This window comes from Siphateles boraxobius, unplaced genomic scaffold (assembly GCF_051911475.1).
Source record: "Siphateles boraxobius isolate OS27281-9 unplaced genomic scaffold, OSU_SipBor_1 8, whole genome shotgun sequence".
Classification (NCBI taxonomy): domain Eukaryota; kingdom Metazoa; phylum Chordata; class Actinopteri; order Cypriniformes; family Leuciscidae; genus Siphateles; species Siphateles boraxobius.
This window is the reverse complement of record NW_027509208.1, coordinates 30,439,264-30,572,923: the sequence shown is the minus strand read 5'-3', so window position 1 is coordinate 30,572,923 and position 133,660 is coordinate 30,439,264. Positions and strand designations below refer to the sequence as shown.

Sequence of the window (133,660 nt, the reverse complement as noted above, 5' to 3'; positions counted from 1 at the left end):
TGTGAGATTTGCATTGTGCACCACGCCCCGCAAAGCGGGTAGATAAGGAAGAGTGCGTGCAATCGCATATTCCAGCTTTCGCTTTGGATGCGAGTGATTGTTGTTCTGCTCTGCAATCATCAACGAGTGTGCTACGAGTTGAGAGAAGGTCTTCAATCGCTGTTGTTGTGACGCCGCTGCAGTGGTGGTCACGATCTAATAGTGCATTTCCTGCTGTTTCTACAGCTTCTAAAATAACTCTTTTGCACACAGCAGGCTGTTATTTTTCCAGTAAGTTGTGCTGCGACCATCTCCTCTGTGCGCTTCAGAACTATAAAAGAGCTTATTTCCCTAAAAGAGCAAGCAAGGGGTGTGACACTGCGTCTTTTTAAAGATGTTATTCCATCCGTGCATTTCTGGATGCAGTCATTCCTTTCCTCATCTGACAGCCACGATGGCTATCTCACATTTCCGGGCATAAGCATGCTGAAACCGTGTTTGTGGGTGGCTCGTGTTTTCGGATGAGAACATGACCACGTCGGCACACCGGTCGCAACTTTTTTTTTCCAGAAAGCTTGAGTTCCCTCTTCTGTTGACCAGCCGCCATGTAAAAGCGCAGCCACAGGTCTGCTTGGCCCTATGGGAGATCGAGAATCTCTCAGCGAGAGCTTATCCGCCGGACAAAATCCCTGTGGAACTCCCGCTCCTCTCTGGCAGGGACACGGAGGACTTAACCCCAGGAAGTGGTAGATACGATCACTTCAGCTAGAGCCCCCTCTATGAGGTGCACTTATGCTTTGAAGTGGAGCCTGTTTGTTGATTGGTGTTCTTCGGAACAGAGAATTAGGGGTCGACCGATTATCGGCCTGCCCGATTATCGGCGCCGATATTAAGCATTTTTATGGTTATCGGTATAGGACATTTTCATAACCGATTTGGCGATAAAATAATTTAATTTTGAAATGTGCTATATTTGGCTCTGACGCAGCCACCTCTGTCAGAACTCACCACTCTGTAGACTAGACCAATGTCCCCGCCCATCGTATTTGTTGGGAGTCACAAGTCCGGCCAATCACACGGAAAGCTGAAGGCACTGAAAGTTTTGCACTCTCACACCGAAAGCACTTGCTGACTGGAGCTGCTTCACTGATCACACATCAGTTGTCTCTCAAAGTTAAGGCAGCAGCAGACTTAGCTGAAGTAGCAATAAATTACTATACTGAAGTTGCAAAACACCTCAATATAATAGGGCCCTGTGATTTCCGCAATGCAGAAAACACGGACGAAATCGCGGAATCCAGTCATAAAAACGGAATTTACTGTATAAAGCGGAATGTCACTGAATTTGTCAACTTTTTGATGAATTAATAAAAAGCAGGTCAGTACAAATCGAATCAAACCGCAAAAAGACTAGTTAAAAACGAATCCTGCGTGTCTCTAAATGAAATGACGCGTGATTTTATTTACCACACACACACTGGAGCATGCGTGACGCTTGCACTGTTTTCAGCCTCAGCCGCATCATTATATGAGGACATGATTGCATAAACATCATCTCCAGGGCCGCTTAGTCACTTCATGAGCTTTTTAATGCTTCAACTGAGAAAAGTTATCATCATATCATAAACACACAGAAACTCAAAGATCTCCACGTCAACCCGTCAAAATAAAAGTTTGGGTTTTCATAGGGCCCTAAAAATGTAATTGTTGTTAAACTGTAAATAAATTGAATAAGTTTGATGACTTAAATTACTTAGAAATGCTTTTTGATTACTAAAATTTAATTTAACCATTAAAATAGTTTTTAATTTTTACAAAATGTTTACAGAATGCTGCTGGGTGCTCCCTAAACTTTTTAAGTTATTATTATTATTATTAATAATAATGTTATTATTAACAGTTTTCAGATAACCAATGGAGACATTACGTACCATCGCCACAATTGCTGCACCACCGCTAAGCAGCCAGGTCACCTGCTCAGCACCTCAGCGCAAACATGAAAATGCAAATCTCGCAAGCCAATGTGCATCGGCTTGTTTAGTTTACACTCGAAGGTGATTGGGCTCCCGGGCTCTCTTCATTCTGACGTGACGTCTCTGTTCCCTCCTACAGGGTAGATAGTTATCCTAGCATTCAATGCCGTGGAGGACTCTAGCCTAGAAGCCTCAGTAAAACTGGTCAAGACTGGTTTACAATCACAACCAATGAAAAGCTTGAATGCTATTGGTTTGTGCTAAAGTTGGTCTTTGGAAGCAGGAAAAGCCTTCAATAGGAAGAGAGTGAAAATAAGTCTTGATGAGTCTTGGAGTGCATGGAGATGAACAAGAAAGATTAGTTCAAAAATACTGATTCATTAACAAAAGGAAGCACCACTAATTCCCATTTACTGTTAAGATTTATTGCCACAGAACAGCCACTGAAAACACATCAATATTAAATGACAAAGGCTGGTCCAGTTAAGAACACATAAACAATCATACTTTTTATCAGCTTTACTCCCCTTATTTTGGTTGAACGATGCGGAGCACCAATTTACAAATAACGAGTATAAACTAACAAACAATGCTTTGTCAACCATGATTATTACTTTTCTTATTTCTTCCCATAAATATTTTACCTTTGCCATAAAGCGATTCAATAGTGTGAAAGTGCTAAATCTAATTACAAAATGCAATATAAATTCTAATTTGCATGCTCACATATTGGAGATAACTCAAAGTCTCTGTGCTTTATAGAATTTTAAAGCACATTTAATAAACAAAAGCTTTAAGCCTGTAAAAAATGCTTCTAGCTCAGTTGCATTTGTTATAAATCTACTATAACACTTCTTCTAACCACTGCTCTTCACTTTTGATGCCTGAAACTGCTCTTACATTGAGATCAGTGTTTATTGTGCACCATCTTTCCAAAGGACAGTATTTGAGCTGTGTTTGTAAATTTAACATGAAGTTTTGAAATCAGGTGATCTTCAAATATATCTTCTGAACAGACCCTTCAAAACGATACTCGGTTACTAACATAACCTCGGTTCTCTCTAGAGAGGGAACGAGTATTGCGTAAGTTTAGCTTACGCTACGGGAAAGATTCATCTTCTCGAGATATTGAAGCCAAAAAATTATCCTTAATTTCGTATTCATTGTCAACGCAGTGCTGCAGCTAGCAGACCTAGAGCAGGCCATCTCGCGTGCTCACTGGCTGCCCTGCGGGCAACTGCTGCAGCCTACCAGTGAGCCCGGCGTGACGTCACGCCCAAAGAAGGGCGCCCGCGCCTTAATAACGTCACAGCCCGCCAGAATGGGCGTGGCTTAGCGTATAAACATAGGGGCTGTAGGCTGACTTCCCTTGTTTTTCGTCGACTGAAGCGAAGTCGCTCGTGGCGCGAGTACGGCCGGTTACGCAATACTCGTTCCCTCTCTAGAGAGAACGTCCTGGTTGCGTATGCAACCCACCGTTCCCTGAAGGAGGGAACGGAGGACGTAGTCGACGCGACTGAAATGGGATCACGCTAGGGAGCCTATCATCTTCGAGTACTATTGAACGAGCCAATGTAATTGGCGTGCGTGATTCGCATCACACACTCCGCCCCCGCGGCGCGGGTATAAATACGGAAGTGGATGCACGCACTAGTTGCTTTTCGCTGAGGAGCCGAGAGTAACCCGGGGTCAGCGGTGGTCCAGCGGTAGTGGCAAGGGGACTACGTCCTCCGTTCCCTCCTTCAGGGAACGGTGGGTTGCATACGCAACCAGGACGTTCCCTTTCAGTCGATAACGTCGGACGTAGTCGACGCGACTGAAATGGGATCAACCATTGAACACGCCACTAACGCTGCCACCTTCCAGTGCCTAAACCAAAGCCTCCTGATGCCCCCGCAAACTTAAGGCGGGGAAGGACAGGGCTTAGGCCAGGGAAGTCACTGCTGTTCCTACAGGACCACTGGGAAAGCGTTCCCCGTACGTTGGAAGGAAGGGACGCTGCGGAAGCCACATCCAACCCAGAGGGAGGTAATGTGGAGAATACACATATGAACTGGGCGGAAACCGGGCAGTCTAACATATGGAATGTCACTGGGGTGGCTCCAGCCTAAGACGGGGGGAGACACACCGGACAGTGACGGCAGAGAGACTCTGCCGAGGGAAGACACGGGCTCACCGCAGGGAGCCGTATCGTGGAAGAATACACATATGGGGTCACCGAAGGGACCGCAACATATGGACCCAGCCTAACACAGGTTCCACACTGCTTACGAGTGGTAGGCCTAACACCAGACGTTCCGCACGTCCGACGTCGGAGGGGTGTGGAGGAACTCAACAGGGTTCAATTTTAAGGGAACTCAACTGGAGTAGAAAGGTGCACGTATCCAGTCCATAGGAGGGGAATGGCGCAGCAAGCCGACACTTGAACCGGGCTCACGGTGAAACTGGCTTCATGAGAAGGGAGCCCACGGGAAGCAGCGGTTCAACTAGGTGTCGTCCAGCCCCCAACTCTAGAATCTGTTTAGCAAAGTATATCGTCAACGCCCAGGCGGAGCACTTTACACTCATCATAGAGGAGCTCAACACCTAAGTGGACATGTTGCATCTCGGATCTTTGCCGAAATGAAGGCAAGCACTAAGTGCAACTTTGCATGGAAACAGCCTTCCCTCTCTGCTGAATTCCACAGATATTTGAAGAGCTGGTCTGAGGTCTATGACTTGCATTCTGTACACGTCCAAGCGAATCGGACAGAGAAGCCAGGGCTGGATCTGCCTCCTCCAGGGCAGCGCTTGCAGGCTCACCACCTGCTCCTATTACGGGAGAGGTAGGAACCTTGGGCACAATCCGAGCCGGGATCTCAGCTTGTGAGAGTTAGCCGGCCCAGACTCCAGGCACAGTACGTTGACTGAAAGCGAGCAAGTCCCTACCCTCTAGTAGAGACCACGCGAGCAGGAGAACTGATATAACAGAATTTTTAACTCACTACCTGCAGTGGCTCAGGGGCGGTCTCTGCAGTGCAGTCGCACCAGGGACAAGGCCCAAGAGGATAAAGAGGGACACAAGGATTTACAAGACCTTGCTCCTCAGGAACCTGACGATCAGAACGTGCTTCTGCATACTTCTGCAACACGATGAGCGTCGTTTAAACACCGAGGCAACATCATTTTGAGGGTGATTTAGGAAAACAGCCTACTGCAACCCATTTTGCAGGAAAGAGAGCACTGAAGTGATCGAAAGCTTTCAGGATCTCCTCAGGGGAGAAGACGCACTCAACGACTAGGTTCCACTTCTAAAGGCGTAAGCACGCTACCCAATTCTAGGGGGTGCTCGCAGAAGTGATGGTAACTAACACATGTTCTTGTGATAGCCACCTGAACCTCCGCGTTCGGATGTAAGACCGCCCGGAATCTCCGGGGGAAGAACGCGTGTGCCATCGTGCCCCGTCCCCGAATCCAGGGGAAGTCAGGAAGGCTGTTGAAGGGAACCAGGTCTAGTTGGGCCAATGAGGGGCAACTATGAAGACCTGTTCCTCTCCTGACATGGCACGTAGGTGCAAGTGACGGGCGCAAAAGACAGGAGCATTGCTCAACACAACATGTGAAGATCACTGGGCTTCAGGAGCATTTTCTGCTCAGCACTTGAGTGTGACAAGTTCACTGAGCTTCAGGAGCATTCCTGCTCAACACCTGAGTGTGATAAACTCACCGAGCTTCAGGAGCATTTCTGCTCAACACTTGAGTACGAAGAACCTCACTGAGCGACAGGAGCATTTCTGCTCAGCACTTGAGTGTGACAAGTTCACTGAGCTTCAGGAGCATTACTGCTCAACACCTGAGTGTGATAAACTCACTGAGCTTCAGGAGCATTTCTGCTCAACACTTGAGTGCGAGGAACTTCACTGAGCACCAGGAGCATTTCTGCTCAGCACTGCGTGTGATGAATTCACTGAGCTACCTGTGATGGACTCACTGAGCTACAGGAGCATTGCTGCTCAACACCAGAGTGCGATGAACTTCACTGAGTTTCAGGAGCAAATCTGCTCAACATGAAGAGTGATGATTTCACTGACTTGCAGGCGCAAGGCGACCATGAGTCGCAGTCACTTTTAGAAGGCTCACTGGGGTTAAACGCATTTCTGCGGGCCCCTGGGGCCGCTGAGTCCCAGTGTTTGTCCAAGGGTAGTCCGCTCGGTTTACCCAAACACTGGCGGAAAAATAAAACCGGGGGGGCAACTGAGCGGCCCCGGAATGGTCATGACCCAGCCGGACCCAGGGGATGGAGTCTCCACTTGCCCTGGCTATAACTGTCGTGAGGCTCGATGGCGGCACGATTGAGTAAGCGGGAGGAGTGGAATAAGGCGCCCTCAGAAGCGTCTGACTCCAAGGAGGAGGTGACGGGTGAGTTTGTGACATGCAAGGGAAGCTTGCGCAACGGTCGCAATGTCTAACAACTCGAGGCACGAATGCCCGTGTAGTCGGGGGTCGCCCAGGCCCCCGTTAAAACACGCCCTTTGTACATGGCCGCTCTGTTGAAGAGGGTTTGGCAGCAGACCGGGATGAACTATAGTCACACAGGGTGAGCTGCTCTGCCACGGTCACCTCGGGACTCGATCGTGAAGCTAGCGCTGAAGCGGTCACATATGGAGGGAGCCAAAGGCTGCGACTACCATATACCCCAGGAGCCTCTGAAAGTTCTTTCAGTGGGACCCTTTCTCACTTCAACACCAGCTGAACACATTCTCATTGGAGAGACATGTTGGACCGAGTACCTCTCCAAAACCAGAAAAGAGATACTCAGCCCGTGGGCGAGATTACTCTCTTCCAGTTGACCTGAAGACCCAACGGGCTCTGGAGCACTCGAGGGGAAGGACACTGTACTGATACTCCACCCTTAGACGCAACACACAGGATGGCCTGCGGTGCGGGAGGTAGAGATCTGAAGCACATGTCTTTCAGGTCAAAGCTGCAGACCAATCTTGGGCCAAGATGGTCACGACCCACCACCTAGTAGCACGAAGAACGAGTTTACAACTGGCCTTCGTACCGGCTGGAGGAGCGGCTATATCAAATCCTTCGCCAGCAGGATAAGATAAGCACGCACAAGTCAGGAGCACTGCTCAACACTCGGTGTGATGAATATCACTGAATTTTCAGGAGCACGTCTGCTCAACACCTAATGTGATGACTATCACTGACTTGAGCGGGGTAGCCGAGCCTGAGGTGGGGCAGCAAAGTAGAGAGAGTGGTGTTAGTGTGCTGTGCAACACTTACCTGTCTCCACAAGCGGCAGGGGGCACGTGAGAAGGCGGATGACCGGGTCCTCGAACGCACCAAGCTGCCTGCTGGCGACCAAGGGGGAGCTGAGGGGTGTAAGGCTATACAGGGTCACACCCGCCAGACTGGCCCTCTTGGGACCCAGGAACAGATGAAATTGCTCTCTCTTTGAAGTGTGGGTACCGCTTGCTCCGCTTTTTTTTTTTTTTTTTTTTTTTTTTTTTTTTTTAGGGAGCCAGCGGCGGAACAGACACACACACAAACAAAGGCTCCACCCGGCCCTCACCCGGGGGGAGGGAGTGATCGTGCCACTCCAAGAGCATCTCATCCATTCCTGGGCGGCCCGCTCCGGAATGCTTTCGCTGTCGCTTGCCACCTGGCTTGGCAGCGCCTGGAGCGGGCTGGGCGTCTCTACTGCGGCCGGCTCCCTGCTGAGGCCTGGGTGGAGGCTGCTGCGGAGGGCCAGCAGGAGCGGCGGCCGGAGAACGCCCACGGCGACGAGCAGGCGGAGGAGCTGCCACCGGCGGCGGGTGGAGGCAGCAGCTGGCCACCGGGGCAGGATGTGCCGGATGACCTCCGTCTGCGCTTGAGCGGCAGAGAACTGTTTGATGCAGTTCTCCACCGCGTCGCCGACCAGCCCAACCTGGGAAATTGGGGAGACCAGGAACCGAACCTTGTCCGCATCCGCCATACCAACCAGGCTGAGCCAACGAAGGCGCTACTGGACCACCAAGGTGGACATCGCCAGACCGATCACGCACGCTACGACACCCGTACCCCGGAGGGTGAGGTCGGATGCAGTGCGGTGCTCACCTATGAGCGCACGGTCTGGATTACCCTCGTGCATGCCATGGGTGCCCTAGCCTGCAGCAACGCCATGGCACGCAAGAGGAAGGGGCTTGCCCACAGGCTTTGTAAGCTCTGCCCGTCGGAACGGACGAAACTCACAGGCCTTAGGGGGGAGACGAGGATCCCCCCAAAAGGCAGCGGCCGCCGGACACAGGTGCACCTGTGTCGACAGACCGCTCCAATGGAGGGACACCTCGCAACCCTTCACCGTTCCTCCATCAAGGGTAATGAGGGGGAAAAGCTACTCAGGCAGTTTCTGGCAGAGAAAGATGCTGTTCACCACCTGATAAGCTCTCCATGCATTTCGGGAAAGAAAGGCACTGGGGCGGCGAGCTGAGAACCAGCGCGGCCCGCCCCAAGATACCAAACTCCAGATTCCAACCGAGACTGAACGGGACACGGTGGAGGTTCCACTCGAGCCCGGCAGCCTCGGCGGCCCGTTTCAGCATAGCTGATAATTCTGGATCCGGCTCGGGCAACATTGAACTCCCGGAGGGAGACAATGCAGCCGAGTCATCATCTCCAGAAGTCAGCTCACCCTCTGATGCTGCAATCGGCGTCCTGTCCTCCAGGGGAGCCCCGAGTGAAACCGCTGGCCCACCCATTACAGATGGACCAGCAGAAAACACAGGAGGCTCCAGTGGTTGCAGTGGAAGGGAGGAGTGAGGAGCCCACAGGGAATGGTTACCGGGCGGGACATCCAACACTATCCTCCGGTCACCCATCCCACACAGCACCCGAGGGTGGGGCATGGTAATGGGGACTCGCTCTCCGCGAACGAAGGCGAGTCTCGCCCTCAACACTGCGACAGTCATGTTCCCACAGTGAAAACATGAGCTGTCCACAAAAGCTGTCTCAGCGTGCTGTAAGCCAAACACGTGACACAACAGTTGTGACCATCAGAGAGAGACAGGGAACGACCGCACCCAGAAACGCACGGGCGGAATGACATCTTGAAAAAGACGCAAACGCACCCGTGTTGCTCTTTCAGAAAATAGGACCGTCACCAGTGCCGGAGCACACAGGGAAATGACCGCGGCAACACTGAACAGAGAACTGAAACAGTGAAGCACTCACTTTTCCGCCCTCTAACCAGCCATCAACACACACACAAACATTTAGAAATTTGTTGCTGTTAAAACAGCAGTTGAGAGCTCAAAGCTCGCGATCACCGCTGCACTCGCGCTGTAGAACACCAGCACTGGGAGAGTCTTCCTGAAGAACACCGACACACTCGCTCGTTGTAGACAACAGCACTCTCAGAGACATCAAACGATCGGCTCCGAAGCGAAAGGCAACTAGTGCGTGCATCCACTTCCGTATTTATACCCGCGCCGCGGGGGCGGAGTGTGTGATGCGAATCACGCACGCCAATTACATTGGCTCGTTCAATAGTACTCGAAGATGATAGGCTCCCTAGCGTGATCCCATTTCAGTCGCGTCGACTACGTCCGACGTTATCGACTGAAAGGGAACCGGGGTTACATTAGTAACCGAGTATCGTTCTCTTACGAGAGGTTCTCTCGTATTGCGTAAGTTTAGCTTACGCTACGGGAACACTTTGTCAACGCCGTGCGCGCCAAGCATCCACCATGAGACCCCGAACTTTCAGGGGAACCCCATAAGTGGAAAAATAAGGTGGCCAGCCACGCGGGCCATCACTTGTACATAAGCATACATAGGGAATACAGAGCGGCGCGCCGGTCTGTATAGGCACATGGCACATACCCTACTAGTTCAGCTCAACCAGGAGAGCTGAGTCACGTGAGAGTGATCTGAGCAGGATGATCTGGGCAGAATACACCTCTCCTTCACAATAACTACAGTTTAGCCTGCAAGGCAGTAACTTCTAGTTTATAAAACCTGATAAAGGTAGACGGGGAGCTCCAGCCCGCCGCTACACACATGTCATGGATAGAAATCCCACTGGACCATGCCCACGACGAGGCCACGCCTCTCATGGAATGAGCCCTGATGCCCAGAGGGCATTGCAGACTTTTTGACGCGTAAGCAGTCGCTATAGCGTCCACTATCCATCTGGACAGGCTCTGTTTCGAGGAGGCGAGACCCTTGGTGCGCCCACCAAACGAAACAAAAAAGCTCTTCTGAACGCCTGAAGGAGGCGGAGCGCGTAATGTAAAATATCAGCGCTCTGACAGGGCAGAGGAGATTCACATCACTTTCGCTGTTAGATGCTGTCAGATGCTGGCAGAGCCGACAGCGAAATAACGCGCTCTGAAGGGAGTGCCCATCACTTTAGGAACATAGCCATGTCTAGGTCTGAGGATGACTTTAGAGTCATTCGGCCTGAACTCAAGACACGACGCGCTAACAGACAGCACGTGCAGGTCCCCCACATGTTTTACTGACGACAGTGCAGTCCGAAAGACGGTTTTCAGTGATAGATATTTCAACCCCACGGAGTCTAGTGGTTCAAATGGAAAGGCTTTCAGGGCCTCGAGGACCAATGAAAGATCCCACATAGGAACCGACGGGGGGCGCGGCGGGTTCATCCTTCTAGCTCCTCTAAGGAAGCGGATGACCAACTCATGTCTTCCCAGTGACTGGTCGTGCGTCGATTCTGCGAACGCTGCCACGGCCGCCACGTATACTTTGAGCGTTGATGGGGACCTCCCCTTATCCAACAGCTCTTGTAGGAAGGTGAGCAGATGCGCCACCCCGCATATCCGTGGGTCCAGACCTCTGTTGGTGCACCATCCGGAGAACACCGACCATTAAGACGAGTAGAGCCATCTCGTGGAAGGAGCTCTAGACTGCGTGATCGTGTTCATCACTCCTTCTGGCAGGGCAAAGAGTACCCGTTGATCAACCATGCGTGCAGAGACCAGTGCTCTGGATGGGGATGCCAGATCATGCAGCGAGCCTGAGAGAGGAGATCTCCCCTCACCGGAATCGGCCACGGAGCTGTATGTGACAGCCGTGCTAGTTCCGGGAACCAATCTGATTCTCCCAACGCGGGGCTATGAGGAGCACCGAGTGACGTGTTTCCCTTATTCTCTTGATCACCTGTGGTAACAGGGAGACCAGAGGGAAAGCATATAGCGGGAGGCTGGGCCAACCTGGGCCAGCGTGTCCCCGTCCTTCGAGAAGAACGTCAGGCATTGAGCGTTGTCTTTTGACAGAAATAGGTCGACTTCCACTCTGCCGAATAGGCGCCACAGCTTCTGGACCGTTTGGGGGTGCAGGGACCATTCCCCTGGGGGAACATTGTCCCTGGACAGTTTGTCTGGGCCGTCGTTCAAATGGCCAGGCACATGCGCCGCCCTCAGCGAGCGCAGGTTCATCTGAGACCAAATAAGGAGGGGTTCCGTCAGATTGCAGAGATTTCTGGATCTGACACCGCCCTGACGGTTTACATAGGATACTATGTAACGGACAACAACATATTGGTCCTGTATGAACGGGAGGAAGCGCTTCAGTGCGTTCTCGACCACTATCATCTCCAGACAGTTTATGTGAAAACACGTCTCTTGGTCTGACCCTTTGGCCGAAGACCGGTCTGCCTTCGAACAGCGCGCCCCAACCCGAGTTGGACGCGTCTGTCGAAATGACTTTCCGATAAGAGATGGTTCCCATCATCACTCCCTGCTGGTACCAGTCGGCTACTAACCAGGGCTGCAAAGCCGAAATCAGGTCTGATTTTCTGGCCGACCAGCGTTGGAGCGGGCGCATGCGCAGTAGGCCCAGCTGAAGCACCGCTGCAGCTGATGCCATACAGCCCAACATCCTTTGAAATGTTTTCAAAGGGAGAAAGCTGCCCTTCTGAAAAGATGCGGCTAGGTGGCAAACACGGCGCGCGCGCTGTGTCGATAAACGAGCCGTCATGGTCATCGAGTCCATTTCTATTCCTAAAAAGGAAATTGACTGGCTGGGCAGTAATGAGCTCTTGGTCCAGTTGACCGTTAGACCCAAGCTTTCCAGGTGACTGAGAAGCACTGTTCTGTGAGACAGCAGTTCTGTCTCTGACTGTGCCAATATCAGCCAATCGTCCAGATAGTTAATTATTCGCAGCCCCTGAATTCTCAGGGGGGCGAGCGCAGCGTCCATGCACTTCATAAATATACGGGGTGCCAGGGACAGGCCGAACGGCAGGATGGTGTATTGATATACCTCACCGTCGAAGGCGAATCTCAAAAATTGCCTGTGATGGGGTATTATCTGAATCTGAAAATAGGCATCCTTCAGATCTAGAGAAATAAACCAGTCCCTCGGGCGAACGTGCCGAGGATTTTCCTGGTTGCACGCATTTTGAACGGACTTTTCGCAAGCACTTTGTTCAAATGTCTCAGATCTAGATCTCCGTCCTTCTTGGGTACGAGAAAAATATCAGCTGTAAAAGCCTGACTCGCTCAGAGAAGACGGCACCTTTTCTATCGCCCCTTTGCACAGCAGCTTTGCTATTTCTGCGTGAAGTAGGTGTGCTACTTACGCATTCACTATCGTCGCGGTCCGGGCTTGAACGTGCGGGGGACAGCGAATGAATTGAAGTGTATAGCCCTGCTTTATTGTGCTCAGCACCCATTCTGAAATCCCTGGGATAGTTTCCCACGCAGCTATGTGAGCCACTAGGGGGCGAATGGCCTCCAGGTTCAGATCGCCGCCATTTGCGGGCTTGTGAAACTGAACCGGAGCCGTGGCGCACGCGCTCTCGGTTCTGGGCAATGGCTGCTCGGCTGATTTCTGTGAGATGTCCCAATCATAAGGGATGGGGAACATTCTTTTGTCACTTTTGACGCGCGAGCAGCGCTCCGGGCGGAAAAGCTTCATGTAAGCGTGAGCGCGTGTGCGCGGGCACGAGACTTACAAGTGTATTTGATGCCCCGATCATAATGGATGGGGAGCGTTTTATTAATGCCCTGCGTTTTGTGATAACACTTAAACGCGCGGGCGGAGCCCGGGGGGAGGTTAGTGTTAGTAAGCGTGAACGCACTCTGGGGGGCACGAGACTTACAATCATAACCTGCTTTCTTTTGTGAAACTGACCCGGAGCTGAAAGCGCGGCGCGCGCGCTCTCGGTTCTGGGCAATGGCTGCTCGCTGAAAGCCGAGACCGGCTGATTTATGTGAGATGTCCCAATCATAAGGGATGGGGAACATTCTTTTGTCACTTTTGACGCTCGAGCAGCGCTCCGGGCGGAAAAGCTCCCTGTAAGCGTGAGCGCGGGCACGAGACTTACAAGTGTATTTGATGCCCCGATCATAATGGATGGGGAGCGTTTTATTAATGCCCTGCGTTTTGTGATAACACTTAAACGCACGGGCGGAGCTTGGGGGGAGGTTAGTGTTAGTAAGCGTGAACGCACTCTGGCGGGCACGAGACTTAGATTCATAACCTGCTTTCTTTTGTGAAACTGACCCGGAGCTGAAAGTGCGGCGCGCGCACTCTCGGTTCTGGGCAATGGCTGCTCGCTGAAAGCCAAGATCGGCTGATTTATGTGAGATGTCCCAATCATAAGGGATGGGGAACATTCTTTTGTCACTTTTGATGCGCGAGCAGCGCTCCGGGCGGAAAAGCTCCCTGTAAGCGTGAGCGCGGGCACGAGACTTACAAGTGTATTTGATGCCCCGATCATAATGGATGGGGAGCGTTTTATTAATGCCCAGCGTTTTGTGATAACACTTAAACGCACGGGCGGAGCTTGGGGGGAGGTTAGTGTTAGTAAGCGTGAACGCACTCTGGCGGGCACGAGACTTAGATTCATAACCTGCTTTCTTTTGTGAAACTGACCCGGAGCTGAAAGTGCGGCGCGCGCACTCTCGGTTCTGGGCAATGGCTGCTCGCTGAAAGCCAAGATCGGCTGATTTATGTGAGATGTCCCAATCATAAGGGATGGGGAACATTCTTTTGTCACTTTTGATGCGCGAGCAGCGCTCCGGGCGGAAAAGCTCCCTGTAAGCGTGAGCGCGGGCACGAGACTTACAAGTGTATTTGATGCCCCGATCATAATGGATGGGGAGCGTTTTATTAATGCCCAGCGTTTTGTGATAACACTTAAACGCACGCGCGGAGCCCGGGGGGAGGTTAGTGTTAGTAAGCGTGAACGCACTCTGGCGGGCACGAGACTTACATTCATAACCTGCTTTCTTTTGTGAAACTGACCCGGAGCTGAAAGCGCGGTGCGCGTGCTCTCGGTTCTGGGCAATGGCTGCTCGCTGAAAGCCGAGACCGGCTGATTTATGTGAGATGTCCCAATCATAAGGGATGGGGAACATTCTTTTTTCGCTTTTTGACACCCGAGCAGCGCTCCGGGCGGAAAAGCTTCCTGTAAGCGTGAGCGCGTGAGCGCGGGCACTAGACTTACAAGTGTATTTGACGCCCCGATCATAATGGATGGGGAGCGTTTTATTAATGCCTTGCGTTTTGTGATAACACTTAAACGCGCGGGCGGAGCACGGGGGGAGGTTTGTGTTAGCAAGCGTGAACGCACTCTGGCGGGCACGAGACTTGCATTCATAACCTGCTTTCTTGATCGTGTAACAGAGCGGGCACAGACTTGTGGACACATTTCTTACATTCAACACTCGAGCGGCTTTTCTGCGCTTTTTGAGAGTGTGCTCTGCGAGATTCGGAGTGCTTATGTGTGGGGTGAACACTGGGGCGTGGGCACTTTCACTACACTTACAACACCGACGGCATGAGCCAGACCAGACATTATACTCTTTTTGAGATTTTTCTGGGTCGCCGTGAAAACGGCGTTTGTGTGCAGGCGAGAGGGTAAACAAACCGACTCGTGGCTGCTAATTGAACCACTGCAGTAGCCTGTTTGAAGGGGACTGACGGGGAATAAACTTTGACGGCGATCCGGCCGCAGCGGGACACGCGTGTCTTTGAGCGGGCATGTAACTTACATTCTTAACCTGATATTATACTGCTACTCACTTGAGATTTCTCTGGGTCGCCGCGAGAACGGCGGATGTGTGCAGGCGAGCGGGTTGCATTACCGGCTTGTTGGCTGCCAAATACACCGCTGCAGTAGCCTTATATAAGGGGACTGACAGGGCGAGACATTTCGACGGCGGCGCGCAAGCCCGTCCGGGTCTTGCAGAGAGCTCGAGAGGGCTCTGCATGACGCGAACGGGGACGCGAGGGCGGGGTAGATCTCTTGTAACGTAAAGAGAGCTAGCCCCGTGCTCGGTGGTCGAGCAGAACTGGAACAGTGTTTGTATGAGGGCGCGTGCACGATTAGTGGGCACATGACCTACATATAACACAGATGATGCCCGTCCGGGTCATGCAGAGAGCTCCGCGTCATGCAGGAGCTCCGCCCTCTGGAGCTCTCTGCATGACCCGGACGGGCATCATCTGTGTTATATGTAGGTCATGTGCCCACTAATCGTGCACGCGCCCTCGTACAAACACTTGTAACGTAAAGAGAGCTAGCCGCGTGCTCGTACGTGTCCCTCGGCCTCATCCTCGGATGCGATGGCAGTGAGGCTCGTGAGCGGCAGCTGCGCGTCGGTGAGGAGGGGCGGGGGGGCTTGAAGGCTTCGAGTCGAGCCCCAGGGTCGACAGCGGAAGAGCTTCACAGAACTGGCAGCCCCGGAAGTGCGAGGCGTCTTAAAAAAGACACTCGCTGCTCTTTTAGAATAGGTTTTAGCAAGGTAAAGGATACGTCGCCGGATAGCGTAGCTCGCACGGTTGGCTGAAGGTGGCGAAGGCGGCCGGCTTCCTCAGCGCTGTCCTAAGCTGGCTGTTCGCTGCTCGACGCGGCGGTGGCTTCTCTCAGATCCAGCGATGCGAAGAGCTCGCTGGAGAGACGAAAAATCAGGGAAGTCAGCCTACAGCCCCTATGTTTATACGCTAAGCCACGCCCATTCTGGCGGGCTGTGACGCTATGAAGGCGTGGGCGCCCTTCATTGGGCGTGATGTCACGCCGGGCTCACTGGTAGGCTGCAGCAGTTGCCCGCAGGGCAGCCAATGAGCATGCGAGATGGCCTGCTCTAGGTCTGCTAGCTGCTGCACTGCGTTGACAATGAATACAAAATTAAGGATAATTTTTTGGCTTCAATATCTCGAGAAGATGAATCTTTCCCGTACCTCTCGAGAGAACCTCTCGTAAGAGAACTCAAATGCACATATTGCAGGGTAGGTATAACTGTACTCAAACATAAGTAGCTCTTTTTCTTTCATATCTTCACTGTCAGGGTTACACCATCTCAAACAGATGCAGACAATATAATAGAAACAAAGTTTTAAAAAACCTTTAGAAATCCATTTTTATGCAGCTTTAAGGATATGTCACCATATAGCATATGGTAAATCGAATAAACACAGCTCATTGGTAAAACATGCCTCTACCTACATTTTTGCAAAATTAAAAAAAAAAAAAAAACTACTGTATTATACATAAAATTCACTGCAGTTTTCATCTGAAATTAATACTAGAGGCAGTAAAATGGCAACTTGTATACCCTTTTCACACAAATGAGTGCTGGGGCAGATTATCCATTAATAGTATTGTGCAAGGAGCCATGCTAAAGTCTATGTTAAAGGGTTAGTTCAACCAAAAATAAAAATTCTGTCAGTAATTACTCACCCTCATGTTGTTCCAACCCTATAAGACTTTCGTTCATCTTTGGAACACAAATTAAGATATGAACTTACTCCTTCATAGAATGCAAGGTAATTTCTTCTGCTATCCCAAAAAAGTTAGTAAAGAAATCAATAAAATAGTCCAAGTGACTACAGTGGCTCAACCTTAAGTTTATCAAGCAAACCCCCCCAAAATAATGACTCTATTCAACTATTAATATTGTTCTGTATGGGCCTCTGACGTGAGTTCACGAGAGCACCACGACGCATGCGCAAGAATGACACAGAAGAAAATGAATAGTTGAATAAAGTCGTTATTGTTGTTGATTGGTAATAATAAGTCTTACGGAGGTTGGAACAACATCAGGGAGAGTAATTGCTGACAGAATTTTCATTTTTGGGTGAACAAAGGTGTGTTCACACATGTAATTCTGTTCTCTTGGTTCTTTTGGTCTGAGCCAAAAAAGAAAAACATACATTTAGTCCTGGTTTGTTTAGTGTTCACACTATCATTTCAAGGTTAAATCTAAAAGTACTAAAATAAAAAATGAAAAGAAACAGCTTGTATGATATATATTTTTGGACGGAACTTACCGAACATCCAAAACAATGCTGTGTGTTGGGCTAAATGCATCAGCTGAAATATAAACTGTGAAAAGGTGTCAAAACAGTGCCAAGAGTTCCTCCACTGCACACAAGCAAAGATCTGCTGCAAGGAAACGGTTTTTCCAATGGGAAACATTTCGACTATGACAAGAAAAACCAGGTACCGTTTTTAAGGTCGCATCTTGTGAAATCACATCCTGTTATTGATTTGTTTTAATGTCTTTGGTCCATTTTGCATTCATATATCCATCAACCTACACAGTTCTTCTGGAAGTGGACCGACACCCATCTTTTCAGCGGTCTCAATACGCTTGTTTGGCGCACACCAGGGTTCAGATGCCAGCTTTCACATTTATTCAAATGAACGGCACTAATGTTGCGCTACACCATCGACTTTGACGTTCCATGTCGTCAGTGGCTGGTGGTGAGGTCGCTGGGCGCTCACACTGGTTGACTAGTAACGTGTGAGAATGACATTTACAGATGTTACTCCATGTTGTAAACGAATCAGTTTTACAATACAAACAAACACTTTGGAAGGAAACTCTAAATGGAATCAGTACATAAAATGCCAAATATTAAAGATGAACGAGAAAGCGAGGGCTCGTTGCCATCATGGCAATTTATCTGCAGCAAAAGGTCAAAAGCTGGTCTATATGGGCTCACGAATCCATTCAGGCTCAGAGTCAGCACGGCGAGTACCACCGAATGTAAACGGAGACATGCCATTATAAATTATAGAACAGTTGCTGACATCTAAAATGAGCTTCTCCATCTTGCCTCGGCACTGCAGAGTGATGGTTCGGATCACGTGCGCTCGACTGACAACACACCTATTGGTTGTCGCTCCCGAAAGTCGCTCTTCATTTGCATAAAATTGGACAGATCTCAACTTTGTCAAGTCGCTGTACACACCCCATTCGGTTGCCAACGGTCGCTGTCGACAGAAATCGCCTGCTCTCAATTAAAATAATTAGTCTCGCTTTGTCGCTTGTAGTGTGAATGCAGCATAACAGAAATCACGCCAGGGTTCGTTTTAATAAACCCAAACCTGCCAAGTGTGAACACACCCAAATATTACTTTTTTATTATTATTTCAGGAGCTTGAAGATCATCCTTATTTTTTGTTGTTGTCTAAGCAGAAACTAAACAGAATAGCATTTTAAGATTACAATCATATTGAAATCAGCATTTTGTTCAGCCAGATAAATCTACCCTTTACAACAAGATCAAGGCATTTTAGTTAATTGCCTTCAATAAAGTGTACAGACTTTAAAATAAATAAATAAATGCATTTTTAATAAACCAATCCTGAATGCTTTCCGTTGTGTGTCTACTACAAGAGAAATACTTTCTGTCTCTTTTTGAGAGCCTTTGACACCTTTGGAGCTCTGATTCATCTGAGGAAACATTTCATCTATAAATAATATTTTGTCTGTTTTGTCTGTCATTCCATCAAGAGTGTAAAGTGAGTGTGAGAAGGGCGACATTTACAGTCGTGGCTTGACAACTACAGTAGTCCTTGCAGTGATGCTGGTGGCTTAAAATGTGTCTCTGATCTCCATGGCAACTGTGCAATCTCTCCGTCTCAGCCCAGCGATCTGGATGTCAGAGGTTGCAGCGCTCGCTAAACAGAATAATACATTTACATTTAACTGAGCTGTAATGTGGCATCAGCACAAAAATCATGTATTTTAAATATTTTGGTCTAATTGGATTGCATTTAATGATTATGGAAACAAATTCATTGCATTCAGTAAGTTCATAAACTGTAGTTATGATGTTAAAGGGTTAGTACACCCAAAAATGAAAATTCTGTCAGTATTTACTCACCCTCATGTTGTTCCAACCCCGTAAGACCTTCGTTCATGCTTCTGTTGTTGTACGCATCACACACATGACCAGCGTCGGCCAATAGTGAGCCTAGGTGTGACGTAACTCTACGAAATCATACTAAGTTAACTGACTAGAGGCCAACAGAGAAGGAAATGAATAGTTGAAATAAAGTCGTTATTTTTGTTTGTTTTTGCGCACAGAAAGTATTCTCGTCACTTGATAAACTTAAGATAAAGATAAACTTAAACTGCACTACTGTCAGTCACAGAAGCCCTGCGGATCGCAAAAGCTGCTTCCAAATCTTCAGTTCTCATTCTGCTGGATCGTTCAGCTGCCTTCGACACTGTGAATCATCAGATCCTTCTGTCCACCCTCTCATCACTGGGCATCAAAGGAACTTCCCTCCACTGGTTTGAGTCCTATCTCACAGGTAGGTCCTTCAGGGTTACATGGAGAGGCGAGGTATCCAAAGCACATCAACTGAACACAGGGGTTCCTCAGGGTTCAGTTCTTGGACCGCTCCTCTTCTCCATCTAAACCACATCATTGGGACCCATCATACAGGCACATGGTTTCTCTTACCATTGCTATGCTGATGACACCCAGCTCTACCTCTCATTTCAACCAGATGATCCCACAGTAGCTGCACGTATCTCAAGCTGTCTGGCGGACATCTCGGCATGGATGAAGGAACATCACCTGCAGCTCAACCTGGCAAAGACTGAGCTTCTCGTCCTCCCTGAAAAGCCGTCTCTACAGCACGACTTGACTATCCAGCTAGAGTCATCCTCAATCACCCCATCAAGGTCGGTCAGAAATCTTGGAGTAATATTTGATGACCAGCTGACCTTCACAGACCACATTACAAAGACAGCTCGATCATGCAGGTTTGCAATGTATAACATCAGGAAGATCAGGCCTTTCCTAACTGAGCATGCAACACAACTTCTCGTCCAGGCCCTGGTTATTTCTAGGCTTGATTACTGCAATGCTCTTCTAGCTGGACTTCCATCATGTGTTACTAAACCTCTACAAATGATCCAGAATGCTGCAGCCCGCCTTGTCTTCAACGAGCACCAAAAGGGCTCACATCATTCCTCTGTTCATCTCACTGCATTGGCTACCACTCGCTGCTCGCATCAAATTCAAAGCTTTGACGCTTACTTACAGATCTACCACAGACTCAGCTCCGTCCTACTTTCACTCCCTACTACAAGTCTACGTCCCTACCAGAAGCCTACGATCGGCCAAGGAGCGACGGCTCATGGTGCCATCACAGCGAGGCACTAAATCACTCTCCAGAACGTTCTCATTCCCGGTTCCATGCTGTTGGAATGATCTCCCCACCCTCGTCCGTAATGCAGAATCCCTGACAGCATTCAAAAGACAACTGAAAACTCATCTCTTCCGTGAGTACTTAAAATTAAAAAATAAATAAAAATAAATAAAAAATAAATATTCTCTTTTAAATCTTTCCTTCCCTTTTAAATCTTCCCTTGTCTGGCTTTTGCTACTCTGAGCAATGCCTGAACTTTGTATTTTGAGCACTTCTTGCGTCGTTCTTCCCTCTTCACGATGACTCGCTTCCTTTAGTCCTCAGATGTAAGTCGCTTTGGATAAAAGCGTCTGCTAAATGACTAAATGTAAATGTAAATGTAAGATTGTGCCACTGTAGTCACTTGGACTATTTTAACGATGTCTTTAATGACTTTTCGGGGCTGGCAAGTTTCAATCCCTGAAGAAGCCTATGGAGGAGTGATCCAGCTCTCAGATTTCATCAAAAATATCTTAATTCGTGTTCCGAAGATGAATGAAGGTCTTACGGGGTTGGAACAACATGAGGGTGTCTAAATACTGACAGAATTTTCATTTTTGGGTGAACTATCCCTTTAAAGGGCATTTTGAGTGGTACCTTGAGGTCTGATTGGTTAGGGTGGGGAAGGCTATTTGTGTTAGGATTGTACATGCAACTTTCAGTCCGGGGCAGGAGAATCATTAGACACTGTATGAAGAGAATCACAGATTGAATATTAAACGGCTACACAGAGACACCACCACTTAAATTCACAATAGTGAGAGATAAAACTGTAGGAGACATACAAACAATACAGTGTGACATAGCAGGATCATGTGACAAGGAAGACTAGAGTAATGATGCTGAAAATTCAGCTTCACATTACAAAAAATACATTTTAAAATACATTCAAATAGAAAGATTTATTTTAGGATGTCAAATATTTCACAATATTAGTAGTGTATATTGACATATATGATGCACTTGTATCAATTTGATTCAAATGTGTCATCTGATAATATCAGTCTCCATACTGGAGGGCCTTCTGTGAGCCGGTGAGGGTTGCCATGGTAAACAGTAATTAATTAACCATGAACTGAAGGCACCTGTTCCCAATTATACATTAAGCATCCTCTGAGAAAGGTGAGTATGTTCTCTCAATGAATTCTAAATACTCTTCTCATATCCTCCTTCATGTCTGCATTGGAAAAGGTCAATGATTTGAGCTGGTCTAATCTGCATAATATTGAAGCTGCACAGACCCATCACGTTCATTAACCGTGGATCAGCAGTGAGTTGGGGATACTGTATGCATCAGCAAAAATTAAAATGGGTGTTTTGTATGCTATAATTGTATCCTACAACTGTATCCTACTTTATTTTCAAAGGAATACATTGCTATATACAGTAAAGGGCTATTGTAGAACACCAAAGCAATGCTAAGTACAATGTTAGAAGGTTAGAAACCTGCAATGTCTTGAACTTTCACTTATTATGTCCCATATTACCCTATTCTAGGTCCAAAAGCTCCTTCAGATCCCAAAAGCAAACAATAACGCTGCTAATATACACTCATGGAAGGCAATGTCTTGTGATTGTAATACATTTAGTAACTAAACAGAATTTCATTAAGTTTAGAGAAAACATTTTACAATGTTTACATGGCACAATGACTGGTAGGCTACTGTATTTATCAGTGCTTGACACAAACTTCACTTAAGCTTATGATTTGATTCCGATCTTGATTCAATATCAATTGTTTTGAATAAATATCAGGTACAGTGCATGTTAACCTTTCTCAAAAAACAAAACAAAAAAAACTCTCAACTAATGCTGTAAACATACAGGGAGCCCTGTCAGCTGGTATTATAATTAAATATTTAAATTAACTACTCAAATCGAGAACATAAGACGTAGTTGACGTCGACTGAAATGGGGATCACGCCAGGGAGCCAGAACTCTTCAAGTACTATTGAACGAGCTAATGGAATTGGCGTGCGTGACTTACATCACACACTGATGTAGACCCGCGGCGCGGGTATAAATACGGAAGTGGATGCACGCACTAGTTGCCTTTCGCTTCAGATCCGATCGTTTGATGTCTCTGAAGAGTGCTGTTGTTTACAACAAGCAAATGTGTCTGTGTTCAAAGCTCAAAGCTCGCAATCACCGCTGCACTCGTGCTGTAGAAGCTGTCTTCCAGAAGGAAGACTCTCCCAGTGCTGGTGGTTTCTACAGCGTGAGTGCAGCACCCCCGGGTGCCGTGTGGGATGGGTGATTGGAGGATATTGATGGATGTCTCGCCAGGTTAACCATCCATTGTGGGCTCCTCACTCCTCCATTACACCGCAGCTGATGGAATTCCTGTTGAACGTGCTGGTCCCTCTGTAATGGACCGATCAGCTGTTTCAATTGGGGTTCCCCCAGAGGATAAGATGTCATTAGCAAAATCGGAGGGTGAGCTGGCCTCTGGAAATGACGACTCGGCTGTGTTATCTTCCTCTGGGAGTGTAACATTGCCCGAGCCAGATCCAGAAATGTCAGCTATGCTGAAACAGGCCGCTGAGGCTGCCGGGCTCGAGTGGAAACCTCCACCGTGTCCCGTTCAGTCTCGGTTGGAGGATTGGTGTCTCGGGGCGGGCCACGCTGGTTCTCAGCTCGCCGCCCCAATGCCTTTCTTTCCCGAAGTGCATGGAGAGTTTACCAGGTTGTGGACGGCACCTTTCTATGCCAGAAACTGCCTGAATAGCTTTTCCCCTCACTACCCTTGATGGAGTAGCTGTGAAGGGTTGCGAGGCTATCCCTCCTGTGGAGCGGTGTGTCGCGACACAGGTGCACCTGTATCCGGCAACGGCTGCCTTTTGAGGGGGAACCTCGTCTCCCCCCTAAAGCCTGTGAGTTCCCGTCCGTTCCGACGGGTAGAGCTTACAAAGCCTGTTGGCAAGCCACCTCTTCTTGTGTGCCATGGCGCTGCTACAGGTCTATCAGGCCAGGGCACCCATGGACATGCACGAGGGTAGCCCAGACCGGGCGCTCATAGGTGAGCACCGCACTGCATCCGACCTCGCCCTCCGGGGGACGAGGGTTGTGGGGTGCGCGATCGGTCTGGCGATGTCCACCTTAGTGGTCCAGGAGCGCCATCGTTGGCTCAGCCTGGTTGATATGGCGGATGCGGAAAAGGTTCGGTTCCTGGTCTCCCCAATTTCCCAGAGTGGGCTGGTCGGCGACGCAGCGGAGAACTGCGTCCAACAGTTCTCTGCCACCCAAGCGCAGATGGAGGCCATCCGGCACATCAGTGGCTCCGCCTGCTCGTCGCCGAGGGTGTTCCCCTGCTGCCGCTCCCGCTGGGCCTCCGCAGCAGCCTCCAGTCAGGCCTCAGCATGGAGCCGGCCCCAGTAGGGTCGCCTAGCCTGCTACAGGCGCTGCCAAGCCACCTGGCAAAAGACAGCGAAAGCATTCCGGATCGGGCCGCTCAGGGATGGAGGAGGATGCTCATTGAATTGGTCACCGATCCACTCCCTCCCCCCTAGGTGAGGGCTGGGTGGTGTCTTCGTTTGTGTGTGTGTCTGTTCCTCCACTGGCTCCCAAAAGAAGTGGAGCAAGCGGTACCCACACTTCAAAGAAAGAGCAAATTCCTCTGTTTCTGGGTCCCAAGAGGGCAAGTCTGGCGGTGTGCGACCCTGTAAAGCCTTTGCACCCCTCAGCCCCCTCTTGTTCGCCAGCACGGCAGCTGGGTGCGGTTCGAGGACCCAGTCATCCACCTTCTCACGCATCCCTGCCGTCTCGTGGAGACAGGTAAGTGTCATGCACCTCACTCAGACCCTGCTTCGGGCCGCCTCCGGGCCTTCCCTGTCCTCCACTTTGCTGCCTCAAATCCATTCAATGTTACACAGAGATGCATTTCCAAATGCTCATTCCCCAAGATTGGTCTGCAGCGTTCGACCTGAGGGACATGTACTTCAGATCTCTATCCTTCCGCACCTCAGGCCATCCTGTGTTCGTGCATTCGAAGGGTGTGAAGTATCAGTACAAAGTCCTACCCCTTCAAGTGCTCCATAGCCAGTTGGGTCTTCAGGTCAACTGGGAGAGAGTAATCTCGCCCACGGGCTGAGTATCTCTTTTTCAGTTTGGAGAATGACTCGGTCCAACACGTCTCTTCAAGAAGAGAGTGTGTTCGGCTGGTGCTATATAGAAGTGAGAAAGGGTCCCACTGAAAGAACTTTCAGAGGCTCCTGGGGCATATGGAAGATACAGCCTGCTTCAGCACTAGCTTCATGATCGAGTCCCGAGGTGACCGTGGCAGAGCGGCCCGCCCTGTGTGACAACAGATCACCCCGGCCTGCCGCCAAACCCACAGGCTGTGATCAGACCTTTCGTTTTTCCGGGCCAAACTGCTCCTAGATCGAGGTCCACTAACACCGACTGAGGGGCCATGTACAAAGGGCATGGTTTAATGGAGGCCTGGGCGACCTTCGACTGCATTGGCATTAGTGCCTCGAGTTGTTGCAGTTCACCTCGCTTTGAGCCACCGCTGCTCAGCGAGCTGGTACTGGTCCGAGCATCGCGACCGTTGCACTAAGCTTCCCTCGCATGTCACAACTCGCCGTGCCTGCCGACAAGCCACATGACAGCTATGGCCAGGGAGAGTGGAGACTCCATCCCCTGGCAGTCCAGCTGGGCAGGGACCCATCGGGCCCGCACAGTTACATCTGTTTGCCTCTCCGGATTCGTCCCTCTGCCAATTGTGTTATTTCTGTCTGAGCGGACAACCCTTGGACAGACACTGGCTCTTAGCTGGCCTGCAGAAGTGGGGCTCTGCAGAAGTGTGTTCCCCCGTGAGCCTTCTAAGAAAGCGGCTATACGATTCATTGTCGCTTGGCGCCTGCTCAAGTTCAGTGATTTTCATCACACTCACATGTTGAGCAGAGATGCTCCTGAAGCTCAGTGAAATTGATCACACTCAGGTGTTGAGCAGAGATGCTCCTGAAGCTCAGTGAAATTCACATGTAGTGTTGAGAAGTGCTTCTGTCTTGTGCGAGCATGTCGCTTGCACCTGCTGTGCTAGGTCAGGAGTGGAGCAGGCCTTGATAGTTGCCCTTTTTTGGCCCAACCAGACCTAGTTTCCCTCAACAGCCCTCCTGACTTCCCTTGAATACATTTCAGGGACGGGGCATGATGGCACCCGCGTTCAGACCCCTGGAGAGATTCAAGGCCGGTCCTAAAAGCTGGACGCGGAGGTTCAGGTGGCTACCGCAGGAATATGTGGTAGTTACCATCACTTCTGTGAGCACCCCCTAAAAACAGGAAGTTGTGCTTACGCCAAATAGAAGTGGAACCTGTTTGTTTAGTGAGTCTTCTCTCCGTGAGGAGATCCTGAGAGTGTTTGGTCATTTAGTGCTCTTTTTCCTGCAAGATGGGTTGTAGTAGGCTGTTTTCCTCCACCCTAGAAAATGATGTTGCCTCTGTTTTCTTGACGCCCATCATGATGCAGAAGCATGCGAAGCACGTCTGATCGTCAGGTCCCTGAGGGAGCAAAGGAATCTGCCTTGCGCCCCTCTTTATCCTCTTGGTCCTAATCTCTGGTGCTACTGAACTGCAGAGACCGCCCCTGAGCCACTGCAGGCAGTGAGTTAAAAATTGTGTTTTAAACAGTTCTCCTGCTCGCGTGGTCTCTACTAGAGGGTAGGGACTTGCTCGCTTCGGTCAACGAGTTGTGCCTGGAATTCGGGCCAGCTAAACTCTCAAAAGCTGAGACCCCGGCCTGGATATGCGCCCAAGGTTCCTACCTCTCCCTTAATGGGACCAGGTGGTGAGCCTGCGAGCGCTGCCCCGGAGGAGGCAGACCCAGCCCTGGTGTTAGGCCTACCACTCATAAGCTTGTGGAACCTGTGTTAGGCTGGGTCCATATGTTGTGATCCCTACAGTGATCTCATATGTGTATTCTTACACTGTACGGCTCCCTACGGCGAGAACGTGTCTTCCCTCGGCAGAGTCTGCTCTGCCGTCACTGTCCAGTTGAGTCTCCCCTCTGTCATAGGCTGGAGCCACCCCAGTGACATTCCATATGTTGTATTGCCCGGTCAGGTGTGTGCCACTCAGTTCATACGTGTATTCTCCACGTTACCTCCCTTCGGGTAGGATGTGGCTTCTGCAGCGTCCCTTCCTTCCATGTACAGGGAACGCTTTCCCAGTGGCCCTTTAGGAACAGCAGTGACTTCTCTGGCCTAAGCCCTGTCCTTCCCTGTCTTAAATTACGGGGGCATCAGGAGGCTTTTGTCTAGGCACTGTAAGGTGGCAGCTTTAGTGGCGTTTTCAATGGTTGGTCCCTATTTCATTCGACTACGTCTGACGTTTTCGACTGAAAGGGAATATCATGGCAACCCACCGTTCCCTGAAGGAGGGAACGGAGGACGTAGGCCCTTTGCCACTACCAGTGGACCACCGCTGACTCCGAGTTATGCTCGGCTACTCACTGGAAAATCCGTGTCTCCTTTCCGAACCTGTAAACACTCGTCTGATTTAACAGGCAAGGATTAGTAGGCTTGTGGAAAAGCCGCCTCCGCCTTACACGCTATGGTGTTGTTGCTAAGGCACAGGCACTACACAGTTCTACAACAACTTCTTACCGCATTGAACCTCACGTTTAGTGCGACGAAGGTTACGGCTCGATCTCTGGGTCGTGCAATGACCACGCTGGGGGTCCAGGAACGCCATCTCTGGCTGTGTCTGGCCGACATTGAGGGATGCCGACAAGGTCAGGTTTTTAAATTCCCCCGTATCCCAGACCGGTGTCTTTACGAAAGTCACAGAGGTGGCCCTTGTTCCCATGAGAGAACACGACATTCGCATCCTCAACTATCTCGACGAGGCTCATACTAGTACAGTCCCAAGATCAGTTATGCGAACACAGGGACCTGGTGCTCAGTCACCTCAGCCAGTTGGGTCTTCGGGTCAGCTGGGAAGAGAGCAAACTGCTTGAATACGGTCACCGGCTCGACACCTCAGCGAAAATCTAAAGATGCGATGCACCTTCTGTTCATTATATACCCGTGCTGTAGGCAGAGCAGCTAATGCAAATATCGCATGCCAATTTGCATTGGCTCATTTAGTTACACTTGAACTAGATTTGCCTCTCTAGCGAGATTCCTATTCGTCGGTCAGTCCGGCGTGGCGTCTCTGTTCCCTCTTTCAGGGAACAAGGGTTACATACGTAACCGAGACGTTTTTGTGCGCATGTAATACGTTTTACAATGTCGCCTAAACATATTCGGTGATTGTCAGGCAGGTGGGTATTAAATACAGTGACCCTGTATGGTGTGGGGAAAATGTGATTGGTATAGACTGGTTCAATCAAGAGGTTGCAGGTCTTCATTGGTTTAATTAAAAATCATTCCTTAAAAGTTAATACGTGTGTTCCACTTCATGCGGTGCTGCGCAGACCGAATGCCATATGACGGTATGATGGCATATACGGCAAGAGTGACTAGAAAGCATAGCATTCTTGATGTCACCCAACGGTATGTGTAGCACGTTGGCTTTTTTAATTTGGCGTGATATTTCCTTGGGCAGGGTGAGAGCGTGGAACAGAGCCTGAAAGCATGCGTCTCACGCCAAATGCATGAGAGTTGGCAACCCTGCTTACGGTGTGCTGAAAAAACATGATCTAACCTTTATCTCCATACTGAAATCTCAGTTGATTTCGAAACCTGACAGTGATTTATTTTCTCTGAATCATTAAATTATTGGTGTCCTGTATGCCTGTGAGCCTGCGGTCTGTAGTGCACACTGTAACTTTTAAAACCTTAGCTCAAAGGTATGCTATAAATCAGGGTTCCTCAATTAATTTTTACCAAGAACCAAATTCTGCCGACAAAACAGAGCCAAGGGCCACCAACCACAATGTTATGACCTCAATGTTTGTTATTATTGTTGCTGTTGTTGTCTTGTTAAAAGAGTCACAAATCACAATATAATTATTCTGAATTTATTTATTTTTATTTATTATTTTCTTTTTCTCATTAGTCTGTTTTATTCAAGCAATTTTGAGCATTTTTGTATGGAAGCTTGTTTCCGCCACAGAATGAAAAATAAACAAGGTAATTGCGAGTTTTTATCTCACAATTCGGACTTTTTTTCTCACAAAATTTTGCGAGTTTACGTCTCGCAATTCTGACTTTATAACACAATTCTGACTTTATATCTCGCAATTCTGACTTTATAACACGCAACTGCGACTTTATATCACACAGTTCTGACTTTATATCTCACAATTCTGGAGAAATAAAGTCAAAATTATCTTTTAAAATGTTTTATTCTGTGGCAGAAACAAGCTTCCATATTTTTGTATTCAGATACAGAAAACTAAAGAAATTTGCATGGTGGATATTAAAAACAAATGAACAAATAACAACTCTGGATCTGCATGTCTGCATTGGACACGGTTGCGCGTCCCTGTATTGGCAGCAAGCAAAGCAGCTCTTTGCGGAAAACCTTCCCATCAAAAAAACTGACGAACACTGACAGCTGTCGGTTCAATGCCGGTTCGGTCACAAGACGAGTCTATTGCAAGTGACATGACTTCGGCTTTCTTTATGTAGGATAGACACTCACCCACCAGTGCTACTCTTCTTGTTGAATAACAGCAACTGATTGCTTGTAAGCTGCTACCAATTGTATAACCTTCTGTTTGCGACTCTCAGAATGTTCAGGAAAATTGCTCTGCAATAAGTTGAAATGTTGTTTGATCTTATCAGCCTTACAAACAGCCACAATCTGCGTGCATAACAAACACGTTGGCTTTGCGTTGTGGTGGTCAGGCAAAATAAAACAAAACTGTTCAGTCCATTCATGATTTCCATTACACGAGAGTAGATGTAAAAACGTGATGCTGATTTGTACTCGGCTTTCGCCAAGATAAGCACCAACTAAGACATAGCTTTACAGTAACATATGCTTCTCCATCCATTTATGCTTCTTTCCATATGGTGATGTAAATCTCCTTCTGTCTAGTGTTAACACGCGTCAGCACACACAACGGCTGCAACCACAGTGCGGTCCCCCCATGACAACTGTCTGGATTGAGCTGAGTAGGGGACATCTCTAGCGTCTTCAAGTGGGCACCTTCCGTCCTCAGTGTTTCGTCGACTAGCCCACGACACCTCAAGAGGGCTCGACAGTGACTCTGGCATCCCAGAGTCACCCCCCTCCGTCCCCCACTCAACTCAGCCCAGCTTACTGATCTCTACATCCCTCCTGCTGCTGAGACCTAACCACAATCTCACAATCTCTCCGCAACCCAACCATACGCGCCAACCCGTTTGACTAAGGCTGTCGAGCCCCACTGGTGCGATAATATGCAGTTTCAGTGGCAACAGTTCCATATGGCATACAACCTACCGCAAAACACAATATCTGCCCAACCACCCGTCATTCACGCAATATACACAGGAACGTCATGACTGTAAATACTATACAACCTATACAAATAAACCAACAGACTCTTCAAGTTTTGAAGAAGTCTACGAAACCGTAGCATGGCGGCCTGTACACAGCCAGCTAGAATCTTTCCGTCTCAACCACAGCCAGTTGCTGCTCCTTTCTGCTGCTTCAGATAAGTTTTTTACTGTGCGACGCAACTCTTGGCCACTGAATCCGACGTCTCTGAGGAACCGGGTTGTAGAGTGTGCCACAAAACCTCGACAACCCACTATCACTGGATAAACCTGGACTCTCCATACTCGCTGTTCTGCTTCAGTGGCCAATGAGCATACTGCAGTTTCTTCCTCTCATATGCCTCATCTACCGCATCCTCCCATGGCACTGTTAACTCTATCAGTTGAACAATGCGTGCTGATCCAGACCACAAAACAATATCTGGTCGTAGGTTAGTGGTGGCAATCTCAGGTGGACAAATAAGCCGTTGATCAAGATCAGCCAGCATTTTCCAGTCCCTAGCAGCTTCCAGTTGTCCTGGGCGAGAATTGGTGTTAGCAACTTTTCTTGATGGTTGCTCGCCTGGGCGGAGGAATATTGTCTTCTGCGTGTAATGTTTTGCTAGAACAGGCGGCAACTTATTGGTCATACTACGCTTGCCTTCCAATGCTAAAGCCAAACATCGCAATACTTGGTCATGGCACAAAGTAAACCGACCTTGGCTAAGAGCCACCTTACATCCTGTCAAAATGTGCCTTAATGTGGCAGGTGATGAACACAAAGGACAAGAGGCATCCTCTCCTACCCAGAGGTTTAGGTTCTGCGGTGATGGGAGAACATCATATGTTGACCTAATAAGGAAACTGATCCTACTCTCTTCCATTGACCAAAGGTCTTGCCAGCCCATTTTGCGTTGTTCCACACTCTCCCATCTCATCCACTCTCCCTGCTTGGCCTGGGAAATGGCCTTTATACATCTCATCCTCTCCTCCTGCTTTCGCACCTCGTTGACTACCAGCTTCCTCCTTTGAGCTGGACCTGCCTTGTGCCATTTAGGAGGAGCTAAACTGAGCCCAAAACCCCCTCTTCCATGCTGTACCTGTCCCACGATATCCCCAATTTGAAGGTCAGCCTTTGCCTCTACTACAGATTTCTTTGCTGACCACTTTCTACCAGTTTTTACCACAGGGGCTGCCTCCCTTACACATTTGTCGCGTGACTCTGCTAAAGTCATTTCCAGTCTGACCTTGGCACACTTAAACTCCTCGGTTAAAGCAGAGACTGGCAGCTGCAATACTCCTTTACTATAAAGTCCCACTCTGCTGAGGCAGCGTGGAACTCCCAACCATTTCCTGATGTATGAACTTATTAACTCTTCCAGCTTATCCACTGTTGTCAAAGAAACCTCGTACACAGTCAGTGGCCACAGCAACCTTGGCAGTAGACCAAACTGAAAGCACCAGAGTTTTAGTTTGCCTGGTAGGGTACAGCTGTTTATGCTCTTCAACCCTTCCACTGCTTGTCGTCTAACTTCTCCCACTCGAACTGTGTCCTTTAGATCCCCATCGTACCATCTCCCAAGACTCTTCACTGGCTTCTCAAAAACTGTTGGTATTGCCTCACCATTAATGAAGAATGTTTTTTTCTACTACCTTTCCTTTAACTATCAAGATGCTCCTTTATTTAGAGGGCTTAAATTGCATTCGTGCCCATTCAATAATGTTACAGATTTGAATCGTCTATTTTCTGTCAACTTTTCTTTTCTTAACAGATTGCCATATTTTCGTTGTGCCCAAAAGCTGTCAGATACTGCGTTTGAATTTTTGCGCCAGTGACGTGCTTATGCTGATGTTACCATGACAACCTTGAAATAAGTGCAGGCCAAACATTTTTCACTCAAGGGCCGGATGTGGTGTTCCTTAACAGCTGTTGAGATTGAGATATTCTCACTTGAAATACAGTAAAGGCTTGGACCTGGAAGCAGTATTCAATACTTAACAAGCAGATAGCAAGGACACAGGAAAAAAGTGCTGGGAGTATAGTAACGCAGCACATCAAAAACAGGAACGGGCCAAACAAGCTGCGCTGCCACAACAAATACTTGCAGTGTTAAAATCTTTGTTGATTATAATGGGAGCAATGCAGTTTTGTTCCATCACCATGCACCACTCTGTCCCAGTGTGAGAGTAAGTGGAGATTATTGTGCTTAGTGTAAAAGTATGTCTTAATTAATTGTTTAAATATTTGGTGGAGGGATTAGAGAATTCAACACCCTGAAGAAGGCCTGTGAGCCGTAATGTCTGTTATATTATTCCTCTGTGAAATAAATGGACTAAAAGGATTTTGAATTTTGAGTGCGGATCACAGCTATATTCTTTAAGTAATTAAATAGATTAAAACACAAAAACAGAATACAAGACATGAGACGAGAAAGAGTGTTGTAAATGACTCTCTGGAACCATTAAAAAAGGCCTACATTGGATGTTCGCAGTCAAAATTGTCCGAACATATGGGAAATTAATGGAAAAGGATTGTGTTTTTGCTTAAAGTATGGTGAACCAGAGAAATTTACACATAAATAAGATCTAAATTGCCACAAGTGCATCATTTTATTTGTTATACTTTAGGGAAGTTAGTTTACTATCATCTATTTTTTTAAAAAGTATTACACTCTAGCTGTCCGAGGCCATTTTTGAATGGGAATAATACATGTGTGACCCTTTTTAGAAAAGCTTAAAGGAATAGTTCACTTCAAAATGAAAATTCTGTCATCATTTACTCACCCTTAAGTTGTTTCAAGCCTGTTTACATTTCTTTCTTCAAATATCTTCTTTTGTGTTCAGAAGAAGAACAAGACAGTTGATGGACCCCAATGACTTCCATAGTAGAGTAAATCATGACAGAATTTCCATTTTGAAGTGAACAATTACAAGAATGTTCAAAAAAGTCTCCAACTAGTAATGACATTGTGGTGGTGTTCATGTGTGCAAATCTCATACATTTTGACATGACTGAGGGCAGGACTGTTATAATCACATTCACTTACCTTTTGACTGTGCCTCCGTACATCTGGTCATGGACGGTTTGGGAATGTTCAACTTATAATGTCAAGGAATTTCCTCGCTCCCTCACCGCAGTGTATGCCTGCAGTTAGGACAGAGTAATACAAAAAGATTTGTGTGATCTTGTGCCTTCATTATGTGCTGGGCATTGCAGACATTGTCTTGGATTGTGGTAGACTTGATAGAGCTCTCTGTTTCCATTGCAGGTGCTCGGCTGCCTCATGCAGTGCCGGAATGCTGACATTCAGTAAATGTCACGTAAATGCTGTCTATAATGACTATTCTTGCAGAAGAATGATAAAAAAAGACTTTCATGCATTTTAGAGCTATCCAAAAAGCGGGGGGGGGGGCACTCGTGAAGCAATCACAGTATATTATTCTGTAACTATAATAATATATTACAAATAACTCATTATTTAATCAGAATACATGGCTTCTTTCGCATGGCCATCAATGGAGAACCTCCATCAATGGAGAATGCTCTTTGTCCACACAATGGTGTCGTTCTATTTTCTTTACATGCGATGTATGGTCTTGTCTTTGTCCACTCATTTTTCCTTTTTCTTATCCATTCTTATAAATCCTATATTTTTGCTCTCACAGTTTGTCGGTGAATGCCTTTAGTTCCAGTTCATTTTGTTTGTATTGTAGTGATATCTCTATGGTCAGCGTAATCCGGGATGAGGCCGTTGAGGTATAAGCTTCCGCTTCGTACAAATGTGTAGGGATACAACTCTTCTCTCTGATCTCCGAGGTTAACTGAATGTGCACGTTTCCCTGGTGTAATCTGCTGATTGATAGGTGGGCTGAGGTTTATTTCACCGGACAGCTTGCGCTTGATCGATGCAGCACGCTGGAATTTGTCGTAAATGTCAACACTAAGTCGCCGACGAGTCTCCTTAAACTCAGCGGACACGTTAGCAGTCCATTCAGCGGCATGAGCTCGAAACTCTCCTACCTATGACAAAAAGAACAAGATTAATATTCTAAAAAAACATTTGTAAAGGTTAGTGCACCAAAAATCATGTCATGCCAGACCAGTATGTTTTTTTTCTTCTTCCTTTTTTCTGAAATACAAAAGGGGAATTTTTAAATAATTTTTATACAATACCTCTATTTCCATACTGACACAGTTCATTGTGGCCATGTGTCAAGCTCCAAAAAGGACTACAGCGAAATAAAACAACATATGCAAATATATACCCATACACTACATTCCAAGTCTTCTAAAATCATGGTAGCTTTGTGTGAGAAACCGACAACAATTCAATTCAGTCATAATTTGCACATGTACAGTATATGGAAAAAATTTCAACATTAGCTTAAATCCAAATTCCATAGGTTTTCACATGCCTTAATCGAACAAAAAATTTAATTTATAGAATGGAGAATGACATTTGAGAGCTGGACCAAGGGGAATATTATCTCAGTAATGACTTAAATTACATTTTGGTCAGTTCTTTACACAAAGCTATCATATGACTTCAGAATAGTTAGTACATGAATTTAACTGTATGGATATTAATGATATATCTATGGCTCTTTTATAGTGTTATTTTGCCCTATTTAGAGCTTGACAGACATGCTGACTATGAACTGCCACTGGAAAAAAAGCAGTGCAAATATTTTTCAAAAAATCTCCTTTTGTAAAAAAACATCATATGGGTCTGTAACAATATGAGGGCGAATGATGAAAAGCAACGTGATATTTAATTTTGACAATTTCTAGGATATCTCATACCTGAAATTTCTGATCTGAAATTTTGTGCTTCGTATTTAAGAATATAATTTCGGATAATAATCTTGTCTGAAAATCTCTGAGTTAAAAAATAAATACGACCTCACATTGTGTCAATCACGTTTACACTGTCTCCAAAACTTCAGTCCGTCGTAAACAATTTCGGATTGGGTTCGATTTTCTGTGTTTTTTGCATCCGTGGCAAGCACTTTGAGAGGTGTTTTGACAATTCAGAGTCACCAAATGACTATTAAAAAAAACGCATACGAAAATGTCATACTCAGTGTGCAAGGACCTTTACAGTGCATTCAATGTATGCAAACTTATGTCGCATACATTCTGTTCCCTTGGCATTGCTAGTGCTGTGCTGTACCAGTTGAGCTACAGGAAAACAATTTATCTTGCAGAATGATGCTAAAAACGTAGTAAATGCTTAGTAGAACATTGTCCGGGAAGCAGACACACTCTGTCAGTTCAAATCTAGACTAAAAAACACATACACATTGACCTAGCATACACATAACACATTATAGACTTCTATAATTTAATGTTAGGCTGCATAGATTAGGTCAGCCGGAACCAGGAACACTTCCCATAAATACTGATGTACTTGTTACATCATAAGAAGGATGGCGTCTACGCTAATATTAGTCTCTCTGTATCCCGAGGTTTACCGCAGTCCGCCGGATCCAGGCTGTATCTGGATCTGATGAAGGACCTGCGCCTGGACACGACGACAATGCAGTCCTGAAGTGTCAACTAGTCTCTCCACTGTGAAGGCCTCCTTCCCTTTACCTCTGTGCAGATAAAATGTTGTCGGGATAATTACGATAATACCATCATTCTTTATTATAAATTTTTAAGGCCAGACAAGTAGTTTGTTAAGGGTTGGTTTGTAAAGAAGGACTACACGCCTGCTCACATATATATTCAAACGCGCATACCTATAGACTAAACACGTGATGCGCATTGTGCGTTTTCACGGGTTTGCGTTTTTGAGGTTTGTGCAGAGATAACCTTTTTTTTTCAAAATTTTTCAAGGCTTGCACCTTGGAATCTATTTCAGGGTTTGCGTTCTCGAGCCACAAGGCAATGAAAGCTTTGGCGTAAGTTCTGCCAGGAAGACTCAATCGTTACATCACTTATTGCCTTCACATCTAACCAATCATGTTCTAATACTTGCAGTATAAAAGATAACGCATGTCTGAGTTCGCAGATGCTGATGCAAAACAATTACCTCCATCCTCCCCACCACCACCAGGATGGTCCCTTATATACCTCCCGGGCAGTTGGCTGGGCCCAGCCTTCATCTTCAGGAGGATTTGCAGATTCCGCTACCCTCGGATTGCGCGCTATGGATGGGGCCTACACCAAAGAACTTTATAAGTACTTGCTGAAATAATCTATTTCAGGGTTTGCGTTGTCGAGCCACAAGGTAATGAAAGCTTTAGCGTAAGTTCTGACAGGAAGACTCAATCGTTACGTCAATTATTGCCTTCAAATCTAACCAATCATGTTCTAATACTTGCAGTATAAAAGATAACGCATGTCTGAGTTCGCAGATGCTGACGCAAAACAATTACCTCCATCCTCCCCACCACCACCAGGATGGTCCCTTCCTATACCCCCCGGGCAGTCGGCTGCGCCCCAGCATTTGTCTTCAGGCAGGAGATGCAGATTCCGCTACCCTCGGATTGCGTGCTACGGATGGGGCCTACACCAAAGAACTTTATAAATACTTACTTACTGGGCTGTTAATAAATACATGCTTTTGTTACATCATTTTATCTCCCTAGTCTTTCTGGTAGAACTGTTTTGTGCGGCTGAGCGGGCCGGAGCGCGTTGATTGTTTTCTGTTAGAACGGTGTCGTGTTAGCGGCCCCTAAGGTTAATAACTAATGATCTTTGCAACGGAAGTGAATCAATCAATCAAAACTAACTTTAGCTAGACAACTTTTTTTTCTAGAGCTGCTGTAAAGCCAAAACAATCTATTTATAGGATTTATAGGCTTTTGAGTGTATTTTGTCATGCCCCTTTTCTAAATGACCCAGTTATAGCCAACCAAATGCAAAATTGCAATTTTTTTTACAATGATTTTTGATAGTCAGACTCCAGAGAACATTTCTGCACTGGTTTGGTTCCAATCGGGTGAAAAACCTAGGACTAGTTCGCGAAAGTAGGTTTTGGACAAAATCAAAGATGGCAGAAAATTTGTCTTGCCGAAATCGAAATCGGAGAAATATTTTTTATCTGTCTTGAGCCAAGGATCACAGTTATATAAAATTCGTACTTTTCATTCATACTTTTGACCGCTGTATCGCCCCCCGTCAGGCCGATTGGGGCGGGCCTTGGTGACGTTGTAGGCGGTGTGAGTACTACCAGCCCTCAAAGTTTCAAGTCTCTACGACTTACGGTTCGGTCTGCCCGATCAGTTTTAGATGGAGAATGTTGCATCATGGGAAAATTAACAATAACAACAGGGTTTCAGCACTACGAGCTTGAACTCCTAATAAAAAGGGCCTAAAAAAGGCCTATAAAAAAAACTATAGGGTCTGGGCACTTGACGCTTGAGCTGCTGGTTACAAAATCTTTATCAAGCCTTTTAAACTGTAATAAATCCACTGATGGCCCGATCTCCGTAAAAATTTGCACGCTTCTTCAGAATAATATGTCGCACATGCTCAGCTAATTTGGTGAAGTTCTGCACAGAGCAGACCATTTTTCAGTCATTTAAATGTCATTTTGCATAGGTTAATATAGAGCATTTTTCACCTTTACAACAGTTAAAGTGCCACCGATGGCCCGACGTCCATGAAAGTTTCCAAGATTGTTTAGGATCACGCCCGATTTTGTGAGGTTGAATGCAAATCAGGCAGGAAGAGGGCAGCTTTCAGCAATTTCATGGGATTTGGCATTAGAAATACATCATTTTGACACATTTTTAACAGTTATAGCGCCACCAAGAGGCCAGTGGCCGCGTCCTTTTGCATGCGACCACAGAATGAGCTCTTACATAGGTTTGTTGAGTTTGGTGAAAATATCTTGTTCCGTTCACGAATTATAGTCAATTTAGTAAAAGGGGCTCCTCCCACTTGGAACGTTTTGGCGGCCCTTAGAGACCGTGAACCGAAATTTCCACTTTTTTTGATAATTATTGACAATCAGACTCCAGAGAATCTTGCTGCACTGGTTTGGTTCTTGTCGGGCCAAAAACCTAGGACTAATTTGTAAAAGTAGGTTTTTGGAAAAACCCAAAATACTCGAAAATTGACCAAGGGTGACGAGCAAATCCAGCATGCATCTTGTCCGCCTTGAGCCAAGGATTCCAACGATGTAAGACACTTGAGCCTGCACCCAACGGTTCAGGAGTTATGAGCCATTTCGTACTTTTGACTGATGTAGCGCACCAGTCAGGCCGATCGAGGTGGGCCTTGGTGACTTTGTAGGCGGTGTGAGTACTACCATCCCTCAAAGTTTCAAGTCTCTCAGACTTACGGTTCGGTCTGCCCAATCAGTTTTAGATGGAGAATGTTGCATCATGGTAAAATGAACAATAACAATAGGGTTTCAGTACTACGAGCTTGAACCCCTAATAAGAAGTTCCAAGTGCAAAATCCACTATTCACCATAATGGTGAGTTCAAATAAAAACATTTTAGAAAAAATTAACATCAATTTATGAAGTCAGCTTATGTGATGTTCTCTCAAAGTTTTAAGTTGTATTGACAATGCAATATTTAAGATGACTTTGGGAAATGAGTGAATGCAACTAGAGAAAGATAACTGCAAACCTTTTTTTTCTTTGAAAAATGGAACTCAAACCAATAATAAATAATAAAAAATAAACTTTGGTTTTCTGAGTAAACAAGGCATAATATGAGAATAGTGAGGATTACTAGATTTTTACAATTAAGTTAAGACATTAAGTAAAGTTAACTAAAAAGTGTTAGTTAGAACAACTGTTGGATTTTACAGTAAGTGCACGTATAGTAAAATAAAGTGCAACCTAAAATGTCTTATGGGTTTGGAACAACATAAGGGAGAGTAAATGATGAAAGAATTGTTATTTTTGGGTGAACTGAGTTTAAAGCATTGCATAGATTTTTGGGTGCAGATGTTGTTTGAAGGTGGCATAATTTATTGTATCACATGAGAACAGACCTCCTCCTTTGTTTTCTTGGATATGACACGAAACCAGTCTCCAATCATACTGAGAACAGCGGCGAAATATGCTAAACCAATCAGGATCCAGAACCAGACCAGGGGCTTGTAATAGTCCAAGTACTCCAACTCAGAACCACCTGAACAAACGAGACACGATACTGGAATTATTTTTGCAAACAGCTGCAAACATGCAGTCATCCGTATCCTGTGTTTATGCTCACCACTGCTTTCTTCATGGAGGCGTCGCTCACCCTCACCCGCAACAAAATCTCCAAAGCCGATGGTTGTCAAAGTAATGACGACAAAGTAGATGGACTCCAGCGCACTCCAGCCCTCAATGTGTTTGAATATGACGGCCGGCAGAGTGACGAAGAGGAGACAACCAAAGAGAATGAAAATAAAAGTAGAGATCACACGGATCTTGGTTTGACTCACGTTCCACTTCTGAGGAGAGAAAAAAAAAGCATGGATGGAAAGATGTAGGAGTTAACCAGGTGATGGATGGATGTATAAATAAATATATAGAGGGTTAGTCAATCCATGTATGGACAGTTTGACTTGAAAGTCTGAGAAACTAATTGTAAATACAATATGTGACCCGTGCTGGCAAAATCAGTCACAATTGGACAATTTTCAAAAAAATTGTAATTCCCATTCTCTATTAAACAACCTTCAAAATGATGTATGATTTGTTGGAATCAGACAAAAAGTCGAAAGAGTCCGCAAAGTCAATTTTGAGAAAAATCGAGTCAAAGTTTTCTAAAGGTTCCAAAACAAAATCACCTAGCAAACATACTTTAAAATCCCTGGTAAAAACACCAATTTTGGCGCACACCAAGTCAAAACCAAATATCTATAGGAAAAATATATATTCAACTCTTTTTCCCATGATACCACAATTGTTTGATTAACATTAATGAGAAATACAACCTATATATTAATACCTACTGTACCGCATTGATCTGAATGTTACACATCGGATGTTTTTCCCCAACAGGTAACCACGCGTTCACTTAAGAATAACAGATTTGCGAGAATACTCACCAATAAAGAGATATTTTGAAATACTGTAATTCTGTATCTATGTGTATATCGTGATCGTGTTTTTGTGCACATGCTTTGGATTGTCAGTCAGCGCGAGTAAGATTGTTTTGTTTACATCAGCATGAGTGTGAAAATCACATTTCATTGGTTCAGACTTATGCCATCGAGAATTTGCTATGAATATTCACAAAGTTGGGATGCTGCACTTTAAAACAATACCAACAATGCGCTGAGGGGAAGCGCCTGTCGTCGAGAAGCGAGCGGAGAAAAACTGCGTTTAATTACTATTTGGAGCATTGGGATCGGTAAGAATCGCTCATTTTTGTGAACACCTCAAATTCAACCTTTTTCCATTTTTGACATTTCAACTCATTTTGCCAGCACGGGTCACATACAACAAATAGATGCAGGGAGAAATGTACAAAAATCCACCGAATACTGTATATAAAGATAACGTAAAGAAACAAGACATGTCTAAGACTTTGATATCCTAGTGCTGATATATAACTGGGGCCTCCAAGGTCACAATAGAATTTATAATAGAACATTTAAAGACACATATGTAGCTTGTTGCTATAGCTATTTGAAAGAAAAATACTTTCTTTTCTATGTGCCAATCTATTCTCTAAAAACTACAAATCCACTGCTCAATTTTCAAGTTAACAACTATTTATTTTTGTTATCTAAAATGTCATTAATTAACCCGGAAATTTCAGTTAAAGTTGATATAATGATCAACATCATTATGTCAACAGAACTTAAAATAATGTTTGCATTTATTAGGTTTAATTCAATAATTAATAATTGAACGTAGGCTACAACAATACATTTTTTGAGGATAAATAATATCTACAAAAGCAGGGTGCAGCCATTGTTTCCAAATTTTCTCCAGATTATGCTTGCCTATTTATGGGATATTTAGAAGATAGATAGGCCTACATCTGGAATAATAACCATTTTTTAGATAATATTGTTATGTTGAAGCGATATGTGAACGATGTATTTAGCATTTTTAGAGGCTCAAGACAAATGTTCGATGAATTCGTTGAGTTTTTGAATAGTACAGTGGATTCTATCAAGTTCAATGTTGAAATTGATTCCCATTCTGTCGTATTCCTCGATACTAGACTCAAATTTGAATCCGGTACTCTATTGAGTTATTTTTATTCCAAACCAACGGTCAAAAATAGTATTCTCCATGCAACAAGACCTCATCCATCTTATTTTAAAAAAAGGGCTACCGTATACCCAATTTCTTCGACTGAAACGTATAGTGTAGAATCAGATTTTGAACAGCAATTGGTGATTATGTATAAGCGTTTTATTCTTAGAGGTTATCCGAAAAAATGGCTGTATATCGCTTTGGAGAAAGCACGAAAATCGTCCTATATATATATATATCGGTCAAACAAAAATAGTCCCACTCTGTAGTTTGTACCACTACTTATTCTGCACATAGTCCAGCGATCAAGAATGTGATCAAAAAACTTTGGTATACTTAAATGTGATTCAGTGGGCGAGAGTCCTTTTGCGGAATTGCCTCTTTTTTCACATTATAGAGCGAGAAATATTAGAGACTATTTGGTCAAATCAGACACTTTCATAAAAAATAGTCCTGATGGACGTATTAACAAGGACACTGTTTTTTTCCCCCTGCCTCAAGTGTGCGGCATGTAGACACATCCATAGAAGATGTTTTTCCTTTCGCAGTAGCATAACAAACCGTACATGTAAGCTAAAACAATTTGTTACATGTGCTTCTACCAATCTGATTTACCTATTATTTTGTCCATGTGACAAAAAATATGTAGGAAAGACAAATAGGCATATTAAGACACGTATCATTGAACATATGAGCGCTATCGAAGGAAAGACCAAAAATATCCAGTTGCGCGTCATCTAGAGATGTCCCAATCGATCTTGGAATTAAATGTCGTTTTCATAGAATATATAACACAGTTACGTAGAGGTGGTAATTCGGAGACTTTTGCAGAGGGAATGTAAATGGATTTTTGACCTAAGATGTCTGTATCCTTTGGGTATGAATATTCTCTGAATTGTGCATTATGCATTACAATGTCTAATCATGTGACGTGTAGGGATGATGATATTAACCTTGTGTGATATTCAATAATGGGAATGAGTATATTCATGTTCATGTTGATGGTCAGATTTTTTTATAATCATATAATCATTTAATCATCAAGTATATATAATCATGTAGACTATTGATGTGAATATTTGTATATGGGATAAAATCAGATTCCGGTATGTTACATGGATTACGGTAAAGAGGATGTTAATGACTGCAGGTGTTGAGCTTGGTAACACATAGCACTGATGAAGGGTTGAACCCGAAAACGTTTTGCATTCTTGCACTTTTTTGCACTTTGGCACTTTATTTGTGGTCTCTGGAATATAAATCTTGTGGGATTTTTGGCTGATTTTCGTGTGCAGATCTTTTTTCTTATCCTTAATTGAACGTACAACTATGCATTTATCTAAGTAATAGGTCCCCTGAATTTCTTTTTAGAGTGTAGTTGGTGGGCTAACTTTGTTGACCAGCAGCAATAAATATATGGGAAGAGATAAAGCATTGAGAAGTGGCACTGTGAGAAGGAGAAATGGCCAGATGGAATCAGGCCCAGGGTCCTCAGGGCATGGGTGAATCAGCTGTTTGCCTGGTTTTTCATCAAGGTTTCGTTCTCTACTACCATCACCAGAGTTTTGGTTCATTGCCACTATTTTTCTTTGGCTTACTCAGTGGTGATTTATAATGAATTGCTGAATTGTGACATATGTATGGAAGCATGAGGTACGTAGTCCTAATAAAGTTTCTGAGGATCAGTCTAGGTCAATATTCAAAAATATTGTTGTAGTCCTTCCCTAAGGAATATTTGTATGTATAACTGAAATGAATGTACATTCAATTCAATTCAATGTACAATTCAATTCAATTAAATTCATATTAATTTGTATACCACTTTTCACAATACATACTGTTTCAAAGCAGCTTTACAGAAAATGCATGTATACGTTACAATTTAGAATGATCTGTTATCAAAGGTGAGGTGACCGTCTAAGTTATGCATTTAAGAATTGTACACAAATCACGCAAATCCCATGTACAGCTAAGAATGTATTAATTTAAACAAAGTATTAATTTAAGGCGGAAACTGTGAGCTCATTGAAGTAAAGAATACATGTAGTTAACAAATGATTATTATATATAGAACAATTTAGCATTGGTGCAAGTTGTGTGGTTCTGCTCATTATGGGATCAAACTTTTAGGTGCACTCAGAAATGAAAAGTAGAAATATGATTAAAATGATGTACACTCACATGAGACAAGACTCCAGATATATCAGTCTTTTAAAAAAGCAGTTTCATTTTACATGGAGTTGGTCGCCGTATTGATGTCACATAACTAGCCATGTCATTTATTTAATTACTGATAATAATAATAAAAGTACTTCTACTACTACTACTACTACTTATAATAATAATAATAATAATAATAATAAGGATAATGTGTACTATATAGTGCTTTTAAAACAACCATGTTTCCAATAGCAACTAACAGCTTTTAGAGCAGTGGTTCTCAAACTTTTTTTTTTTTTTTTTTTGGTCGTGCCCCCCTTTAAAACAAAATCTGAACATTTTTACAATAGCAACCAAATAGCCTTAAGCACAAGCATGTTTCAATAACAACAGATGGCCTTTAGAGCAAGCATGTTTCCAATAGCTTTAAGAACGCTGTGTTTCCGGTTAGAAATTGTGTCTGACTTGAGACAGCTGACGCCACGTGACTGTGACGTATGCCATCAAAGTACCGCGAGAGCGATTTGAAACTCAGGCAGCGCAGCTTCTCCAGAGCGGCTGCAAGAGCTCTGATGTCGACACAGCTGTTCCACAACTGGCCAAATCCACCGCATGGCAACGATCACATGCGTTTCGTATTTATTCAAACACCTTTAGCTCCACTAATGTTCACAAATCTGTTTTTTATAACAGTAAAAGCTCTTTTCATGTAGTCATAATGTTATCTTGTGTCATATTTATCAAAATAAAACTGATAAAAAAATGTAGACCCCACTACATTGGTATTTCAATTGTAAAGGCGTAAAATGTATAATTAAAAACATTAATAAAAACTACATAGAACACTAAAAAATAACATTTTCTGCATGTCCCCACTCTCTATCTCTAAACTTTACCATGAAATATGATGATTAAAATCCTTCAGAAATCTTAATTTTTTTGCATTGTTGTATGACTTTATATCCAATCTATGCTGAAAATGTTTTTTTTTTCATGAGAAAAAATATTTTATCTAATATTTTAGATAAAATACACATTTTAGACGTGTCCCGAGGTTTTCACTCAGTCCTGTTACCCTAACACATCCCCCCCTCTGAAAAATTTGGAATATTGCACAAGACACATTTTCAGCAGGAAGTTGCATCATTTGGATCTTCTAAAGGCAATGGGAAGACCATAAGTAAGTCCTCTCATTTTAATTTCTGTATATTTTATGAAATTGTAACTATGACTGAGAAGGTCAATATCAACATACTGTCCTGTTACCTAAATTATTTCTTAGATTTTATTTGATTATTTTAAAAATATTAACTTTTGGTAAGTCACTAGAAATTGCTCAGTGTCCTGTGTCCTACAGTTGGTCCAAAATGCAGCCGCTGGAGTTCTTACCAGAACCAGGAAGTATGACCATATTAGCCCGGTTCTGTCAACACTGCATTGGCTCCTTATTAAACATTGTATACATTTTTAAATATTGCTAATTACTTACAAAGCACTAAATGGTTTAGCTCCCCAGTACTTGAGCGAGCTCTTAACGCATTATAGTCCTTCACGTCTATTGCGATCTCAAAATGCTGGGCAGTTGATAATACCTAGAATATCTAAGGGTGTATTCACACCAGGAAAGTCCGATAGTTCACTTGCTTTGGTCCGGACCAAATAATTTTATTTTTTTTATTTTTTTTGGTACGGTTCGCTTTCACACTGCTCTTTTTTGCAAGTGAACCAAAATTTGTAAACAAAACCACACGTGTGCTAAGGTCGTCCATTCATTGGACAAGGATTCTCAAGTAGGGTAATCAGGAAGTGCAAAAAAGGCTCAGCATGGAGATATTTCGTACTGCAATATTTGTTCTTTTAATAATTTTGTGTTATTCAGTACAAACGCAATATGAAGAAACTAATGAGTATCATATGATACAATATCATCTATACGATGTTGTAATTCGGATTTTGAGAAGACGACGATGTGCTGCAAGACGGTTCCGGCGGAGAAAACATGCTCTCATGTGCGCCTACCATGGCATGCTGACAGTGGCACTGCGCAGAAGACGGATAAGGTATAACGTTTTCATTCATAGAGAGGGGCTATGTTCACACATTCAAATAATGACATTCTTATTGTATATACTGCTAACAAGTGCTGTCAATGTTAACGCTTGCGATTAAGTTTGTCCAGTTTAACGTAAATTAACGCAGCATCATCCTTGTATTGTAACTATCGTTACATTATATGAACTGCAAAAGCTTTTTTTTGCATCTATGCGCGATTAGGCTAAAGAGAACGCTCTGTATGTGAATGTCCTGATGCACACACTCATTCATTCATTCCATTCCAATGATGCACACATGACGCGCAGAAAGACGCGCAACAGTATCGTGAGGCCAGACAGCGTGCCCGAATGGAATTCTCTTTCGCACTTGAACAACAATAACACAAACCATTATGCCAAAATGTCCCTTGTGTTAAGTATCCTCATAAGACCATAAGAGCAGTAGAGCTTAGATTCTCTGCCTGAGCCCGAGCCCGACCCGACCCGACCCGCGGGCCGGGCCGATATTTCACGCCACTATGCTCGGGTCGGGTCGGGTCGGGCCGGGCCCTTGATCAAGCACGTCACGTGTCACGCGCAGCGTCTCCTCCACTCGCGCGCTGTGCTATATTGTGTTGTGTACTGTAGGCCTAGCTTAAGTGCAATATGGAGCTTGAAGAAGTCAAGAAAAAAATTACAACAGGAGAATTAACTTTGCAGAAGTATGAAGGAAAGTCAGAGGTATGGAAACATTTCAAACTAGTCGTGGGCAGTGACAACATATGTGTTGGCTTTGTCGAGTGCAAGTGCGGCACGCTGCTCGCCTATGACAGCAAAAAAACGGGGACTTCGACAATGAACAGACACATGAAGCAGGCTTGCCATGACAGAAAGGATGATAGTCAGCCTTCAATGTCCTCTTTTGTTACTTCTCCAAGCATACCGCTGAGGGCGAGGCAAGCTCTGACAGAGAAATGCGTTGAGTTTTGCTGCAGGGACATAAGGCCATTTTACGTTGTAAGTGGCCAGGGCTTCCAGGTGCTAGCTCAAGAATTGATCAATGTTGGTGCTACATATGGTCGTGTATCGGCCCAGTCCATCCTGCCTCACCATAGCACCGTTTCCAATGCTTGCCTAAAAAAGGCCGATGAGAGGAGGGAAGTTTTGGCACAGACGCTCAAAGATGCTCTGAAGAATGGAGACGTAGGGATGAGCACGGATATGTGGACTGATGACTACAAAAAGCTAAGTTACATCGCAATAACGTGTCATTTTATCACCGACGACTATACATTAGTTGGTAAAAATCTCACCACAGCAATGTTTCCCGTGGAGGATGCTAAAACGGGGAAAAATATCCGACGCAAGATAGTTTGTCTGCTGGTCAACAAATTTGGCCTCGACCCTAGCTCCCTCAGCCGAATAGTGTGGGTAACAGATGAAGGCAGCAACATAATCAAAGCACTGGAACCATATAGGAGGCTTTCTTGTCTCGATCACCTAATTAATACTCTCCTTCATCACGGTCTGCATGCCGACACACTGGCGCAAAACGCGTCGGATATAGGAGAGACCATATCTGCTGCTAAAGGGCCTGTGAGATATCTGAAACAATCTGGCCTGGTTGCGCAATTATCAAAGACAGTGCTACAGATGGGGGAGACATGATTTAGCACAGTTTACCTCACACTCAAGTCGGTGCAGGACATATACCCAGAGCTACGGGAGAAGCTGGAGACCCGCGGTGAGCTTGAGCCCATCGAAAATATTGCACCTGACTTATTGAGCTTTCTTGTCACCTTTTTGGAGCCATTCTATAATGCCCAGAGAGAGTTGGAGGGCGACAAATATCCAACCATAAACCTGGTCTGCCTCTGGCTTGAGAGACTGAAGAGACATTGCCAGCCCTCTCCCACCGACTCTCCGCAGCAAGCCTTTGTGCGCCAGAGACATTCCAATTTCATAGTGCAAAAAATCAAGGTGAACATTCTGCACAAAGTTGCTCTTTTCCTCTGACCCAAATTCAACAAATTGAGGATGATGTCTCCTGTAGATATACTTGAAGTACATGCCCACGTTCGCACCCTACTCTTGTCTGTGGAGGAAGATGCTGCAGCGACTGTCAGTGGAATGAGCAGTACTGGCTTCACACCACCAGCAGCCAGGCCCAGGAGAGACTCAGACTTTGCCGAATGGGAGAATCAAGACGATGATAACGAACCAGATGAGGATGAAGTGGCCATGTACAATTCACAGAGGCATACCATGGATGACGACAGGGATCTACTGAAATGGTGGAAAGTCAATGGATTGGTGTACCCAAAACTAGCCAGGCTGGCAAGATCCATCCTCTGCATTCCAGCAAGCAGCAGCAGCAGCGAGCGCGTGTTCAGCGCAGCTGGCCGAACGATAGAGCAGAGGAGGACCGCTCTGAAACCAGCAACTGTGGACGCAATCTTGTTCTTGCATGACAACATGTAGAACCATGTAAGTAGGCTATAACTTTATGACTAATATGCTATTATATAATGGTTACATGCAGCATATATAGCCTTGGCCTAATCAATTCCTCACACTTCGTCTACAGGCTCATACAAAGGCAGGAGGCTACCATTGTTAAATTATATTAAAGTAGCCTACTCCTAGCTAGGCCCTCCAAAGTTAATTATTTTTCATTTTCTGTGTTCGTCATTGTTCAGGTTTTTTTTTTTTACGTTTCTTCATTCGGATCCATTTGCATTCCATTCCATTCTGAATAAATAAACAACACAGTTTACATGCTTTGTCCTTGTTACTTTATTCATAAAGATAATAATTAATAAATGCACGCAATAAAGGCAATACATGCCTTTCAAGTTATGTGTGCAAAATTCAGAATTAAATGAATGTGCAGCAATTTATAGAGAGTCTGTAGTATGTGTTGTAGCCATTAAATAAGCGCATTTATTTTCATATTTATTAAAATATTATAATGTTATTTTTTTCCATCTATGTTGATTATGAAAGTGAACAGAGTAGATAGGAGGATGCGCAATATAATCGGGAGACATTGAGTGGTTCAGGCATGACCACTTCATTATGTTCTGTTTTGTAGAAAGCCTTTCTTTAAAGTGAATTTCGTTTTCTATAAATTGTATCTTAATTTTAATACATTTTTCATCAACCAATTGCCTGGATTTAATAAATAAGAATCAAATATAGCAGACAATATAATCATGACATGGAGGCGCCGGCGAGCCGCGGTTACCATAGCACGTGAACTGGAGCCATCTCATCATAAATTAAATCAATTTTTGGCACGCTTGTCACCGAATTTACAAGTGCACATCTTGCTTGTTGCACGCGCACACATATGTCGAAATAACATTATTAATAATAATGAATCTTTAAGAATATTTGATTGAATGTTGAATGTTGTGCTTGTTCAATTTAATAAAATTAAAACTTTCATTGTGATAATTGAAATAATTGAATATTAAAAATTAAGTGGGCAACTTTTGCACATTTATTAATAGTATTTATATTATATATATATATATATATATATATATATATATATATATATATATATATATATATATATATAACATTGCGCAGCTCCCCCCCTGGTCTAGCACCCATTCAGCACCTGCATGATCTGGCGTCGCCCCTGGTTATAACGGCCCACATATTAAAAATGTTCGGGTTTAAATCGGGCTCGGGCTGATAATTACAGTTAATGTGTCGGGCCGGGCCGGGCTCGGACACAACGTGCACGGGCTCGGGTCGGGTCGGGCTTGATTTTTTGGACCCGATCTAAGCTCTAAAGAGCAGTCAAATAATTAAATGAACGTAAAGACTTAAAAATAATAAAAATAAAATAAAAAATTATCGATTGACAGCACTACTGCTAACATTACTGCATACTACTATGTGTAGTGCTATCCTAATAAGTCATGTATTGGCATTTTCATCACCCCAATTTACATAGTAAAAATATAACCATGTCACACTTTGCACACTGTTTTTCACCAGATTTGTCTGTCATAGGAGGTATTTATCATTGTAAATAAAGACACAATCTTTACTCTTGAGTATTGAAAATTCTATAGACTACCTATGGTTAATAGATAGGCCTGTTGTTGTTTCAGCATGTTCCCCTCTATGTGAAACTGTCTGTAGCCTACTGGCTAATTTCTATTTCACATGCTTTTTTTTTGCCTTCCCTACAGTAGAATCTGGGTCAATCCACGCTCTCAGGATTGGTGGCAACTTATCAATAATAACTGGACTGACAGAGAGTGGTTGCTGAATTTCAGAATGAGAAAAGGCCCATTTTTGATCGGGCCAGAGCGGCAGACTGTTGCCACAATGGACTGAAACCTTTGAGGGAGTAAATGTGCCTCTAATGATCTTAGGAGATGCTGCCTATCCATTACTTCCCTGGCTTATGAAGCCATTCCGAGAAGGCAGAGGAGTGACTGCTGAACAGATCAACTTCAACCACCGCCTGGGTCAGGCAAGGATGACTGTTGAGAGAGCCTTTGGGCGCCTCAAAGGTCGATGGAGATGCCTCCTTAAGCAACATGAAGCACACATTTCTCTGGTCAGCCAAATCATTTCAGCATGTTGTGTATTACACAACTTTTGTGAAGTCAACAATGAAATATTCAATGACGGAGACTATGAAGAAGATGAAGGTGAAGAGGATGAATTGGATGACAGACAGAATCGTGAGTTGACCGGAGATCAGAGTGGTCAAGATATTAGAAATGCACTATGTGCCTATTTTTCAAGCCTGTAAGGGAAATTAGATGTTAAGGTACTTATATAATTGTCAGTCCAATGGAAGAAATCTTTTGCTTGTAATTGTTTTGATTCTGATTTAAATAGTTCAATTGTTGTTCATCAAAGCAAAATATACTTAACCAGCAGCCAAGGTTGACCACTGACAATGTTTTATGTGGTGGTTGACTTGAATGACTACAACTGAGTTTTGTAACAAAAAAAAAAAAAATTTATTGCTGAGATAGCAAAGTGTTATACATGTTTTGTTCTTTATTTTACACCAATTTTCATTCTCAAGAAAGGTTCTTTATAGCATTTTAAATAAACATACGTTTATTTTTTACATCCACATTTTTCTTTACTGAGAATAGATTTTTTTAAGTAAGAAAAAATAAAATTCTTTGTTGAAGAAATTTTAAATGCTAAAACGTCTCTTCTTTGCTCATCTTTTTATAAATGTAAACTTATTTATAACAATAAAACATAGTTTGAAACACTATAGATTGCGGTGCAACTACACTCACAGTAACACATGCAGACTCCTTTACAACAATGAGCCTAACGAACAATTATTATACAAACTGATAACACTATGAGGTAGATTGCTGTGCACCTTCACCATCTACAAGTTGTAGAAATGCTCATTGTCATTCACTTGATGTAGTACGGCGGATATAGGCAGGTTGCCATGTGATTCAACAGATGAAACATTTTGAGCCTCGCATGGTCGCATGAGCTGCAGGGCCATGGGCTGCTGTGGTTGTGCCCTGGGTGGCTGAGGAGTGGACCATGCACTGGTAGGGGTTGAATTCATTGGAGCTGGTGGAATCAACTGGGTTGGGGGTGGAATAAAGTGAGTTGGGGGTGGCATCAAGTGAGTTGGGTGCTGCGAGGGTGGGTGCTGTGACTGACCAGAAGACAATGCATTAGCGAGAGTGGCCACTAGCTGTGTAAACATTTGATGATTTGCCTCTTGCTGAGCTTGCATAGCTTGAAATCTCCTTTCCTCTGCCTCCTGATGTGCCCTCAGCAAAATCTCAAGGACTGCGTTCTCCTGTGCTTGGCGTTTTTGCTCAGCTTCATACATTTCATATAGCTGCTTGCTTTGCTGAGCCATATAAGCCTGCAGCCCACTATCATCCAGACAATCTTTGGCCTTACGCTTCCTTCCCAGGTGCTTCCTAGCTTGAGCCCCAGGAATGGCCAGCCTTCCACTGCTTTCTCCATGCTGCTCATCACAACTGGTTGTGGCATCGCTGTCCTCTATGTCAGTGGATGTGGCAAGAGGAGTATCTGTGGGGCCATTAGATTCTGGATTGTTGGGTGTTAATCCCTTTTCTCCTGTCAGTATTTAACAAAATAATTGTCACTACATCGTTCAAAAGCAAAACGGTGGCAGCAGGTAATATATTTTTTATGATGTGCATTATTCTCACAAATGATGTTTCCTTTCTACATAATTTAATTCAAAACTGAAAAAACTCATGTATTCTATGATCTTAGACAATATCATAATATATAGTTTGTAACGATCACTTCAGATTGGCTATAAAATGTAAAGATTATATATATAATATGTAAAGATAAAGATATATCTTAAAGATAAAGAGATCTCTTCTCCTGAATTTCCACTCTTGTTTAGAGCATCGCGCACTTTCATATAATGTTGCCGAAGTTTTTTTACTTTAACGCGGCACTGTGCAGGAGACCTCTCATATCCCCTCTCCTTCATCCGTTCAGTAAACATGTTGAACACATCAGTATTTTTATGTGTCCTCTCCAGCAGCTGTGCTACATGGGCATCTGCCCAAATGTTAATAAGGCAGCTCGTCTCTTCGAAGCTCCAGGTCAAACCACGACTCATTTTATCAAATGTATTAGGCTACAACAGATCACTTTCCCATAACGCAACTCCTACTACGGAAGCCTGTTAACTCAAAGGCGTAGTGCTTTCTTGCAATTGGGTCGGTTCATGTTCACACCGTAAACGAACCGTTCCAGAGTTCGTTTGGAACCGTACCGAGACCACCTCTTCAGCTGGGTCTCGGTTCGGTTGTTTGGTCCGCACCCGAGTTCGATTGCTGTATTCACACCTGCCCAAAAGGTCCGCACCAAGGGGGGAAACGAACTAGAGTTCGATTCAATCGAACCAAACAAGGCAGGTGTGAATACACCCTAAATCGACTGCTGGCGGTAGATCCTTTTCCTATTTAGCACCAAAACTTTGGAACAATCTTCCTAATAATGGCACTTTTCCACTGCATGGTACGGTACGGTACGGCACGGTTCGGTACGGCACACTTTGGCGCTTTTCCACTGCATGGTACAGTACAGCTCGGCTCGGCACGGCTCACTTGTGGCGCTCGCTTCAGCTCGCTTTAAATGGTACTACCTCTGTTGAGGTTCCAAGCGTACCATACCGATACTAAAATGTGACGTAAAAACACTTCAGATCACTGATTGGTCAGACAGACAGAATCATCACTACCAACGTCATTGTATTTGTGAGACATCAAACCCGCTAGATTTAAATAGCCAGTAACAACCAGCGCTGTAGCACCTGTTTTAAAACTACTTGCTTGAAGAAAAAAACTTCCAAAAAAGAAATGGCTGAATCGTGGTCAGTGGACGAGAAGTGCAGACGTTCCTCTCGTTGGTTGACAAGGATCGGATAAACTATAACGATTAGTCATAATCCCACCCACTTTGAAGCCGTACTAACTGCAGAGGAAAAGCAACCGAGCTAAAGCGGACCGAGCCGTGCTGTGCCGCGCCAAGCTGAGTCGTACCACGCAGTGGAAAAGCAAAGCGAGCCGAACCGTGCCACGCCGAGCCGAACCGTACTGAGCCGTACCGAGCCGTACCATGCAGTGGTAAAGCGCCATAACATTGTCACATCTCTTTGGCTTAGCATACACATAACACATTATAGACTTCTATAATTCAATGTTAGGCTGCATAGTTTAGATCAGCCGGAACCGGGAACACTTCCCATAAATCCTGATGTACTTTGTACATCATAAGAAGGATGGCGTCTACGCTAATATTAGTCTCTCTGTTTATCCCGAGGTTTACCACAAACCGCCGGATCCAGGCCATATCCAGATCTAATGGAGGGCCATCGCATGGACACAACGACAACGCATCCCTGAGGTGCCAGCCTGATCAACCCTGTGAAGGCCTCATGGACACCTCAACAAACTGGTCTCCATGACGACATGATGACTCCACACCCCAAACAGGTGAAATGGATAAATATTGTGAAATGTTTATGTCATTATTTTTTTTTAAATAAAGAGGAGATGAAATGGAACATTTGTGTTAAGTACACTCCAGTAATCATCTGTGATACATTTTGAAGTGTGTTATTTTAAACTCGTATTTTAAGAACTAAAGGCAGATTAAATTATGGGACAGGTTTTGTCACATATCTCTGTGGAACGCCTTTGATTTTGCTGTACAAACAGACAACGAACAAGTCAACGGAGAGCAAATATGTAAAATTTGAAAGTGACTTTATTAGCTGTGAAGGTCAGTGTTAGGTTAGGAGTAGAGATGTTATGATACAATTTTTTCCCTCCCGATACTGATTCCGATACTTGTGTTGTGGGTTATCGGTCAATACCGAGTACCGATACCAGTGTGTTAAGAAAAAAAGAAAAAGATCATACTACGCCTGCATGAATGTGATATGATTGTCATTGTAGTAAGGCCTGGCTCAGGTTAAACCCTTTGTAAAACATGAATGTTTACAGCAAGCCATTTATTTTTAAATTTACATTTAAATAGAACAGTATAAAACAGTAGTGCAACAGCAACTTAAATAAATATAGGAATAATTATTTAAAAAAATTAAAGTGCAGCCACAATATTGTAAAATAAAGGCATTTACATTTTTAAATAGAACAGTAATGCAAATTAAAACAGTAATGCAACAGCAACTTTAATGATTCCTTTAAAAAAAACTTAAAGTGCAGCCATCATGTACTAAAATAAAAAGGCATTTAAATCTTTAAATAGTGCAGTATTTAACAATAGTGCAACAACAACCTATAAAGTAAACACCAAAAATGCAAATCAAAAGAGCAGCAGCTACACAGTAATCAAAAAATCATTTAAGACAAGTAGGCTACACATTGCAGTAGCATTTTAGCAATTTAGTATTGCTCATAATTTCAAGACCAAAGGCAGATTCTTCTTTAAGAAGATGAGCATTTCTGCCCTCTCTCCTCCTAGCCTGTTCCTTCTTGCATCAACAATGTTGGACGCTGCACTGAACAGTCACTCACTGTCAACACTGGTACAAGGAGCACAGAGAACTTTGCAGCAGTGGCAGCCAGGGTGGGAAACCGAATTTGGTTGACTCCGCAGTACTGCAATGGGCTGTCTCAGCGTGGGACCGTTTGCTCTGTCAAATATGTCTGTATTTGAACTTGTGTGCTTGTGCTACTTGCCCCACGTTCCTCATCATGCTCCTGCAAGATGTCCTCAAACAGGCCTTTCAAGCTGCTCTTTCCGCTGCTGCTGCTGTCTGGCTGTGCTTCCATATGGGGCTTTATGGGGGTTTTCTGTCACTGTCTCTGCTCCTTTACATAGACACATACCTGTCTTTGAATATTGGGTCTAAAGAGAGGCAACTGCATACAAGGGCTCATTCTCGATGCTCTTGAATCTTTTCTGGACAGCCTCAAGTAGGGTTGTTTTCATGGTTTTTTATACCCGTGTCCCCCTTGTTCTCCCAGGCAAGCAGGCATTTCAGCACTGTGACTGAGGGGGTGACTTCAGCTGCAGAAGAGGTGGAGGAGCTAATCTGTCAGGTCAGTTCTTCAAATGGTGCCAGAACAGTGATTATTTTCTCCAGTAAAGCCCACTGGTTAACCGTAAGGGTCACTGGCAGGTCATGGTCAGCTCCATATGCTGAAATTGACCGTTTCTGCTCCAGTAAACTCTCGACCATATAGTAGGTACTGCTCCACCTCGTTGCTACGTCTTGGTGCAGACGTTTGGTGGGCATTTGGAGATCTTTTTGAACATCCTCCAGGCGTGTAGTAGCCATTGGCGAGTGTTTGAAATGCGCGACTATCTTCCTGCCATTCACCACCAGCTGGAGAGTGTGGGCAAAGCATCTCAAACTTGGTACATCCATCTCGTCCATGGGTTTCTTCATGTTGCTAGCGTTGTCGCGCAAAGCAACATGAACATTGGACTTGGGGATTTCCCACTTTACTAGCATCCCCTCAATTGCTTCGGCAATTAATGTGCCAGTATGTGATCCCGGAACTCGTTGGCGTGCAGCACCGCACTTCGAGGGGTAAATGTTGACTCTCTGTCCACCCAGTGTGACGTTAAACTTAGCAAAGACATGGGGCAAACGTCGGAGCTCCAAATGTCCGTGGTAAAGCTGATTGCATGCACGTCTTTCAGCATACACGAAATGTGTTCCCTAACTGTCTCTTATAATTTGGGTAGGGTTTCGGAGATATATTTACGACCTGGCAAACATCACCTTGGCTCCAAATGCTCCATTAAGCCGCGAAATCTCACATTTTCGACGACAGACATGGGTTGGTCATCCAGGACAATAAACTCAAAAATTTTGTCGGTTACCTTTGTTGCTTTTTGGCTGTCTTTGGGGAATGTATCTCATCGCTGGAAGGCAGTTTCCAGAGTTTCCTGCTGCAGTTCGTCCTTCTTTTTCCCCTTAGCTTTGGTAAATTCGTCATGCTCTTTAGCATGACGCGTCTTCAAATGTTTGATTAAGTTGCTGGTGTTGAAACTTGCAACACTCGTGCCACCCATCAAAATTGCTTCTTTGCATATGTTGCATGTCGCCGTCTTACTGGTGGGAACATCCAATGTAAAGTACTGCCAAACCGCCGACATGATGCGCTAACGTTAGCTCATGGAGGCGTCAGGTGATCAATTCTTCTTCGCCCCTCTAAAACAGCAGCTGCCGATGGCAGCACAGCGCAACTGCTTTAAGAGCGGCAAAGAAGAACTGTGTCAGAGCTAACGGCGCTAACCAGTAAATAGATTCCTATTTCTAATAAATTACGTGGTATCGGATCTGTGCCTCGACTCCAGTACTCACCGATACCGATGCCAGCATTTTCGGCAGTATCGGAGGCCTCTTCGATACTGGTATCGGAATCGGAACAAGTCTAGTTAGGAGTGGACAGATGAAAGACTGGGACATAAAATCTTCTAACTAAAAATAAAAGACTTCTAAGCAACATCCTTCTGTTATGTGCAATGAGCAATATTATCCTTCAGACAAATAATAAATAAACATTTTGCTGTAGCAAAATCACAAACAGCTTTCATACAAAAATATAGAATTATGTACCAGCAGTGTGGTACATATGCACATTCTGGACTTGTGCATGAATAATTAGTAACATACAAAGCTGCTCTTATACACAAATAAATAATAAAGAGTCTAAGACGTATGACTTAAAATTGTTGCAGTATACTACAATCAAAAACAGTTAATACATAAAAAAGTAAATGAACATCTGCAGAGAGCACAGTCAAACCTACGTAACGTACGTATAAAAGATCTGCTTACAGCATTGATGTGAAAACAAAACAATACAGAAATAATCTCTCATACAAAAACAGAAGACAATGCTCGAATCCATTTGAGCCAAACATATTTATCTGGGTATCAACGGAGCACAGGATGTGCTCCCAATATTCATCAGTCTTCTTTTTGTGTTCTTTATTTCACAAGTTTAATCTTGACGTTTTTTGCTGAAGAGCAAGCAAGGTTTTTTTTCTTGGACACCATCCATAGAGGTAGTTATGCAGTATCCTTCACACTGTCTGAACTGTAATAGAAACTCCAATGATAACCCCTGTGCAAAGTCTGAAGCACTTGCCTGTTTGTTTTTCAGAGCTAAATTGTGCAAGCGCATTGTTCACGCCATTTCAGGAGGATGGCCACTGTGGCTCTGATCAATGGTGCTATGGCTTATTCTATATCTCCTGATTATTGTATTTCAACTATATTTCAGTTCCTCTTTGGAGCCATGGTGCAGACATGCAGATGGACACAGACCATAAGTTCAAAGGTATCAATGTTCTGGTGTTCACAGGTTAATCCATATATTTTCTAACAATGTTCATGCAAGTAAAGTACTCTCTTAATCCAGTAATCACAGGTGTATTCACTATTGTTGCATAGTATTTCTATAGTCGAGCCTATATTTTAAATATAGTATTTGTTTTTAGTTGTTTAAAAGAGGACATTTTTGTCAGTATTTTTCAACTTAGTATAATTATTGAGAAGTGATACAATTTATAATCATTTGACATTTTAGTGATATTACACTGAGGTGTACTCACTTCTTTAGTATACTGTAAATCAGAGGTCTTCAACACTGCTTTTGAGGTCCCACTGTCCTGCAGAGTTTAACTCCAACCCGAATCAAACACACCTGAACCAGATAAAGGTTTTCAGGATTGCTTGAAAATTACAGGCAGGTTGGAAATAAACCTTGCAGGACATTAGGTCTCCAGGAACAGGGTTGAAGATATCTGTAAATTATATACATGTAAAATGGTTTTGCACAGATGAAACAAATATTTATTATCAGTGTAAATGTCAAAAAAACTGCTTCAACTCACATCAATCATACCCTCTACTTTAGCGATTGCCTTTCCAAAGATTGTTCCAAGCTGGTCTCCCACTCCTGCCAGCAAGAATCCGAACAGAGGAATTCCCAACAGGGCGTAGATAATACAGAAGATGCGTCCACCCTCTGTGTGAGGTGAGATATTCCCAAATCCTGGAGTCAATAAAAGTAAAGTTTAAAAAAAAGTATTTGATACTCAAAGTACGATACAATTTTTTTTATTGTTAAAAAAAATCTTAATTAAAAAAAATATTTATATTTTCACAAATTTTACTAATTATTACCTCTTAAATCTTTGGTTGTATTTAGTTTAAAACACAAGCTGTTTACCAGCAACAACATGCCATTGAGAACCTTTTGCCCCAATTCTAAGGGGACCGTCTTACCCCAAGGGACTAGGTTAAATTTTTCAACTCAAAATAAAAACACATCAAAAGTAAGGATTTCGAAGCGAATTTCAGCATTTATATTATAAATTGATGTGTTTTAATGCTGTAAATAAATTGGCTGAACTTTGGCAAAAAATCCAAGGAATAATTTGATTTAGCAAACATAGTTATTATTATTATTATTAAATTTCTCTTGAGGTGAAGATGTTCAGCATGAGAAAGCCTATCAAGTGATATGAATTATGCATGTCTGCGTCAAACAATGCATACATAACATGACAATAGCTGTTCAAAGCTGATTGGGTAATGGTGGCAAAATATTTTGTATTTCTTTTTTGTACCAAACTCATTTTGTTCAAGTTACAGCTATTTTAATAAAATTGGTGAACCCTTACATTATTTATTTGAACTCTTGTAGAAATAGAAGATTATCATAAAACATGCATAGTCAAGAATGTATATAAATATGGTCACCAAAAGCAGCTTAAGAAGAGAGAGAGATGCAGCGATCACTAAAGGGGCCCCAAACACTTCTGATACTTTGAGAAAAGGCTAATTAGAATTGGTGAGTGAAATTTACACGTGCCAATCCCCGGACTTACGAGAAGAAAAGGAGATGGTGTGCATCCACTAATTCAGATATTTTCTTTGGAGCGGAGCGGTTGCTCAAGCAATCGCTCAATCCATTAACCTCTGCAAAAGGAAATGTTTTAGCTGAAGTTTACGGCAAATATCAGTGGTCTCTCTATCCTTTTCATTTGCTCAGCGAACTGCAGTACCCCTAGGTTTCCAAGAGCACGATTGCATACAGAAAGGCCTTGAAAACTGCTAAATCAGCAGTTTTTTTTTACTCTCTTAGAAGAAAACAAATAAAACCCTAAGTATTTATTTGATACAGTGGCTAAATTAACATGAAATAAAGCTTAAACTTCTGACATTTCCAAACAGCACAGCAGTAATGACTTAATGAACTTTGTAGCGTCTGGACTGAATCACAATGACCGATTCAGTTCTCAGCTTCAGAAAGCTTTTAACCTTTTGTACTTCTTCAAGTAAATCACAGGCCTAGCACCGATGAGTCTGGATCGAATTGCCCCCACTGCCACTTTAGTTGCCTGGCAAATGCTAAACAGAAAACACCTCAAAGCTCCACATAGACATTCTTTTCATTTAACTCATAATTAAGTCATCCCAGAATGAATATGATATACTTTGAATTTCCCCCACCTTATATTAGCCTAGTTAGGACTTTTTTGTTGCGTAAGTTAAACTCTAAGTGCTTATATTCAAGTGTAAGAATGTATCTCTACTTTGATATCTTACATCCATATCTTCCTTGGTATTGAATTATTCCGCACATTACGCCTTAATTAAGGATGTATAGTATGTTACGATAAAATGTATTATAGTATTTTTACCATCCTTTGGAGTAAAAATTACCAATTCTGACACCATCATAAAACATGTAAATTAGGCTGTCAGAAGGAGACAAAGAACACTCTCTCCCGCTAAAAGTTCCAAATTACTAGTGGTCATTTCACCCTAAAATAGGTGTTGACTGATTTATCCTTAAAGGACGTTGACAATAGCTCATCTTCGCTCATTCTTTCTTTCCTGCTCATTTTTCCCTGTCTGCTTATTTTTCCTTTCCTTCGGAAATCTTCCAGATTTTTGTGCAAAACTGACTCTCGACTTTACCTTGTTTAAATATTCCCCCTAAAGACGTGCCCTCCAGAAGAACCCAAAGAATGTTTCATGCTCACGAACCACACACCGAGGATCTACAGACACACACACGCACACAAGTATTATTTCTATCGATATTTAGATGCGTTTAATATTGTTTGCCCCTGCCTTAAGGTGATTTGATTCTTTGCTGGCTCTCAGGGGTTAACTATTTGTGATATTTGCCATTCTTCGATCTTCTCTCTCTTTCTTTCTTTCCTTACTTTTCGTTATTCTGCATATATGTATTCTTTGTTAAAGTGTAGTCACATGTATTCGTAGTTTTATTTATTAAAAACCATTATACGCTTGATTGCTCACTGATCATAGTCACTTAAATGTTATGATCTTTAGCAACAAGCTTTTATACTCTTGATTACTTTAGTTAGTAATCTAATAGAACGTCTTGGTTACGTATGCAACTTTCGTTCCCTGACGGAGGTGTCGACTGATTGGGATCACGCTTAGAGAGCCTGTCATCTTCGAGTACTGTTAAAACAAGCCAATGCACATTGGCGTGCAAGATCTGCATCTGACACTCCGCGGCGCAGGTATAAATATGGACGTGGTGTCAGCGGTGGTCCAGCAATAGTGGCGACGGGACTACGTCCCTTCAGGGAACGAGGGTTACATACGTAACCGAGATGTTCCCTTTCAGTCGCTCACGTTCGACGTAGTCAACGTGTCGACTGATTGGGATCCCAATTAAAACGTCACTAGTGCTGCCAGTGCCTGGACAAAAGCCTCCTGACCCCCCAAATTATTGTTGCGGAGATGGGACAAGGCTTAGGCCAGGGAAGTCACTGCTGTTCTGCAAGACCCACTCAGTTAGACTTGAATAACACTGGGAAAGTGTGCCCTTCCGATGGAAGGAGGGATACTATGGAAACCACATCCAGCCCACAGGGAGGTAACATGTGGAGATACACATATGGACTGAGCGGATTACCGGGCAGTGCAACATATGGAATGTCACTGAGGTGGCTCCAGCCTATAACAGGGGGGAGACACAACCAACCAGCAACGGCAGAGCAAGCTCAGCCAAGGGAAAGACACTGGCTCGTCGCAGGCAGCCGTACCGTGGAAGATTACACATATGGGTTTGCCGTAGGGATCACAACATATGGACCCAGCCTAGCACAAGTTCCATCAGTGCATACGAGTGGTAGGGCTAGCATCGGACGCTTCGCCAAGTCCAATGACGAAAGGGTGTACAGGAACTCAACAGGGTTCGGCTAAAGGGGAACTCAACTGAAGCAAGAATGGCGCACGTATCCAGTCCATAGGAGGGGAATGGTGCAGCAAGCCGACACTTTGAGAGGGGCTTACGGTGTTAACTGGCTTCTATGTGAAGAGAGCACACGGGAAGCAACTGGCTCGACACATAGGCTATAGAATCTAGCGAACATGTTAGGTGTCGCCCAGCCGGCCATATGCCCCAGGAGCCTCTGAAAAGATTTAAGTGGGACCACTGTTCTGCTCTTGATAGTATTCCGGCAGTTCAGCACCGACCGGACACGTTCCTCGGTGAATGGTGCCGTGTGTTGGACCGAGTCCAGCTCCATACCGAGAAAAGAGATCCTCTGCACGGGGGCGAGTTTGCTCTTTTCCCAGTTGACCCAAAGACCCAACTGGCTGATATGTTGGAGCAACAAGTCCCTGTGTTCGCACAACTGCTCTTGAGACTGAGCTAGCATCAGCCAGTCGTCGAGATAGTTGAGGATACGAACACCATGCTCTCTCATGGGAGCAATGGCCGCCTCCGCGACCTTCGTAAAGGGGCGACAGGGCCAGCGTGAAGGGCAGGACGTTGTACTGATACGCTCGACCCTCGAACGCGACGTGTTCTTCAGGTCGACTGCTGCAAACCAATCTTGGGGACGGATGCATTCGAAAATGCGTCTCTTCGTTAGCATTTTGAACGGAAGCTTGTGAAGGGCCCGATTCAAAATTCGCAGGTCCAAGATTGGCCGTAACCCACAACCTTTCTTGGTTACAATGAAGTATGTGCTGTAGATGCCGGTCTTCAAATCTGCTAGAGGAATCGGCTATATCGCATTCTTCGCCAGTAGGACTACGATCTCTGCGCGCATGAAAGGGGCACGTTCACTCAACACCGAAGTGTAACAAACGCCGCTGAACTTGGGCGGACGCCGGGCAAACTGAATCTTGTTGCCAAGTCTGATGGTACGGAGAAGCCAGCTGGACCGGTTGGGAAGCACTCTCCAGGGTTCCACAAGCAGGGCCAGGGGGACCAGAGGCACCACAGACGTACCCGGGGTGGGGCAGCGAAGTGGAGGACAGGGACCTGGCTCGGGAGGCCCGAGACGTCGAACGTGAGTGACTGAAAGGGAACAGGAAAGTTATTCTTAATGGCCAGAAGAATAACCATTCTTGAGAGTTGATAAGAAGATCGTACTGTCTGTTCGGTGGACGAACAGATCAGTTGATTTTAAATTAATTCTGTTAAAAGTTATTCTGAAAGCTGATCTAGTCTATATATATATATATATATATATATATATATAATTAATTATAATCCATTATAATTAATTATCCATATATTTATGTACAAATACATGGGCTATGTATTCCCTTGTTTGGGTGATTTACATATTTAGGCAATATTTGATCATAACCTGTTATTATTAATTATATATATTTACCTTTTGAAATAACTTTTGAGAAACTCTCTATGCAACCATCTACTACAGCATCGCATCAGACAGTGCACTGTAGTGTCCCTGGAGAAACATTCCATTCATTCATTGCTATAAGAGATGAAGAATAGTCTAAACTCGTTTAATCATCTATATCAACAACATGTATTTTCGACCCTATACCGACTAACCTGCTGAAAAAGATGTGTCCAGAGGTCATAGATCCTCTTCTTAAAATCATTAATTCATCTTTGTCATTAAATTTTAAGCTATTAAACCTCTTATTTAAAAAAACGAAACTTTATCCTAGAGAATCTCAAATCTACCTTTTCTGTCAAAAATACTAGAAAAGACATTATCCTCACAACTATGTTCCTTTTTATAAAGAAATGGTATGTGCAAGGATGTCCAGTCAGGATTTAGACTGTATCATAGTACTGAGACTGCTCTCATTAGTTACAAATGATTTGTTCCAATCATCCGATCATGATTGAGAGATGCAATCATGATCGGATGATAGGAGCAAATCATTTGTAACTCTAATGAGAGCAGTCTCAGTACTATTAGTGTTACTGGATCTAAATGCTGCGTTTGATACCTTCGACCACAACATTCTTTTGAATAGACACGAAAATTATGTTGGTATTAGTGGAATTGCATTAGCATGGTTTAAATCTTACTTATCTGACTGTTATCAGCTTGTAACAGAAAATAAAGAGATGTCAAAGCAATCACAAGTTCAGTATGGTGTAATACAAGGCTCAGTACTAGGACCGTTGCTTTTCACCCTATACATGCTACCCTTCGGAGATATCATTAGGAAGCATGGAGTTAGTTTTCACTGTTATGCTGATGATACTCAACTCTATACAGGGCCGGCTGAGAGGCATAAGCGAACTAAGCGGCTACTTGGGGCCCCCTGGCCACCAAAGGGCCCCCCAATCGAGTTAAACATTTTTTTTGAAGACTTAAACAAGTGACCTAAATGAATGAATAAATATGAATGAATGAATATGAATGAATGAATGAATGAATGAATAATTCAAGACAAGAAAATTCTGATTTCATGATCAATATACCTGCCAACAACTGCTGCTGTGTCTGCCAGCGTTTAATCATGCGCATAATCTAGACACCACGCGAGTGCATAGACAATTCGTGCGCAACTGCGCATAGTCACGGTATCGCAGTGGTTCTCAACCTTTTTTGGCCCAGCGCCCCCTTTCCAAGATCCAGAACCCTGACCGCCCCCCACCACCACCAAAAAAGGGCTAAATGTCTTTATTGAATGTATGCTGATTATCATTCTGTTATAATAATAATAATAAAAACAATAATAATGTGTATGATTGACGTCCTTATTTTCTTCTTAAAATTATAATTATCATTATTATTATTATGAAATCCGTAACTTTAAGTATTTAAATTGTGAAACATTTATGTATTGAGTCAGTATATCCATTTTCAAAACCGTGCTTTTGTCTTATTCTGAATTACTAAAGTACACCTAATAAGTGTACATAAGGGCCGCATCGTTTTCTCCTTTCCACAAGCGCTTGCGCTCCCGTCTGTTGTTGCTAAGAAAGCATGAACTGCGCTCTCCATGACATGATGATGAGGATTCATTGCATTTGATACAAAGGATTGATTGATTTCTAGCCCTTGCATTAGCTTTACTTGTAGATATATTTATGGAGATGAGAAAAAAAAAACCTGCCCTGTACAGCTATGATCAGCTGTCCGGCCGAGCGTTCGATGTTGTTACGGAAAGGCCGAAGCTGATCAGATGGGTTTTGTCATTATGACTTGCTGTGCACTTGCGGCATTCTGAAAAGTTGAGATGTTTTCAACCGAGGCGTCGGTTAACATATTATGTCTTCAGTTAACTAATTTATAGTTATAAACGCAAATAATAATAATTACCATTATTACCATTATTATTATTACATTTGGGCTATGTAGAAGACGCTTTTATCCAAAAAAAAAAGAAGAACAACAAAGCAATTCTTCAAATGTCTCTCACAATACAAGTTAGTAGTTAGTAGTAAGATTATCACAAATAAACACAAGATGTTTACGCATATCCAAGTGTGTGTGCGGAGTGTGGCGCTTGCTGCATGCAGGCACGATCACGTGCATTTTCCTATCAACAGTGGAAACAACTGAAAATACTAGCTACATAATTTCTGGTCATACAAAAAAAAAAAAAAAAACATAATTTGCAACTTTTATTTAAACTCACAATAACAAGAAAATGTGCTTTTGTAAATAAAATCAAACTATCAGGCGCACTTTGATGAACTGGAGCGCGTCTCAAATATGAGCAAACAAAATATAGCCTACCTATATTGAAATGTCCACTTTTAAACTAAAAAAATCTGATCGAAAGCAAATACCCGTATGAAAGGTGCATTTCTCTCTAAAGGCGCATCCGCTTTACAGCGGAGATGGAGAGGTTTTCAGCCGACAGCGACACTGATTTATAAAACACTAGTTTATTAATAAACAATTAAAATGGGTCAATGTGAAGACACATTTATTATCATATTAACTTATAAAACATCTATAAATCAGTTATGGTTAGAGGCTCTTCTCATTCAGCACTGCGGGAAAAATATAATTTCCAGGTTCTAATTTGGCCTTAGAAATTGTTTCCATATTAATTTGTGAATATTTAAATGTTTAATAAAGGGGCAAAAAGTCATAAACAAAAATATGAAAATACATTATATATATATATATATATATATATATATATATATATATATATATATATATATATATTTGCGTAGCATTGTGTAGCCTACATTTCAAATTCAAATTTTGGTATGCAAATTTGCATTTAAAAAAATAAAACAACCTTTAATTTTTCATTTTTCAATTACAGGTTAAAAAGGAAAAAGGAATGGACACAAAAGTACACGGACCTGTCATGAGTCTGGTAGTCTCCTGTCTCCCTCTTCTGGTCACACACACCCATTACCTCACGCACCTTCAGTACTCTCAGCTGTTTCTAGTTATACCCTCATTACACTCACTCCTTCACACCTGTTCTCTCTTCTCCCTGATTGTTTGTGCTATTTCCTGCTCTCCCTTTTCCCTGTTTCTTTGCCAGATTATTACATTCTCTACACATGCAAGAGACAACTTACTACCTGCTGCATCCATCCTGTCTGAGTCCTGTCCGAGTCCTGTCCGAGTCTTGTCCGTGTTCTATCCGCCATCCAGTCTGGCTCAGGTCGGTCTTTTATTTGTTCTCTATTAATCTCTGCTCTACACTCTGTCCAGCCCGCCTGCTGCAGACGAACGCCCAGAGCATTCATCTCTACTATCTGTAGTACGCTCATTCTCTCGAGGGGATCAGAGAACAGCGTCCGCCGGTTCCTGTTCACAGACTGTTTGCTGCTGTCTACTTTAAGGAGAGACTCTATTATTTTCGTTATTGGAGCGCCAGCATCTACGGCTACCTTTCTGTTGTTTATCTTGAGGGATTTTTCTGTTGGACTGAGTTTATCTCTCGCTATTAAAGAGACTGTTATCTGCAAATCGCTTTTGGGTCTTACCTTTCCACATTACAGAATAATCTGGCCAAACATGGACCCAGCGAACACGAGCCTGATTCATACAGCCGTTGAACTGCAAGGAGCCATGCTTGGCAAACATGATGAGGAGATTACCGCTGCACGTCACGCGGTTCAGACACTGACTGCCCAACTCACTGATCTGTCTCTACAGGTGCAGCAGCTCAGGTGGGATCCTCCGGTTCCTCCAAGGTCATCAGAAGCACCAGAGCCCAGAGTAAATAACCCCCCATGTTATGCCGGTGAGCCCACTCAGTGTCGTTCGTTTCTCACGCAGTGTGAGGTTGTTTTCTCCCTTCAGCCGACTACTTACTCGAGGGAGCGAGCCCGGGTGGCTTACGTCCTCTCCCTCTTGACCGGACCCGCTCGTGAGTGGGGCACCGCCGCCTGGGAAGCTGAGGTAGAATTTACCACTTGTTTTGATTTATTCAAGGAAGAGATGATACGTGTGTTCGACCGTTCTGCTCATGGTGAGGAGGCGTCTCGCATCCTTTCATCTCTCCGCCAGGGAAGACGGACTGTTGTGGATTATTCTATTGAATTCCGCACCCTGTCAGCCACCTGTGGATGGAATGAGCCAGCTCTTGTCGCACGTTTCTTAGAGGGGCTGAGTGCAAACGTCAAGGATGAGGTAATCGCCCGCGAACTCCCTACCCGTCTTAACCCTCTCATCGAGTTAGCCATCCGTGTAGAGAAGCGGTTTGATCTCCGCCGTCGCACCAGAGGATCGGATTCCTTCACTCAACCGGCTGTTTCGACTATCTCCGCTCATCTTTCCACCAACCCAGAGCCAGAACCTATGCAGCTTGGTGGTCTCCGCATTTCTGCCAAGGAAAGGGAACGCCGCGTCATCAATCGTCTTTGCATGTATTGCGGGGCGGCCAACCATTATGTTTCTACATGTCCGGTAAAAGCCAGCGCTTGCCAGTAGAGGAGGGATTACTGGCGAGCGCTACCTCTCTGATCTCTCCATCGAAGTCATGCACCATCATTCCTGTAATCCTGCACTGGTCTGACTCCTCCGTTTCTTGTAACGCTTTGATAGACTCTGGTGCTGAGGGGAACTTCCTTGACGAGACTTGGGCACTTAAACAAGGTATTCCTCTGAAGAGACGCGAGGAGGCCACTCCTCTTTTTGCCCTAGATGGTAGTTCCCTTCCTGAGGTTCATCTGCGGTCCATTCCCTTATCTCTCACTGTGTCAGGCAACCATCACGAGTCTCTTTCTTTTTTAATTTTTCACTCCCCTTATTCCCCAGTTGTACTAGGACACCCCTGGCTAGGTTAAACACAACCCTCACATTGACTGGTCCAATAATAATATCCTCTCATGGAACCTGTCTTGTCATGTCGAATGTCTATTGTCTGCTAATCCTCCTGTTTCCCCCGTCTCTGTGTTTCAGGAGGAGCCGGGTGATTTGACTGGGGTTCCGGAGGAGTATCACGATTTGCGGGCGGTCTTCAGTCGTTCCAGGGCCACTTCTCTCCCTCCTCACCGTCCCTATGATTGCAGTATTGATCTTCTTCCCGATACCACGCCACCCCGCGGCAGGCTTTTTTCCTTGTCTGCTCCCGAGCGCGGCGCGCTAGAGAAATACCTTTCTGAGTCGCTTCGCGCTGGTACCATAGTTGCTTCCTCCTCCCCAGCCGGCGCAGGTTTTTTCTTTGTTAAAAAGAAAGACGGCTCTTTGCGCCCCTGTATTGACTATAGGGGTCTCAATGACATCACCGTTAAGAATCGCTATCCCTTGCCGCTGATGTCATCCGCCTTTGAGTTGTTGCAGGGGGCAAAGGTCTTCACTAAATTGGATCTGCGTAATGCATACCACCTTATTCGCATTAAACAGGGAGACGAATGGAAGACTGCGTTTAATACCCCGTTAGGTCACTTCGAATATCGGGTTCTTCCGTTCGGGCTGGTAAACGCTCCCGCTGTCTTCCAAGCCTTAATTAATGACGTCCTAAGAGATATGCTTAATGTCTTCGTCTTTGTGTATCTTGACGACATTTTGATCTTCTCCCCCTCTCTCCAGGTTCACGTACAACACGTACGCCGAGTCCTTCAGCGCCTTTTAGAGAATCGTCTTTTTGTGAAGGCGGAGAAATGTACCTTTCACGCTCGATCAGTCACCTTTCTCGGCTCCGTTATTTCGGCAGAGGGCATTGGTATGGATCCCACTAAAGTGCAGGCGGTCACCGATTGGCCAGTTCCTGATTCTCGTGTGGCGCTTCAGCGTTTTCTTGGCTTTGCGAATTTCTATCGCCGTTTCATACGTAACTTTAGTCAAGTAGCTGCGCCCCTTACTGCTCTCACTTCTGTCAAGTCGCGTTTTAAATGGTCAGAGTCTGCTCAAGAGGCTTTCGATCATTTAAAGTCACTATTTACATCCGCCCCCATTCTTGTGACACCAGAGATTACTAGACAATTTGTGGTCGAGGTCGATGCGTCTGAGGTAGGCGTCGGAGCCATTCTTTCCCAGCGCGTTGCTGCGGACGGCAAGATTCACCCTTGTGCTTTCTTTTCACACCGTCTCTCGCCCGCGGAACGCAACTATGATGTCGGTAATCGGGAACTACTCGCCATCCGTTTGGCTTTGGGTGAGTGGCGACAGTGGTTAGAGGGGTCCACCGTTCCATTTGTTGTCTGGACTGACCATAGAAACCTAGAATACATCCGCTCCGCTAAGCGTCTAAACGCCCGACAGGCACGCTGGGCTTTGTTTTTTGGTCGTTTCGATTTCACGATTTCCTACCGCCCAGGTTCTAAGAACATAAAACCCGACTCTCTCTCTCGCCTCTTCGATTCCACAGACGTCCCCTCGACTCCCGAGGTGATCGTTTCGCCAAGTCGAGTTATTGGTGCTGCTATCTGGGGAATCGAGAGACTAGTTAAGCGCGCTCTGTCCCGCTCCGTCGCTCCGCGTAACGTTCCTAAGAATCTTCTTTTTGTGCCTGTTACTACTCGTATGGCAGTACTTCAGTGGGCTCACTCCTCTAAATTGACTGTCCACCCCGGCGTTAGGGGCACACTCTCTACCGTTCGTCAACGATTTTGGTGGCCCACTCTCGAACGAGATGCTCGACGCTTCATTGCCTCGTGCACCGTTTGCGCACAGACTAAGTCTAGTAATTCTCCACCAGCTGGTCTCCTTAGACCTCTTCCTATTCCGTCTCGTCCGTGGTCTCATGTCGCTCTTGACTTTATTACTGGTCTTCCCTCGTCGGCCAATAATACCGTCATCCTGACCGTCGTGGATCGATTTTCTAAAGCCGCACACTTCATTCCTCTCGCTAAACTTCCCTCTGCCAAAGAAACAGCCCAGATAATGGTCACTCACGTGTTCAGGATTCACGGTCTCCCTTCAGACGTCGTTTCGGATAGGGGTCCTCAATTCACCTCTCAGTTCTGGAGGGAGTTTTGTCGTTTAATCGGTGCGTCCGTCAGCCTCTCTTCTGGTTTTCACCCCCAGACTAACGGTCAGGCTGAACGCACCAACCAGATCGTCGGTCGTCTTCTGCGTAGCTTAGTCTTCCGCAACCCCTCAACTTGGGCCGAGCAACTGCCCTGGGCCGAGTATGCCCATAATTCTCTGCCGACGTCCGCTACTGGCCTTTCTCCGTTCCACTGCTGCTTAGGGTATCAGCCTCCTCTGTTCTCCTCTCAGGACGCTGATTCTAATTTGCCGTCTGTAAAGGCTTTCATCCAACGTTGTAAGCGCACCTGGAGAAGGGTTAGATCAGCCCTCTGTCGTTCGAGGGTTCGCACTCAGAGAGCCGCAAACAAGCGTCGTGTCAGGAGCCCTAGATATATTTGTGGCCAGAGAGTGTGGCTTTCCACCCTCAATTTGCCTCTCCAGGCCACTTCCCGCAAGCTGGCTCCTCGTTTCATCGGACCTTATCAGATTTCTAAGGTCATCAGTCCTGTCGCCGTCAGATTGAGACTTCCCCCTAATCTTTGTCGTGTTCACCCCGTTTTTCATGTCTCTTGCATCAAACCAGTCGTGCGCGCCCCTCCTCGCACCCCCCCTCCTCTCCCGCTTCGTGTCGAAGGAGCCCCTATTTACACCGTTCGCAAGCTCCTTGATAGGCGTCGTCGGGGTCGTGGACACCAATTCCTAGTGGACTGGGAGGGGTATGGCCCTGAGGAGAGAAGCTGGATTCCCTCCCGGGACGTCCTGGACCGCTCGCTCATTGATGATTTCCTCCGTGCCCGCCAGGCCCCTCCCTTGGGAGCGCCAGGGGGCGCTCGTTGAGGGGGGGGTACTGTCATGAGTCTGGTAGTCTCCTGTCTCCCTCTTCTGGTCACACACACCCATTACCTCACGCACCTTCAGTACTCTCAGCTGTTTCTAGTTATACCCTCATTACACTCACTCCTTCACACCTGTTCTCTCTTCTCCCTGATTGTTTGTGCTATTTCCTGCTCTCCCTTTTCCCTGTTTCTTTGCCAGATTATTACATTCTCTACACATGCAAGAGACAACTTACTACCTGCTGCATCCATCCTGTCTGAGTCCTGTCCGAGTCCTGTCCGAGTCTTGTCCGTGTTCTATCCGCCATCCAGTCTGGCTCAGGTCGGTCTTTTATTTGTTCTCTATTAATCTCTGCTCTACACTCTGTCCAGCCCGCCTGCTGCAGACGAACGCCCAGAGCATTCATCTCTACTATCTGTAGTACGCTCATTCTCTCGAGGGGATCAGAGAACAGCGTCCGCCGGTTCCTGTTCACAGACTGTTTGCTGCTGTCTACTTTAAGGAGAGACTCTATTATTTTCGTTATTGGAGCGCCAGCATCTACGGCTACCTTTCTGTTGTTTATCTTGAGGGATTTTTCTGTTGGACTGAGTTTATCTCTCGCTATTAAAGAGACTGTTATCTGCAAATCGCTTTTGGGTCTTACCTTTCCACATTACAGGACCCAATTCTATCAAACTTTTTCTACAAATGCATTATTTGAAATGTTTTAATAATATAAGGTCCTTTTACTTTTACTATCCATCCGTTTTTCCTTTTTAACCCGTAATTGAAAAACGAAAAATTAACGGTTGTTGTATTTTGCTTTTGTTGGTTTTTTGGTTGTTGTATAAAATGCAATTGACATATTTACATATTTTTGTTTGACATTGTGCCCCTTTATTAAACATTTAAAATACTAAATTTAGATTTTACTGTTTTTCTAAGGCCAAATTAGAACCTGGAAATTATATTTTCCCCGCAGTGCTGAATGAGAAGAGCCATGTCTCTGGAACCATACAGAGATCTGATTTATTTACTGGCTAATGATAATAAATGTGTCTGAAAAAATAACGAGTTTGTAATTTTAAATGTATAGTTGATTAGTAAACTAGTGTTTTATAAATTAGTGTTGGCTGCAAGCAAATCTCCATCTCTGCTGTAAAGCGGATGCGCCTTTAGAGAGAAATGCACCTTTCATACGGGTTACATCAGACTGTATTAGCTTTCGATTTGAATTTGTTCGTTTAAAAGTGATTTAAATTTTTTTTTTAAATTAACCAATCACATGAACAATAACCTAAATGGCCAATGAAAAGGCAGCGTCGTTCGCGCACTTAATTAGGCAATATATAGGCTTCAAATTTGAATAGCCAAACAGCCAGTTGATTTCAAATGACGAACAAAGAAGACACCAGAACTGAACCAAAGAAAAAAGACAAAGGCATCCAAAACAGTCAACATTAATTACGGTCATTAGTGTGAGCCCTGAGCTTGGTGACTGGCAGCCAACTTTTTCACATCAGGACACAAGGATGTCAGCTTGAGCCGGAGTGCGCCTGAGGTAACCAAATTGAGACGGCTGCGGTACTTGGTCTGCATGTGCAAAGCTTGACTGAACCCCTGCTCGACAAGGTATGACGTCGGAAAAGCAAGGAGCAGAAGACGAATCCTCTTCCACAAAAGAGGGAAACGCTGACCATGCGTGGCCCACATGACGCGCCAGCCACAGGCACGAAAGGTTGCCTTGGCCTCCTCATCATTTTGGAGGTCGATTAGAGTTTCTTGAATTTCGGCCTCACTCCTGGACACATCCCCTTCAAATGGCTCCATCACCCACTCAGGGACATCCAATTGTTCGAGGTCCCTGAAACGGATCTCCATGTCCGCCTTCACTGCCCTCAAGTGATCGGTGTAACGCAGCAGGTGGTTATCGGTCAGCTCATCAACCACCTGAATGTAAGTACAGAAAGGCAGTTAACGTTATTGATTTTATTTTTAGGCTGCCTTTGTAAATTTAAATATAACTAATACTCCTACTACTAATAATAGCTAATAATAGGCTACCTTGGCCACCTGAGGAAAATTACTGAACTGACGCCTGCTCAAATTTAGTTTGTACAGCTCCAGCTTGGCGAGGAAACTGCAGATGGTTGCTTTTGAATGGACCAGTGTCACGGCATCTCCCTGGAGCTTGAGTGACACTTCATTCATCTTCCCGAAAAAATCTGCCAGGTAAAATATGTCAGCGCGACACGACCACAGCGTGTCCCTTAGACCTGCGTCGGCACCGGCAAGGAACTCCAGGACACTTGTGAACAACTCACACAGCCTAGCCAGACAGTTGCCCTTGGATAGCCAGCGTACCTCGGTGTGGAGCAGCAAGCGCTGAAACGCTTCATCGTTCTCCCCGCACAGCTGCCTGAAGATCCGGTCGTTCAGAGCATGGGCCTTAATTTTGTTTATGGCCCTGACAGCGATGTTCAGAGACTGGTGGAGAGAAGGACTTAAATTTTTGGCCACTAAATTGTGACGGTGCAACATGCAGTGCACTGTTAACACCTGCGGCACACGCTCCTTTAACAAAGTTGCGAAGCCACGGTACCTGCCAACCATAGCGGGAGCTCCATCTGTGGCACAGGCGAGGATGTTGGCGATGGGAATACAGTTCTCCAGCAGGTAGTCACTCAGAGCCCTGAAGATCGTCTCCCCTCGTGTGTCAGTGGAGAGATATTTGGCAAACAAAACATCCTCGGCCACATCCCTCTCAGACATATAACGCACATATGCCATCAGCAGAACATTATTATCCATGGTCGTGGTTTCATCTAGCTGGATACTGAATGGATGTTCACGTAGTGTGGCACACAACTGCTGCTCAGTATCCAGAGCCATCTCCTTTATTCTCCGAGCCACACTGTCATTGCTGAGCGGGATGGCCTGCATCACTGGCGATGGGTCTCTCTCCATGACAGTGGAGATGGCCTCTTTAATCGCTGGGATAACCAGCTTCTCCCCCGCTGTAAATGGCAACCCGGACTTCGCTATCATAAGAGAGATGTTATAGGAGGCCACTAACCCACTGTCTGTCTGGTTTACCTTCCTAGCGAACATCTTGGAGATGGACTGTTTCGAAAGCTGCTCCTTGATGTTCTGGAAAAACGCAGCATCCTTGGATGCCTTATCCGGGTGAATTTTAGTGTCTGCACTTCTTCTTGTTTTCCGCCATGATGTTTAAATGTGTTTTGATGTCAAAATTGTTTTAGTTTACGTGATTGTGTGCATTTTGATTGGACACATTAATCTTAAACCGCAAGGCTTGTGTACATTTTGATTGGACACATTCTTTCTACCACTTTGCTGGCTGCGGCATTTGTTTTTAAGCGTTGCCATGGAGATAATTTGCCGGTAACTAGCCGGGACAAGTCTGAGTGGGCTACTAGCAACATTTAAATATTAATTAATTAACACAGACATAATTTTATTTTATGGAATTATGTCGGACAGAGACGCATTCGGAAGGGCATTTTCAAAAGTGCGAATGACTCATTCATTCTTTTTTTTTTCTTTTGCGCAGGTAATGTTTTGAAAGACGATGTCTTGTAACGTTAGCTTACTGATGTAAATAAATAAAAATGTATACAAAGATGTGATGATGTCCTGATTCACTTTCTTTTTTTTTTCTCTTTTTTTTTTATTGCATAACAAGAACAATATATAACATACACATACGGAGGATCACATAGTATTATATCTATTACATTCATAATAGCATCAAAGAAACAATAGACAGAAAGAAAAAAAAAACTATAAGGGGAAACATTACAAAAAATTCCAAAAAGAAAGGGATTCAAAAATAGTATACATCCGTTTCGCTTTTTTATTTCTTACATCTTTTAGGGAGACTTTCACTTTCCGTAACGGACTGAAGTGCGCGTCCGAGTGAAGACAACACATTTCAGCGCTAGATCGTCTCTTATTTAACAAACGAATGAAACGAATGCTGCTAGTTAACTGGATATGTTTTATTTGTATTGGTACATCCGTGCCGCGAGATGTTTTAAAAGTGTTTCAAAACCGCCCTGTAGGCTAAATGACGCCTAGGCTACTATTTCATATACCGGTAGGCTACATGTTCTACGATATGATATTTTATATTAATATTCTCATAGGAACCTGAGACTCGCGCTTGGGACTGCACGTGCGTATTGGATCGTCTGGCCTGGTGGGACTCCGAATGAAGGTGGAATGGATTTGAGCAGCAGCGTGGAAATCAATGCTGTACCTAAAACGCCCATGCATTCAAATTAACATTGTATGTGTTGTCAGAGGCTTAAAAAAGTTGTGATAATAACAGTGAGTATATAGTGCCACAGTCAGACATAACGCCCCCCATTTGTGCCTGAGCGCCCCCCTCTCAGCTGCCTCGTTCCCAACGCCCCCCGACACTGTCCAAACGCCCCCAAGGGGGCGGTACCGCCCCCGTTGAGAAACGCTACGGTATCGGTTTAAGTTGGAGAAAATAGCCGCAGGGGAACTTAACCTTCTAGGTGTAAGGGTAGCAGTTTGAATAAATAATAAACATAGCAGTTTGAACTCTTCTCCACTTTATTATACCACACATCAATCACTAACTCCAAAAACCCGCGACACTCCAGTACCAAGTGCGCACGACCCATTCCTATCTACGGCAAGCCCCGAGGGGCTCTTATTATGTTTCTGATTTCTCAGTTTTGTCATTATTTTAGCAAATAATTTATTTTATATGTTTTGAGACAGTTTGTTTTAAGAAGTTTCAAAGAGTTAGTAAAAGAGTAAAGTAAAAGTTAAAACTTTTTTATTTAAGTAGGCATCTATTTTTTATTAAGTATTTAATGTTAATTAAATTGTTTTAATTTAATTAACATTATTTAAGTGTTAATACATAACCTCACTGTATTCATTTATAATGTATCATTATTGCTTTCACTCACTCACTTTACTTTCAATCTCCAGTAATTAGATCAAATTAATTTTTTTTGAATGAAGGAATACTTCCAGAGTTGATTATACAGAAATAACTGGGTTGATCATGTTAAAGTCACATCGATCATCTGGGTTTAAGCTTATAGCGTGCAATGACTATATTGACAGAAATGGGAGATTGATAAACATGCTGAAACAATAAAAACATTCAACATTTAAAACATAAAAAAAATCTGATTCCGATTATTCCTCTGGCAAAGCAGCGGGCAACTCTTTAAGATCTCATGACTGACTGTGATTGTACAGGCCGGCGATCGCCTCGTTCAGATAATGTTGCAAAATTAAAATGAAAAATGACACACATGGTATCATGTAAGTCTAAATAAGATTGACGTTTATTGTAAGGTTCAAATAAGTTTCATTTCTTGTCTAAACAGCATCTGGCCATTATTTTCTGACAGTCACGCGGGGAGACTGGGCGGGGATTTAAATTACGTCCACCTGTGAATGTGTCAGGTTGAGTGCAGGAGGCCGAAGACGAGGAAACGGGAAACTGCAATGTAGTTAATTTATTTACTAAATCCACTTTCAAAGAAAACATACAGGCACATGGGAATATACTCCAGGACTTCAGAATCAGGACACACAACCATACGTAGACGACGACCAACAAACACTGAGGGAAAACACAAGGCTTAAATGAACAGGGACTAATGGGAAGATAAACTGAACACAGGTGAAGGGAATAGCTAATTAGACAAGAGCGGGAAAACTAACAGGACTGAACCAAAATCACAAAGACAGGGGGAAACAATCTCAAAACTGAACTAAAACACATTGAATGGTGACAGTACCTCCCCCTCCCCGAAGGCGCGTCCTCGCGCCGTATAACATCCAAAGGGGTGGGAGGGTGGGCACCCTTGAGGCTGACGAGGGCATGGTGGTGCAGGGACGGGAAGCCTACAGGGCGGAGCTGGTAGCTCGGGGAACCGGGGTGGAACAGGCTGTGGGCGTGGCCAGGGCGGAGCAGGCTGTGGGCGTGGCCAGGGCAGAGCAGGCTGTGGGCGTGGCCAGGGCGGAGCTGTCGGACCCTCGGGCGTCCAGGGCGGAGCTGTCGGACCCTCGGGCGTCCAGGGCGGAGCTGTCGGACCCTCGGGCGTCCAGGGCGGAGCTGTCGGACCCTCGGGCGTCCAGGGCGGAGCTGTCGGACCCTCGGGCGTCCAGGGCGGAGCTGTGGGACCCTCGGGCGTCCAGGGCGGAGCTGTGGGACCCTCGGGCGTCCAGGGCGGAGCTGTGGGACCCTCGGGTGGCCATGGTGGTGAGGACCCTTCGGGCGGCCATGGCGGTGAGGACCCTTCGGGTGGCCATGGCGGTGAGGACCCTTCGGGTGACCATGGCGGTGAGGACCCTTCGGGTGGCCATGGCGGTGAGGACTCTTCGGGCGGCCATGGCGGTGAGGACCCTTCGGGCGGCCATGGCGGTGAGGACCCTTCGGGTGGCCATGGCGGTGAGGACCCTTCGGGTGGCCATGGCGGTGAGGACCCTTCGGGTGGGCGCCCCCCCAAAATTTTAATGGGGAAATTGACAGGAAAGGGGGGATCCGGCAGCAAAGAGGGTCTTGGGCTGGGCAGGACCAGCGGAGGATCAGTGGGCTCTGGTGCAGGATCAGTGGGCTCTGGTGCAGGATCAGCGGGCTCTGGCGCAGGATCAGCGGGCTCTGGCGCAGGATCAGCGGGCTCTGGCGCAGGATCAGCGGGCTCTGGCGCAGCATCAGCGGGCTCTGGTGCAGGATCAGCGGGCTCTGGCGCAGGCTCTTGCTCGAAGACTGGCTCTGGTTCTTGCTCGAAGACTGGCTCTGGCTCTTGATCGAAGACTGGCTCTGGCTCTTGATCAAAGACTGGCTCTGGCTCTTGCTCGAAGACTGGCACATCATGGGACTCGGAACTGGACGGGGCCAGCACATCATGGGACTCGGAACTGGACGGGGCCAGCACATCATGGGACTCGGAACTGGACGGGGCCAGCACATCATGGGACTCGGAACTGGACGGGGCCAGCACATCATGGGACTCGGAACTGGATTCATGGGCCATCGTTGATGTATGTGTTGCCCACACACACAGAATAGCCGTAGACACTACTATCAGTGCTGTGTCTTCATGAGCTGGCTCAAGTGCGGCGTGCTCAGGCTCTGGTGGGCAGGCGATGGGCTCAGGCTCTGGTGGGCAGGCGATGGGCTCAGGCTCTGGTGGGCAGGCGATGGGCTCAGGCTCTGGTGGGCAGGCGATGGGCTCAGGCTCTGGTGGGCAGGCGATGGGCTCAGGCTCTGGTGGGCAGGCCGGACTTGGAATTTGTTGGAGTGGGAGATCTTCCACGAGGTATGTGGATCCACACGCCCACAGTGTGTGATCCACAAACTCCAAAAAGGACATATTGAGGTCCTTCACCAGAATTATCTGGGCTAGCGGGTCCTTCAGACCACCCCAGAAACTCCGTTTCAGTTCCTCTTCATCCTGAGTAACATCCTCATACAACTCTAGGTACCGCCCGCATACTCTTCTAGAGAGCGTTCACATTGGAAGAGGATTGGGGTTTCAAAGGGGCTCACCTCCTTGTTTTTCCTTCTTCGACCCATCTTTTTTTTTTAATGGGTTGGCCGTTCTGTCAGGTTGAGTGCAGGAGGCCGAAGACGAGGAAACGGGAAACTGCAATGTAGTTAATTTATTTACTAAATCCACTTTCAAAGAAAACATACAGGCACATGGGAATATACTCCAGGACTTCAGAATCAGGACACACAACCATACGTAGACGACGACCAACAAACACTGAGGGAAAACACAAGGCTTAAATGAACAGGGACTAATGGGAAGATAAACTGAACACAGGTGAAGGGAATAGCTAATTAGACAAGAGCGGGAAAACTAACAGGACTGAACCAAAATCACAAAGACAGGGGGAAACAATCTCAAAACTGAACTAAAACACATTGAATGGTGACAGAATGCAGACACGATGGCTTGATTGCGTTTACATTACACTGAGATCCGATCACAATGCGTCCTCGACTACCTCCAAACCTGGACACGCTGATCGGATAACATTCCGATCAGAAGCACGTTTACACTTGTCTTTTCAATGTGTATGTGGACAACATCCGGATACAGGTCACATGTTAATGCCAAGTGTAAACGCAGCCATATATTATTTGCTTGGTGTTTAGTTGTTCTGAAGCCGGTTGCCTGGGTTAGTGTTCTCAAACTCTGAGACATTTTATTTTTCTTGGCTGTGGATTATTCCCTTTTCTGTTTTATTTTTTGTAGACTTTCTCCCTCTCCTTTTTCGGTTTAAGATCTTTGCACTTTGGAATATTTTTGTGGAATGCCCTTTTGGACTGATTTTGTTTTTTGAGGATTACATTTAGCTGTATTTTGCTCCAGCTGTAAATTTTGTTGGTTGACCTTTTATTAAAATAAATTCTGCATCGAAAATTCTCCTACGTGCATCTTACTGTTGGGTTCACCATCCTCCAGTGGATTAAGAATTGAGAGTCTGACTCTCATGCCAGAAACCCGAGTTCAAGTCCTGGCTCTAACAGAATTGTACATTTCACAAAACTACCGAAATGCATAGCTGAAATAAAAAATTGGATGACTAGTAATTCCCTACTACTTAATTCTGAAATTAAGACACGACCACAACATATGATGTAGTCAGTCGGATGAAGGCCATATCCAGATGGTTGACCTGTGCCTAGACACGACCCCAACGCATCCCTGAAGTGTCACCAGAGATTGTGTCAACTAGACTCTCCCCTGTGAAGGCCTCATCGATACAACAGCCAGTGGCACTGATCCTTAACAAGCCCATCTCCATACCAGCGTGATGACTACGATCTTCAACCAGATGGAACTGGATAATTATTCTGAATGTTTCGATCCAGTCTGACTTCTGACCTGTATTGCTGCCCGAATCATAACCATACACTGTTCTTTCGTTGGCAAGATGAGAACTGACCCCCTGACTGAGCCTGGTTTCTCCCAAGGTTTTTTGCTCCAAGGAAAGACGGGAGCTTTTGTTCCTAATTCTTTTTGTTTTGCTGCTTGCCGAAGTGGCAGCGATACCCAAATATTCAAATAAAGAGCAGCTTCTTCATTCGCTCGGTAACACAGTTCGCAGCTCGGACATGATGGACGCGAGTTTGTTGCCTCCTCATGTCCTGCTGCGACAAGGTCCTTCCCTTCGGGCTTCCCTTCTTCACAAAAGTCACAGAGGCTGAGGCTGTCTTTAACCCGCTAAGAGAAGTAGGCATCTGCATTCTCAGTTATCTCGATGACTAGCTCATCTCTTTTCTCGGGATGGAGTTGAACTTGGTCACTATGATGCCGCGTCTCATAAATGAGTGCACTCAGTCAGTGCTGAACTGACTGACGTCATTCAGGGTAAAAACCAATGTCCCACTGAAAAAATTGGGAGGAATTTTGCTCCTTGGTCAAATGGCGTCCTCAGCGACAGTAACACAGTGGGTTTGACGCATATTAGACTGGTTTGATGCTTCAGACTCGAGTTCCAAGATTGGCATGGCACCACGGTATGCATCGCATGGCTATCACCGATCTGTTGCCGTATGTTCAGCCCATGGACAGACCTTGCATTTCTACGGGCAGGGGTTCCCCCAGAACAATTGTCCAGGTATGTTGTTGTCACAACAAATGCGTCACAGCGAGGCTCAACTGTGTTGACATCAATTGCTTCAAGTTGGTAGTGATATTGCTGTCCCTGGGGAGGTTTTGCCCATTAATCCAGGGCAAGCATGTTTTGGTCCGGACAGACATCACAGCGATGGTTGCTCATGTCCCAACTCGCCCTTATCTTCTTCTTTGGAGTGGGCAGCGACTAAAGTCACTGCGGGCCACTGACATTCCAGGTGAAGTCAATCGAGCAGCGGGCGTTCTGTCATGAAAAGTGATACTCCAGGGAGAGTGGAGACTCCATCCCCAGGTGTCCCTGATCTGGAGTAGATTCAGCGAAGCACAGGTAGACCTATTCGCTACCCAATAATCCACCCACTGCCTGACGTGGAACAGAAGCACTGGCACACAGCTGGCCCAGGGGCCTATGCAAATATACGCTTCCTCTAGTGAACATGATTGCATAGGCGTTGTGCAAAGTCAGGGAGGATGAAGAACCGGTCCTGCTGGTTGCGCGGTATTGGGCTACCCAGACATGGTTCTCAGAGGTCATGCTCCTTCCGACAGCCCCTCTCTAGTACAACTACAACTAGACTACATGGCTTGCGTGGGGCATTGGGAAGGTTATAACGTTGCAAGTGTACTTGTTGCCCGGCACGCAGTAGCTTGCCGACATCTGCACTGCCAAAACCTCATAACACGGTTTAGCTTGTTGTGCCGTTTTCCATAGGAACCCCTAGTGCCAGTACATTGACAAAATGTTGAGTCCTAGGCTGTCCTCTGCTGCTCTGATTGCACTCACTCAGCACAATTACTCTATACGCTCACTCTTGCTCATATTCAAGGCAATTCATTACCTTTGTCATCGTCTTCATGTGTTTTATTGAACTAATGACATCGTCATCGGCTAAAACACATGCGCATATTACTTTACTTACTGAACAAGTCTGGACCCGAGTTCAAGTTGCATTCACATTCACGCGAATCACGCCACAGTTCAATTGCAACCGATCTCCTACAAGTAGTCTCGGGTTCTGTGCCGCACTCCCAGGTTCACAGGACAGCTTTCCCATTACCAGTTCCCTTTCAGTCGGTCACGTTCAACATTACAGGCTTCTACAGCCCGTACTTCATTTTACCCGAGAAAGGTGGTGGGTTACGGCCGATCTTGGACCTCGTTATATGCTCGCGCTGCAAGGCAGAGCAGCTGATGCAATTATCGCATGCAAATGTGCATTGGCTTGTTTTAATAAACTCGAAGTAGATTGGTCTAATCTCTAATTCATGTTAATTTCTGATTTAATTAGAATCAATTTTGAGTCGAGTCTTCTAAATCAGATATTTATCAGCAGTCCCAGATTGATATTAAATAAGTATTAATTAAAATGAGCACAAATATTAAAATTACAACAAACAAACACAAGTAGCAGGGATTGTACAGATCTTTGTGAATTTAATGAATTCCAATTCTGAGGATAGTTCTGCAGGAGCTCACTAGGTTTTAAAACAGTAATATAGTGTTTGCTGATGTGCTTGCATGTGAGTTTGTGTACTTTAGTACCTATAGTTGTAATAACTGTTCCAGCGAAGAAGAAGGAGTTGCTGAGGTCCCATAAACTGCTCTGATTGGACGAGTTTCCTGAAGGGTTCACTCCTACTCGTAATGCTGACACCACTTGCTGTTATAAGAGAGAAAAAAAGGTTTGTATAATAACACATATTTCAAAAATATTTATAATTGTATGCACATTTTAAGTTAATACTGTTTCTGCCTCCCCGTATGAGAATATTAAATCCATCAAATCAATGACAAAAATATTGATCCAAGCAGATTTCGTAAACACTCCTTCATCTGTAATTGTTTGGGCAAACACGTAGTCCCACCCTAAAGTCACACCATTGGCTGAGCAGGAAGTTCATATGTTGAGCTGCAGTATTTCAACACTAAACAAATAATTTGGCTCAGTAGAATAGCAATAATATATGCCTATGTAGCTATTCACATCGAAGTGAATAGCTAAAACCGGGAGATTTTTTTTTTTTTTTGGTGAATGCGTCTTATTTTTTCTACATTCTGTGATAAAGATGCTACATCAAATAAGATTTAAGCTTTAGGGTGCTTGTCTGGAGCTGACACATATCCACACATTTGAAGCATAAGCCCAAAATTATTCTAAATAAAGCTGCAGTTCTGAATGCTTTGAACATCTATAGCCTATGACCCAATACAAGTTGTTTGCAAAATATATGCAAATATTCTGAGGATATGCTCCCTTTTTTCATGTGTGAGACAATGCAATTTACCCCATCAATAATCTTTTGTCTCTATTCTGAACATATTTACATACAGAAGTAGCCAAAAGTGATGTCCGTAGTGTCACGCGCAGTTGCAGGAAGGCAGACGAAGATGGTAAGTATAATTCCAACACAAAGTTTAATGACCATAATGCAAAGATTAATCAGACATACAAGGCAGCACACTATTAATGTAACGTAGACCGAACAGAGAATAAATGTGAGGGATCAACTTATATAGCAAACACAAACATGGATAATTTATAGAACAAAGCTGAAACCAAGAACACAAATGAGTAGCGGGAAAAATGAACAAAGTGTACTGTAGATTTAAAAATCAAGCTCAAAGAGCTTCAGTTAGCTTCATAGGGTAGTGAAAACTAAAACAATAAATTATAACCAAGAAACGTTATTATTTTGGGTCTGTACAGTAGAGTACAACAGTAGGCCTACATAAGTGTTAAAACGCCTTTTTTGCATTTAAATCTTTATAAAAGAAATCCAGCGAGCCATACAGAACTTTGTTTTTCCACCACCAGAAAGAGATGAGTGCCATTCATTATGTCATCTTGTTTTTTCTGAATGTGAGGTAAGGTGAATTTTCCTTGCTTCACCCCAGGCAGAAAGTCATATGTTGATTTGATTTGACCATGAACAAAGCTTTATGACTTTAATTCTGCATATGCAGCACAGCAATAATAGACTTGTTGCAGAAATGATTGCTGTACTGCTGCATCTGCACTGATCCTGCATTGCATTACCGGACCGCATTCGTGTGGAGTGTGATTGCTCTAACCTGTTAACATGGGCACTGAAAAAAATGAATACCACATATATGCACAGCAAACTGATCATGTGTGAAACGGGCTTAAGCCAATAGGTACAGCGCTGGAGGGGCACCCAGTGGATGTTTTTGATGTGATGCATCTCCTCAGGGGCAAAGAGCCTCAGGCATGCTGCATACAGAAGCAATCAGCAGCACACTTAAGAAAGGACAGACGCTTGTGAGAAATGTGTGTGTGTGTGTGTGTGTGTGTGTGTGTGTGTGTGTGTGTGTGTGTGTGTGTGTGTGTGTGTGTGTGTGTGTGTGTGTGCGTGTGCGTGCGGGTGTCTGTGTCTAGAACACAGATCTGGGAGCTTTCTTAGCCAGCCGTTAGATGGAAGCAACATCTAACTAGGGACAAGAATGACTTAGTTTATTTGATCACTTTCTCCTCTTTCTTGCACTGTGATGTAAAACATATAAATGTAGGCTATATACAGTGGGTATAAAAAGTATACACACTCATTTTAAAAGTGCAGCTTTTTGAGATGTAAAAAATTTATCTATGTAAAAACATGCAAGATCTTTTTTCACATTTAATGTAATACTGAAACCATCCAAATGTATGTAACACAAAACCAAACCTGGTTGCATAAGTGTGCAGACCCTTTTTGCTCTGTTTGGAATTAACCAATCACTAGGGGAATGCCCCTCAGCGTAGTGCGTTTGAATCATAAATTAAAACTAAACCAATCCTATTGGCGTTGCGTGATGACATAGCGTGTGACGCGTGTGACGGCATACAAGGATGTGTACAAAATGCCGTCACACAGCAGATTTAGCTTTCGCTATTCAGCAAGTGCTCTGTGTTGTGTGAAACAGTCTTTTCTTATTTGGTGTTGTTTTGTCCTATTATACAAAAGCTGTGTCATGGCAAGTGAGCAGTTCAGAAAGTGTGTGTTTCCCTGCCCTCGCTATATTACGGGTGGGGACACACGAAATGTGTGTGTCTTGTTTGGGAATGCAGAACGCCCAGGCAGCTCTCAAGGGGGACTGACGATGTGCACCTGATTTATAAGTCTGCCTTTTCTCATATGATATAAGACTATAAAGGGGATTTGGTTTGTACATTGGTCACTGTGAAGCACTGTCCATCAGAGTGCTGCGTTCCTGCCAGTCCTTTTTTAATGAAGACGGCCAGGTTCGCGCTCCCCACAGTTCAGTTCCCGCATTCACCAAGGCGGTGCGGCGGCTTAGATCGTGGGGCTCACAAAGAGAGCTTGCAGAGGGGATTGAGACTGCCGAGGCTCTTTCCCGATCCTCATCTGATAGCTCAGATTCCCCTGTTCCCCGTTCGGGAGCGGCTTCTCTCGATGGGGATATACCCAGTGCGGCAGCTGTCTGATTCAGAGCAATTAGACGTGCTCAGTATCGCGGCTGGGGATTCAGACGAGGCACACCACTCAGTTCAGACCTAACTATGATGAGCTCGTAGAGGTTGTGACGCCGACTGTAGCCAAACTCAATATTAATTGGCCTCAAGAGAGGCAGGAAGCGCGAGTCGAGAGCAAACTTGACGAGCATTTTTTGCAGCACCGTGCACAGCCTTCATGCCGGTCTCTGCCGTTCTTTCAGGATTTACACAATGAGTTGTGTAAATCCTGGAACAGGCCTTCTTTCAGCGCACCTGTCTAACCCCCCGATGTTGAACTACAGCAACATTATGGGGGTTAGAGAGAACTGGTATGGGATGATGCCTCGGGTTAAGGAAGCTTTGGCCAGTTACCTCTCACCTGACGTTGCGCCATCCCTCAAGACACCGGCACTGCCCACTAATCCATATCGTACTACATCTGCTTTGGTGGGCAGAGCTTATATGGCGGCAGGTTGGGCAGGTGCGAGCCTGCATACCATGGCTATTTTGCAGGCCTACCAGGCTGACCTGTTAAGGGAGATAGACCAAGGCGAGGGTCCTACAGTGGAGGATATTGCTGAGCTTCGCAAAGCCACAGATTTGTCTCTCCGTGTTACCAAAGAGACGGCTGTGCCATCGGTCGCTCTATGTCAGCACTGGTAACCACGGAGAGGCAGCTGTGGCTTCATTAATCAGGCATCAAGAAGGAAAGGGTCTTCCTCTTTAATGAGCCTGTTTCAACCACTGGTCTGTTCGGGCGAAGCGGTTAATGCTGTCGTCGACAGATTCCAGGAGACAAAAAAGCAGAGCGAAGCCTTCAAGCAATAACTCCCTCGTCGATCAAGGTCTAGGAGGGTGGCTGCTAAGGAGAGACAGCTCTTCCTATCGCCAAAGCCAGAAAGGGAGCGTCGCATCTAGAGGTCCCCCTCAGAGAGCTTGGGACTCTAGGTGGCGCTCTCACCCACAGCCTCTCCAGGCGAAGGGAAAGAGGTCTTAATGAGACCTCTGAGGGCCGCCCTCCCGAGAGAGAGCGATTAAGGTCCCCTCTCTTGTTGGGCCCTCAGGAAGCTGGCGTCAGTATCCTGCCACCTATGGCGCTTCGGGACACGCTAGCTTCCAGCGAACACATGCTGCTCTGTCTGCCCCAAGAGCTTGCGGCCAGACAGCATCCGTGTTTGCACATCGAGAGTCATTGTCGGTCATTCCCTGCTGGTTCTCCGCTTCAGGGTGTCGTCAAGGGCTCTCACAAAACATTGGACACCAGCCCTGAGCACGGTCTGGTGTTAGAACAGTAAGTTCACTCGCTGCTGGCAAAGGGGGCCATTTAGCATGTTCCTCCACCAGTCAGGGAGTCCGGGTTCTACAGCCGGTACTTCATAATTCCATAGAAGGATGGAGGGTTGCGTCCAATTTTAGATCTAAGGCACTTGAATCGGTCTCTGAGGAGATTCAGGTTCAAGATGCTCACCATTCCCATCATCTTGAGTCAGATCCAATCCGAGGATTGGTTTATCACGGTAGATCTAAAGGATACATACTTTCACATCTCCATCCTTCCATCTCACAGGAGGTTCCTGAGGTTCGCTTTCAGGGGCAAAGCGTACCAATATCGTGTTCTTCCATTCAGCCTAGCACTCTCCCCTCGCACGTTCACCAAGTGCATGGATGCAGCCCTGGCCCCGCTGAGTGAATTACATAGACGACTGGCTTATCCTAGCCCAGTCTCAAGAACTGGCAGTTGGGCATTGAGATGTCGCACCTTGGCCACATTCAGAGCTTTGGTTTGAGGCTCAACGTGAAGAAGAGCACCTTGACACCCACCCAGCGGATTACATTCCTGGTGGTGGTGTGAGACTCATCAATCATGCAGGCACAAATGTTTCCTGCACGTAACCAGGGTGAAGCTAGGCCATGCCATCACAGTAAAACACTTTCAGAGAGTGTTGGGTTTCATGGCAGCAGCATGCAGCGTGATACCTTCTAGCCTGCTGCACATGAGGGCCCTGCAGTGGTGGTTGAAGACCAATTTCGCATGATAATGGTCACGCGCAGATGTCTTCGTTCCCTGTCAACGTGGAAGAAACCTTGGTTTTTGTCCCAAGGTCTCGTGTCGGGAGCGCCATGTTCCCGAGAAGCAGTTTCGACGGACGCCTCCCTCACGGGCTGGGGCGCGGTCATGGACGGCTGCTTTGCGAGATGTTTATGGCAGGACCATCATTCATCATGGCATTTAAATTGCCTGGAAATGTTGCCGGTATTCCGAGCTCTGAGGAGTTTTCTGCCAGACCTCCAAGGTCGCCACGTTCTTGTGAGAACCGACAATACGTCAGTGGTGTCCTATTTAAATCACCAGGGGGGGGGTCTGAGATCGCGCCCTCTGTGCAGATTGGTGCATCAGATCCTCCTGTGGTCCCAGCGGAGACTGTCGTCTCTCAGGGCGATGTATGTCCCGGGGGACCAGAAACAGGGAGCAGACATGCTGTCGAGGCAGGGACTGAGGCCCGGGGAATGGAGACTCCACCCCAAGGAGGTGGAGTTGATATGCAAGAGGTGCGGCCCAGTGGAAGCGGACCTATTTGCGTTGTGAGAGAAGACACACTGTCCACTGTGGTTCTCCCTCACGCATCCAGCCCCGCTAGGGTTGGATGCCATGGTGCAGACGTGGCCAAGGCTCCGTTTTGACCGGCCCGAGTATAGCTCTCGGATATCATCTCACTCCTGGTAGGCCCACCATGGCAGATCCCTCTGAGGAGGGACCTGCTGTCTCAGGTGGGGGGGGTAGTTTTCCACCCTCGGCCTGAGCTGTGGAAGCTGTGGGTCTGACCCCTGAGGGGGCACAGTACCTAGAAGCTAGCCTGATGGCAGGAGTGGTTGAGACTATACTGTTACGTCCCATGACATAATATTTAGTGTGTATGTGGTGCTGGTGATGTTTTCTCCCCTCTTTCTGTGTTTTTCTCTCTCTCTCTCTTTTTCTCTCTCTGCCATGCAGCACTCCAAACCATCCGAAGCTGATGTTAATTAGCTGGAGCTGTTGGCAGCGTATATAAGGCAGCAAGGAAACAGTGTTCAGGAGGAATCCCTCTTCAGCTTTCCCAGACATTGAGGTGTTAGTTGTGAAAACTTACCTTTGAGATCTGTTGTCTGCGTACAACGAGTATTTAAACTGTAAGTTTAAAGTGTGGAACCCTGTAGGGAGACGGGCGCCAATTTGTTTGGAGTATCCACTCCTAAACTTTTCTCCTGTTAAGTTAGTCAGGGAGAGAGGTAAGAGATTTGTCTTTAATTTTGATTTATTTTTGTTAGGGAATTCAACTGGGGGTACATTTTAGGAAGCCACTGTTTTGTTTGTTATTTTGGCCTGGCCCTCTCCTGACGATTTGGTTATTATTTAAACTTGTTTGTCTGTTTACTGATCTTTGTTTCTCTGTACATTTATTGGTTCAACCTTTAATCAAGAAAATAAAAGAGAACTAATTGAGCATACTCTTTCAGTTTCCTTATTGTGAATCGGTGTAGTTCAAAGGGTGTTCTGTAAATCTTTTAATTATCAATGTGAAAGATAATTAGAGCTGGGATAGAGGAAAAGGAGATTTTTCACATTTATTTATTATTCTTACATTCTTTTTTTATTGTTACTATCTCTTTAAATCCCCTAGACTAGGATGAGACGTAACAATACTCAGTTTCAGAGCTCCTTCCACGAGGAAGTTGTACGGCCTAAAGTGGAATGTGTTTTCCACTTGGTGTAGAGAACGTGCATTGGACCCAGTTAACTGCCCAGTGGCTTCAGTACTGGAGTTCCTCCAAGACCGTTTCTCTGCTGGACTTACCTCGCCCACACTCAAAGTGTACGTGGCTGCCATTGCGGCTTTCCATGCTCCTCTGAGTGATGGGCCTCTGGGGAGACATCAGCTGGTCGTACGGTTCCTCCGTGGAGCTTGGAGGATGAGACCAGTGACCCATACCAGGGTTCCCACCTGGGACCTGGCAGTGGTTCTCAAAGGGTTGGTTGAGGCCCCTTTCGAGCCTCTTGATTCGGCTGAAGCCAAGAACCTGACTCTTAAGGTGGCCTTTCTCATTGCCATCACCTCTCTTAAGAGGGTAGGAGATCTCCAGGCGCTATCAGTCTCTCCACAGTGCCTGGAGTTGGCTCCCAGAGAATTAAGGCTATCCTGCACCTCAGTTTGGGCTACGTCCCTAAGGTGTCGTCTAATATGGAGTGGTCAACTGTTCTGCAGGCATTTCATCCCCCACCTCATGTGACGGTGGAAGATGGAAGACTTAATTTGCTCTGTCCTGTCAGAGCACTGGATATTTATGTTTAGAGGTCTTCGCAGTGGAGGAAGGCGGACCAAGAAGGGGCTCGCCGACTCTAAACAAACCATCAGCAATTGGATCGTTCAGGCTATTTCCCTGGCCTATCAGGTGCGCAAATTGCCTTCACCTATGGCCGTGAGGGCTCACTCTACCAGAGGCATGGCGTCCTCTAGAGCCCTCCTTTCAGGGGCACCGATCCATGACATATGTGAGGCGGCTGGCTGGGCCTTTTACAGTCTGGACCATCCATCTACACCCGGCGCACAAGTGCTCTCGACCTAGCTGTGCCTGAGGCAGCTTCACACTGGGACAGGGGGGGTTCGTTGTGGCATAGTGGGTATGTAAGTATCGTCACCGACGCAGTTGGCAGTCTCTCAAAAGGGAATGTCTCGGGTTACGACTGTAACCCTTGTTCCCTGAGAAAGGGATCAAGACACTGTGTCAGTTCGCCACACCTCACCCCGCCTGGAGCGACTTGCTTCATAGCGAAGCTATCTCTGCTGTGTGCCGGCATTCCTTTGTACACATCCGTGTATGCCGTCACACACTGTGTCATCACGCAACGCCAATAGGATTGGTCAAGTCAAGTCAAGTCATCATCATTTATATAGCGCTTTTAACAATATGGATTGTTTCAAAGCAGCTTTACAGAGATAAACATAAAATTTAAGGTAACAAAGATTGGTTTGGTTTTATAGTGGCTCTTGAAAAATGTTTTTCCATCGAAAAGTTAGTTTTGATTGATTCACTTCCGTCGAAATGATCATTTGTTATTAAATTAGGGGCCGCTAAGACGACACCGTTCTCTCTAAACAGACTTTAAACGTGAACCTGTGATAGACGCTGATGGCGTTCACATGCGCATTAAGAATTGATTCTATAGTTATGTGCGTTTGAATATATGTGCGCAGGTTTGTAATTCCTTACAAACCATTCCTAAACAAACTACTTGTCTATAAATTTTGATGCAGAATTTTTTATTTTATCTTATCACTTTGGGTAGGTACGCGAACCGAAAAATTCCACAACGCTTTATCTGTAGAGTGGTGTAGGTATCCTCCATAGGGAGAGGCTAGTTGGCACTTCAGCACTGCATTGTCATCAGGTCCAGGCGAAAGTCCTTCGTCAGATCTGGAAACGGCCTGGATCCAGCAGGCTGCGGGAAAACCTCGGGATAAAAAAAGACACTAAAATTAGCGTAGATGCCATTCTTCTTATGATGTAACGAGTACATCAGGGCAGGGGCGTAATTTGTGGGGGGGATGGGGGGGATATAACCCCCCCAATATTTAAATCTATGCATTACAACCCCCCCATTATTTATACCATGATCACAATATCAGGAGGCATACCCAAACTTCAACCCCCCCAATGTTCAAACCAAATCTACGCCCTTGCATCAGGGTATGAGGGAAGTGTTCCCAGTTCCGGCTGACCTAATCTAAGCAGCCTAATATTGAATTATAGAAGGCTATAGAGTGTTATGTGAATGCTAGGTCAAAGAGATGTGTTTTTAGTCTAGCTTTGAACTGACAGACTGTGTCTGCTTCCCGGACAATGCTAGGAAGATTGTTCCAAAGTTTTGGTGCTAAATAGGAAAAGGATCTACCGCCAGCAGTCAATTTATATATTCTAGGTATTATCAACTGGCCGGAGTTTTGAGATCGCAATAGACGTGAAGGACTATAATGCGTTAAGAGCTCGCTCAAGTACTGGGGAGCTAAACCATTTAGTGCTTTGTAAGTAATCAGCAATATTTTAAAATTTATACGATGTTTAATAGGGAGCCAATGCAGTGTTGACAGAACCGGGCTAATATGGTCGTACTTCCTGGTTCTGGTAAGAACTCTAGCGTCTGCGTTTTGAACTAGCTGTAGTTTGTTTATTAAGCGTGCAGGGCAACCACCTAGTCGAGCATTACAATAATCTAGCCTTGATGTCATGAACGCATGAACTAGTTGTTCCGCATTTGTCAATGAGAGCATATGACGTAATTTAGATATATTTTTAAGATGGAAAAATGCGGTTTTACAGACACTAGACACGTGACTTTCAAATGAAAGATTGGTATCAAAGAGCAGACCCAGGTTCCTAACTGACGACGAAGACTTAACAGAGCAGCCATCAAGTGTTAGACGGTATTCTAGGTTATTACGTGTGGAAGTTTTTTGTCCAATAATTAGAATCTCTGTTTTTTCAGAATTTAGTAGTAGGAAATTACTAGTCATCCAATTTTTGATATCAACTATGCATTCCGATAATTTTGTGAATTGGTGAGTTTCGTTAGGTTTGGAAGAAATATAGAGCTGAGTATCATCAGCATAACAGTGAAAGCTAATTCCATGTTTCCTAGTGATATTTTCCTAAAGGTAGCATGTACAGAGTGAACAGCAGCGGTCCTAGTACTGAGCCTTGTGGTACGCCATACTGAACTTGTGATCGATAAGACATCTCTTCATTTACTGCTACAAACTGATAGCGGTCCGATAAATATGATTTAAACCATGCTAATGCAATTCCACTAATGCCAACATAGTTTTCTAGTCTATTTAAGAGAATGTTGTGGTCAATGGTGTCAAATGCAGCACTAAGATCAAGTAACACTAATAGAGAGATACAACCAAGATCGGATGATAAGAGCAAATCATTTGTGACTCTAATGAGAGCTGTCTCAGTGCTATGGTGTGGTCTAAATCCTGACTGGAAATCCTCGCAGATACCATTTCTTTTAAGAAAGGAACACAGTTGTGGGGATACTGCCTTTTCTAGTATCTTTGACAGAAAAGGTAGATTTGAGATCGGCCTGTAATTTACTAATTCTGTAGGATCAAGTTGCGTTTTTTTAACAAGCGGTTTAATCATAGCCAGCTTAAAGGTTTTTGGTACGTATCCTAGAGACAAAGATGAATTAATGATGTTAAGAAGAGGATCTATGACTTCTGGAAGCATGTCTTTCAGTAGTTTAGTCGGTATAGGGTCTAACATACATGTTGTCGATTTAGATGAATTAACGAGTTTGCAAAATTCTTCCTCTCCTATGGCAACAAATGAATCAAATTTTACCTCGGGGAGACTATAATGCACTCCTTGATGTGATGTTGTAGTAGACGGTTGCATAGTTATAATTGTGTCCCTAATATTATCAATCTTATAAGTGCAGAAGTTCATAAAGTCATTACTGCTGTGTTTCTTGGAAACTTCTGGGCTTGAAGCTTTCTTTTTCATTAGTGTAGCCACTTTTTCAAATAAATACCTTGGATTATGTTTATTTTCTTTTAATAGGGTTGAAAAATAAGCAGATCTAGCAGCTTTTAAAGCCTCTCTGTAAGCAATTGAGCTCTCCTTCCATGAAATCCGAAATACCTCTAGTTTTGTTTTCTTCCAGTCGCGCTCCATTTTTCTGGCTGCTCTCTTAAGGGCCCGGGTGTGCTCGTTGTACCACGGTGTTGGACTATTTTCTTTAATCTTCTTTAAGCGCAACGGAGCAACTGTATCTAAAGTGCTGGAAAGGAGAGAGTTAAAAGTTTCTGTTGCAATATCAAGTTCTTCTAAGCTATCTGGGATGCTGCGACGATGAAACTGATTAGGAAGATCATTGATAAAGCAATCTTTAGTGGCAGAAGTGATAGGTCTAACATACTTGTAACACGGAGTTGGCTTTGCAGCCTTGGCTAAATCTAATTTACATGAGACTAGATAATGATCTGAGATGTCGTCGCTCTGCTGCAGAATTTCAACAGCATCAACATTGATTCCATGTGATAATATTAGATCTAGAGTATGATTACGACAATGAGTAGGTCCTGAAACGTGTTGTCTAACTCCAATAGAGTTAAGAATGTCTTTAAATGCCAATCCCATTGCATCTTTTCCATTATCTACATGTATATTAAAATCACCAACAATTAGGACTTTATCTGCAGTCAATACAAATTCTGATAGAAAGTCAGCAAATTCTTTGATAAAATCTTTATGGTGCCCTGGTGGCCTGTATACAGTTGCCAGCAGAATTCTCAAACTTGATTTATCGTTTACATTATATATTTTTACATTAAGCACCAACACTTCAAAAGAAATATATTTTAAACTAGATTTTTTTGTGGTTTTGAAAATATTACTATACATTACAGCAACACCTCCCCCTTTGCCTTTCAGGCGAGGTTCATGTTTATAACAGTAATCATGAGGGGTGGACTCATTTAAAGTAATGTAATCGTCTGGTTTTAGTCAGGTTTCTGTCATACACAGCACATCTAGGTTATAATCTGAAATCATATCATTAACTATGAGTGCTTTTGAAGTAAGGGATCGAATATTCAGCAACCCAAGCTTTATCGTTTGCTCATCTGTATTATATCTATTTTTTATTTGTTGAATATCAATTACATTTTGAACCTTAGATCGGTTTGGACGTTTTTTGGATTTCCAAATTCAGGGAACAGACACAGTCTCTATATGATGATATCTAGGTGAAAGAGCCACTATGTGATGGGATTTATCTGACCTTGGTGACGCGAGGCCGCTAGCAGACGGTCGGTTTAGCCAGTTTGTCTGCTTCCTGACCTGAGCACCAGATTGTCATGTTTTGTCTCTAAGACTATGAGCCAAATTACTAGAGAGAAGAGCAGCACCATCCCAGGAGGGATGAATACCATCTCTTTTCAACAGGTCAGGTTTGCCCCAAAAACTTTTCCAATTGTCTATGAATTCTATATTATTTTGCGGACACCACTTAGACAGCCAGCCATTGAGTGATGACAATCTGCTAACTATCTCATCACTCCTTCGAACAGGAAGGGGGCCAGAGCAAATTACAGTGCCTGACATCGTACTTGCGAGTTCAAACACCTCTTTAATATTAATTTTGGTGATCTCCGACTGGCGGAGTCGAACATCATTAGTGCCGACGTGAATAACAATCTTATAGAATTTACGATTAGCATTAGCCAGCACTTTTAAATTTGCTTTGATGTCAGGCGCTCTGGCTCCCGGCAAACATGTGACTATGTTGGCTGGTGTCCCTATTTTCACGTTCCGTGTAATAGAATCGCCAATTACCAGGGCACAATCAACAGAATTCTCAGTGGGTGTTTCACTGAGTGGGGCAAATCGATTTGTTGTGGTAATCGGAACGGAAGAGTGTTTTTTTGATCCGTGACTAGAGCGATCCCTCACTGTCACCCATCTGCCTGGCTGCACAGGCAATAATTCAGCCGGAAACGAATCATGTAAAGAGTTCACTATGCTAGGCGCATCCAAAGTAGAATCTAAAGCTCTAGCACACTTACTATCCTCAATTAAAGTTTGGATGCGTGTTTCTAATTCTGAAATCTTCTCCGTCAGCCTGACTGTTTCCTTGCATTTATCAAATATAAACCCTATATTGCCGACGGGGAAGGCTATGCTAAACATGTAACATGAAGTGCAGGTGACAATAACAGGACAAGACATTACTCACCGTGTTTGTTGACTGATTCTTACTCACCTGGGCTTTTTATGAACTCAGAGGCGCGGGCGTGCAAGAGAAATATAAATAAATAACTGAGCGCACGGGTGGCGCGTTAACAGGCTAGTGAGTTACTAGCGTGTTGTTCTAACAATAACGGAAGCTAGCGATGTCAGGTTAATCTGAGATGTTGTCTAAGCTGTATTTAGTAGTATAAACAACTAGAAATGGTAGTAAATGATGGTTCAAAACAGAAAGAAATACAAAGCTAATACGAAGCTTAGACGGAGCTTACAGCCTCGAAGCAAACAAAACACAAAAGGCAGCTAGGCAGACAAGAGCAATCGATCAGGATCAGGAACAGCAATCGAACAGCAATCCAAAAAAAGATACGTGAGTGAGAGTTGGTTTAGTTTTCATTCATGATTCAGACGTGCTACACTGAGGCGCGTTCCCCTAGTGTCGTCATCAACACAGTGTCTTATTCCCTTTCTCAGGGAACAAGGGTTACAGTCGTAACCCTAAGCGTTTCCCTCGGCCTTTATACAGCATAGAATGACGGCCCTGGGATGGCTTAGATCTGGACTATAGACATAAGCCACACATGGGCAATAACTGCCCTCAAATCTCTGGCAAATAATAAACCATAAGCAGCCTTGAATTGGGGCAGAACAAGTTTTAATTGTGGTACCAAATCTTAGCCTTCAGTAAACCATATCAACACATCAGTCTTTAATCAGAAACCCCAAAACTGAGCCATAAAAAATGCCAACAAAAAATCTCATCCCTGAATCCATCCATAGGCAGTAAAACACACATTTACACCAATAGATAATTTAGTGTCAACAATTCACACATCTTTGGATTGTGAGGGAATCCAGATCTGAGAGAAAGACCTTCTGGCTCAGCTGGGATTTGAACCTTCTTGCTGTGAGGTGACAGTGTTTCCCACTGAGCCACTGTGATGAAGAATTGCATAACTTTATTTGTCATACATCTACAAAAGTTCTCATTGAGAATAAACAGAGGGTTATAAGGAAGTAAAATAATGACAAATGTTTTTGAAACAAAAAAGCTTGTTAAATTGCACTACTTGAAAAAGTATGCATTGCATTAACCCTGCTTGCATTTGAATACATTGAATTTTTAGGGCATGCATTTTTATGGGCTGAAATTCAACATGGTTGAATATTTCAATTCAAAACATTTCACACACGTATTCATTATTAAAAATCCAAAATATTTAACTTCCAAAATATTAATTCTGTTTAAAAATACAACCTATAATATTCAACAGAAAATTCAACATTTGACATAGTGTAACGGCAGGAATATCAGTAGATTGCTGATTGATAATCTCCATAGCTGTTAGTGGACCTCACCAGCACGTGGTGCAAGCGGCTGTTGACGAAGAAAACTATTAAGCAACTGGTGAGAGAGTCATTCATTCATAAAAACAGGGGTTTACAGAAATGGAGTAAGCGGTCAGTATTTGTGATTATTATCAGGGCCAGTATATATATGGAAAAGCTGATAAAGACACAAAAACTGTGTTTACATTTAAGTCATTACAGTTAGTTTTGCACATGTAAGCAGTATAATGTTACTCCCTGATGCTGATCTACAGATAAAACATTAAATCTGAGGTAGTAGACATATATTTATCTCTTTTGTTTAGCTTTCTTAACTTTACATTGCTGTGCTGTGCTACTTCCATAGGATTAGTTCTAGTTAATGTTGATGTTAAAAAAATAGTTTATTTGAAGTCACAATTATGGTGAGCAGTGTTTGCGTGTTAGATTCTTGACTCCTTATTTTTAAATCAATTCTCTTTCATCAATTACAATAGTGCATTACTGAGAGCACTTGTGCATTAATAATTAAATAGATTGATGATTGCACTTGAGACATTCAAGTTACTGTCTTAAAACAGCTAGATTCACAAGCTTTTGTGTTGAAACATTATAATGATTTATACAAAGGTTCTATTAAAAATATGTGGCATATATGTTTATATATGTTATAATAGAAATATTTCTGTGAAGCAATGACATGACAAAAGATCACCTCAAAATGATGAAATCTTTTACTTTCAATGGTTATTTAGATGTATGGACATTAACACTCATCATACAAACCTCATCAATGGTGACAATAAACAGTATTCAACATATGTATAACAATTTCAGATAAAGACTCACCTCTGAATATTGCTAAACAAGCTACTAAAAATCTGCAAAAATAAAAGCAGAAAACAGTAAGACACTTAATCTGCATAATTTATGCATGCTGGGAGTCATGGATGAGTTTTGTACTATGCTGGTACCCATCATGCATTGCACCATGAAGCTTTTTTTTACCGTCACCATTGTTGAGATTCAGATGAATAATCTGTATGTTTATGTGTCTAAAAGATCAAGTAGCTCAAAATGATTTGTGTACACTTTTAGACTTATCTGATTGTTTAATGCTATTTGATGTTATTCAGCAGTTTTCACAGGGGTTGGTGGCACAAATTATAAACATAAAGTTAAAAGCATATCTCTATTATAACTAATGAGGAGATTTGAGATCAGTAAAATCTGATTTCATGATATTTTTGTTATCATCAACAAGGAGCTGACAACAACTGTGGCCTGTTGCACGAAGCCGGAGTCAGTTGCTACCCAGGTAAGTTTGACATTATTTTGAGCAAACTTTGTTTTTTTCAGGCTCAAGAAGGTGGATTGGTTTTAAGAGGGTTTCATTGCCATGGTAACTTACGCTACATGGCTAACCTGCTCCGGAGCAGGTTTTTTTCTGGGTTAGAGATCGCAAACCCAAACTGGACCAATCAGCTGTGAGTAAAGAGACATGTATCTGATGCAATTAAGCCACTCCCCCTGTATTTCTCACTCCAAATTAAAGCAGTTTAGAGTGAATTAATTTTTGAGACAAAATTGCCCATCATATGCTGCAAACTATTTATTATATTTATATTCTATGAATTGTAATTATGTATAATTCATATAATATATTCATATTAATATTCATATTCACTTCTCACACTTTCAGGTGCACATGGTTCAGAGTTAATCACAAACTCTGGATCAAACCTGTGTTGACACACTGTAAAAATGAATACGAATGAATATGCTAAATCTAATCAATAAAATTGAGGCAACAGATTACAAGCAATATTATTAATTAAATTTAACAAATTAGAATTGAGTAATAATTAACCAAATTAATTCCTTAAAAGTTAACCATTTAAAATGAGTAAAATTTACACATTTTTTTAAACAAAAATATCGGAATAACAGACTGACGTCAAAGATGAATTAAGAACACTTTTTTTATTGCCAACATTGAAGACACCTGATGTTAACAAGCCGAATCACTGAAGGAGAAAACCGTAATTGGTATGTTGCCATTATGGAGATTAATGTTTGCTTTAGTTGGGCTCTTGACTCTTAAATCATTGACTTTAGATTTTGATTGGTTGTTGTACTTCAGTTATAACAGTCAGATGAACAAATAGAAAAGGTGCTCTGATGGTGTTGGTTGTGTTTTAACATAATCATTATTTCACTATCATTTGACCTGAATCATGGAACTCATATAGAGCCTTAATTTAGGTTTACTTTATTAATTATAGCAGCACTGTCCTTGTACAGTATTTGTAACCTTTACAATGTAATCCTAAGAATTTTTTAAACATATCTCAAATACAATTATAATTTTTGTTTTTTTGTTTTTAGACACACAGACATCAAGAATCAGCCTGTGAATCTCAACAATGGTGACAATTATAAAGCATGTTGCAGTGCATTCTGCGTGCCACCAATCAAAACTCATTCATGGCTCCCATCATGCATTGCTGCATGAATAAATAATGAGCTTGTGTTCAGAGTTGATCTGTTTGTCACCATTGTTGAGATGTATACGCTAATTCTTGATGTCTGTGTGTGCCAACATAAAGTACCTTTAAAAATTGTCTTATTATTGATTTGGTCTCATTGAAAACGCTAAAAATATGAAGCTGTACAATGACAGGGCTCCTATAATTATTTACTTTTAAATATAAAGTAAACTTAACTGAGAAATATGAGTTCAGTGTTTCAGGTCAAATGATAGTGAAATAATGATTATGTTAAAACATAACAAACACCATCAGATCACCTTTTCTAGTTGTTCATCTGGCTGTTATAACTGAAGTACAACAGCCAAACAAAATCTAAAGTCAATGATTTAAGAGTCAAGAGCCCAACTTAAGCAAACACTGATCACCATAATGGTAACATACCAATTACGGTTTTCTCCTTCAGTGATTCGGCTTGTTAACATCAGGTGTCTTCAATGTTGGCAATAAAAAAAGTGTTCTGAATTCATCTTTGACGTCAGTCTGTTATTCCGATATTTTTGTTTAAGAAAATGTGTAAATTTTACTCATTTTAAATGGTTAACTTTTAAGGAATTAATTTGGTTAATTATTACTCAATTCTAATTTGTTAAATTTAATTAATAATATTGCTTGTAATCTGTTGCCTCAATTTTATTGATTAGATTTAGCATATTCATTCGTATTAATTTTTACAGTGCAGAGAACATTTATGCCAACATTGGATTCATATGGATTTGTCACCACTAAACCAATTCTGAAACTCAGAGTTTGTTTGATTAGTTTTAACGCAACAGGCCTATGACTTCATACAATCGTAACTTGCTTTGCCATAACGAATCTGTTTTATAAACACACAATTACAGCAGCTAACTACAAAATAACACAAAGGACCAAGAGCCCAACTAAAACAAACAATGATCACCACAATGGTGACTTCAAATGAAATATTAAATAAAAAATATTTTAAAGACCTATGACAGAAATGAAGTCAAACTGTTTAGTAATAAGTGAAGCTGGTAATGCTGTTTGAGCCGTTTAATCATCCTCTGCTGAGATCTTGAGAGATTTAATTGGTTTGTTCAACTTCATGCGGAGCTGCACAGACTGATCGGCGAGAATGAATAAAAAAAGTCGGGGGCAGAATTGAAAATGTAACAATCAAGTCAGACACTTTCTGTGTAGTGACCCTTGCGCAATGTTTGCGTACCTTATCAAAGATGAAGTGGATTAGATGCAATATTTGTCAAATACATAGACGTTTTCACGAAGCAACAGAAACACTTTTCATGTACTGCTTGGTAAAATAAAGTTTGACATAAGCCTATACTATTTAAATACCAATAAAGTGGGTCTATATATTTTAATCAGTTTTATTTAGATAAAAATGCCGCAATGTAAAATTATTGTTACATGAAAAGAGTTATAAAAACAAGGATTTTGGAGCATTAGCGGAGCTAAAGGTGTTTGAATAAACACAAAGCACACTTGATAATTGTAATGCGGTGAATCCGGCCAATCGTGGAACAACGTGTCGTCATTAGAGCTCGTGCAGCCGCTCTGGAGAAGCTGCGCTGGCTGAATCATCCGGCTGCTCTCGAATCGCTCTTGCGGTACTTTGATGTCATACGTTACAGTAATGTGAGGTCGGCGCTGTCTCAAGTCGCACAAAATTTCTAACCAACATGCACTGCATCAAGTCAGACTTCAAGTCAGATCGGTCTGCGCAGCGCTGCATAAAGTTGAATTTTTTTTTATGTTGTTTGTTTGTTTTACCTAAAAACTAGTGCTGGGCAACGATTAAAATTTTTAATCGCGATTAATCGCATTGTTATGCGCAAAATTGAATAATGACTTCCAAGTAGTGTATTGCGCACTTTTGATTTAAATGTAATGCTATATACACAAAAGTGCAATAACTTTAAACAAATAATGTGCTTTTATACCAGCAGTATTCCCTTTACACAGTAATCTCAAATCTCAACTTAAACATTAATGTAATCAAATCAAATATTTAAACAAAGCTATTTGCCACTGCAAGGGCATTACCTTTTATCTAGTTTGTTAAAACGAGTCCAGTTTTCTTGTTTATTTTTCTGAACAGGTATCAACAGGTATCTTTTATCAGGGAGCAGCAGAAACAGTCTATGTAGTAGTCAGAGGTCATGATCACTACTACAGATATAAGTCGACCAACGTTACTTATAGTAGCTTAGGTTTGGTCATGCCATGGTTTCCAACATAAGATTACATTAAACAGAGTAAAAAAACAATTTATACTTTATACTCATTCCGTAGCTGTGTAGCGCGCGTACACTTCGGCGTACCATGACGTGCACCTCTCAAAAATATAACGTCAATTCTACGCGTACCGCAAGCGCTGTGATTGCTAGAACCGTTCCCCGGGTTTCACATGCTCCCTCTGCATGTGTAATTGCGCGTCAACGCGGACAACGACGCAGAGATATAAATTAAAACCAACGGGTAGTCTATAGCGTATAGTCTTCGGCGTAAGTCCTACGCAGAAGTATAAATCTGCCAAGAGTGAGGTGAAGTGGTCGAGCACAAGGTGCAGCGACAAGCGGGTGCGTTCCTGTGAAACTGTTGCGGTCATGCTCGCCTCACGCACGCGCCCGCTCGTTGCCGAAGTTGTCTATAACTTTTTATAAAGGACGCGCAGCACAAATCATTAGAAGAGAGACTGATCCTCGGCTCGCTGTTAGTGAGTTTCCAGAATCTAAATAGTTATTATCTATAGGTTTTATAGGTACTATCCATACACTGTTAATAATGATTTGGGCTTTTAGTCAGAGGGACTATTGTTGTCAAGCTGTGAGAACTCATTGCCCATTACAACAAAGCAAGAAGAGTTACAACAACTTCAACTTGAAAAAAGCGCGGAAACTCACAATAATAATTTCAGTTCACTTTAGAAAATAGGTCAGGGTGGCCATATCAACCAACACGCATGCGCCTGGAGTGACGTCACGCGCAGTGTTGAACTCTGAAAATCCGAGCTGACCGCCATCTTTTTTTCTCGCAGCCGAGCCAAGTAAGTACATTTAAAATTGTTTTAACTTAGTTCATCTGTTGGTAATGTACATTCCTCGCCTAATGTCTTTCCGTCTCAAATGATCCGTAAACATAACCTGTGCTTAATATTTCATTTTCGTAGGTTTTTGGAAATACGTTAGCATGTAGCTTAGCGCCGGAGTGTCACACCAAGAATTTAATGTAGGGTTGAGCCTCATATTCGACATTTACAAGTATTCGGCACCGATAATATACTCTTATACAAGTGAAACGGTGCGAGACCTGTCCACATTATTATGGAAAAATGTGTGAACATTATACCCGGGTCAACCCGCCAATTTACGTAACGTCGCGACTCGTACAAGATGCTCGCACTCAATCAACCTGGCACAGGATTAACAGACAGTGTGAGATAACAGAGCAACTCATGGTCCGTGTGGAAGAGGGGTACAAAGGGGGTCCACCGTAGTGTATGGACTATATTCTTTGTGTTGAGTTAGATGCGTTATACGAAGTGAAAGATGATTTTTTTTCATGTGCGTAGTGATATGTGTGCCGTTACTCTCTGTATCAATGTCAACACCCAGCAGTGGGGGTCGCCAGCTGGAGATCAGACGTGGGTTTTTGCAAGGGGGGAAATAAAGTATGAAGAGTTACAACAACTTCAAATTGGAAAAAAAGCGCGGAAACTCATTAAAAACTCACAATAATCCTTTGTTCACTTTAGAAAATAGGTCAAGGAGGCCATTTCAACCAACACGCATGCGCCTGGAGTGACGCCACGCGCAGTTTTGAAATCTGAAAATCTGAGCCGACCGCCATAATTTTTCCGTCCAAGTAAGTACATTTAAAATTGTTTTAACTTGGTTAGTTCATCTGTTGGTAATGTGCATTCGTCATCGAATGTTTCTCGGTCTCAAATGATCCGTAAACATAACCTGTGATGAATATTTCATGTTCGTTAGTTATTTGGAAATACGTTAGCATTAGCGCCGGAGTGCCACAGCAAGTATTTAATGTAAGTTAGGGTTGAGCCTCATATTCGACATTAACAAGTATTCGGCACCGATTATGTACTGTTATACAAGTAAAACGGTGCGAGACCTGTCCTTTTTATTATGGAAAAATGTGGGAACAATGGGAACATTATACCCGGGTCAACCCACCAATTTACGTAACGTCGCGACTCGTACAAGATGCTCGCACTCAATCAACCTGGCACAGCATTAACAGACAGTGAGATAACAGAGCAAGAGCTTCGCTGAGGAGCCGAGCGTAACTCGGAGTCAGCGGTAGTGGCAAGGGGACTACGTCCTCCGTTCCCTCCTTCAGGGAACGGTGGGTTGCATACGCAACCAGGACGTTCCCTTTCAGTCGATAACGTCGGACGTAGTCGACGTCGACTGAATGGGATCACCCTTTGAACACGCCACTAATGCTGCCACCTTCCAGTGCCTAGACAAAAGCCTTCTGATCCTCCCGACGTTTTAGCGGAAGAGGACAGGGCTTAGGCCAGGAAGTCGCTGCTGTTCCACAAGACCCACTTAGTTAGACTTGGTAACACTGGGAAAGCGTGCCCAACATCGCAAGGAAGGGACGCTGGGAATCTAGCAAACGTATTAGGTGTCGCCCAGCCCGCAGCTCTACAGACATCTGTCAGCGAGGCACCCTGCGCCAACGCCCAAGAAGCGGCAACACTCCTTGTGGAGTGAGCTCGTAGTCCTGGGGGACAGGGTTCACCTTGGGACTCATACGCCAAGATGATGGCATCCACTATCCAGTGGGCCAACCTCTCCTTGGAGACAGCCTTTCCCTTCCGCTGATCTCCGTAACAGATGAAGAGCTGCTCTGAGGTCCTAAAGCTTTGCGTTCTGTCCACGTATAAGCGCAGAGCGCGAACGGGGCAGAGAAAAGCCAGGGCTGGGTCTGCCTCCTCCGGGGGCAGCGCTTGCAGGTTCACCACCTGATCCCGAAAGGGGGTGGTAGGAACCTTGGGCACATATCCAGGCTGGGGTCTCAGGACAACGTGAGAGTTAGCCGGCCCGAATTCCAGGCATGACTCGCTGACCGAAAATGCGTGCAGGTCCCCTACCCTCTTGATGGAGGCCAAAGCAAGCAAGAGGACTGTCTTTTGGGACAGAATTTTTAACTCTGCAATCTGCAAAGGCTCGAAGGGTGGTCTCTGCAGTGCGGTTAGCACCAGAGATAAGTCCCAAGAGGGTATAGAGGGGGGGCGAGGCGGATTCAATCTCCTCGCTCCCCTCAGGAACCTGACGATCAGATCGTGCTTCCCCAGGGATTTCCCGTCTACTGCATCGTGATGTGCGGCAATAGCGGCAACATACACTTTGAGGGTGGAGGGGGACAGCCGACGCTCCAAAGCCTCTTGCAGGAAAGAAAGCACGGAAATGATCGAACACCTTCGGGGGTCTTCTCTGTGAGAAGCACACCACTCAACGAGCAGGTTCCACTTCAGGGAGTAAGCAAGCCTCGTAGAGGGAGCTCTCGCTGAAGTGATGGTATCTACGACTGCCTGTGGTAGATTACCTAGAACCTCCACGTCCCGTCCAGGGATCACACATGGAGTATCCAACAGTCTGGATGCGGGTGCCATATGGTGCCCCGTCCCTGAGAGAGCAGGTCCTCTCTCAGAGGAATGGGCCAGAAAGGAGCTGTCGAGAGGAGAAAAAGTTCGGGGAACCAGGTTCGGTTGGGCCAATAAGGGGCAACTAGCAAAACCTGCTCCTCTTCCTCCCTGATTTTGCACAGTAGTTGTGCCATGAGGCTCCCTGGGGGAAACGCATACTTGCGGAGGCCCCGGGACCAGCTGTGAGCCAGTGCATCCGTGCCGAGGGTCCCCTCGGTGCGGGAATAAAACAACTGGCAATGGGAAGAATCCGGAGAGGCAAACAGATCTATCTGTGCTGCCCCGAAGTGGTCCCAAATCAGCTGGACCGCCTGGGGATGGAGTCGCCATTCCCCGGGGGCCACAATCTGTCGTGAGAGCTCGTCGGCGGCACGATTGAGCAGGCCAGGGATGTGAACGGCACTAAGCGACCTCAGATGCTTTTGACTCCATAGGAGGAGGTGGCGGGCGAGTTGTGACATGCGACGGGAACGTAGACCACCTTGGCGGTTGATGTACGCAACGGTCGCCGTGCTGTCCGTACGGACCAGTACATGCTTGCCGAGCAGCGTCGTCTTGAGGCGTCTCAAAGCAAGGAGCACTGCTAACAACTCGAGGCAGTTGATTTTCCAATGCAGGTGGGACCCCGTCCAGGTGCCAGCTACTGCATACCCGTTGTACGTGGCCCCCCAACCGGTGTTGGAGGCGTCTGTGGAAACCACAGCATGCCTGGACACTTGTTCTAGGGACACACCGGCCCGGAGAAACGAAAGGTCCGACCACGGGCTGAGGGTTTGGAGGCAGGCCGGGGTGATTTTTACACGAAGCATGCCTCTCTGCCACGCTCTCCACCACGGGACTCGGTCGCGAAGCCAGTGCTGGAGTGGTCTCATATGAAGCAGGCCGAGCGGCGTAACTGCGGCTGCGGCTGCCATATGCCCCAGGAGCCTCTGAAATTGCTTCAGATAAACCACTGTACTGCTCTTGATGAGATTCAGGCAGTTCAGCACCGACCGGGCGCGATTCTCTGTGAGGCGCGCCGTGTGTTGGACCGAGTCCAGCTCCAAACCGAGAAAAGAGATCCTCTGCACGGGGGCGAGTTTGCTCTTCTCCCAGTTGACCTGAAGACCCAACTGGCTGATGTGCTGGAGCAGCAAATCCCTGTGTTCGCATAACTGCTCCCGAGACTGCGCTAGTATGAGCCAGTAGTCGAGATAGTTGAGAATGCGAATGCCACGCTCTCTCATGGGAGCGAGGGCTGCCTCCGCGAGCTTCGTAAAGACACGGGGTGACAGGGCCAGCCCGAAGGGTAGGACTTTGTACTGATACGCCTGACCCTGGAATGCGAAACGCAGGAATGGCCTGTGTCGCGGCAGGATGGAGACATGAAAGTACGCGTCCTTCACGTCTATCGCTGCAAACCAATCTTGGGGACGGACACATTGGAAGATGCGTTTCTGCGTTAGCATTCTGAACGGGAGCTTGTGGAGGGCCCGGTTCAGGACTCGCAGGTCCAAGATTGGTCGTAACCCACCACCTTTCTTGGGTACAATGAAGTACGGGCTGTAAAAGCCGTTCTTCATCTCGGCTACAGACACCGGCTCTATCGCGTCCTTCGCCAGCAGGACAGCGATCTCCGCGCGCATGACAGGAGCAGAATTGCTCCACACCGAAGTGTGGCGAATGCCACTGTACCTGGGCGGACTCCGGCGGAACTGAATCGTTTAGCCGAGCCTGATGGTACGGAGGAGCCAGCTGGACGGGTTGGAGAGCACCTTCCAGGCCTCGAAGAACCGGACCAGGGGAACCAGAGGCACCACAGGCACACCCGGGGTGGGGCAGCGAGGTGGAGGACAGGGACCCGGCTCGGAAAGGCCTGTGGGCGGCCCGAAGCAGGGTCTGAGTGAGCCGTGCTGCACTTACCTGACTCCACGGGGCAACAGAGGATGGGTGAGAAGGCGGATGACCGGGTCCACGAACGCATCGTGTTGTCGGCTGGCGAACAAGAGGGGGCTGGGGGGGAGCAAGGCTGTTCCACAGGGTCGCAAACCGCCAGCCTCGCCCTCTTGGGACCCAGGGACGGAGAAATTCGCTCTTTCGACAATATGGGTACCACTGGACTCGGAGAGCCAATGGTGGAACGGTGACCATCTGAAGAGCTAGTTCCCCCATCCCTGGGTGGCCTGTCTCAGGAATGCTTCTGACACTCGCCCCCTGGCTGGGCAGTGACTGAGACAGACCGGGCGGCCTGCCTGCTGCTGGTTCTACGCTGGGGCCTGGGTGAAGGCTGTTGCGGAGACCCCGCGGAACCGGAGGCAGCGGCAGGGGGACGCCCTCGGCGACGAACGGGCGGAGGGACTATCACCGGCGGCAGGGTGGAGGCAACAGCGGGCCGCCGGGATAGGGTGTGTCGGGGAGCCTCCGTCCGAACCTGGTTGGCAGAGAACTGTTGGGCGCAGCTCTCCGCCACGTCGCCGAACAACCCAACCTGGGAAATTGGGGAGTCCAGGAACCGAACCTTGTCCATATCCGCCATCTCAACCAGGCTGAGCCAACGATGGCGTTCCTGGACCACCAAGGTGGACATCGCTAGACCGACCGCACATGCCGCGACACTCGTTGCCCGGAGGGCGAGGTCAACGGCAGTGCAGAGCTCACTCATGAGCGCCCGGTCCAAACTACCCTCGTGCATGTCCCTGAGTGTCTTGGCCTGGTAGACCTGCAACAACGCCAGGGCATGCAAAGAGGAAGCGGCTTGCCCGCAAGCTCTGTAAGCTCTGACCGCCAATCCTGACGCGAACTCACAGGCCCGCGAGGGGAAACAAGGATCCCCCATCCAGGATGCAGCGGCCGTTGGACATAAGTGAGTCGCAACTGACCGCTCCACTGGAGGGATAGCCTCATAACCCTTCACCGCTCCTCCGACAAGGGTAGTGAGGGAGGAAGAACTACTTAAGTCGTTTTCAGCAGTAAAAGGTGCCGTCCACGACCAAGTAAGCTCTTCATGCACTTCGGGGAAGAAGGGCACTGGGGCGGCGGGCTGAGAACCAGCACGGCCCACCCCGAGATACCAATCATCCAACCGAGACTGAACAGGACACGGTGGAGGGTTCCACTCGAGCCCGAAAGCCTCGGCGGCCCGTTTCAGCCTAGCTGACACTTCTGGATCCGGCTCGGGCAACATTGAACTCCCAGAGGGAGACAACGCAGCCGAGTCGTCATCTCCAGAAGTCAGCTCACCCTCCGATGCTGCAATCGACGTCCTGTCCTGCAGGAGAGCCCCGAGTGAAACCGCTGGCCGACCCATTACAGATGGACCAGCGGACAACACCGGAGGCTCCAATGGCAGCAGTGGAAGGGAGGGGTGAGGAGCCCACAGGGAATGGTTACCGGGCGGGACATCCAACACTACCCTCCGGTCACCCATCCCACACAGCACCCGTGCAGGGTGGGGCATGGTAATGGGGACTCGCTCTCCGCGAACGAAGGCGAGTCTCGCCCCCTAACACTGCGACAGTCATGTTCCCAAAGTGAAAACATGAGTTGTCCACAAAAGCTGCCTCAGCGTGCTGTAAGCCCAAACACGTGATACAACAATTGTGACCATCAGAGAGAGACAGGGAACGACCGCACCCAGAAACGCGGGGGCGGAATGACATCTTGAAAAAGATGCAAACGCACCCGTGTTGCTCTTTTAGGAAGTGAAAAACTCTCACCAGTGCCAGAGCACACAGGGGAATGACCGCGGCAACACCAACACAGGAATGGTGCACCCTGTGTTAGTGAAGCACTCACTTTCTCGCCCCCAACCGACCGTCAGACAAACAAACACAAACGGAAACTTGGTTGCTGTGAGAACAGCAGTTGAGAGCTTGAAGCTCGCGATCACCGCTGCACACGCGCTGCAAACACCGACACCAGGAGAGACTTCCCAAAGAAGCGCCGACACACTCGCTCGTTGTACAACAACACTCTTCAGATCCAGACATGAAGCTCGGCTCCGAAGCGAAAGGCAAATGGTGCGTGCATCCACTTCCGTATTTATACCCGCGCTGCGGGGCGGAGTGTGAGATGCAGATCTCGCACGCCAATGTGTATTGGCTCGTTCAATAATACTCGAAGACAGTAGGCTCCCTGGTGTGATCCCATTCAGTCGACGTTGACTACGTCCGACGTTATCGACTGAAAAGGGAACTATATATTTTATGTTGAGTTAGATGCGGTATCAATACGAAGTGAAAGGTGATTTTTTTTTTCATGTGCGTAGTGATATGTGTGCCGTTACCCTCAGTATCAATGTCAACCCGCAGCAGTGGGGGTGTAACGATCGCGCAGACCGGAGATCATCAGATGTGGGTTTTTTGCAAGGAGGAAAGTAAAGTATGAAAAAACTATAGAAACTCTCATTAAGAACTCACAACTCATTGAAACCAAGATGGCGCCGCAGATGGCTGCCTCGGTGTGCAGCTCTCCCGCCCATGTTGTTGTTTTTGTTCGTTTGTCCTGTGTTTAGTCATTATTTTCCTATCAGCTTCACCAAAGACGAACTACTGGACATTAGGAAACACACACCAGAAAACTATACAGTTTTTGATTATTCAGACGTTTTGCTGGACATTCTCGTCGGAGGTGCAGCGTTGTTGTTCAAACGCGCGGTCAGACGCAAACGCGGGAAGCGTGCCGGCGCGCAGGTTAAACTCCGCGAGCGCGGCCTGCGCACTGCACTCCCCAGCATTCATCTTGCAAACCTCCGATCCCTTCCTAACAGAATGGACAAACTACTTCTGCTCACAAGGATTAACAAGGATTTTTCTAACTCTGCTGCTCTGTGCTTCACTGAAACCTGGCTGAGTGAAGCCATACCGGACAACGCAATACATCTGCCGGGCTTCCAGCTGTTCCGAGCGGATCGCTTTGCGGAGCTAACGGGGAAAACGAGAGGTGGTGGATTGTGTTTCTACATTAACGAAAATTGGTGTTCAGATATAACAACACTGAACAAGATATGCTCTCCTAACTTAGAGACCCATTTCATTAATTGCAAACCTTTCTACTCGCCACGGGAGTTTTCCTCTTTCATTCTCGTGAATGTTTACATCCCTCCAGACGCGTGCATGAGCGCGGCGCTACAACAGCTGGCTGAACAAATATCTGAAACGGAACAAAGGCACCCGGACTCTCTTATAATAATTATTGGGGATTTTAACAAAGCAAATCTTTCCCGTGAACTACCAAAATACAGACAGCACGTTACATGTCCCACCAGAGACAGTAATATACTGGACCACTGTTACACCACATTAAGGAATGCGTATCACTCCGTTTCACGAGCAGCTTTAGGGCTCTCTGATCACTGTTTGGTTCATCTTATTCCGACCTACAGGCAGAAACTGAAATCAGCTAAACCTGTGTTAAGGACTGTTAAAAGATGGACCAATGAAGCAGAGCAGGATCTACAGGCCTGCTTTGATTGCACTGATTGGACTGTTTTTGAAGCTGCTACCACCGATCTGGATGAGCTCACAGATACTGTAACATCATATATAAGTTTCTGTGAGGATACATGCATTCCTACCAGGACATTCTTATCATTCACTAATGATAAACCATGGTTTACTGGGAAACTCAAACACCTTCGTCATGCCAAAGAGGATGCTTACAGAAGCGGGGATAAAATCTTGTATAACCAGGCCAGAAACAGACTGACAAAGGAGATCAGAGTTGCTAAAAGAAGCTACTCTGAAAAACTGAAAAAAACAGTTTTCATCCAACGACCCATTATCAGTCTGGAATGGCCTGAGGAACATCACCAACTACAAGTCACCATCCCCCCGATCTGTGGACAATCAACACCAGGCTGACGATTTAAATTCATTTTATTGCAGGTTTGAAAAGCCCTCATTCACACCACACACCGGCTCTAACCTGCTCTTCACACATTCACCATCACCTCCTGCACCTCCTGCCATCCAACCTGAGCTTAAGGTCTGTGTGGAGGACGTGAGCCGAGTCTTCAAAAAACAGAAGACTAGGAAAGCCTCAGGCCCAGGCGGCATCTCATCTGCTTGTTTAAAAGCCTGTGCTGACCAACTGGCCCCGGTCTTCACGCAGATCTTCAATAGATCATTGGAGCAGTGTGAAGTTCCCTGCTGCTTCAAACGCTCCACTATCATTCCGGTCCCCAAAAAACCCAAAATCACTGGACTTAATGACTACAGACCTGTCGCTCTCACGTCTGTGGTCATGAAGTCGTTTGAAAGACTGGTGTTGGCCCACCTGAAGGACATCACTGGACCCCTGCTGGATCCCTTTCAGTTTGCTTACAGAGCAAACAGGTCTGTGGATGATGCAGTCAACATGGGACTGCATTATATCCTGCAACACCTCGACAGACCTGGGACTTATGCAAGGATCCTCTTTGTGGACTTCAGTTCAGCCTTCAATACCATCATGCCTAATCTTCTCACAGCCAAACTGACCCAGCTCTCCATACCATCCTCGATCTGTCAGTGGATCTCCAGCTTCCTGACGGACCGGCAGCAGCGAGTGAGACTGGGGAAACACACATCCAGGAGTGGAGTCATTGAGGTTCCTGGGCACTTACATCTCTCAGTACCTGAAGTGGGACAATCACATTGACTCCATTGTAAAAAAAGCCCAGCAGAGACTGTACTTCCTTCGCCAGCTGAGGAAGTTCAACTTGCCACAGGAGCTGCTGATTCAGTTCTACTCAGCCGTCATCGAGTCTTTCTTATGCACATCCATCACTGTCTGGTTTGGTTCAGCTACCAAATCAGACATCAGGAGACTACAACGGACAGTCCGGACTGCGGAGAGGATCATTGGTGTCCCCCTGGCATCCCTCCAGGACCTGTACTCTTCCAGAGTGAGGAAGAGAGCAGGTAAAATCATCACAGACTCCACTCACCCTGGTCACCACCTGTTTGAACCTGTTACCGTCAAGACGGAGACTTAGATCACTGGCCACTAGAACATCTCGGCACAGGAACAGTTTCTTCCCACAGGCCATTTCCCTTCGGAACAGTTAACACACCTCCCAAGGCATATGCCTCTAAGTGCAATACTCCCACTGTTTAGTGCAATATCCTACAAGTCAGGTGATTCTTATACTTATATTTAGATTCATTTATTATAATATTCAAAACACTGTAAATATGTTCATAATCTGTAAATCTGGAAATGTCTATTCTGACAAAAAAAAAACGGTGATACTTTTTATTCTCATATATTTATATTTTTATTCTTTATTCTTATAATTTGTAGTATTATGTTTCAAGGTTCCTGTTGTATTTGTATAGTCCACTGGAAGCCTCAGCACCAAAACAAATTCCTTGTGTGTGCAAGCACACTTGGCAATAAAGCTCTTTCTGATTCTGATTCTGATTCTGACAATAATCCGTTTAGTTTAGCCGTCCAAGTAAGTACATTTAAAATTGCCTCTCTCCACCTCCTATGGCGCCATTTTGATGCTACCTGGCACTCACCCGCCATTAGCATTCCATTGACTGCCATTCATTTTTACGTCAATTTGCGAATAAATTTACATCTGAACCGTTTAAAGACTTTATTTTGTCCATTGTTTATTTCTAAAGATACATCACGATGTATAAAAGGTTCCATTACCTTTTATCTCACGTTAATGCTCTGTAGCAGATGTTTTTGTAAAAAAATTGTAAAAAAGACTTCACTGGTCTAGACTTGTAAAAAGACTAGACTTTGCTGGTAAAAACACTTAAAATCTACGGTGTCACTCTTTCCATTCCTTTTACTGTCTACGTTTTTTTGGCCAGTGGAAAAGGAGCCTTATTCCGTTTAAAATCGGGTCGGGAAAAAAAAAGTATTTCATACTACATGAAAAATATTTATGCAATCAACCCAATTTTGCTGATAACGATTGTATATGTTTTTTCTTTCTTTCTTTGTATTTTTTCTGTACAGGGTTACTTCACTTCAGTGTAGCACTTCACTTCAGCACAGCGCTGTTTGGGGCAACTGCCCTTCAATGAGGTGGTCCTGCAAGTGTAGCAATTTCTCCTCGCCGAACCAACGCACACTAATTGTCCATTATAAGCTGAAGCACTGTCATCAGGCAAGGAACTATCCTCTTCCCTGTGTCTATGCAGACTGTGTGTGCTCCTTTAGGACAGAATCATCTCTGAAAAAACATTTAACCAGAGACCATAGTCAAGCCTGTTCAAAGCAGGTGACTGCAAGGTTAAATTGTCAACTGTGCAATTTTTCAGAGACTTGTAGTGATACACAGTATATTGCACATTTGAAAATACACCTACACAATAAGGAAACTGTGAAATGTCCCTTTAAAGACTGTAGTTTTCTGTCGAGCGCATAAAGTACTTTTCGTGCACATAAGAGTAAGAAACATAACCTCCGTACCGTTGAAAATTTTCGAGAAAACCTGTATCAAACTTTTATTCAAGGCACTTTAAACTGTGAAAGTACAGACTTTGAGACACATTCAGACAATTTAGACTTAACAGATGATTTAATAGAGGATCAAGATCTGCTTGATTTACTTGAACACAAAATTGCAACTCTATTACTGCGCATGCAAACAAATTTGCATGTGTCCAAAACAACAACTCAGGAAATAATAAATGAGCTTTGTAGTATTAGCTCATTTGTAGAAGAGTGCACACCAAAAGTAATTGAAAGTGTACTGATCAAGCATTACTGTGCAGTAAACAGTGCAGTCACTGCTGCTATAACCAAGATAGTTAAACAAGTAAACCCCCTAAGTTTCTTGTCAAAAGACGGGCCTTATGGCTCTGAATACAAAAGAGAAACTTTTTACAAGAAAAATGTTAAAGTCATTGAGCCGATTGAATATGTTTTAGATGCATCTTCAAGACGGAAATTTGTTTATATTCCGGTTTTGAAAGTCCTGACAGAGCTGTTAAGTCGTAATAATGTGTTAGATAATAAAGTCTTGGAGACAGGACATATTGAAACAATTGAACACTTGTCTTTGTACAAAACATACAGAGATGGTCTATATTACAAAGACAATAATTTGCTCTCTTCAGAAGATCTTAGCATTGCCCTAGGACTGTATATAGACAACTTTGAAGTTTGCAACCCACTAGGAACATCAAAAAAAAGCACAAGGTCTGTGCAGTCTATTGGGTGATTTCAAATTTACCTATACGATATAGATCATCTGTACAGTCAATCTACCTTGCATGTCTGTGTCATAGCAATGATGTGAAGAAATATGGGTATGGAGCCATTCTTGAACCACTGCTAAAAGATCTTGAAGTACTTGAGCAGCAAGGATTTTATGTTCAGAAATTGGGAAAAACTGTTAGAGGTACTGTGCTGTACGTGTCTGCCGACAACTTGGGGGCACACTCACTTGCTGGGTTTCATGAGAGTTTTAATGTCGACAAATTTTGTCGGTTTTGTTTAGCTAGTCGGCAAGATATTGACAATCACGAGGTAAAGGAGAGCGTATTTCCACTCCGGACAGTTGAAGCTCACAAACAGGACCTTTTGGAATTAAACCGACATCATTTAGTTTCCGTGAATGGAGTAAATAGTGATTGTGTTCTCGATAGACTTTCTCATTTCCACACAATCCAGGGCTTCCCCCCAGATTTTATGCACAACCTTTTTGAAGGAATAGTGCCATAGCGACGGGTGTGCTCCCATTGAGCACATGTGCTCTTAAACTGAAATATTTGGGAGTAAAATTAAAAATTGTTTAAGTAACACATTTATGTAATGCTTTAATGTTGAGGGTCAAACGTGACCCATTTTTACATTTGATAACAGTAAAAACACCTTCAAAAATGTAACTTATACCTGTAATTTGATGACTTTGATGTGACCCAGAGTATAAAAACATGGAAATATTTCATCTTTTTGAATCAACAGATGCAAGGAATAACTTGCTCTGTTATGACTAACACAATTTTTGACTCATTAAACATAAATTGATATTTCCTGTAGGCCACTCCTATATATTATGATATGAAATAATGCTTGAACTGATATGAATTACATATTTGTATCTAACTACTTAAATCATAGTAGTACATACTGATTTGTTAAACTCACAGCCTTGTTACTTTGCATGTATGAATTATCATGACAACTTAGCAAAGCCATGACAAATCAGTCTGATGTAAACATTTAGAAAACTTAACCTGTCAGACAAGCCAATCTTCCAGTCTGAGGACACAGATAGTTAATATTAATGAAATATGCACCTTGAGACAGGTCTCCACTGTACTACACATGTCTGACAACATGTCGGTTGTAGTGCTGAAATGTGAACATTTAGGTGACTTAACTTGAACTAAAACTGTAATGTTAATTCTCCACATAGATCGCCAAGGAATTCATCAGGCTCACATCAATGCACATCAATAAGTTCTATGAGGGTCTGGACAGCCATCTGCATAAACTTCTTCAGTTATTCCGATTGAAGCGCTTAGAGGAAGTTCAAGAAATGACATCCTTAATGGAGAGTCTCGATAAGGATGTAAGTGCATATTTGTTGTAGTTGTAGGTCCACAGTAATTGTACAACCCCACTGAGGAGAGGGACCAGGACGTAGATTATGATAGACAGTAAACCTCCTCTTATTAATGTACTTGGAAAGGCACTTTGATACAGACAGAATAAATAAGAAAATGGAAGATGGAGTAGATGGAGAGAAGGCCAGAGTTCAAGTTACCTCTTTGAACTGAAAGCTCGTTCTCTGTCATTTGATGGTTGACAAAAATCAGTTCTGATATCACGTATTGTTTTGCAGGCATCAAACCAAAGGAAGAGAGCAGCAGCTTTGCAGGGACTGCCATGGTACATGAAGGAAAATCCTTCTACATTGATGAAGAGATGTGAGGTAAGCAGAAAAATGTTGTTTAATGATACAAAAACTAGTTCACAATGGACATGGTTACACATCCTTTTTTTAGGCATCCTCTGTGTGGATACACTATATAGCAAAACATGTCTAAATCACAGGCACCTTTTTGTTTTTGTTTGTTTTCGCATGAAGCCAACAGATCCTGAAGAGGACTTCATCAAGGGAATGGTAATTGGAATCCTTTTGGTCGTTGAAGATGTGAAGGATCCCCTTCCAGTTTCCTACAATGATGTTGCCATTGTCATTGAGGAAAAGATTGTCATGCGTCATCTTGCTGATATACCCAACACTGTTGTGAACCTGATGGGCCTGCTGTACATGCTGAACCTTGACTATCCAAAAGAGATGAAATACACTTTTGAGGTGATTCAGCGCCTGTTCATGGGAATCGGGTCTGAGACGTGCACTCCCAGGGTATACTCTCTAAAGAATAAACTGCTCAGTTAGAGGGATGGCTCAGGAGGATGTTTCTGTATTTGGCCATGAGGAAGTATTCTAATTTTCTTGGAATTTGTTCACTCTTTGTTCATGTAGTAAGAGGAAAATAAATGTAAAGCCCTTCTGTGGGTCACAACAGTTTTTATGTCCTAACAGATGTCTATTTCTCTCTGTAGAGAAAATGTCTCTTGTAGACACTAATGTGTATTTTTTGTTGTAGAGCAAACCTGAACAGTGGAGATTTCTGTGATGTTTGAACGTGCTCATTTTCTGGCTGACATTTCAGCAAGTTTCTCAGAGATACAATTTATTATGTATATCTTGTGCATTTTACTGAAACAATGCTGAACATTTACTTAGAATGGATCAAGATTATTATTTTCATTTTTTCATCAAAGGAAGTACTTTTTTTTCTTTTTTTTTTTTTTTGCGGGATACAGTTTAATTTCTGTTTTTGACCAGCCCTGAAAGAGTTGGAAGAGGATGTTTAAGAGGGTGTGAAAGCTTTTTTGTATGCATGTCCCAGAGGAAGAATTCTAATTTTTTACACTATTTATTAAGAGATGAAATGTATCGCCCTTCTTTGGGTCACCCCACCTTGTTTTCATGTTCTGACTTATTTCAAAGTTTTTAACGTCCATGTGATGCTACAGAGAAATTGTCACGAGAGTGGACATTTTAGTAATGTTTTCATTTTTTGCACTATTTAGTAAAAGATGAAATGTGTAGCCGTTCTTTGGGTCACCCCACCTTGTTTTCATGTTCTGACTTATTTCAAAGGTTTTAACGTCCATGTGATGCTACAGAGAAATTGTCAAGAGAGTGGACATTTTAGTAATGTTTTCATTTGCAACATTTTGAGTAAGTTTCTCAGAAATTTTTTAGTTTTTGTTTTTACAAATCTTTCTGCAATTTACTGCAGCAACTCTGAACATCCACAACAATGGACTGAGTTGAATTCGGAGAGTTATTGTTTTTTCCCAAAGGAAGACTGCATTTATTTTAATGTATTATATTATTATGTGTGGAACAGTATAATTTCAGTTTGTGTGCAGCCCCAAGCAAAAGTGTGTTAGAAGGTGTAATGGCAAAAATTTGAACATGTCCCAAGCAAAGTCTCGACATCAATTGTCACTTTTTATAAAGCAAGGCTGGTTGAAGTTGGACTCGTTGGGGTTTTAATAAAGGTCCTTATTGAATTGTCTTTTCATCTAGTTTTTTCATGTGTTAATATTTAAGTTTGACTGGCCAATTCTCATGTAGATGCTTTGTAGATATTTGCTTACATTTTTTTAAATTAGCAATTTCTGTAAACTCAAGTAACTTGGCAAAAGAGCATGAGAAAAAATAATAATGTTGAAACCAACACCAAAAAATAAGTTAAACCAACATCTTTTAGTTCTCTCAAGTAATGTTTTCCAGTCCACATTACTTGATACAGACAGTTGAGTCAACAAATCGCGAGTTGTATCAATTATGTATTCCATGTAGAGCCAACTTGATTCAGGAAGTTGAGTCAACAGACTGTTGCATCAACTCGTGTTTTGAAGTGTAAGAAACTTGACATTATAAGTTGACTCAAATTAACTCAGTCAAAGCAACAAGATGACTTGACTTATTTAAGATGGGTCAACTAATCTTTTTTTACAGTGTACAGCGCCTGTCATTCACTCGCGGAGCGCAAACCCTTTAACTGTTCACCAGAGAGAACCTGCCTCTCTCCACTGCTTGTTTGGGTGGGTTATTTGCTGGCTGACCAACATCCCACCCCTCCTGTGATCATGGTTTGACTGTAGGCCTATGCGTATTCAGAGCCAGTGAGCAAAGGACTTTCAAAATAATAATAAACAAAAAACTGCGTTAACGTGCGCTAAAAAAAAATCGGCATTAATTAATAAATGCGTTAACGCGATAATAATGCGTTAACTTGCCCAGCCCTACTAAAAACATTTTAAAAAATCTTATACATAGTATCTGTGTGTTATGGCTGTGATTAAGGGCATCACAGTGGCTCAGTAGGAAACACTGCAACAAGAAGGTCCCTGGTTCAACTCCCAGCTGGATTCCTTCGCAATCAAACGATGGAATTGTCAATTGGTGTGAATGTGTGTTTTACTGCCTATGGATGGATCCATGGCTGAGTATTTTGATGGCATTTTTGTGGCTAAGTTTTGGGGTTTCTGTTAAAGACTGATATGTTGATACGGTTTACTGAAGACTAAGATTTGGTATCACATTTAAAACTTCTTCTGGCCTAGTTCAGGCCTGGTTATTATTTGCCTGAGATTTGAGGCCAGTTATTGCCCTTGTGTGGAAATGTTTATGCCATTGCCTGATCTGGACAATTCCTGCTGTGAATCTAGTAAATAGTCTCACTGTAGCAAAGATGGAAAGGCAAATTCACTGGCACATAAAGTATTACTATGGTGAAGATAATGTGGGGAATGTTAGAGAGCAACTGTGAAAGCAACCAAAGTTTACACTGCTAGTTTTGTTGTTACTGTATGTCCCTGAAAGTGATTTGTTTTTACTAGTACTAGTAAGTGAGTACTAGCAGTAGATTCAGGAGTACTGTCACAAAAAAACGAACTACATAACCATTTTTTCACGGGTTCGCACATAGAATCATCAGATATATTATAGAATATGCATATTTGGCGTGCTGTCTGAGGGGAGGGATCTGAGCTCAGAAATTGTCCTGAACCCAGAGTGTGTATATATATATATATGCCTCCTCTCGTGCTGATTGGGTAGATTGTCCGTGTGTTCCTACCGAACTTTGTTACCATATACTTGTATGATACCAGTGGCCATTGCACAGATGCCAGTGCTTTGAAGTTTTTTTCATTGATATTTAATCATTATTTCATGGATATTATGAATGAAAATGAAATTTGTGAGGATCAAAATAAAATCAAATAAAAAAAAATTATCAAAATGTTCTTTTTTTAAAAACAAAAATAAGTAAAAATAAAAATAAGTAAAATGAACCCAGCATCAGATCAATACAAGATGACATAATGGACAGATAATCAACCTCAAATGTGTATCCCAAGTAGCCCAACATGTGTTCTGTCCAATATGTGTGCAAGTCTGCTGTTTTACCTTCACTAAATATTCCAGATCTGAGGAGTTCACACATGGATGCTGCTCGAGGAATTCCAGTTTTTCCACTAGGATGGCCAGTTTCTTTGATATCTCGTGAGGTTGTTCCAACTCTTTAAACACAGTTGCTCCAATAATCAAGTACAGCACCACCAGCAGGAAGACGGTCAGCACTGTTTTCCAGCGCATGACAGTTGCACGAGGCTCAAAGTCTTCAGAAGACTTCAGCAGCACTGGCTGAGCCGAGAATGAGAGACGAGGTCTGGAGTTATAAGCAGCTGTTTTAGGATCAAGGAGGTCAGGAGCAGCCACTAAAAGAAAGAAAGAAAGAAAGAAAGAAAGAAAGAAAGAAAGAAAGCGATAAACTAATGACTGTGAATTGAAGAACACATTCTGAAAATCGTTTTGCTCAACAGATCATACACACAATCACATCAGTAGCCCAGTGGTTTTCTGATTAGCAGGATTTGTCTGTACGTTCAAGTGCTCTTGTTTCAGTCTTTCAAATTTGCACAGAACAGAATAAAGATGCAATGTCAAATTGGATGAATGTGTTTACTAAGTTACATAAATTACAGTGTTGAACATGTTTACATAATCTCAAACTTTACTTTTATGCTTTTAGCATTACCTAAAGCAACATATGGCACAATGCAACATACTAGTACCCAAAAGTTTATGGTACTTTTATAATTTACATACTATATTATAATTTACATAATATATTGCATAATAATCTGGTGAAATGAATTATTTTATATGCATATTGAGGACCATACAAAACAGGACACTCTATCAGCTTTCCATACCAATTTAAGATTGATCTATCTGGGACTGTAGAATGGGGCTTTAAATAATATATTTACATATTGAACCTTGCACACTTTACCAACTAGGTACAGATACGTACAGATTGAATCTCTGATTTAGTTATTTTCTTTCAATACTTTCATGATTTGTTCTGTGAGTTTCCTGGACAGAATCAGTCAGCTATTGACAAGATTTTCCATAATTTATGACAACTCTTTGATGAGTTTTTCCTGCAATCCATGTTTTCACTGTAATACAATAGCGGGTGTTGTTATGCATTTTCTGAAATAGGACATCCAAAAACAAGCTAAGAAGCAGCAAAAACAAGCAATATAATATTGCTTACGCAAATGTAAGCTAACGCGATCATCAAACATTCAACAGCATTTAAATCTAAACTTCATGCTAACTTTACCAAATAAAATGGTAAACCAAGGAATAGGTACAAGTTTTAGGGGTGTTGATGGACTCAATCTATGTTTTTGATCATCGCTCTGAATATCTGGATGTAGTCATTAGCAAAAACGGGATTTTCTCAGCTTTTTGTTCAAAACTTTCCTTTTTTTAAATTAAACTGAAAATTATAAAAAAATAAATAAAAAAATGCTAATGACACATTTTTGCCGGCAATTTTTTAAATAAACGCTGGCAGGGAAAGTGTTAAAGGATCCCTATCAACAGGTTTATAATTTTTTGTGTTTTTGTTTACTAGAATAGTTTTTGGTCTACTTGAATATGTCTACATTATTTAATGTTTTAATGTTCAAATAATGTTCAGTATTTGTCTTATAATTACACAGTTGAAGCACCTGTTTTTTACCCTCTGTCTGAACACTGATTTAGGGGGCTTTTCCACTGGGCTCGTTTGCTGCGGTCCGAGCCCGAGCGCGTTTGTTCCCGGCGCCCCCCGCAGCGTTGGTCTGGTTTCACACTCAACTTGATTCTATCGAACTCTGGTGCGTTTGCGTGCATCTTACGTCATTGCAAACGTGCACGGCGCATGATAGAAAACACGACGCGGGTCAATATATTGTGTTTTTTATTAATTTGGTGCCATTATTCATAGCTGAGTAAACAACCCAGGTTAACTGTGTGTGTGTGTTTCGCATAAGCTGTTTTTCCGCTGCTTGCAAATGGACTCTTTTGAGGACACAGTGGATTTCCATTAATTTGTTGCCCTGAACGCACGCACTATGCGCGAATACACTGCAGACTCACTCTTGCTCGTATCCAGGGTAAATCTTCATCCCTTACGTGTGTTTTATTTAACTAAATACATCATAATCGACTAAAACGCATGCGCAGGATACTTTACTTCCTGAACAAGTGCGCACCCGAGTCCATGTAGTTTTCACATACACGCGAATCGCAGCACGGTTCGGGAGCAACCGAACTCAGACCACCTCCTCCAGGTAGTCTCGGGTTCGGTACCCCAGTGCGCACCCGGGTCCCATGACAGCGTTCACATTAGCGATTTTTCATGCGAACCGTGCCCCGTTCCGAACTAAACTGCCAGTGTGAAAGCCCCCTTAGTTTTGGTTTCTTTAAAACTGCCTTCTGAAAAGCCCAGTCTGCTTTGATTGGTCAGCTGGCTAAGTATGTGGTGATTAGTTTACCTCTTAGAATGTAACAGAATTAAAGCTTCATTAGCTTCATCAGCTTCATTGGCTTCATTAAAGTTTTGAAAACTTAAAGTCCCATTTACTATGGAAGATATAAATATTTATTGTTCTGTCTGTACTGACTTTTACATTTTCTTGCAGACACTCATTTGGTCTGGCAATTATAATTACTGAAACCTCTGCCACTCTGCTCACTCTCACCCACATTTTAATTGCACACACCTGGCCATCATTAAGTGCTCAACAGGGATGGTTGCATCTGAAAATTTAAAAATGCTGCCTTCAGAGGACACATTCCAATGTTGGATGGTACCAAGGCACATCCGAATCCAATGTTAGCTTCACTTACTGTCTCCTAAGATTTCTTCATCTGATCGATTTTTCAAGGCAGCATCGATGTATCCTACGTCTTTGATATCCCACAATCCTATGTGTTCCATTCGTTGACAGTTGAGCTAGAAAAAGAAAGATGGCATCTGAAAGTTGCGGTTGCTGGTCAGTTTGTGTGTAAATGTATGTTTTTGACAAACGTTTTCCACTTCTGATGCCATTTCTAGTGAGAAATTACTACTAATTCAATATTTGCTCAAATATAAAGCTCTCTCTATTTTGCTGTAGATCATTAAACTGTTACGCTGCCTCAGATGTCTGTACGAAATTAGTTTTGTGAAGTACCTTTGTGCACAAACACTGCCTGCAAAAGTCATTGCATGATAAGGCAGCGAGGCAACAAGTCTGCTGCCAAAGTTTTCGGATGCAGCCCTTTTATGCACACTTTGTCTGGTCTCTTCATTGTTTACCAAAGAATGTTCAGACTCTTGTGTTGATCATACCTGTTGGATATACTTACATGGACATCTCCATCGTCTGTTCACCATTACCTGTTCTTCATTGCCTGTCTGCTCCTTTGTTGATCTGCTGTGTTTACTCCCTGCTCTCCTTGTGTACTCGTCTCACTTGATAAGAAAGAACTGTTAACATCAAGTCATGTGCTTTCCTTGTTTTATTTATCCATATACTTACCTGCATTACCTGTCATTCCACAAACCTTTAAATAAAACTCTGCTATTGAGTTAATCTTCTGTCTTTGCCTCTGAATGACAAAAGACCAGACCAATCACACTGAATTCAGTGGGAATGGATTTCATCATTCCAGAATTTAGCCTCATCAGCCTCACCCAGGACAATTTTCCCCTCGAGGAACACATTTGTGAATTTTTACTTATGGCAAATGTAGTGAATTATGAGGATGACATTAGTTTCTTCAATAACAAACCCTTACGATTACTGTTGTCTGCCAGTGGACCACAAGGGATGCTCTGCCAGTTTCTGATTCTGGCCCTTTAACAGAATGGATACCACTTTCATTTTTCACATGGGAGAAGTGGAAGGAGGACTTCAGCTGCACTGATGCAGTTTCTCTAGTGCCTCCACTGTTCCCTGTGGTTATCCCAGAACCTCCAGAGTCCACTCCAGATTACCTTCCCCCTGACCCCTCTAGGTCCCCATCCTCCAGTCTGGACAACACACTGACCCCAGCACAGAGGAGGAGGCCGATAGAGGAATAAATCTGCCTCTTAACACTCTAGACTAGAGAGCAGTCCCAGAGCTCCCAAGTATGACATTCCCAGAGTTCCCATTACCGGTGGTCTCAGAGCTCACAAGTCCAGTGGTCCAGGTAGTCCCAGATAATCTAGTCTGGGTGGTCCCAAGTCCTGTGATCCCTGTCACAGCCATGGAGGCCACTCCTTACTCAGCTTTCTCTCATTCTTCTTGGCCAAAGAATCCGTCCCTTGCTCATTTATCTTAGCCATGGAGGCCATATTTCTCTCCCTCATCTCAGCCACGAAGGACGTTCAATGCGTATTTGTCTCTGCCACGGCATTAGAGACCGTGTGTGTCACTCTCTGTGTGTCACTCTCCTTCTATGGTTCCATCTGCTCCACCCTGGTCCTCAACCCTGCTGTCTATGTTGTGGTGGTATCCTTCTCTGCCAGCTCCACAATGGTCTCCTGCTCAGCCAGGCTCCCCGTTCAGCCGGCACTCGCAAGCTAAGCTGGAATTCCAGACATCTCTCGCTCACACGGCATGTCTCCCACTCCGTTGGCACTACTAATATCTCCCACTTCGCCCGCACTCCCGCTCAACCATCACTCCCAAGGTCTCCCAAGGCACTAGCTCTGCCGACTACACCTTGGTTGCCTCCTCCACCAGCTCTGCCATGGTGAAGAAAGACAGCAAGCACAGGTCAAATCTGTACAGAGTTTATTGAAAGATAAATAGGTTATTAGCAAGTGAGTCTCTGGAATTCAGATAGTACTGGTGATACTGGCATGGGAATGAAAGTCTTTTCTGTTGCAGGTTATGGAGAGAAGTGATTGAAGCAAGAAGCGCTCGCGGCTGGACGATTGGCTTTTGGGTAAGGCTGCCGACCCTTGTCCTCGGCAAACCCCAATACCTTTCTTCCCGGATGTGCATGATGAGATCTCGAAGTCCTGGAAGACCCCCCGTCTTCTCGGGACCGCTCGCTGGTCTCATCCGCCTTTCCTCCCCTCGATGAGGCAGCTGCCCGTGGGTACACTGGGCTTCCCCCGGTTGAACGCTCTGTTGCCATGCAACTATGTCCTCAGAGTGCTTCTTCTCGGGGCTAGCCTAAGGACCCATCCAAAGCCTGTAGATTATTGTCGACCCTGGTGGCGAAGTCTTACAGAGCGGCGGGACAACAGCTGCTTCACTGCATGCTATGGCCACACTGCAGGTCTACCAGACCCAGATGCTCAGAGACATGCACGAGGGTAGGACAAACCCAGGGCTCTTTGATGAGCTGCGCGCCGCGACCGACCTTGCTCTCCGGGCGACGAAGGTTACCGCGCACTCCTTGGGTTTGGTGATGTCCACAGCTGTAGTCCAGGAGAGACATCTGTGGCTAAACCTGGCTGACATGCGGGACGCCGACCGGACCCGTCTGCTTAACGCCCCCTTGTCCCAGGCCGGCCTCTTCGGCGGTGCAGTTGAAGATTTTGCCCAACAGTTTTCAACTGCCCAGAAACAGACCGAGGCCATCAGACACATTCTGCCCCGCCGGCCCGCTGCTACCTCCACCCAGCCGGCCGGGCAGACGCCTCGACCTGTCCCAGAGGTGGTTGACACGGCGTGCCGTCCACGGACCGCTTCGCCCCTGTCCCCCTCTGTCGCCAGACCCCTGGCAGAGCAGGCCCCCGCGGGACAACCAGCCTGGTCCTCCCCTGGCCCCCTCTGCCAGGGCGCGGTTGCTAACTGTGCCCCCACACCGGGCCGCTATGTTGCCACGTCTGGGCCAGTTACTCCGCTTCGCTGCCCCTCTGGGGGGACGCCTGTGGTTCGCATGATCCCGCTGGTTCAGTTCCTGGGAGCCTGGCTAGAGCTTCCCCGTCTGTCCCGCTGGATCGCGCGGACCGTCAGGCTCGGCTATGCGATTCAGTTCGCACGGTCTCCTCCCCAATTCAGGGGAGTCCGCTCCACTGTGGTCGGTGGCAATGCCCCCATCATGAGAGCAGAGATTGCCACCGTGCTGGCGAAGGGTGCAATCGAGACTGTCAGTCCAGCCGAGATGAGGTCCGGCTTCAACAGCCCCTACTTCATTGTCCCCAAGAAAACCGGTGGGTTACGGCCAATCCTGGACTTGTGCGTGCTGAACCGCTCCCTTCACAAGATGCCGTTCAAGATGCTCACCGCCAAAAGCGGTTTCGAATGCATACGGCCCCAGGATTGGTTTGCAACGATCGACCTGAAGGACGCCTACTTTCAAGTCTCCATTCTTCCTCGACACAGACCATTCCTTCGGTTTGCTTTCGAGGGGCAGGCATACCAGTACGCGGTTCTCCCTTTCGGGCTAGCCCTGTCTCCTTGCATCTTCACGAAGGTCGTCGAGGCTGCCCTTGTTCCCCTTCGGGAACACGGGGTTCGCATCCTGAGTTATATCAACGACTGGCTGATCCTAGCTCACTCTCGAGATCAGGGTTGCAAACACAGGGACCTAGTGCTTCAGCACCTAGCTCTTCTGGGCCATTCGGGTCAACTGGGAGAAGAGCAAACTTTGTCCCATGGCAGAGGATCTCTTTTCTCGGTATGGACATCGACTCGGTCGCCATGTCCGTGCAGCTTACGAGTGAGCGCGCGCAGTCACTGCTGACTTGCCTGAGACAATTCGAGGGCAGGAGCGCGGTTCCAATGAAACTCTTTCGTAGGCTCCTGGGGGATATGGCATCTCTAGCCGCGGTCACGCCGCTCGGATTGCTTCATATGAGACCGCTTCAGCTTTGGCTTCGCGACCGAGTCCCGAGGTGGGCATGGCAACAAGGCAAGCTCCGGGTTCCAGTTACTCCGACCTGCCGTCAGTTCTTCACCCCGTGGTCGAACCTCAGTTTTCTCATGGCGGGTGTCCCCCTGGAACGAGCTTCCCGGCATGTTGTTGTCTCAACAGATGCCTCCACCACGGGCTGGGGTGCCATGTGCAATGGACGTGCTGCTGCGGGCTCCTGGACAGGACCCCAGGGGCTATGGCATGTCAATTGCCTCGAGTTGTTGGCAGTACGCCTTGCCCTGCACCGCTTCCGGGCGTTGCTCAGGGGTCAACACGTACTAGTCCGTTCAGACAATACCGCCACTGTAGCGTACATCAACCATCAAGGTGGTCTACGCTCCCGGCGTATGTCACAACTCGCTCGCCACCTCCTCCTATGGAGTAAGAAGCATCTGAGGTCGCTTCGAGCCATTTTCATTCCCGGAGTGCAGAACTGTGCAGCCGACGAGCTCTCACGGCTTCAGCCACTCCCTGGAGAATGGCGACTCCATCCCCAGTCGGTTCAGCTGATTTGGGACCAGTTCGGGGACCATCCCTCTGAAGAAGAACCTTCTTTCTCAGGGACGGGGCACCCTATGGCACCCTCGTCCCGATCTCTGGAACCTCCACGTGTGGCTCCTGGATGAGACGAGGCAGGTTTGAGTACCCTACCACCAGCGGTGGTGGCTACCATCACTTCCGCTAGGGCGTCATCCACAAGAAACGTCTATGCGTTGAAGTGGAACCTCTTCGTCAGCTGATGCTCCGAGAAGACTCCCGGAGATGCTCGATCAGCGTTGTGCTTTCCTTCCTTCAACAGGGGCTGGAGCGAAGGCTGTCTCCCTCCACCCTGAAGGTCTATGTTGCCGCCATTGCCGCACACCACTACCTCATCGAAGGTTAGTCGGTTGGGAAGCACGACCTGGTCATCAGGTTCCTGAGAAGAGCGAGGAGACTAAATCCGCCTCGCCCTCCTCTCGTTCCCTCTTGGGACCTCTCAGTGGTTCTAACTGCCCTGAAGAGTGCTCCATTTGAGCTGCTGCAATCAGTCACGCTTAAATTCCTGTCTATGAAGACAGCGCTCCTGGTTGCACTGGCCTCCATCAAGAGGGTAGGGGACCTGCACGCATTCTCCGTTGACGAAGCGTGCCTGGAATTCGGGCCGGCTTACTGTCACGTGATCCTGAGACCCCGGCCTGGATACGTGCCTAAGGTTCCTACCACTCCCTTCCGGGACCAGGTGATGAACCTGCAAGCACTGCCCCTGGAGGAGGCAGACCCAGCCTTGGCACTGCTCTGTCCAGTACGCGCTCTCTGCGCCTATGTAGACAGAACGCAGTGTTTCAGGACCTCAGACCTGCTCTTTGTCTGTTATGGTGGGAAGCTGAAGGGAAAGGCTCTCTCCAAGCAAAGGTTGTCTCACTGGATAGTGGACGCCATTGCTTTGGCTTACCAGCAGCAAGGTCGACCGTGCCCACTTGGTGTGACTGCCCACTCCACCCGGAGTGTGGCGTCCTCTTGGGCTCTAGCGCATGGCGCCTCGCTAACAGACATCTGCAGAGCTGCAGGCTGGGCGACACCTACACATTCGCCAGATTCTATAATCTCCGAGTGGAGCCAGTGTCCTCTCATGTACTCGCTTCAACCAGCTAGTACCGGACCCGCTCAGGTGTCTTCGCTTGCTCGCCATTCCACTCCACGGACTGGATACGTGCGATATTCTCCTCAGATGAGCTTCCCCGGAAGCCCTGAGCTCCTCCAGCACTCCTGACGTCAGCGCCAGTGTCTATTGCCTGTGCGTCGGCTAGGTACCTCCCGTGTGCATGGTCCCTCCTCTGATCGACCCCACATGTGTATTTCCACTGTAAGCCTCTCTGAGCATGTGTCTTTCCCTTGGCAAGCCACCTTGCCACCCCTGGGGTTGAATTATTCCACCTGCGGCTGGACACCCCAGTGTTTTCCATATGCTTCCTTCGGGTCATATGTGTATTCTCTAAGTTCCCCCCCTCTGGGTTGGCATTAATTGCATTCTTCCCCTAAGCTTGGGATATGCTTCCCAGTGTACCTTCGTATTCCTGTGTTAAATGGAGTCCTTCGTCCAGTCTTTGACAGGGATCTCTATTTACGCAGGGCACTGGAAGACAGCTGAGAAGGTGGCGTGATTAGACTGGTAACCCCATTCGCCGTCATCCGACGTGACTCGGAGTGACAACGAAAGGGAACGTCTATGGTTACGTTTGTAACCCTCGTTCCCTGAGTAGGGAACGGAGACGTTACGTCTGCCTGCCACTTTCCGCTGTATCGCGGGGATCGCCTGAGCTCAGTCTTGGCTCCTCAGCGAAGAAACATATCTGCATGTTGCCGGCTTCCTCCTTTTATACCCATGAGGTGGGGCGGAGTTATGCCATGCAAATTCCGCAGAACCATGGCATTTCTTTGCCATTGGCTCGTTTTGTAATACTCAAAGTTGATAGGCTTTCTAAGCGAAACCCCATTCGTCGTCATCCAACGTAACGTCTCCGTTCCCTACTCAGGGAACGAGGGTTACATACGTAACCATAGACGTTCTCTTTCCCCAGCAAATACACCTTTAATTCTTGGTTCCTATCTAACCATTAAAGCAAGATAGTTCCAAAACTAATGTAAAAAGTAGTGGACTAAGAGGACAGCCTTGGCGGGTAGACCTAGACAGATTAAAAAAAAGGATGATGTTATTCCATTAGTTATTACAGCTGCTTTAGGATTGGAGTAAAGAATTTTAACCCACTTCACAAAACCTGAACCAAAACCATATTTTTCTAAAGCCACTAAAAGAAACCCCCACTCTACCCTATCGAAGGCCTTTTCCGCATCAAGCAATATTGCAGCAATGGGATCTAGATTAGAATGATTCATCCACATGAGATGTAAGAGCATTCTCATATTGTCAGGCGAAGATCTATTTTTAATAAAGCCCCTGATCTCTATGTATAATTTTAGGTAAAATACTTTCTAATCTTGAGGCTAATAATTAGCAGGATCCATCGTACCTCTATCCCAGGGGTATCCAAACTCGGTCCTGGAGGGCCACTGTCCTGCAGAGTTTAGCTCCAACCCCAATTAAACACACCTGAAACAGCTAATCAAGGTCTTGATTAGCTGTTGAAGGTCATTAGGCATGCTAAAAACTTACAAGCAGGTGTGTTGAGGCAAGTTGGAACTAGACTCTGCAGGACAGTGGCCCTCCAGGACCGAGTTTGGACACCCCTGCTCTATCCGGTTTTGGTATGAGTGATATTAAGGCTTCATTAAACGTTCCAGGTAACATATCATCCTCAAGTACCTCTGAATATACCTCAGTTTATATTGGGGTCAACTCATCGACATACTTCAACTCATTGGGGTCAACTCATCGACATACTGTGTATATTGCGTGAATGACGGGTGGTTGGGCAGATATTGTGTTTTGCGGTAGGTGGTATGCCATACGGAACCGTTGCCACTGAAACTGCATATTATCGCACCAGTGGGGCTCGACAGCCTTAGTCAAACGGGTTGGCGCGTATGGTTGGGTTGCGGAGAGATTGTGAGATTGTGGTTAGGTCTCAGCAGCAGGAGGGATGTAGAGGTCAGTAAGCTGGGCTGAGTTGAGTGGGGGACGGAGGGGGGTGACTCTGGGATGCCAGAGTCACTGTCGAGCCCTCTTGAGGTGTCGTGGGCTAGTCGACGAAACACTGAGGACGGAAGGTGCCCACTTGAAGACCCTAGAGATGTCCCCTACTTAGCTCAATCCAGACGGTTGTCATGGGGGGACCGCACTGTGGTTGCAGCCGTTGTGTGTGCTGACGCGTGTTAACACTAGACAGAAGGAGATTTACATCACCATATGGAAAGAAGCGTAAATGGATGGAGAAGCATAGGTTACTGTAAAGCTATGTCTTAGTTGATGCTTATCTTGGCGAAAGCCGAGTACAAATCAGCATGAAGTTTTTAACATCTACTCTCATGTAATGGAAATCATTAGAGTCACAAATGATTTGCTCTTATCCGATCGTGGTTGTATCTCTATTAGTGTTACTCGATCTTAGTGCTGCATTTGATACCATTGAACACAGCATTCTTTTAAATAGACTTGGAAATTATGTTGACATTAGCGGAATTGCATTAGCATGGTTTAAATCATACTTATCGGACCGTTATCAGTTTATAGCAGTAAATGAAGAGATGTCTTGTCGATCAAAAGTTCAGTATGGCGTACCACAAGTCTAGGACCGTTGCTGTTCACTCTGTACATGCTACCCTTAGGATATGTCATTAGGCAGCATGGAATTAATTTTCACTGTTATGCTGATGATACTCAGCTCTATATTTCTTCACGCCCTGACAAAACTTACCAATTCACAAAATTAACGGAATGCATAGCTGATATAAAAAACTAGATGACTAATAATTTCCTACTACTTCATTCTGAAAAAAACAGAGATTCTAATTATTGGACAAAAAACTTCTGAATACTGTCAAACACTTGATGGCTGCTCTGTCAAGCCTTCGTCGTCAGTTAGGAACCTGGGTGTGCTCTTTCATACCAATCTTTCATTTTTCCATCTTAAAAATATATCTAAATTACGTCATATGCTCTCAATGACAAATGTGGAACAATTAGTTCATGCGTTCATGACATCAAGGCTAGATTATTTTCCTATTTAGCACCAAAACTTTGGAACAGTCTACCTTACATTGTCCGGGAAGCAGACTGTCACGATTTGGTCTTGTCTCTGTCACGTTTTGGTTTGTTCATGTCATGTTGCCGTGTTTAATATAATAATTTGCACTTGGGTTCTATAACTTGCCTCTAGTGGATCCTTACAGAATACTTTACCTACACAATGGACCCAGCAGTTCTTAGTCTCCTGAACCTCCGTCAAGGTGACCAGGCCATCAAGAACTATGTTCAGGACTTCTGTGGACTCAGCCATCTGGTTGATTTTAACGACGTTGCTTTAAAAGACATTTTTCGTCATGGTTTAAACGTACCCATTTGCTCAAGGCTACCTGGGGGAAAGATCAACTGGTACCTTGAGCAATATATTGACCATGCGTTAATGTTGACCGGCTCCTCAATTACTGTGGGTTTTGTGGACGAGGAATCCCGCAAACCCACAGTATCCTCTCAGCCTGGGACTGTTCACATCACGTCTGCCCAGCCAGAGACTGTTCACGTCACGTCTGACCAGCCAGAGACTGTTCACGTCACGTCTGCCCAGCCAGCGTCCCCGGACAAGATGGCCACAGCCGAGCCAGCGTCCCAAGACAAGATGGCCGCCGCCGAGCCAGCGTCCCCAGACAAGATGGCAGCCCCTGAGCCGGTGTTTGTTCCTGCCCATAACCCCATAAGCTGCTCTTAAGAATTTTAGCAGTAGGCACCTTGATGGGACCATGGAGGCCGCTTCGCCATGGCCACCTGAACTGCCTCGTCCACCCTGGCCACCTGAACTGCCTGGTCCACCCTGGACCCCTGAACAGCCTGGTCCACCCTGGACCCCTGAACTGCCTGTTCCGCCCTGGTCGCCTACACAGCCTGCTCCACCTTGGCTTCGTGCACTGCCGGCGCCGCCCTGGCTTCCTGCACGGCCCATGTCCGCCCACGCCATGTCACGGCCCATGTCCGCCCACGCCATGTCACGGCACAGGTTCGCCCACGCCATGCCACAACTCAGGCCCGTCCACGCCATGCCACGTCCCATGTCCTGTCCCCCTGCACGGGCCTGACCCACCATCCCTCCCCCTAGACCTTTCATGTTTGCTTTTATTTAATATAATTAACTGCACTTAGGTTCTACAACTTGCCTCCAGTGGATCCTTAAACAGACACACTCTGTCAGTTCAAATCTAGACTAAAAACACATCTCTTTGACCTAGCATACACATAACACATTATAGACTTCAACAATTCAATGTTAGGCTGCTTAGATTAGGTCAGCCTGAACCGGGAACACTTCCCATAAAATCCTGATGTACATCATAAGAAGGATAGCGTCTACGCTAATATTAGTCTCTCTGTTTATCCCGAGGGTTACCGCAGTTTGCCGGATACAGGCCATATCCGGATCTGATGAAGGACCTTCGCCTGGACATGACGACAACGCAGTCCCGAAGTGTCAACTAGTCTCTCCCCTGTGAATCCCGAACGTTGTCAGGATAATTCCGGTTCACGTGGCTATGCGGAAGCGATGATAAATTCTGTATTACTAATTTTTCAAGGCTTGTAACTTGGAACCTTTTCATGGTTTGCGTTCTTAAGCCACCAGGCACTGTTTTGTGCAAATGAGCGGCTGGACCGCATTAAGAATTTTCTGTTAGAAGGGTGTCGTGTTAGCAGCCCCAAAGTTAATAACTAATAAACACGACGGAAGTGAATCAATCAAAACTAACTTTAGCTAGACAATAACTTTATTCTAGAGCTGCTGTAAAACCAAACAATCTATGTTACTTTAATTTCCTATTATCACTGTAAAGTTGCTTTGAAACAATCTATATTGTTAACCCCCTGGGGTCGGCTATCGCACCGGTGCGATTGTCTCGCTTTTTTTCTTATCAGTCCAAAAGAGACCCAAATAACTGATTTGTTGATTTGTGTTATACAGGCAAGTGTTATACATAATTTAAAACTGTTAAATGCCTTATTTTATTTGTGTACACTAATAATAAAAACAAAATGTTGTGTTTATCGTAAAATAAAGAAAATAAATATGCGCGTTCTGTTGTCTCTCTCGCAGAACGCAGAACTGTAAACACCCTCATCACCTCTAAACATATAATCAGCGACTTCAGTACTCCTCTGCTTTTCATCGAGTTTGGAAGACTGTTTGTTCTGTGCTGTTTACCTTGGATCTACCTCAGAAGAATTAGAAGAACGGGATTTGATTATGAGAACGATTTTTAAGGTAAGAATAATAGTATTCAAATACTCATAATAGTAAGCGTGTTATTGTTGCATAAACTTTACATTGTAGCTACTAGTTAAACTAGTGCCAGACTAGAATGTTATGAAATGAGATTGGAGTAAAAACATGAAGCCTAATGCTAAATGTTTATACATGTACGACACAAGAATGTTTTTATGTTCGATAATTAAACACAGCACGATATAAAAGTAGGCTAGTATGAGTGTTTATTCTAATATGGTAAATATTATAATGTTTAGACCAGTGTTTACTGTTAAATACTGTGTTTGTGGATATCTGCTCAAAACGTAGATATGTATAATGTAACAATAGTGTTTCATAGTTTGGAGCGGCTCGGCCGCTTCAGTAAACGTTCTCTGCACGCGCTGTCGTGCTGTGCGTTTGAAAAGCAAAACACACCAAATATTAGGATTCATGTTTTTACTACAATGTCATTTCATAACGAATAGAAACGTTTTAAGTAACATGATAATCCATATATTTTTCTCTAGTGTAGTGTTACTTAAGTGTTCCTTTTTAATGATATATAGGCTGACTGCTATCTATACCAGTGGTTCCCAAACCTGTCCTGGCGACCCACCAACACTGCAAGTTTTCTCTGTCTCCCTAATCAAGCACACCTGATTCAACTCATCAGCTCATAATCACATGGGTTAATGAGCTGATGAGTTGAATCAGGTGTGTTTGATTAGGGAGACAGAGAAAACGTGCAGTGTTGGTGGGTCGCCAGGACAGGTTTGGGAGCCACTGATCTAGGCTATTGTTATTATTTTATGAAGCCCTACATATGTGCCTATAAGGCACAGCAAACTTGGTGTTCATATATATATATATATATATATATACAGGTCCTTCTAAAAAAATTAGCATATTGTGATAAAGTTCATTATTTTCCATAATGTAATGATAAAAATTAAACTTTCATATATTTTAGATTCATTGCACACCAACTGAAATATTTCAGGTCTTTTATTGTTTTAATACTGATGATTTTGGCATACAGCTCATGAAAACCCAAAATTCCTATCTCAAAAAATTAGCATATCATGAAAAGGGTCTCTAAACGAGCTATTAACCTAATCATCTGAATCAACTAATTAACTCTAAACACCTGCAAAAGATTCCTGAGGCTTTTAAAAACTCCCAGCCTGTTTCATTACTCAAAACTGCAATCATGGGTAAGACTGCCGACCTGACTGCTGTCCAGAAGGCCATCATTGACACCCTCAAGCAAGAGGGTAAGACACAGAAAGAAATTTCTGAACAAATACAAGTCCTTCTCAAAAAACTAGCATATTGTGATAAAGTTAATTATTTTCCATAATTTAATGATAAAAATTAAACTTTCATAAATTTTAGATTCATTGCACACCAACTGAAATATTTCAGGTCTTTTATTGTTTTAATACTGATGATTTTTGCAAACAGATCATGAAAACCCAAAATTCATATCTCAAAAAATTAGCATATCATGAAAAGGGTATCTAACCGAGCTATTAACCTAATCATCTGAATCAATAATTAACTCTAAACACCTGCAAAAGATTCCTGAGGCTTTTAAAAACTCCCAGCCTGTTTCATTACTCAAAACTGCAATCATGGGTAAGACTGCCGACCTGACTGCTGTCCAGAAGGCCATCATTGACACCCTCAAGCAAGAGGGTAAGACACAGAAAGAAATTTCTGAACAAATACAAGTCCTTCTCAAAAAATTAGCATATTGTGATAAAGTTCATTATTTTCCATAATGTAATGATAAAAATTAAACTTTCATATATTTTAGATTCATTGCACACCAACTGAAATATTTCAGGTCTTTTATTGTTTTAATACTGATGATTTTGGTATACAGCTCATGAAAACCCAAAATTCCTATCTCAAAAATTAACATATCATGAAAAGGGTCTCTAAATGAGCTATTAACCT

At 44.5% G+C, this 133,660-nt stretch overlaps 1 protein-coding gene and 1 long non-coding RNA gene across 2 annotated transcripts; both read right to left on the bottom strand.

Moving 5' to 3' along the window:
• Positions 1-18,736: 18,736 nt before the first annotated feature.
• LOC143728784 (uncharacterized) lies at positions 18,737-32,968 on the bottom strand. The gene is made up of 3 exons (XR_013199896.1): positions 32,843-32,968; positions 20,983-21,072; positions 18,737-18,861 (listed from the first exon to the last, which is right to left on the bottom strand). It is a non-coding gene; the product is annotated as an uncharacterized LOC143728784 (long non-coding RNA).
• A 386-nt stretch (positions 32,969-33,354) lies between these two features.
• Positions 33,355-120,918, bottom strand: kcnk2b (potassium channel, subfamily K, member 2b). The gene is made up of 7 exons (XM_077219620.1): positions 120,819-120,918; positions 118,038-118,348; positions 81,367-81,484; positions 57,556-57,716; positions 38,982-39,204; positions 38,758-38,897; positions 33,355-33,816 (listed from the first exon to the last, which is right to left on the bottom strand). Exons 1-7 carry the CDS (start codon positions 120,907-120,909, stop codon positions 33,490-33,492), a joined length of 1,371 nt encoding a protein of 456 aa, XP_077075735.1. The 5' UTR covers positions 120,910-120,918; the 3' UTR covers positions 33,355-33,489.
• Positions 120,919-133,660: the final 12,742 nt, after the last annotated feature.

Excerpts from the sequence above, each read along its gene's own strand:
- kcnk2b (XM_077219620.1), bottom strand. The coding sequence starts at position 120,909 with ATGGAACACATAGGATTGTGGGATATCAAAGACGTAGGATACATCGAT. Across the intron at positions 118,349-120,818 it reads TGAAGAAATCTTAGGAGACA|TGGCTGCTCCTGACCTCCTT; the intron begins GTAAGTGAAGCT and ends TCTTTCTTTTAG. Across the intron at positions 57,717-81,366 it reads AACAGTTATTACAACTATAG|GATTTGGGAATATCTCACCT; the intron begins GTACTAAAGTAC and ends TATTGACTCCAG.